This window comes from Pelobates fuscus, chromosome 3 (genome assembly GCF_036172605.1).
Source record: "Pelobates fuscus isolate aPelFus1 chromosome 3, aPelFus1.pri, whole genome shotgun sequence".
NCBI classification, from domain to species: Eukaryota; Metazoa; Chordata; class Amphibia; order Anura; family Pelobatidae; genus Pelobates; species Pelobates fuscus.
Window position 1 is genome coordinate 331,156,483 of NC_086319.1, and position 144,179 is coordinate 331,300,661.

The 144,179-nt window shown below is 38.1% G+C and overlaps 1 protein-coding gene across 6 annotated transcripts; it reads right to left on the reverse strand.

Annotated features, from left to right (window-relative positions):
* Positions 1 to 13,762: 13,762 nt before the first annotated feature.
* Positions 13,763 to 74,774, reverse strand: SEMA6D (semaphorin 6D). Of its 6 annotated transcripts, none has more exons than XM_063449034.1 (19): positions 74,652 to 74,774; positions 34,939 to 35,091; positions 33,053 to 33,164; positions 32,297 to 32,357; positions 31,093 to 31,155; positions 30,880 to 30,981; positions 29,557 to 29,647; positions 27,011 to 27,130; positions 26,178 to 26,266; positions 24,797 to 25,014; positions 24,551 to 24,682; positions 24,265 to 24,420; positions 23,955 to 24,128; positions 22,433 to 22,573; positions 22,267 to 22,344; positions 21,631 to 21,689; positions 21,247 to 21,303; positions 20,416 to 20,583; positions 13,763 to 16,714 (listed from the first exon to the last, which is right to left on the reverse strand). In XM_063449034.1, exons 2-19 carry the CDS (start codon positions 35,045 to 35,047, stop codon positions 15,384 to 15,386), a joined length of 3,261 nt encoding a protein of 1,086 aa, XP_063305104.1. In that variant the 5' UTR covers positions 35,048 to 35,091; positions 74,652 to 74,774; the 3' UTR covers positions 13,763 to 15,383. The 6 variants fall into 6 exon arrangements, with proteins under 6 accessions (XP_063305104.1, XP_063305103.1, XP_063305102.1 ...); XM_063449033.1 differs by lacking the exon at positions 74,652 to 74,774 and adding an exon at positions 74,429 to 74,627; XM_063449032.1 differs by lacking the exon at positions 74,652 to 74,774 and adding an exon at positions 73,706 to 74,034.
* Positions 74,775 to 144,179: the final 69,405 nt, after the last annotated feature.

A 144,179-nucleotide genomic window follows, 5' to 3' on the forward strand; every position in this document is an offset into this window, starting at 1 on the left:
TCGTGCATAGTGCCGGGTGAGTGCTCAGTGAGAGAGGGATCCAGTGTGGAAACCCGACGCGCGTTTCGGAGTGCTAGACTCCTTCGTCAGGGATGAAAATTGCCGCCCGATCCCCCCCCGGTATTTAAATGTAGGCTGGCCAATCAGAAGGTTCCATCATTGGTGACGTATCGCTATTGCGGTCACGTGGGATGGCTGTGGGCGGGGTGAACCGCGTCGAAATGATTGGTTGCTCGATTAACTCCCTCTATGCCATGACTCCCAATGTGTCCAGGTATGGACTCCGGAGAGTAATTATAGGGCACTGACATATACCTAATAAGCCTAGAAGCACATCTCAAAAAATCTAAGAGAGCTGATTTAATTAATTTATATAACAAACTGGAGAAATTATCAAATGAAAATAAGATTAAACCCTCAAGAATTAACTCTCTGGAGATTGCGAAGACTCAAAGTCAAGTTAATCAAATTATCATAGAGAAAAATCTGGAAAATCTGGGTAAACTGAAGCTAAAAGTATATAGTACAGGCAATAGAGCAAATAAATTGCTATCTAAGAAATTAAGAGAAAAAAGAGCATCCAATAGAATAATAAAAATAAAGAAGAATGAGACGGTGTATAATTCACCAAAAGACATCGGAAATTGCTTTAACTCTTACTATAGTGAACTGTATTCCCTATCCACAAAAAATACGGATATAGAAAAATACTTTGAGGATATAAGAGTGCCGGAATTATCAGATAGTCAAAAAAAAACCTATCTTAATTCCTTGAAAACGGCCCAAGGTGGAGGAGGTTATTAAAAAGTTGGACAAAACTCCTGGTCCAGACGGCTTCTCTAATTTATTTTATAAAACCTTTGGAGATATGCTCATACAACAACTAGTAAATCTATTCAACAATATTGTAGAAAGAGGCTACTTTCCAAAGGAAATGTTAAGAGCTAATATACTCCCAATCTTGAAGCAGGATAAAAACCCAGAGGTGGTCGAAAACTATAGGCCGATCTCCCTTATAAATACAGATGTAAAGATATTCTCAGCAATATTAGCCAATAGAATGAAAAGGTGCTTAGTTAATATAATAGATCACGACCAAATAGGGTTCGTCCCGGATAGAATTTCCTCAGACAATACCAGGTGCATAGTGGACATCATAGATTTAGCTAACAGATCAAGAATTCCTCTGTCAATAGTTACTGTAGATGCAGAAAAAGCTTTTGACAGGGTAGATTGGGAATTTATGAGCAAATCCTTGCTGAAATTTGGTTTTAAGGGGTGGATTCACCGGGCAATAATGTCATTATACTCTGGCCCTTCGGCGAGGACAGTGGGTCCTAATATTTGTGCCGTCTGGTTTGACCTTCACAACGGAACGAGACAGGGCTGCCCACTATCACCAATTTTGTACATTATAACTATGGAGATATTGGCGATTAAGATCAGATCAAATCACTTAATTAGAGGTATAAGCACTAAACAAAGAGAACTGAAGCTAAAACTCTATGCAGACGACTTGATTTTGACTCTTACCAATTCTGACATATCTATCAACGCCTTTATGGAGACGGTAAAAGGCTATAGTGAAATTTCCAACTATAAACTTAATGAAAGTAAAACCACCATCTTGGATATTAACTTGGATAATAGAAGTAAAAACTATATAAAGGATAACTATAACTTCAATTGGGCGAAAACAAGTACCCCATATCTGGGTATCCTGTCAACAAGGGAAGCTTCGGAATTAATGCAGACCAACTTATGTCAAAAGCACTGAATAAATGGAAAAAAAAGTCTAAATTTCGTGGTGGGGGAGAATGAACCTCATTAATTTGTATCTCCTGTCTAAATGGGCATACTTATTTAGAATGCTTCCTTTAATAACACCTAGGCCATGGTTAGATATGATTCAAAATTCACTCAATAAATTTATATGGAAGAACAGAAGACCTAGAATTAATAAAACACTGCTGTCTCAAAAGATCAAAGAGGGAGGCCTGGGCTTTCCAAATATTATGGACATCTATTTAGCGCACGAGTTTTTCCATATATATAGAACCCAATTAGATAGTGTAAAGGATGAAGGCTGGTATATCTTAGAAAGCGAGATTTGCCAAGTAAAAAAATCTCAGTTCTATATTATGGCATAGACCAACAGAAATAAAAAAATCGGAACCTTAGACAATCCAATATATGTATTTGCTCAATATTAGACATATGGAAAGCAATAAGGAAAAAAGGTAATATTGAGACCAAAATCCCACAAAATCTTAAAGTGGAATTACTACCATATTATATCCAGGATTTAAATATCAGTAGCTGGATCCAAAAAGGCATAACGCAAATAGATCAAATGCTTGTCAACGGTAAAATAAAATCTTTCCAACAACTGATAACAGAATATCAGTTGGCAAATAGGGAATTTTTCACATATTTGAGAATAAAAAACTACTTAAAACAAAATATTATGAGTAATCCCTCAAGAGGGATAAAACTGATATGCTCACTCTTAAATAGTAAAAATGTGGGGAAGGCATCTTCCATTGCAAAGCATGCAATACTGCAAATGGAGGCTCCTCTTAGGATCAAAGCATGTCAAAAATGGGAGAACAAACTAAATATTACAATAGATAGCGAAAAATGGTGTGCAGTACTGCCAAAAGCCTGTAAAATCATCCATTGTTTGAATTTATTAGAAACATTATTCAAAGTTATCAACAGATGGTATCTTGTGCCAACAAGAGTAGTTTAAATGTATAGCTTAAGTTCATCAGTATGTTGGAGATGTAAAAAAAAACATAGGCTCCTTTTTGCATATCTGGTGGGAGTGCGAGATAGTCGTCAATATATGGCAGGAAGCATTCGCAAAGCTTGAAAATCTAATAAGTAAACCTATCCCTAAATCTCCTGAGAATGCCTTATTACACTTAAATATTGAAGCATTACAGCAGAAAGAACTGGTTATATACATCCACTTTATGATTGCGGTTAAGATTACTATAGCACGAAATTGGAAGAATCCACTACCTTTTTCTTTTGACAAGCTGATGTTACAAGTAATCTTACAGTTGAGAATGGAATCTCGATTAGAAAAGGCCAATGCTTATTGGTTAGACAAACTAAACTGAGAGGGAAAGTGGACCCTGAGTGAATACCCCACAGGAAACGGTTGGGTAGTAACCGTTATCTTTGCGGTAGGTTTCAAACTGCTCATAGAACAATGTGGAAAATACAGAGAGCTCCCCCAGATATTCCCATCGGTATGGATATGTTGAAAATGTCTGTCGATCCCATGATGTTCGTTGAGAGTAGAGAAGCTAGTGCAAACACTCTGGGATGTCATTATATGTATGTAATGTTTATATGGTCGTTTATGTAATATTTGTCTTGTCTTTGCTATATGATAAAACAATAAATAAAAAATACAAAATACAAAAAAAAAAAGATTAGGGGGTGGGAGTAGAACTGCTACAATGAGGGGAAAAAAGTATTTGATCCCCTGCCGATTGTGAATATTTGCCCACTGACAAAGAAATGATCAGTCTATAATTTTAATGGTAGGTGTGACAGTAAGAGACAGAATAACAAAAACAAAAATCCAGAAAAACGCATGTCAAAAGTTATAAGTTGGTTTGCAAGTAAGTCAGTGAGTGAAATAAGTATTTGATCCCCTATCAATCGGCAAGATTTCTGGCTCCCAGGTGTCTTATTCAGGTAACAAGCTGAGATTAGGAGCACTCTTTTAAAGGGAGTGCTCCTAAATTCAGCTCGTTACCTGTATAAAAGATACCTGTCCAGAGGAGAAAGCAATCAATCATGACACAGAACTAGTGTAGTCGGGGAGAGTGTGTCAGGTTACGTTAATGAAGTGGGGGTTAACCCCTAGTATTTAATAGAAATATTGGAACGGAGAGAAAAGAAGGATCGGAAGCAGATAAATGTTTATACCTATAACTCCTGATCTTCCCAAGGCTGGAAAGCAACCCAAAGATAAGCAATTAATAAAACATAACCTTTAATGAATATAAAATAAAATTGATTAGAGTATACACCTCGTAATTAATCATAGAATTCTAGCATACACAAGGCTAATAAATCCATCAAATAATGTGAGAACAAAAGGAAAATAGAAACCAAATAATAAATTAAATAAAAAACGACCAAGCAAGCCGAAGCAGAAATTAAGAGTGTACTGCTTCGGTAGACAAAGTGAAGTAAAAGAAAGAGAAACACTAACAACTAGTGGAAACAAATGTAACAGATGTAGTAACAAATAAATAAGTATCTATCAGGGTGGGACTCCTAAGAAATAGAGCACATCAAGGGGAGAAAGATAAGCCGTAATGTGGGGAAGGGATAACCTATAGCTCCAAGTAGTTCCCTAACGTGCCTTCGTGGGCACCCCTTAAAAAATTCTAAACCCTACCCGCTCCCCAGCTAAGCACTAGAAGCGCCTGTAATTATGAAGTAAGTAAATATAAGAGTACTCTTACCACATACACATAGTTGTCTAATAATAAAATAAAAATATTAAATTAAATTAAATAAAGTGAAGGTGTAGTAAAACCATAAAGTGGTGGCTTATTTATAAAGTCATAACATGCTGCAGCATCAACCCTAATCTAGCCGCCAACCACTACACTAAACTGTCCCGACGCGCGTTTCGCCAAATAATGGCTCTTCCAGGGGAGACGAGTCACGGATGTCGGAGGTTTAAATCTCCCGCCACAAAAGCCGGTTGGTAGATGAATCTACCAGATTGGGGTTGGAATGAAAGTACCGTATATACTCGAGTATAAGCCGAGTTTTTCAGCACATTTTTTGTGCTGAAAAACCCCAACTCGGCTTATACTCGAGTCAATTGTCTGTATTATGGCAATTTGCATTGCCATAATACAGACTGGGGGCTGTGGGGGCTGCAGAGAGATGTTACTTACCTTTCCTGCAGCTCCTGCCAGCTCTCTCCTCCTCCGCCGGTCCGTTCAGCTCTTCTGTCAGCTCACAGTGTAAATCTCGCGAGAGCTGCGGCTCTCGCGAGATTTACACTGGGAGCTGACCGAGGTGCTGAACGGACCGGCGGAGGAGGAGAGAGCTGGCAGGAGCTGCAGGAAAGGTAAGTAACATCTCTCTGCAGCCCCCACAGCCCCCTCCTACACAGTGCCCATCCACTGGACCACCAGGGAAGGAGAGCCCCCCTCCCTGGCCAGCTAGCAAGCAGGGAGGGGGGACGAAAAAATGTATATATATTAATAATAAAAATAATAAAATAAAAATAATAATAAAATAAAAAATAATAATAATAAAAAAATTTAATGAAACAAAAAAAATATTAAAATAATAATGAAAAAATAAAAATGCCCACCCCCCACCAAGGCTCTGCATCACACTCTGCATTACACACACACATACACACACTGCATTCATACACACACACAGCATTCATACACACACACAGCATTCTCATACACACAGCATTCTCATACACACACACTGCATTCATACACACACACTGCACTCATACACACACACTGCATTCATACACACACACTGCATTCATACACACACACTGCACTCATACACACACTGCATTCATACACACACAGCATTCTCATACACACACACAGCATTCATACACACACTGCACTCATACACTGCATTCTCATACACACACACTGCACTCATACACACACACTGCACTCATACACACAGCATTCTCATACACACACACTGCATTCATATACACACTGCATTCTCATACACACACACTGCATTCTCATACACACACACACACTGAATTCTCATACACACACACTGCATTCATTATATACACACACTGTAAATAAATATTCAATTAATATAATTTTTTAAGGATCTAATTTTATTTAGAAATTTACCAGCAGCTGCTGAATTTCCCACCCTAGTCTTATACTTGAGTCAATAAGTTTTCCCAGTTTTTTGGGGTAAAATTAGGGGCCTCGGCTTATATTCGGGTCGGCTTATACTCGAGTATATACGGTAACTCTTAACCCTTGGTGAGATCAAGAATTGTGCATTGGTGGTAATATAAATATCTAGCAAATCAATTTAGAACTTTTTTGACATGCGTTTTTCTGGATTATTTTTTTTGGTATTCTGTCTCTCACTGTTAAAATACACCTATTATTAAAATTATAGACTGGTCATTTCTTTGTCAGTGGGCAAAAGTTCAAAATAAGCAGGGGATAAAATTATTTTTTTTCCCTCAGTGTATTAGAGGTTGGCATTAGTTTTGGGATTACAAGTCAGGATGCACTATGGGAAGAAGGCATTCCGACGGAGGCAGTGTTATGCTCTAGGCAATGTTCTGCTGGGAAAGCACTGATTTGCATGTTATTTTGACACATATCACCTACCTAAAGATTGTTGCTGGCCACATACATCCCTTAATGGCAATGGTATTCTCCGATAGCAGTGGCCTCTTTCAGCAGGATAATGCACCCGGCCACGCAAATAAAATGTTCAGGAATGGTTTGAGAAACATGACAAAGAGTTCAAGATGCTGACTTGGCCTCCAAATTCCCCAGATCTCACATTGATCATCTGTGGGATGTGCTGGAACAACAAATTTGATCCATGGAGGCCCCACCTCACAACTTGCAGTGCTTAAAATAATCTGCAGCTAACGTCTTGGTGACGGTTACCACAGGACACGTTCAGAGGTCTTGTGGAGTCCAAGCCTGACGTAATGTTGTGGCTTGTCAGTTTATATAATAGAATTGTGCTTTGCTATAGATTTTTGCTGAAACTTGCTTTTTTATAACTTGGTCGGGATAAGCTAGCACTCTTATTTAAATTGTTATTGTTAAGAAAAAAGGCACGGTATAATATTCATTGGAGATGCAAAACTAAGTAATAACTATAGGATCAAGAGCAATTCAGTATAGAGACTGCAGTTCAGGAATAACAAAAAATAAAACCAATGCAGCATTATATAGGTTTTATTGTCAAACAGACTACCATTATGTTTATACTGGAGAACTTTTCATTTATAAAATTAATTGCAAATGCAATTGGAATAGGATGGAAGTCTCCAGTCTCACATTCAAAATAATCTGCACAGTCATTTTAGAATATAGATTATCTCTTTAAAGGATCACTATAGTGTCAGGAAAACAAACCCGTTTTCCTGACACTATAGTGCCCCGAGGGTGCCCCCACCATCAGGGTCCCCCTCCCGTGGCGCTGAAGGGGTTAAAACCCCTTCAGCAGTTTACCTTATTCCAGCGCCGGTGACATCTCCTCCCCCGCCGACGTCAGCTCCCAAGTGGAGCGGAATGCGCATGCGTGGCAAGTGCTGCGCGCGCATTCGAGCTGTCAATAGAAAAGCATTTCTCAATGCTTTCCTATGGACGCTCTGCACGATGGATGCAAAGTTTGATGCTTAACCCCTAATGTAAACATAGCTGTTTCTCTGAAACTGCTATGTTTACATGTGAAGGGTGAAAACCTGAGGGACATTGCACCCAGACCACTTCATTGAGCTGAAGTGGTCTGGGTGACTATAGTGTCCCTTTAATGTGACTTAGCACAAAATGTCAAGGTTATGACCTAAACATTGTTCTTCCTCAAATCTACATTTAGGTCAAAAAGTCGACATTTTGCATTGCACTATAAAAATAATACACTTATCGTAAGGAGATGGTGATCTACTTTCTAGGTTTGCCAATTGCTTATGACAATACAGGTTGGAATTGGATGCATATGTCTAACTTCTTTGATTTATTTAGTTTGTTTGCTGGCGCAGACCCCGCCCCCAATCTGCCTCCTTGCTGACATCATCAGAATGTATTATTTCAGCCAATCCAATGCTTTCCCATAGGGACGGGGCAAGCACCAAACACCGGCTTGACCAATCAGCACCTCCTCCTAGAGATGCATTGAATCCACGCATCTCTATGATAAAAATTCAGTGTCTCCATGCAGAGCGTGGAGATGTTGAATGGCAGAGCTGCACACTGTACAGCACTGCCCCAGGAAGCACCTCCAGTGGCACTGAAGGGAATGATTATACTCACCAGAACAACTACATTAAGCTGTAGTTGTTCTGGTGAGTATAGTGTCCTTTTAAATGTTAAACTTGCTATTTCAATTCTGTTCAGTTAAAATGTAATATTTAAAACTTTTATTAAAGAAGCTATTGCATTTTTATATTTTGTTATGATTTGTATTTAAACCACTATAGTGTTGGGAATACATTTTAGTGTTAGACAGCCAATAGAGGTGTGTTAACCCTGCAATGACAACATTTGCTTTTCTACAAAACGGCAATGTTTTAGATTGCAGTGTTAAAACGGCAGGAGCAATACACAAAAACCAATTATTTGAGGAGAAGTGGTGTGCATGTTTTTAGTATTCCTTAATGCTATATGGTTTTGTCAATACTAACCAGATGTATACAAATCAGCCTATATGCGCAGTTTTAAACGGACAATAGACACCATTTTCAATGTTTAGCTTTTCATATAACACAGCACCTACTCTCCGACTAATGTTTTCACTTTCTCTCTCACTTCCCTCATCATTAAAATCTCTCTATCATTTTACCTACCTGTTCCTGCTAACACCATCTTCATTGCTCCCTCCCTGCTCCCCTCATCTCTGTATTCATCACATGCACTTTACTCATATTTATCCAGCCTTTCTCCACACACCCCTCCTAAATACCTTAAATACAAGCTCTCATCCCCAACATTTAAATCTTACTCGCACCTTCTCTTCCTTTCCATCCTACTACTCCTAGCAGCAGGTGATGTCTCTCCAAACCCTGGTTCCTCCACTACTCAGCCACCTGGTTCAAACACCAGAAACCACAACAACCTAATACCCATTCCATGTAATTCTCACTATAATTCCTCTTTTAAAGCTGCCCTCTGGAATGCACGCTCTGTGTGCAGCACCTTTAAATCTACTTCCATCCATGACCTATTTATCTTACACTCCCTAAACCTACTTGCACTAACAGAAACATGGCTCTCTCCCTCGGATACTGCTACCCCTGCCTCACTGTCCTTTGGTGGTCTTCACTTTACCCACAATCCAAGACAAGCGGAGATTAAAGGTGGCGGTGTAGGTTTTCTTCTCTCACCCCACTGCTCCTTTAAAACCCTGCCCACCCCCCCTTCCCTCTCTTTCCCATCATTCGAAATTCATTCAATTCGCCTTTTCAAACCCTTCTCTGCTAACATTGCCGTCATATATCGTCCCCCTGGTTCCCCTCTCCTCTTCCTTGACCACTTTGCTGCCTGGCTACCCTACTTCCTCTCTTCCAACATTCCATCCCTAATTCTTGGAGACTTCAATATTCCCATTAACCCACCTTTAACCCCAGCAGCCTCTAAACTACTTTCAATTACTTCCTCCCTTGGACTATTGCAGTGGGCTAATTCTCCCACTCATGTAGCTGGCAATACCCTCAACCTTATTTTCTCCTATTCATGTACATTATCTAATATCTGCAATACTCCATTTCCTCTCTCTGATCACCACCTCTTATCGTTTGCTCTCAATTACCCCCTCACCCAACAACCTCAGCCTAACCCCCCTCAGCTCAGGAGGAACCTTAACTCTATTGACCTCCAGCAGCTGTCGGCTGACATTGATTCACAACTGCTATCCATCCCTTCCCTCTCCTGTCCCTCACTGGCCACCTCAACATATAACACTACCCTCACATCTGCCTTGAACACTGCAGCCCCACTCCAAACATGCACCTCGAGGAGAACACAACCCCAACCTTGGCATAATAAATCAACACGCTATCTGCAGAGTTGCTCCCGCTGTGCTGAACGCTCCTGGAGGAAGTCCCGCACCCAGGCAGACTATCTTCATTATAGATTCATGTTGCTTTCATACAGCGCAGCCCTTGCCCTCGCCAAACAGTCCTACTTTTCCTCTCTCATTAGTTCATGCACTCGCAATCCCAGAAGTCTCTTTGACACTTAATTCCCTTCTCCGCCCTGCTGTGGCCAACCCCCAAACTAACCTTACAGCTGATAGCTTTGCATATTACTTTACTGACAAGATTGAACAGCTAAGGAAACAATTCTCCCCTCCTTGCCGTTCTTTTTCTCAACCCCACATAAATCATGCTTTCCCTACCCTTCAGACTTTCTCCCCAGCTACTGAACAAGAGGTGGCTGCACTTCTCCGTTCCTCTCGCCCCACCACTTGCCCACTTGATCCTGTCCCATCTCACCTCATCAGATCTCTCTCCCCTTGTCTTGTGCCTATCCTAACACACATCTTTAACTGCTCTCTCTCTTCTGGCACTGTTCCTGCTGACCTTAAACATGTCACTGTAATACCTATCCTGAAAAAAAACATCTCTGGACCCATCCTCCCCCTCTAACTATCGTCCCATATCCCTGCTCCCTTACTCAAAGCTTTTGGAAAGACTTGTCTTTACCCGTGTGTCTCACTTCCTTAATTCCAACTCTCTCCTTGACCCTCTTCAGTCTGGCTTCCGCCCTCTCCACTCTACTGAGACCGCTCTTATCAAAGTGACTAATGACCTAATCTCCGCTAAATCCAAAGGTCACTACTCCATATTAATTCTCCTTGACCTCTCTGCTGCCTTTGACACAGTTGATCATGCTCTCCTCCTTCAAACTCTTCAATCACTCGGTCTCTGTCCTCTCTTGGTTTTCCTCCTATCTCTCCCAACGCTCATTTAGTGTCTCCTTTTCCAAGGATACCTCCTCCCCTCGCCCTGTCTCGGGTGGAGTTCCCCAAGGCTCTGTCCTTGGTCCCCTTCTATTTTCTCTTTATACTGCCTCTCTTGGAAAACTTATTGCCTCTTTTGGATTCAACTACCACCTGTACGCTGATGACACTCAGATATACCTCTCCTCACCGTACCTCTCCCCAGACGTCCTGCAACGTGTCACTGCTTGCCTCTCTTCCATCTCTGACTGGATGTCGTCACGCTTTCTCAAACTTAACCTCTCTAAAACTGAACTCCTTGTCTTTCCTCCTCCTAATACTGATCCTCCTCTCTCACTCTCCCTTCAAGTCAGTGATATCCACATAAGTCCATCCCTACAAGCGCGCTGTCTTGGCGTCATACTTGACTCTGGTCTCACCTTTGAGTCTCACATCCAGTTTGTTGCCAAGTCCTGTAGGTTCCAACTCAAAAACATAGCCTGCATCCGCCCCTTTCTTACGCAAGATGCTACCAAGGAGCTTGTCCATGCTCTAGTAATTTCCCGCATGGATTACTGTAACCCTCTCCTGATTGGTCTCCCCAAAAGCCGTACTGCCCCGCTACAGTCTGTAATGAATGCTGCAGCTAGACTGATTTTCCTATCCAGTCGGTCCTCTCACACCTCGCCCCTCTGCCAGTCCTTACATTGGCTCCCTGTATCCTATCGGAGTCAATTCAAAGTGCTAACCCATACATTTAAAGCACTGAACAATTCCAGCCCCTCTTATATCTCTTCACTGATCCAGAGGTATGCCCCTCCTCGTACCCTCCGCTCTGCCCGCGACCACCTCCTGACCGCTGCTCGCACCCGTACGGCCAACTCGCGCTTGCAGGACCTCTCACGGGCGGCTCCTCTCCTTTGGAATAACTTGCCTACTGCCATCAGACTCTCCCCTAGTCTTCAATCATTTAAGAAGGGCCTTAAAACCCATCTCTTCAGGAAAGCGTATGGCCTCCCAGAGTAATCTCTCCCTTACATACCTGTCTCTTGCTCTCTCCTATGGGATAGTGCTTTGCTCTCTCCTCCAGCTCTGCTTCACTCCTACTTGATATTTCCTATCCTAATGTTTCTAATACCCCACCTCCTATAGACTGTAAGCTCATTTGAGCAGGGTCCTCTTCAACCTATTGTTCCTGTAAGTTTTCTTGTAATTGTCTTATTTATTGTTACATCCCCCCTCTCAAAATATTGTAAAGCGCCACGGAATCTGTTGGCGCTATATAAATGGCAATAATAATAATAATAATATTTCCCCTCATTGCACCAACACATTTATCTTGTTCTTCAAAGTTTTGTCAACTCTAGGAGAAAATCCCATCTCATTGACATCGGCAAAGACTATCAAAGCTTGGATAGTTAGTTTTTCACATAATGTCCTAATTGACTTCAGTAGAGATGGCCCTTGCGTAAATTATGGGAAATGTAATTTTATTTCCATTAAATGCTGTGAGAGTGGCTTTTTGACAGGCGATGACAAGATAATGAAATAATAATAAATGAATTACATTGTAAACAACTACATCAATAAGGAATATCTATTTCTATTTCCGAATTTAAAAAATTGAGTTATCAAAAAAAATGGGACATACTGATGTTACTCAAGAAGAAAAAAAAATAATCTTAATACCATCTCAAATGTTTTATGGCAGGTCATAAAATGTAAGAAACTCACTTATCTAGATTTCTACCCGTAATCACATTTTCTATTTTTAGAAGCACACGAAACAAAATGAATAATGATGCTTCTCATTGCTCTGTGACCAGAGGATCTTATTAACTGAAAGAAAAAAAATGAACAAAAATCACCCACCTAGGTATGTAATGGAAACACAAAAATAAAGCACCGCACTTACAGCAGCAGTAGCTTAGTATCCAACAGCTTAAAATACATAGTAAAAACAACGAAAACGTTACCTGCGCTCTGGCCTAAATCCCCATGTGCATTTAAACAAAATGGAGGCTCTTTAGTTTTATTTGGAATAAAACTAAAGAGCCTCCATTTTGTTTAAATTCACATGGGGATTTAGGCCAGAGCGCAGGTAACGTTTTCTTTGTTTTTAACTATGTAATGGAAAACCAATGTTTGCCTTGTTCAAAGTGGATGCTTTACAAACATTTCATTACTTGAGAGATGGAATACAAGGAATAGTCGGCACGCAGTATATATTTTTTATAGTATTTACAAATATAAAGATGGGCAAGTATGGAATAGGTCTAAAATATTCACAGTATTTCTGGGATTTATTGCAAAATTGATACAGTATTTTATGTTCCTACACCAGATAAATTAAGATATGCAAGTGTGTACATATTATTTATATCTAACCACCGACAGTTAATATTTTGATGCAAAGAAATATACAACTTATTTTTTCACTTGATTTTTATTTTAACCTTTACATGCGGTGTTAAAAACCCAAAAGTACAGAATTATTTACACATTCACAATACAGCTTTACAAGATATCTACACGGTAAAGTACTCTACTGAACAAAATAGAGCAACTTAATCCCATGGTTACATCTCTATGTTGGAACAATATAAAAAAGATACAATCTGCTTTTACCTTCACACAAATGGATAAAGCACTTTTTTTTATTATTAAATGTATTTCTTAGCCTAGATTGAATGTTAGAAACATCAACATAAATACTGATAGAACTCACATTACGATCTACAAGGCAGTACAATGTTATCCATGTTAACGGAATTCGTGGTTTGGCTTGTACAAGCTCTAGTGCTCATACCTCTATCTTAAACATGAAGTCATATCTGCATTTACACTTTCAAATGGATGACAACGTTGATAGAAATTGCATAACTCTTATTAACTCCATTAAAATATTGCCCCCATAGCTAAGATTAACGTTCTCAACTTTGGCCATTAAAAAAAAATAAAAACTTAAAAAAATAAAATTAAATGTATATCTTCTTTTTAAAAGACTTTATACAAAAACAAGTAAACTAATTTGGTTTCCATTTTTCTAAAACCCATTTTAATTTGAGAGTTTTTTTTTCCCTCTCTATTTTGTTGTACTAAGGCAATTTCAACCGCTGCTCTAAATTATACTCAATAAACAATATGCTTATGTGATTTTTTTTTTTTCAACTAAAATAGCCATCTGTGTTGAACACAAGTCACAAGTAGGTACTTGAAACTGTCTAACATTACATTGTTTTAGCAGGTGGTGAATTAGCCTAGAAATCTTTGTTTTATTTTAAAAAGATTTTGATTCCTCGTTGTTCTAGAGCGGAATGCCGCCCTAGATAAATAATGGCTTACTGTAATCTAAATAGCAAACATTGTCTTTCTTTATATTCAGGGATAGAAGGGGCTTGTTATAAATGTTCCTTTCTGATACTCGGATAATATGGCATGTTATACTGAAGATACTTGACAGACTATAGTAAATTTATTCATGAATAAGGCACAAGATGCACAGATTCAGGTACCCTCACACATATTTACATGTTTTTGTCATTACCTGCATGACCTTGGCGGACACTCACACATGAAACAAACATTTTCATTGCACTACTGTAGAGCTAACTACCCTATAGTTGGGCCAGCCTGACCTTTATAGAAGGGAGTAGGGGGAACAAACATTTCTAAGTACCACAGTGGTATCCACCATGTTGAAGGGCTCTTCTAGTGAACAGGACACAAACTTTCAATAATTTTAGAAAGTACTATGTTACATTTTCAGTGCATTAGCAAATGGGGGCTGCATCTGCCAATAGGCAATTGTATCGGTATTGAATTACCAATGGCGATCTAGAATGAGCCACGTTCCAATTCTAGAAAGATACAGCCTTCAACGAAGATTCCGAGTAGTGTTTCCAGTGAAATATACAATATTGGTTAAATAGCAGCATAACAATTCTAAGAATCTTTAACATTCTTGTACGAGGTACCTTGCTCAGCCAAGTTAAATCATCTGGAAGGCAGGAAAGAGGCACATCTCTGTTTCTCATAGCTATATCCCCAGCAGAGGCTTATTGGAAGGTCACTTTCTTCCATGCTCAATATAAACCATTCCACAGCTTAGAAATTGCAATGAGAATCATTACGTGCATGTTCATGTGTAGGGGACATATATTCTTCACACAAACAAAATACATATAGGTTGAATTTATTGGTGATATATGCACAGTTGCCATATTTGACTCATGGTTATGTTTAGGCTTGAGAAAGTAGGAGGAAAAACCAACCTGAAAATGATTGATTGGGATCATTTTCTGACATTTGTGCAAGAGGCAAGGTGAATGCATACATATTAGACGTTCACATTTAATGGGATGGCTACACACAGCGGCAGTTTAAAATTAAGCCCATTTTTCAAGTATATCTTAATTTGTAGTACTGTTTCAGGTTTCTGTAACTGTGAAGTAGCCAACACAGTGCTACACTTCCACTTAGCTCCAAACAAAAGAAATAAAATGACCAGCACTTTCCTTTGTTTTGTTCGTTGCAAAAATATCTTGCAACTCCTAGGTCTGGCAAGACAATGATGTTGCCAAACTAAAGGCAGCATTTTTGGCCACTTAGTTTGGGACTGATTAGGCAAAACTTGTCTCTGCCTGGAGAGTTCCTTAGCAACACCATGTGCTACAACCATGTATGGTTCAAGAAAAAATGTCTTAGTAGCTATATTTGTTTAGCTGTCTAACAGATGTATTCTGTGGAGCAAATGAAGGTTTTGGTGGCACATCTGGTTTTATTGACGGTGTCCTCTTAATTCCTGTACGAGGAAGGGTTCCATGTCCTGTATAACTGCTTTGCCTTGATAAGGAAGTCTGTTGATGAACAATGACAGGTGTTGCTTGCATATAGTCCATTCTTGGACTAGGACTGGGAGGCATATAACCTCCTCGGTTAATACTAGGTTGCCTAGAAATCAAAACACCATTTGGTGAGTTCATATTTTTAGGTAGAGCTGATATAGAATGTCTCTGAGAAGAGTTTTTGTGATAACCTCTTTGTGTCTCCAAAGACGGTGTCATTTGCCCATTTGGGGTTGAAGGTACGTCCACTCGTTTTGTGGGACTATTTCTTGGAAGCGTAGAAGAGGGAGAATATAAGGAAGCTTCCCTATTTGGAACTTTAGGTGGAATTTCAGACATGTTTCCCATAGTATCAAGCATTAAAGTTTGATGTGCTGCCTGGTGACTATTCTGATGAGCCACCTGAATATCTGCCATAATAGCTTTAGAACTTCCAGAAGAGTCGTTAAGATGTTTCAAAAAATCATTCAGTGTATTCCTGGAGTCCACTGAACGTCTGTGGTCTCTCTTACCTGATGGTTTTACCAAAGAATGTTCAATATTATGGAGTTTTTTGTCTGATTTGTGTGCATTTGAATTTGAAAATGATGTATTATAATCATGGGTAGCATTTGGAAGAACAACCGCACTTGGAATTTGTCCATGTGCTAAAGGTGAGTGAGGAGGAGGGCTGGAAGGAAAAAATTGAGGACTTTTAAGAGGCGTTTCTTTTCGTGAAATGTTTAAATTATTGTGTGTCTTTTCCCATTGGTTTTTGATTGGCTGCAAGCTTTTTTGTTGAAGCACTGGTGTTGATTCTGGAGTTGGAAGTGCAGCTAGTTCAGGTGGCTGCCCTTGACTGTCCATCATTATAGACTTTGTTTCACCATTTGGCGGCAATTCTTTTCTGCTAGTCAATATATTTGTGTAGTGTTTAGGCGAATCAATGCTTTGCTGATATTCTTTAACAGGGCTGTCGAATAATCCATTCAGTTTAGCAAAACTTCCACTTGAGTCAGTACAGGATTGTGCAGACTCTGCATCTTTATGGATCTTTCTTGATTTCCGTACGAACATCTCCCGGTAGCAGTAGACAACTATTCCTGCAATAAAAGCTCCGAGGACAAATGCGGCCAAGACACAGGTGATCAAAACATTCATATGGACCATTTGGTTCCATTCTCCAGACTGCACTTCCCATCTTACACCTGTAAAAACACATGACAATATTTTAGGGCAAATATGCACACATTATTACTCTTTAGCACATTGTTGACACATTCATCTTTGTTCTTTTGTATAGAATATGTTGCAGTCAATTCTCTGTCTGCTTTCTAGCATGCTGTTAATCAACACAAAGAAATATCTTGGAAAGGGTAAAGAATGAAATTGAAAGAATGTAACAGATACAACATATATGGCATGAACTGTTGGATTTTTTTTTTAATGGAATATAGTGGTTGACTGAGTAGTGCTTGAAAAATTATGTACAATAATTATTTTGGCTTCTAACACAAATGTTGAGTATAGAGAAGACCTTAATTATTTTAGCACAGTATTTCTACTAAAATGTGTGATTACATCACCTTTCTTTACACTTGTGCGGTAACTAATTTTAGTGTAACAAATAAGACCATCCTATTTAGAAATCATTTTTGAGATAACATTGGAGTTTTAATTGTGATATTTGTTTAATAACAATGCTTGCTGACAGACTGCATTTGCCTATTAGGCGTGTACAATTCTAGGCTAAATAGTGTTACATATAGTCTAGTTACAATGTATATGCTTATTTGCAACGTAGTCCAACATCTATTTACAGTACATGCAAGGGGATGCACACCAAAAGTACTACATTTAAAAAAGGACAAACACATAAACATAAGTACTCATAGTACCCACATTTGTTATACTAACCTACATGATGCTTAGAGTATAATATACCAGCATGTAGCCTTCCATAAAGGGGTATAAAACCCATTTTATTTCGTTAATTGATGCACATCACAACTTGCTTTTAATAAAAATGCCACCAGCTCTAACCTTTAAGTTCTGTCTTGTCATGTCAAGTGTGTTAACAGACACAGGCTCTTTGTGCTGTGTTTAAAAGGTGAGATTATCACTAAACCAAAATGGTACCCTATCATGGACTGTTAGATAAACCTTGATGATGAGATCACAGTGAGTGAGGCACCATGGACTACATAGCAGTTTAGTTTAGAAATACTATAAGTAACTAGGAGTCTAATTTGAGTACATTTTCAAATTTTAATTGTCTGTCTCTTTAAAACCCCTTAAGGGCCAAACTTCTGGAATAAAAGGGAATCATGACATGTCACACATGTCATGTGTCCTTAAGGGGTTAAAGAAAAAGGCTGAACAGTAGTGTACACAGTTTGATAGCTGTAAATGTACACCTCTAACACCTACCAGTACAATACAGTAAATCGTGATAGTTTATCTTTTAGCAGTTTCAAAACGGTGCTGTTTTGGGAACAGTGTGCAGGTCACAAGAGGATGTTTATGGTGCTGTGCATATCATATCAACACAGCATATGCACCCAAAGACTTACACGTAAGTAAGTGTATATATAATAGATATTTATATATTGTATAAAAATAAAAAATAAAAAAAAAACATGTACAAAGCATCACCAACAGCAGAATTACACTGACAATATTGTCAGACTAGGAGAACACGAATATTTGTGTACAAGGCTCCCTGTATTTTATCACATACTGAAGTTATAGGAATTTAAGAGATAGAGTGCCAATATATATATATTTTTAGGATAGTTATGCTCATACTTATAAAAGCTTGAACCTGCCACCAGTAGTTAATTAAAATGTCCTATGAAGTAAACATATTAGCTACAACACATTAAAAGGTACAAGAAATGTAAATACATCACAAAACACACATTCTAGATTTGACCTAGAAGGAGAATTCTGGATTAGTGTTCACCTAAATCCCGCATTAGAAGAGTTAGCAGCCACAGACACAAGAAGAGTTAAAATCTTTTATGCATAGGGAAAAAGCAGAGTTAAATCAAGAATTTGTTTGCACTTAATATTCAAACCTCCAGATTGAAAACATTTCTAAAGTAAAAATTAGTAGTTGTTAAAATGATATAGGTTTCTAGTTTCAGTTAATGGCAAGGCCTTTGAACATTTAGAGAGAGAAACTTTGAGACATCAGTTTTATTGGCAGTGTGCAAGGGAAACACACAAAAACCCCAAAACCAAACAAAAAAATCAAAACAAAAACCATATAGCACAGTACAAAAATGCAAGCAAAAAGAGAAGATGAAACTGGTCAATAAAGTATAACAGGATAACATAGGAGGGGAGTAGTTAAAATGATAGAAAATAAAGACAAAATATTGAGATGCAAACAAACCATGCAAACATAATATTCCCCAATAACAACATTATGTATGTGTAAAAAACACTAATTCTTAAAAAAAAACAAAAAAAACATGAATTATTAAATTAATCAATTAATTAATTGGATGGGCAGCCTAGCTCATAGTTGTCCTAGGTTTGGGAGAACCATCCCAAATTCCTGGTTAGTTCTCGCTGTGCAGGATATGAGACACCAGATAAATGTCCCCAACCAGTGCGCCTGCCTTAGGAAGCAATCTTCTCATTATCTGCCCTGAGTGGGGACGGCCAAAGGGCCTGTCTGCAGACACACATGGAAAGTTGGAATGCGCCTGCATTGAGGGGAGGGGAGGGGGGGACATAACCACAGCGGATCACCATTTCTAACCTGCCTACCAGTCCTTGCTGATTCCATACCACTAATTATTGTACCAGGAGTTGCCTTCTTTGATTAATTTTATACAACTCTCTGCATATCACCTTTGACCTATCAGCTGCTTCGGTTCATATAATGCTTAAACAGTCATTAGTGTAAAGTATTTAAAGTGCTATGTGTGCTTCATATTAGGAGGTATTTTACCTATTGTAATTTAATCTCACAGTTGCAGAGCATTTACTTTATTTAAAAGCTTCCTAGGTAGGCTTGAAAAAACAAGCCAATTCTATATACAAGTAGTAACTTGTAAAATAAATCCACTTTAACAGTTTGTAATCTCCCTATAATCGAGTACTGTATAAAATCTATAATTAATTTATTTAGGCTATGGCAAACTGATGACCCTTCCAATATGGGACACAATAATTGGAAATGTAGCTGTAACTGCTGTATCATATAGAATAAATAAATAAATAAAAAAAATGGAAAAAAATATTTAAAACAGCCAATAAAAAAAAGAAAAAAAAAAGCAATGGAGACCCAACAGAAATGCATGCATTTAACATAAAATGGAAATACAATAAATAAATACACTGCCTTATCTGAGTGGAAACCTGATAGAATGCAATTTCATTTTTATATGACTGCTCCATTAAAAGCTAATAGAGGCCTCTTCCATTTAAAGACATTTTTAACTCCTCGAGAAACAATGGTGGTCTACACAGTCACAACAAATTAATGGTTGAGATCCTATTCCACAATACTACTCATATAATGACAGCAATGCTTTATATCTGTTGTACAGCAACGTAGAGTTTGCTGTCACTTTATAAAAAATAATAATAATAATTATAATAGAACTGTTAGTGTTTAGTTGGTAGGAAATTCCATGCTGGCATTAAGTCTTGGGAGACCAAATTGTGATGAAAACAAAAGGAGTAATTGGTCCTTGAGGAGTTCAGTAACTGATTGTAGTTAGTCTTAAAGCGCTTTCCTTTGACCAAGTGACTTCAACAGAGCTGTGAAATAATGCTGTAAATTTTTAAGGCCAGGCTATTGGCTAATAAGGAGTCATATATTGCATCATGTGGGTTGAAATGAGCTTCAGGTATCCACTCAGTTAAATTTTCTCTCTTTTTAAGGCCTTACCCTTTGGGACACCTGTTAATGGATCAACATAATCAGAGATGTTTGGGTCATCTTGAAAAACATATTTCCTTGAGCCAGTCATTCTAGGTTTCCAAGAACCAATCACTTTAGGCAAAATGACTGGGCTACTTGCCACTGTGGTAACAAGGGTGGAGGGTACTTCCATGTCTGTGGTAGCAAACACATATTTATTAAGTTGAATTTGATATATATATTATATTAAAAAAAAAAAAAATTAAAATAAAATTGCACTTTAAAACAAACCACTAAACATGAACCGTCATTAGTATTTGTGTGCGCTTGATTATGTTTAAAACCCTTAATCTCTATGATTTAATGGCTGTTAAACTTAAAATTTAACTTTAAGACCAAACACACACAGACACGTTTAAAGCTCAGCAATAAATGGGTAAAAGTAAATAAAGATGTAGTATGATTTTTTTTTTTTTTTTTTAAAAGAGGAATTGTCATCTATCACTAATAGATGAGAAACAGGTATTGACAAATGCATGGACAGGGGGAGAATGAAGTCTGTCTGGCTTTCGTGCTGCGGAAATGTCATAAGAAAAAGTTTATAGAAAAGATTTTACTTATCAACCAATGATGGGATAATTGGGTAACATGCAGCCAGACATAGGTGAGTTAAAAAAAAAAACCAAACAAAAAAAACAGAACACGAGACGGCTTGCTATCCTTATTACTTTTGGGTGCATGGAGTCAAAGCACAAAAATGAGGGATTGCCGACTGCGAAAAAGAAGGGGGCATAAGAGCAGAAAATGCTGAACTAAAACAAAAGGCAATTATTTTTAAATAAAATTAATAAAACTAACCAGATGTTGGATCGCCAAATATTTTGTAATCTGGTGTAGTTGTAGGAGGCAAATTTTCTAAAATTAAAGGAACAGATAATCAGTAAAAAGTAACCGAAAGAAAGCAAAATAAAAGTTATAAAATCTGAGCTGAAAGCAAAAATAGATTTTTTTTTTGTTCTTATGATAATTACTTTTTTTTTCATAAGACTTTAAGCATTTTTACACAGCCAAATAATAAGTAAAAATAAACTAAAAACAAAACAAAAAAAAGCTTATTAAATATAATGCAGCTTAGCCTGTGAAAAAATAGGTTATAATAGAAGCAGTATGCGCATTATGAGTACATTGTGTTTTCTATTCTCTAAAGCACAAAATTAAATTGCTTTTAGTGAAGACCCTTACCATGACAGTCTCCAAGCTGTATTGTATTACCATACTCCACATCTTGTTCATATCCAAAGCTGAATAATGCAAAAGGAGAAAAAAAAATTAAATTTTATGATAAAATATTAGCAGAGCCAGCGAATTCAGCTCTGCACCTCCAAGTGGAAATGGAAAAAAACAAAAAACATCAGAGCAGTAAGTACCAACTGGATGAAAAAAAATATATATATAGTGTAAACATAGAAAGCCAATTTACGCTTGTTTGTACAAGAGGATTGTTCTCTGATAATTAATAGGATTCTCTCGAGAAGCAATAGTTTATCTCCCGGCTGGATTCAAAGCATATTACCGTTCCCACTAGAATTTATGTTTTCTGTCTCATAAGCATCACGTTAAAAATAGAGCACAAAACACACACACACACTGCAAAATTCTACTGCAAAATTAGAAATGTTGAGAACATTCAAAAATCCATAGCTATATAGCCATGTAAATATAAAGAAAGCCTAATCCATCAGTATGTTTGAGAACAGAGGTTTGAGTACTATTTTTATTATCTTGGTATAGTAAGAGGTGGTTCCCAGCTAGATGGAAACCTTGGCACTAGAGGGATGGGACATTTTAGCAGTAATAATAATATATGTGACCACTTACAACATTCCAGGTTTTACTCTGCCACACGTTTCATGGTTTAGCCACGCACAGTAAGGGTCTCTTGAAGCAATGCATGACCTTTGAGAGGAGAAAAGAATTAAGAATTTAGCATCATCGGAAGTCCAGAAATCATCATAACCATTTTTATTGCATCCGTAACACATACTTTTTGCATGATCCATAACGTTCACAGCGGCTAAGAGGAAGCCTCACAATACATCCAGAAAATGCCACAAATAAAGCATGGTGTTCTCGGTCCATCTGGAGGGATAAGACCCTTCTGTCGTCCTCACCGTCCCCAAAACATCTACACCAGAAACAAGTAAATATAAAATATACTATGTGATATAAAGCAAAAAACTTGCAGACATTAAGTTTGGATGCATATTCTTCTAATGTGTAGAAGAAGTTAAATAAAACCGTAAAGTGACAAAGTTAAATGAAACCTTAAAATCACAAATCTGTGATGAAAACAGATAAAGTATCAGCAAACATAACTATGTCCTACAACATTCTCCGTCTCTATATGCAGAGAATGTTGTAGGAACATTATTGTTCTGTCCTTTTAAATTTATAGTTGCTCAGTGGCATGTTTGCCATTTCATTGATCAGGGATCCTTTCGACACTCATTTGCCTCTAGATGAAGTAATGTGCATGTGATTGAAGTAGTACACTTAGTTACACGCTACCTGGTGATTGATCATGCTAAATTAAAATTTCCAGAGGCTAAGGAATTACCAGCTAATTAGTGGTATGAACCACATAGTGTTTTTATAGTACAGTTTATGTTGCATTTATTACTGAATGACGGAAAGATTTGCTGTGTTCTATTCAAAAGGAAATGCAGTGAAGCTCAACTGTGGAGAGATTCTAATTTATCACAACCTCATAAAATAAGGTCAAAATAGAAGTGGGGAATCACTTTTATACCAAACTGCCCATTTAAATATAAATATGCATCTTGCAGGATACCACGGATTTTAATCTCATCATCCCTAGTACAATATGATGTAAGGTTTCACCAATCGAAAAGTATTTTATAGTACATTGCTTTGTAAATATTTTTTGCATGATCTCAACTCAATCACAAAGAATGTGTAGAGCACTTTTAGATTCCTGTACCATCCTCTGTGTTTTTTTTTTAGATCCCAGTATAAAAAATTATTTGGTCTATATCTGTCAACTTTTACGTATTAGTAAAATAGACTTTAGCATCTGTCTTTGTGCATAGACGGGTTAGAATTGACCTTTGTGTGGACTCCACCAGATTTATGAATGGTCAGTGTTAAAGTTCACCACGTGTGTCTATTTTGGCAATGTGTGGGTATGAAGTGGAGGCACCTAAATATATACGAGAAGAAATAAATCACTACATCACTATAATTAGGGGAAACCACTCCACAATGAGAATGCCACACGGTGTACTAATTTAATTAAGCCTGAACGGTCCTGTGTATAATTTTAACAATAATGATATGTTTGAGGCACAATGCCTTAGAAAGAGAATACTTTCATAAGTAATGGTTTTGGCTACATTTTAAAGAGTTAAATGCATAAAAATATTTGTTCCTACTAAATTTTAATGAGGTAAATGCAAGAACTGTCCTTTCTTTTAATAATTTGCCATTAGAGAAACCTGCACACAAAAATAAATAAAAAGTATGCTTTGTTGAACTAGAAAACTTACTTTGCGCGATTGTAGGCATCAATTTCTTCCAATAAAACACTTTCATTTAGAGAAAAAGGGGTAGTCTTGGCCAAAATTTTCAGTACAACGCCAGCTTCAGAACCCACAAACATGACTGTGTAGTTCAGATATGGTCCTGCTAAATGGTCCACTGCCACCGCAGTCAGTCTGTACCTTAAATAGGTTGCAAACAGGAAAATATTCAAAATTCAGGATTAAGGATAAGGATTTACATTGCAGCTTCAGGATTGGCTTATCTAGAACTCAGAATCTAAAAACTAATTACAGGTCTAGGTCATTTTTATCATACCTGACGCGGGTCTTTGTAAACCAAGGTTCTTCAATGATGGAAGCAATGGCAGAATCCATCAGGGGATGGGACTTGATGAAGGACAGTGTTTCATCTGGAAATTCAGTAGAAGACCTATAACCTTCACCAAAGCCATGCCGTGCACAGCAGCCCGGTCTAAAACAACAAATTGGAAGAACTTAACTGCCCAGTATAATGCTCCATTACATTTTCAAAACAGCACACACCCATTAGGAGACATGTGGGTTGCATTATTATCTGAAGAGTCAATCTTTCTTTATTCTACCTTGGCTTCGGTACTTTGTCTTCAGGTACAGCTGTCCAAACAGAGTCTGGAGTCTTTTGTTCTTTAAATCTTCCTCTGAATACCTTCTCAATGTCATCCATAGTGAAAGCGCACACCGCTGAACCCGGGATGCTGAAGAAAATAGCAAAATAATTCTTTCTAGGATTGCGGTCTACAATGGCAATTATTTTACTGAAAACAAGAAAGTGAAGCACTTTATTTGATGTCAGGTTGCTCATCTCTTACCTATTAAGCTGTGTTGTAAATACACCAACCACCGTAGGAATTCCATTGATTTCTATTATGTCTGTGATAGACTGTAGAACATCAAAGTAAAAGAATGAATCCCCTGGGACGGAACAATTGAGCCTTGCCTTTACGAACGAAGTCCAATGTTTCTCAAGCACTCTCTGGGAACCTCCCAAATCATTTTTGCAAATGCGTGCGACACGAGAATGTACTGCCTTAAAGAAGAAAAAAAAAAGAAAGAAAATGAACAAAATATTGAGCTGTTGCCAAAAGTAGATTACCCGAAATCAGCAACACTGAATAGATCTCATTATTTCTTTTACACTTGGTTAATAAAAGATCGCGCAAAGTTTGTTTTAAGTGGCAGACAGATACAGTTTATGTGCATTAGTGACAGAAGCCTGAAAGTATGCATACACTATTTAACTGTAGCCGAATATCCATTTTACTGCACCGCTAAGCAAACCTATAACGTATGCATGGCTTCCCCACCTCTGCAAAGTCTTTAATTAACCATGCATGTGTAAAATAAAAAATAAATAAAAAAAAAGGTTAATAATTTACGCTAGGATGTCTATAATGTAGTCCAACGATCATAAACTGCATTTGTGTCATTTAAATATTTAACATTTGGGAGGCCCAATGGAACCCTCGGTTGAAGTATAAACATATTTATGCATTTAATTCTTGCCAAGAAACAACAGATTTCCTAATGAGGTTTGTGTAGAATTTTACCAGCCATTTTCAGGCCGTGTATCCTTGTGTTTAAACATTAAAACCGCATCAAGTACCTACTCATATATGGCAAAATAATAGCAAGGCTCACAGATAGCTCACTTTAAAAATAAAGATATAAAGTGGATGAAGGGCAAATGCAGAGGTTCTAAAGAATTTAATTTAATAATAAAATGTTGAAAATTATAATATATAATGATTTAATACAGAGACTACAGTTCTCGTTAATGACCCTTTTGTGCTGTGCACATAAATATTTTTCTAAAACACAAATTGAATATTTTGTACTTTATAAAATCAGGTTAAGACCCGCTGAAATTGGGGTACTTTGGTAAAGTGGGGCGCATACTATGACAATTCTACTTTTTTATGAAATATCTTTCAATAGGGCATATGTAATTTTTAAGCAAATGATGTTTAGAATGCTCAGATATTGATGATCCTGGGAGGTCCTGATGGTCCCCAGACCACTTTTGTAGCAGTGCAGTGTGAGAAAACTGAATTTCAGGACAAACTAAAAATGAACAGTCAGGAGACATGTTTAGGCTGCTTTATACATTTCTGGTCTTCCTGCACTACAATCCCGCTTTGCCAGCTCTGTGTCAATCACCTGAATTTGTAATAACTCCAATTTTGCACTTACCTTGCCTAAGTTATTGTGCTCTACAGCAATCTCACGGAAAAAGAAGTAGATGTAACTCCCATATTCTATAGCATGGAGAAAATGTGGTTCTGGATAGGAAATGAGACGAAAGAATGTATCAGCTTTCGTTTCTAAAATGCACAGAATTTATCACATGAATTTGTGTTGAGTTGACAAATGGAAGTGCAAAAATGATTGGCGAATTTACTAAAGTGCCACTGATTTGTCCAAAACCAACTCGCCACAAATCACTGTTAACTACAAAACCCAGCCTGTTGTTTTTGGTTTAAATAGGACTATTGCAACACTTTGCTTAAAAAACAAACAAAAAAAACCCAGAATGATGGGATTTGCAATCAAATAAAGTCAGAAGGCTGCACATCCTTTGCAAATCCAACAGCATTCTTTAACGAACAACAAGTCCTTGTGGTATTGGGAGTTGTGTTCCAGAAAGGGATATGAGGCTCCAGCTGGTCCAACCTTTTCTAAGTGGAATTTGAGCTTAAGTGTTTTTGCAGCTGAAATGCTGACTAATGGTGTGTAAAGAGGCCTCAAAGGACTTGCATTACATTTAAATTTTAGTTTTATTGAGGAATCAATCAAGCCATTCTGTAAAAAGGAAAAAAAAAATATGCATTTCAAGCAAAGCTCTTGATGTATCAGCATGCAAGAAGTAGCTTCGTCATACAACGGTGTCATACCAAAAGGATCTGGAACGCTTAATATGCATCATATTTCCGAGAAATGCTATTAAATTGTGTTACGCTTCGCTCTCCTATCAAGTAAGTGTCTGATCTCTGTGTCATTATTAATAAAAACTCGCTTGCAAGTACCTTTTAGCCATTTGGAGTCATACTTAATTGTCCTCAGAGCGAAGCCATCCCCCATACTTCTATAGATCACAGCATCACTGGCTTGGAAATCCGCCATGGTAGCAGAGTATAATTTCCCATCTAGAAAAAGACAGCAGAGCTCTTAATGATCCAGCAAGCAATTGTGGTGTGCATAGATTTAACCCTTTTAGCGCTAAGTGCACAATGCAGTTGTTACTTGAGTACATATATGGTTTCAAGCTCATCATTATATTAAGTAAGGTTAGAAAATCACAAAGAATACCACATCTGTTATAACCTGTGCGTCTGGGAATCATGTCAATTCTAACCTTCATATAGAGGAAAGCAATTTAATAATAGCCTACACACCCCAGAAACCTCACAGATCATAACCTATGCATCCAGGAAATAACATTGATCAAAATATATCCATCCATGAAGTCACAGACTACAGGTCATAACCTGCACATCCAGGAAATCGGACTGATCATAACCTATGCATCCAGTAAATAATACTGATTAAAATGTATCCATCCAGCAAGTCACACGGATCATAACTTGCACATGCCGGAGATCACACTGACCGTAACATGCACCACCTAAATGTAGACATCCCAGTCATAATGATTTCAGCAGGACAGTCCAGATTTTAAGGTTTGATCCCAGCTTCCGGGGTTTGTTCCTTGGTGTAATGCTTTTGAGGACAACAGGGAACTGTCCCCAAAAAAGGTAGCGTAAGCACATCATTAGTCTCACTCATGCTACACTAAGGGCACTAGGACCCTTTAGAGAGCATTGTACCAGCATTCTCTGCATGGTCTGCTTTAAGAGGGCTACTCTAGATGATTGACAGCAGTGTTAATTATGACTGTAAGTTTCAATTTAGTTTTAGTCATAGACTTTTGCCTAAAAAGCCATTTTAGTTTTAGTCGACTAAATCTCAACAAAAATTTGACTAAAATTGTTATTTGACAACATTTACACTGATTGACAGGCATCATGGAGTGCACTTATGCCAGGGTGACTTGTAAGTTTTTCAGGAAAAGCCGCTCATAGTTTTTTTTTTTCCATCTGTTATTTGACACTGATCTTCACCCAATGCAGCTGAGAAACACACACTTATTGCCTTTTCATCTGCAATATTACATTAATCATAAACTGTGTCTGTGCAAAATTACACTCACCACAAACTACAAATCTAGGAATCATTATGATCGTAACCTACAGATCCGGATAAAACACTCTGCACTGTGATCATGACCTAGAAACTTTAAATCACGTTGATCATAACCACAGATCCAGTAAATCACGCTGATCTTAACCAAGCATGTTAATCTTAACGTGCACATCTAGGAATCATGCTGATGGTGACCAATGCCTTCTGCAATCCTTAGAAAAACCATACTGATTGTAACCTACATATAACACAACACAATCTGCAATCACAGTCACGGATCCCAGTCTACCCATCTGAAAACTGAATTGATCACAGTCACGGATCCCAGTCTACCCATCTGAAAACTGAATTGATCACAGTCTAAGCTAAATTAAATCCGCTGAAAACAGAATTCTTTATTAGAAAGGTTAAACATAGAAACATCAACAAAACATTTCATTGTGAAAAGGAAAAACTTACTACCCTTTAAAAGTGAGAAGATAACGGTTTAGGAGCATCTTTATAGTAATATAAGGCATAATACACATTATCTAGTATACAAGACAAGCCTAACACAGATATCTTAAAAAAATAAAAAAAATAAAAAAAAAATAAAAGCACAAAAATAAAATGAATAAATGCACTCGGTATAAAACCATTTGTCACCAGGAAATCTCTGCATTTATCGGATAAGATTTAGATTCATATATACAGATCCAAATATTGTACTGGAAAACATGTTAAACTTTTTTAGGGAACTTTATTATTTGTGCAAGTTGCAATATAGCCTATGGTTTATTGTGAAGTTTTTGTGATTTAGGGTATGATAAGCAACTCAATTTATGAACCATAGAAATATTTCCTGTAAAGCGCTGTCAATCATAATTCAGCTAGGAGGCGCACACAGAAAATAAGAATAGTATAATACACAGTTGGCAGATGCTGCAAGTTCACTTTTAATTGTTCTCTTGCCCTAGACAAGCAATCCAATGAGTATTCCAAAAATGTTCATTTTTAATGCAGGAAACTGCTGTCTGCTACATGAGGTCAGTAGGAATTACATGTAGCCTACTAACTTCGAACACAACTGATATTTTCAGAACTTATTCAGGAGACTTGCAATAATAAATAACCAATTCCAAAAACTAAAAAGGTCAAGTCGTCAAATTCATAGATAGCAAAATACACTACAAAAGTCGTCTACTTAGTGACTGCGATACTGTACTGTTATTTTTTTTTTCCACGACAGTAATAGTCTGACAGGCTTGCTCTAACATAGTGTAGTATAAAAATAATAAACAAATACATGTCTGTTCTCTTTTACGTTCTTCTGCCAATTCTAACCAATTAGTCATGTACATTAAAACAGAACTAAAGTAAATGTACCTACCAGCAAAGAGGGCAACATTTGTTTGTCTGGCATCAAACGGGCATCTTGCCAAGCCACTAATTTCTTCCCCATCGTATTCTAAAGTGCTGAGCTTTAGAGAGCAAAGAAAAAGGGTTTGATATCAGATCCAATTCATATCATTAGAATGGCATGCTATACTTTTTTACACTGCATGTCATATTATACACTATATAATAACAATAACAATGGTTTTGGCAGACAAGGCCATGGGATGCTGCTGTTAAGTGTGCATGTGCCACTGAGCTGACTGTTAAAAATGTAATTTAGAGTCAATAAAAAGTATGGGAATTCATGTTTTTCTCAAATATGACAAAGCTTGTTAGGGAATGGGGTTCTCTGATTAAAACAAAGATAAACAAAAAGCATCACTTTATATCATTGTACCAGAGGAACTAAATACAAAAAAAAGGATTAAACAATCAGTCTCAGCAGAATAACAACTCTGCATTGTAACCTTTACAATGACACAGTGAGTTCCCAGTAACCAATCACCCAACCGAGAGTGGCTTATATTTACAGTGATTTGCAATATAGTTGCTGTAGCAAATCTAGCCTGGCTCCAGCTATCAGATATTAAAGGAGGAATGTTTGCATCCTCCATTGCATCCAAAATGTGTCCAACTACAATGGACAAGTCTCTCCTACCCTGCAAAGAGCGTGAGAGAAGGGCAGTCATTGGCTCGCCAAATCGCTGTGCACAATTTGTTTCACTAAACTGCAAACTAGGCTGATAACAGCCATGGTACAACAAGTATCAGCTCACTGAGCAGTTCCGCATATATTGTGTGAGTAGTGGAGCTGTGGGTGATGGATACACTATATATCCTAAAACTCTGGGTGCGCAGAAGTTTATGGAATAAGAAAAATCCAAATATCAGAATAAGTGGCTCTAGATTAGAGGATTTTCTAAGTGACCAGAGAGAGGTCTGGCAGCTGCAGATTTGGACTTTAAAGTGCAACAGCCTTGGAATATTTAACAGATAATTAATATTGTTCATTTTATCACGGATGGTCCTGCCTGTTATGTCCCTTTAACCCTTGAAAGTGGCTATTAAACCACGCTCTACTCCTGGACATTTAAAATGTTGAAATGTGCTAAATACATAATTATTACAATTAAATAATAGGAACGTTTTTGTACCATTTTCTTTGAAATGATAGAATTTCTAATTTTCAAGGATAACAAATTTTGCATTTTGTAAAATTAAATCTACATTTAATAAATGCTATACACACTGCATGAATAACCTGTAGGAGAAAAGGGTCACAAATGTAGATAATAAGCTCAATTTTTATGCTTACCCTATAGTATCTGCACATAGGGTTAAATGCGTTTGTGCCACAGACAAAGACCATTTCATCGTTCCTTGGAACAAAAACCTTGATGTAGTTATGGCATTCATCCTAAAGAGAAGAGAAAAAAAAAAACACAAGACATTGGAAATTTGATGCTAGTCTCTATCAAGTCCATCTTTTGAAGTCAGCTTGCAAGAGGCTTGTCCTGTAGATCCTCACCTTGTGTTTCCCTTTCATCGCACAATTCTTTCTGTCTGCTTGTCCTGATCTCCATGTCAACCTCTGACAGAATGAAAAAATATATATATATTTATTTTTTGTCACGTGACTCCACTCTCCCCCTCTTTCTATCTTTAAAGACTAAAGACATCAAGCGTTGAAGAATCAAATGTTACTTTTTTATGTATAAAACTTTTTTCATATAAATGAGAATGTAGAATTCTTACAAGCAGACTAACTTTAGAGTGGTTAGAGGGGCAGTCTAAGTATAATAATCACTACAAGAGACTTAAAGGGTCACTTTAGTAACCAGAACAATTACAGCTTATTGAATTTGTTCTGGTGAGTAGAATCATTACCTTCAGGCTTTTTGCTGTAAACACTGTATTTTTAGAGAAAATGCAGTGTTTACATTACAGCCTAGTGATAACTTCACTGGCCACTCCTCAGATAGCTGTTAGAGATCCTTCCTGGGTCATGGCTGCCTAAAATGCATCCAAACATACAGTATCTCCTCCCTCTGCATGCAGACCCTAAACTTTCCTCATAGAGATTAATTTAATCAATTCATCTCTCTGAGGAGATGCTGATTTGCCAGAGCTGTGTTTGAATCATGCTGGCTCTGCCCCTGATCTGTCTGTTTGTCAGTCCTAGCCAATCTTATGGGGAAGCATTGTGATTGGATCAGGCTACCACTGTTGATGATGTCAGCAGACAACTTGTTTTTCTGAGGCAAACAGCATGCAGATTTACAGCTTCAGGCTTGAATACAGTAAGATTTTCCTATATTTATGGAGGCATGAGGGGCCCTGGGGGGCTAGATGGTGGTGTTAACACTATAGGGTCAGGAATACAGGTTTGTGTTCCTGACCGTATAGTGATCCTTTAAGTCTAAAAAGCAGCGGTCATCATAAACGGGATCTCAAGCTTTTGCAGAACAACAGCACCCATGATGCTCCTGAGGAATCCATTTGTCCAAGAGCTTGAGAAAGAATGTTGAACTATATCACGGCAAATATACAATCCATCTCAAGACTAATTTTTAAGTCTATAATTCTATTCATTTTAAAAGGGTAAAGACACTGTATAGTGGGGTCGTTCCAGACTTTTACTACAGCCCAATAAATGACAAAGCTATGCATACAACAAACTTAGGAATTACTGACCAATAAATAAAAAATATTAAACAAGTGCTTTGACTTACCCTACTTGGCGTTATTTCTGTCTTCGGGACCTCATTTAAATTTACGGCATAAACTTGATCTCTATTTGAGATAAACAAAGAAGCTATTTCAGGATATGGAGAAAAATGCTGGATTTAAATGTATTCATGCGTAGCGTGACAAATCTATTTGCAAGGCCCTTGTCAGACAAGGCACAAGTTTTGCAGTCGTGAATTTCTTTTGTCTGTATAAAGAAGGTTACTACGACTTACATTTTCCCTGATTTATTGTAAGAGTATCACTTTCCCAGGTTTCGATATATATATATATATATATATATATATATATATATATATTTTATTATTATTATTTTTTTTGGTCACAGAGCAATCTAACCTTTTTTTCTTGTGCTTTAAAGACTGTGCATGTCTTTGGTTTGTGACTGCATCTGTTTGCATTGAGATTCTTTAATCATATTTCTTAGACTGTAAGGTCTTTTTCAAGGCGACAGTAATCATCATGCATTACTGTAGAGATATTGTGGATGAGCTATGTTACTTAATCTTGAGATTTGCAAGAAAACAGATACATAAGCGGCCTACTACTTTGCATTCGAACACAGACAAAAACAAAACAAACAAACCGAAAACGGAAAAAAAAAAATACAAGCAGCACAGTTTTCATTTCCTACATAGAAGCCTTTCTACAAGTTGTTGTTTTAATGCATTGTTCATCTTACCAGAAAGAGAACATGAAAATGAGTTCAATTCAAATAAACAGATTAAAGAAAAAATTACCTTCCAGCAACATAAAGTATGTCTCGAATTTTTAGCATCAGTTGAAAGTCCAGGCTGTGCTGAGATTCATTGCCTGAAGGGCGTCCTCTAAATACTGGATATTGCCTGGAATCTGCAAGTTAAAATAGGATATGCCATCACTCTGGATTACAGAGCTAAAGAATCAATATACAGCATTGATTAGCTGTATATACCAGGTGTAGAAGGGTTTAGGCTAAATCCCTATTGCAATGCCTTGAATATAAATGAATACAATATGGCCAATGTCAGCAAATGACTTGCTAACCCTTTCAAGTTATGTGTGGTCTTTAAGAAGACCACTTTCTTATCGCTGTAAAGCACGCTTGCATGTAACACTAAAAGTAGATAGTATAAACAGTGGGAGTGTAATAGAATATTTGTGCCAATAACAATTACATATTAAAAAGTAGTGATTGGCAGCCGGCATGCTGAACTAGGGACAGTGATCAAAAGCTCTCCAGCTGTTTTTGAACAATGACTCCTATCTTGGTTTGTCAGTGTTCCGGTGGCTAGGATTCATGGGTGATGCCATTCTAAAACAGCTGGGGAACTAACAGCTGGTAAATCATATATTAAGGAAATTGAAATCAAAATAAGTACAACTAAAAATGATTGTAGTTCTGGCACGTCCCAAGTGACAGTGGATGATCAACATCTTATTGTGCACGTAAAATCAGTTTACTGGAGATACATGTAATTTAATCTCATTACATCTCTACATAGATAAAGTCAAAACAAATATCTGTAGTAAAATATTTCCTGTGATTGCATTTATTTAAGCAAAACAACATATTTTGGAGCTAGGAACTAGGGACAGATGCTACTATTTTGCAGTTGATGTGATTTCAACTCTCACCCATAACTAAGAAGTTGTAGCAAATTGCTGAAGCATATATTTTTCCAGAAGGGCTAATGTATAAAGGGCAGCCGAGGGGCAAAGCTTAACCCCTTAAGGACCAAACTTCTGGAATAAAAGGGAATCATGACATGTCACACATGTCATGTGTCCTTAAGGGGTTAAAGGAACACTATAGTCACCTAAACAACTTTAGCTTGATGCAGTAGTTTTAGCGTATAGATCATGCCTCTCAGGTTTCACTGCTCAAGTCACTGCCATTTAGGAGTTAAATCACTTTGTTTCTGTTTATGCAGCCCTTGCCACACCTCCCCTGGCTCTGATTGACACAGTCTGCATGAAGGAAAAAAAAAAAACCTGGTTTCACTTTCAATCAGATGTAATTTACCTTAACCAACTGTATTTATTTCTCTGTAAATTGAACTTTAATCACATACAGGAGGCTCTTGTAGGGTCTAGCAGGCTATTAACATGGCAGGGGATAAGAACATCTGAATTTAACAGAACTTGCAATAAAGGAAGGATAAACATTAGATGGCTTTTTACAGGAATTGTTTATGGAAGGCTGTGGAAGTCACATGCAGGAAGGTGTGACTAGGGTTCAAAAACAAAGTGATTTAACGCCTAAATGGCAGAGAATTGAGCAGCGAGAGTGCAGGGACAGGATTTGTACACCAAAACGGTTTCATTAAGCTAAAGTTGTTTTGGTGACAATAGTTTCCCTTTAAAAGTGGAGCAGTTAACGTGGCCATTATTTTGGTTTCCATAGTGATTGTTCCACATTTAAAATGTCACCTCTTTAAATAGAACCCCATTTGCATTTGTTGTAGTGTATTGATCCTGCTTTATGCAGGAATAAATAGTTTTAATTAAAATGTGTAAATGCGGTAAAAGGAATCCTATGAATTTTAACCATTAAAGATACTTTAGCATAGCACGGCACTTTAAGAATAGAATTTGCCATCATGTTTTACATGTGTCTTGAAAATACCATAGTTGGGTAACTTACAATGATAGTCTACGATATTGATAGGTTCGTCGTCTTCTGGAAAACTGATGGCAGATGTCAACGTTATTGTTACCAGCATGGTGTAGACATGAAATATGCAGGGCCCCATGATGCATGAAATGGATCACACTTCCTTTGGAGAACTGTTTTTACCTACAAAAGAATACAGACATTATTTGCAATTTACCAAGTAACTTATTGCTCAGAAGCTTATGGAAATGGATTGCTCATCAGAATAAAACATATACAGAGAAATGTGCTGCTGCAGTCATTATGCAATGATTTTTAAAAACTTTTTAATTTCTGTTAAATGTTCTCTTCTCAAAGAAGTACAAAAACTATTTCTGTATTTCGGAGATCAATTCCAACATCCAGATAGGTAAGGAATCTAATTAATTGTGCTCAGATGAGCATGGCTTGACTTGTACTTCAATAACTGCTAAGAAGTCATCGACTGGTAGCTGGTAAATATTTTGTTTCTGTTTTAAAAAAAACAAAAAAACACTCTGGTGAGTTTTTCAATTTGTAACAATTCTGTTGCATAATTCTATAAGTAGAGCAAGCTCCATGGATACCAATGGAATGTTTTTTGCTGGTTGCCAAACCTTTAGAAGTTTGAGAACTCTCATTAAATTATATGGAAAGGTTTAAAAGTGGAGAAATCATCAACAACCAGCAACTACTCCATGTTTTAGAACTTTGCCCCAGAAATGCTCTCTCTAAATTATCCTTTTCGATTCAGAATTGCTCTTTTATACCAAAACCCCAGTGTTGAAACTGGTTCTTCCTCTCGGCATAGATTTGCAAATAGCCAAACAATACGACGATGATCTAATGAAGATGATGTCATTTAGCATTGTAAAACTGAACACTGCCAACGTTGGGTGATTCTGATCTACAGACGTTCTGGCACTTTTTCCTTTCAATAAGAAATGTATGAAACAGGATGGTACTTAAAACATTAACCTGTGTATGGCATAGATTTTTGTCCATTTTTTTTTTTTAAAGTGGGTCTAGAAAATTACATTTTTATATTGTTAGTAAACCAGGAATTGTCAGGAACTGAATAGAAGTTGCTGTGTTGTTGTGAAACATTACAGCGTACTGGAAACATTCTCAAATTTATTTATTGACGGTTCTATTTTGGATAAAAAGATACAATTTCGGGGGAATTTATGCTGTGACAAACTAGTATAATAATATGGAACTAGTATACTTGTAAAAATGAAAATGTCTTGCCATAACTGTTGCAGCTTATTCCTTACAAAAATAAAAACCACGCTGTATATTTTTAAATATTATTATTGCATCAGTGAGGCAGAGCCTGAATTCCACACGTACATTGACACCAATTCCCACCTCCTTGCTGTCAAGCTATAGGCCACAGCTTCTGATTTCGCATTAGTTTCATTCAGCACCTTTAATTGTTGTATCTACCTGCATATTTATTTATATAGTGATAACAGGTGCTTTTAACACTTTAGAGTTGACATAACAACGACACAGAAAGTGCAAGCAATATAAGAGGAGGTACAAGGAATATATCTACAAAAAAAAGGGTTCATAGCTCATTTAGAGATTACAATCTAAATAACCAATGTGTGAATAAGCCTCCATAAATTGGCAGACAGAGATAAAAAGACAAACACATGACTTGGTTATTGGTTGAACACTTTATTTTTAAAAATGCCTGGACTATTATTTATTATTATTATTGCGATTTATATAGCGCCAACAGATTCCGTAGGACTAAAATTTGATCAACCGGAGGGGCAAACAGCTCACTATTTTACATGGAAAAGTGGAAAAATGGCATTGAAGGTGGATCTTTAATGATCTTGTGCCAGTCTTTACAGCTTAAAGGGACACTATAGACACCCACAACACTTTATCTCATTAATGTGGTGTGGGTGCACTGCCTCTGCCCCCTTAACCCTGCAATGCAAAACACTGCAGTTTTAGAGAAACTGCAATGTTTATATTGATTGCAGAGTTAAGACTGCCTCTAGTGCCAGTCTACCAGATTGCCATTTCCTGCTGTTTCACAGAGTTTAAATGATGTTCAATGTCAAAACGATGTTGGAAGTCCTCACGCTTTGCACAAGGATGTCCAGAGTCTTCAAAATCCCCATAGGAAAGCACTGATTCAATGCTTTCCAATGGGGAAGGCCTAATGCATGCCTCCAACGTCTTCACCAAGGGACTTCGTTGCTGGAATAAGGTGAGTGTTTAAAGGGTTTTTAACTCTTTAATTGTCAGGAGGGACATTATAGTGCTAGGAATACAGCTTTGTATTCCTAATACTAAATTGCTCCTTTAATATAAACGTGACTCTATGAAGAGGTTTATAGAGACAGTTCTGTAAAATGAAAGAAACTAAACAGAACTTTGAGCCTGTCAAATACTTTAATGCCAATAAAAGTTGTTTGCTTTTATGGGTCAGCGGGCATGCGGATTTACAACATGTGATAGAATATTGCAAAATGTGAGCGCTGCATGAGAACTGTGGCTATCAGATAGCACCTAGTCTTACCCAGAATCCTATTTCTGCAAAACCCATTGGCACAACGGAGAATCTGTTTAACTGATGGACACTGAAACATATTTTTGCACCATGCAGACAAAATACACCATTGCAGAGAAAGCAAGTAAAAAAGTAATGCTAAAAAGTTAAAACGAACAGAAACACTATTTTTGTAAAAGGATTACATATTTGCTGTAAAGTACGTAAGTGCTTAAAGAAACTCAACACAGGATTTTCAGGAATCCATTATACACCAGTCCAGGCTCGACATTCCAAATGATAGTCTAATAGCATTGACCAGGAGCTCAGGAGTAATTCATGGTCTTAAATTAAAAGGTATCCTGTCTAATTAGGTGATTGACCAGGATATCCAGTAATGTAAAGGCAATTTAACAGATACAAAGAAGTTTGTAATGAAGCAAGTTTACAGGATTAACAGACAGTCCCTCAACGTCTGTCAGACAGAATTCCTCAGACATTGGAGCAGCGTCCAAGGGTCATCTATTTACAGCTACAGGAATTTATATTCCAAGCAAACAGCTTTATCCAAATTGCACAATCCCCTCAATTACACACATGCACAGAGGACATACATAAACTGTATTGCTATGTATCCTGCAGTCTTACCAAGGGCGCCATTCTAACTAGCCAATATTTGAAATGGGCTGGTGATCCATTGCATACTAATTCGTGCCTGTCCTTTTTAATCCTTCCTGCTGTCCAACAGCTCAAGACTTGTGGCAAATTTGTCAATTCCTGCCCTTAATAGCTATAAAAGGAATGTTATACTAGATCTCACAAACTGTTCTCCTTAAAAGTATTAATAGGCATAGATAATATTGTACTTTTTAATGTGTACGGTAGAGCCAAGTGACACAGTATTGTTGCAAATGCCCAGCTTGTATTTATAAACTTATAAATATGCAAAACTGCTAAATAAATGTTGTTTTCTCTATAATGAAATGCAAGATCACCACTTTGAAGGGGGCTGAGAAAATCTGAATTAATGAGAAAAATGAGGCATCTTTAGCGATCGTATCAGTTAATTGATGTGTATTAAAACCTCCTTAGGTAATATTGAGAATACACTTTAAGTATTGTTTAACTCTGAACTCTTTCGCCATTGTCTTATTTCTTAGTAGAAATACAGAAAATAAAAAATGATATAGAATAATAATAATAATACGTGCAAATGTGTGTGAATGACAGTGCTTTGGATGGGTTGGTGAACATGCATCTGCTGGCTGGCATAAACAGTGTTGGAAGAGATATGACAGTCTTTGGGGGTATATTGGAGATAAGAATTACAAACATAATTATACAGAGAAGTTACTTCCATGACTGCCAAATACTTCAGTAAAATTAAGAAAATAACTGAGCAAGTCTGTCTAATCCCCCTAAATAATTAAAGTGGCTGTGACATCAGAAATGTCTATTCAGCATCATATAGCATTTTAAAAACTGTCTATACAGTGCGCTGATCATTTTTAAATCTGCTTAGCAGTCTTTCCAAAAATCAATCAAAAGATTTCCAGCAGAAAATAATCAGGAGTTCAAAGAGCAATTTCATGCTTTCTTTACAAAAGAAAGTTGGGAGCTCCTCTGACAAATCACAGAATTTTGTTGGCTGTATACATCAAATGTTTTTTTTTTTTTTGAACGGTAATGGTCACTAAGGTTTTGAAAATTGTGATACAAATCAAGACTGGTCACGTCCACACTGAAACACTAATAGACTTTAAAGTGAATTCCATCTAAACTTTACTATAGTTTATTACATGAAAATAACATCAATGCTTTGGCTTTGTTGTTTCAAACTAATTTATGGAAAGACATTTGAGGTTCCTGCATCTCTTTAAATGTGTATTTGTAATAGACAGGAAATATATCATTTGGAGTCCATTGCTGTTGTTCACAATTTGTATACGTTTTCTTATCAGCTATGCTAAACACGCTTTTTTTTTTAGCTGTACTAGAGTTTTTAGTGTTTTATTTGGTTATTAAATTTGTGTGTGTGTAATGACTGGGTGTACAGCCATAAAGTGAGGCAGACATGACTACTTTAGCCTTAAATTAAAAATGAACTTTGAATTCATGACAATTCTCAGATTAGTAAACAACCCCAGTACAGTTTATATTAAGGGAAAATAAAACATGGATGAAAAAAAAAAAAACTGCATCTCTGACTTCATAACTTACTATATAGTTCCACCACTGCCTAGCCCGACTCTGATAGGATTGACATCTATGGTTAGGACTCTTTTTGTAGAAGTTTGAGAAGTTAGTAATATGTCTCCCAATTACCTTTCAACATCCCACCGGAGACAAGTAGCTCGGGAAAGGTTTCTCAAGGGAAAGCTTCCCTCGATTGGTGAGATAGGAAGGTGAACATCATAACAATTATGAAAAGCAACAATATTCCAATAGTAAAAACTTTTTTTCCCCATTTAAAAGAATTCAATTTTAAGACATGAATTACAATTAAAATAGATTGTTCCAACACATTCTCACTAATGAGACTCTTGGGGTCAGCAAGGAATTTATATCAACTAGTGGCCCACTGGTCGAGTAAGAGAAATATCAACTAGTGGCCCACTGGTCGAGTAAGAGAAAGATCAACTAGTGGCCCACTGGTCGAGTAAGAGAAAGATCAACTAGTGGCCCACTGGTCGAGTAAGAGAAATATCAACTAGTGGCCCACTGGTCGAGTAAGAGAAAGCTCAACTAGTGGCCCACTGGTCGAGTAAGAGAAATATCAACTAGTGGCCCACTGGTCGAGTAAGAGAAAGATCAACTAGTGGCCCACTGGTCGAGTAAGAGAAAGATCAACTAGTGGCCCACTGGTCGAGTAAGAGAAATATCAACTAGTGGCCCACTGGTCGAGTAAGAGAAAGCTCAACTAGTGGCCCACTGGTCGAGTAAGAGAAATATCAACTAGTGGCCCACTGGTCGAGTAAGAGAAAGATCAACTAGTGGCCCACTGGTCGAGTAAGAGAAATGGTATATTCTGCAATGTTTAAGATCAATGTAAATCAGAAATACATATTAACAGGTATTGAATAAATTGAATAGACTATGGTTTTGCAAAAATTGTCAAATACTCACTTGCTGCACTATATGTATGTTAGGCAATATTTTGCATGAATAACTTAGACCACACAATAAGCACAGTTTATTTATATTTCAATGGGCTTGGCTGTGGTGTTTATTTAAAGCTTAAAAAGGGGCATACCACCATAACTTGATAAAGGTAACATATTTAAATAAACTTTTCACTTTACTTCCAAAACTTTTAACTTTCACCATCACTTAATTGCCAGTTAGTCATAGCTAACATGCCTTTTATATAAAACCATGTAACACATATCCTTCCTCAGAACTTGAACCTGAGGATGACTTTGCCCCCATGCTTTCCAACAAGTAGGGGAGGGAGGGCGAGGGTCAATCTGTGCTTCTCCTGTCTTAAAGGACAGCTGACAGGGATTGCACTCGCACTGTCACTTTTATACTTACCTGGCTTCCCGCTCTTTTGCTCGCGGCCATCAACCAATCCCCATCCAGCTCTGGTCCCCAGCAACAGCTGTGTCACCAAATCTGCCCAGCTACTTGTCCCACTCTGCCCAACAACCTAACCAGGGGTGAACTTTCACTAAACATTCCCTAACTGTACCAACAGGTCAGCTTAACCCTTTATTGCCACTAATATATATATATATATATATATCACAGTGCTTAATGCCTGTGGCATGTTTATTTACCACATTCCGAACTTGTTTTTTTAATTCTGTTTTTATTTACCATTTGTTTGATTGGACAGATGATTAAAATTACCAATTGTATCCTCCTGTGGAACATGAATAGGAGGATACAATAGGGAATACATAACTGTAATACAATATTGTTTACTTTAATTTTAAAATACATTGGTATACAAATCAGCATCAGTATTAAATTGGTTGTATTGTTCTAGTGTCTACTCATGTTTCCATGGTAATTACTCCACTCTCAGTATTTTAGAGCACGTTTAGGAGAGAACACTTTGATATATCTCCCCTACATTTCTGACTAAAAGACTTGTGTATAACCTCTTCAGAGCTAACACTATTCAATTAAATCTAGCCATAGTTTTTTTTTGCAAAGAGGAAGCAAATGTTTTACATAGTTAGCAGGCAAGTATCACAATACAATTAAAACAGTAAAGCACTATTTGCAATGACAAAAACTATATTATTCTATGTGATATTACAATTAGAAGCACAAACCATTTTTCTTCAATTATGCTCTCCCTTAAAACCTACAAAAGGCTCCCTATCCATATTACTAAGTATCTTTGAAACACATATTTGCTTATGTGGAATCAACAACCGTTCTGTAGCCTTAAGGGGATTGCATAACCTACAAATGGAAAAAAAAAACCTCAAAAAAAACTAGGATGCTATTCACAGGAGCGAATTCCTGTAAAAAGTCTTACTTTCAAGCAAAATCTGACCTGAATATTCAAATCAACCAGCCTGGTTGAGAAATGAAAACAAGATTTGAACTTGTAGGTTTTTTGTTTTTTTGACACAATTATGTCTCCTGAATGTTACATTTAATTTAGTACTGCACAGGTGATTCTTCTTTGAAACATGCACCGAATTTGGGATAAGTGTGGCTACTTACTCATCTTGACCACTTTGTTTATACTTGAGAATGCAGCTGATAATGACTTAAAATTAGTTAGCGTTGATCTGAATGCACATGGTGTTGTTGGTCAACTACAGTTGTAATTTATTCTAGAATTAGCGATTTTACAAGTTTTTATGCATAATAAGATTTGCTTATATGAGTAATATTACAATTTCCAAGTGATTTTCTAAGATGTAACTAAAAAAACAAAAAAAATAAATAAGAAATAACATGTGACACCAAGAAACAGGCCCCGCATTTGGACAGTCCTGGGAGCTCTTGATCTACAGGATATGGACATTTTATATTTTGACATTTGTTATAACGTAGAATCCAAAAAGAGAAATGGCAAGCATACATCAATAGGTGAAAAAGCATTTAAAATGTTTAAGGTCCCCAAGGCAAGTGAACAACGTTTCAACCCAACAGTAGGTCTTTCTCAAGTTCAAAGATTATGTATTACAAAGTAAGTCAGGAAAATTAAGAGTGACAGACACCATGTAGTGGTACATCAGGAATTTACAAATCCCTATAATCATGATTACTTAAATATATTAGAAATAAAAAGATTGTTTCCATTCCAACATGTTAGATTAAAAATGACTAAGGTGATGAAGGGCAGTTTCTAAGCTTTAAATTGATTATAAATACAGCCACATTTTATGACATGAATGGCTGTGGTAATTACAGCCCTCTTTATAGACTTTTAGAGGACTGAATTGGTTAATAAGCCAAATGCAGTCTGGTAGGTGCCATTGCATTTTTTAAGTTTCCAGAAAAGGAAGATATTAAAAGATGTCTATAGATCAGACATATGTAATTAGAGTAAGTTGTTATTGCCTCTCGATAGGAGGAGCAAAAATGCCAGTAAAGCAGTCAATCACGAGGCTAAATAAGTAAATACATCAATCAGAGAGATAACTAGAACTTCATGTGTGTTAAATTAAATGTACACGGTACAAAAACAAGCAAAGCAATAGCAAATTACCTTAAAGTAATACTCTGGTCATAACAATTGCATCTAAATTCATTTGTTATGGTGCCAGGAGGCACCAAGATGCTCTCTTACATTAGGGGATTAAACCGTTAAATGGTATATATTTTTTGTTTTTTTTATAAATTGGCTCACAGCAGCAGCCGACTGCTCTAGCCAATCAGTGGCACCCTTGCCCGTCGGCACTCCATGCTTCCTGTAACTCAGATTCAGAAGCCTAATGCCACGTGAGGGACCTGAAGATAGGTACTGGAGGCAACCTTTTAGGGTTTTGCAAATCGAGAACAGTTTAATCCCTTAAGGTGAGAGAGTTGTTATGGTGCCTAAACTGGCCCTTTAATAAAATAATGCTTAAAATTGTTATTTAAAAAAAAAATAAAATAAAAAATAAAAAAAAAACTTAAATCAAGATCACGATTGCCTTGCACAGTGCAAAAGTACAAATGTCAAGGAGTACCACAAAACAGGCTCACAACAGAATTCATATCTTTCCAAGTTTACAATTTGCTAAAAAAAATATGGTAGAGACATGGTGAAGATCTGGAGCAGTACGGCGGCCATTTCAATGATCTCACTTGCATTTTTGACTATGTGACTGCAGATGGCAATTAGGTGATTTGCCACCAAGGGCTAGATATGCTTTTAAAATATACATTTCTAGTCCTATTATAGTGAAAATAGACTCATCTCATTTTCTTGAACACAAAATCAAATAATTATCTTACTTAAGTTCTACAAGAGGATGTCATTTGATATTCACAGATATATGCCAACACACATCTACAAAACAGACTGTACAGTTTAATGCAAAAAAATATGGTACACTCACTATTATATCTGACTTAGTACCTTAGTATTATATGTGTATATATGTATGTATGTTTATGTACACTAGTTTTCTTGATACGCATATATACACACATGTATATCTATCTATTCCTGTTTGTATGTTCCGGATATTCGCTGATTAAAGTTTTATTAAAAGTTTAACAAAAGTTCAATTTTATTTTTGTATCCGAAGCCGTACTAGAGTACTATCTATTTTTTTTTGTTTTCTAAATATAAATTCTAACTTGCTGCTCATAAATACAGACCTATTGCATGCAATATTGTCAGCTAAAAACAAACAAAAAAAAATAAACTGAGCTTAAAAATACAACGCTTTTTTTTTTTTATTATTATTGTAGTGGCAGCTGAAGCCTGGATACATACTTTTCTGTGATCAGTTTTGGAATTCTCACAGTGAAATTGTAACAAATGACTTGTTTTATTCTTCAAATGTACTACGAATAACGATAGAGGATTGCACGTATTGTGCATGTTTCAACCTCCCCTCCTGTTGAGGTTTGCCCTCCAATAAATACATATGGCTATGAAACTAGCAACACAGACACACTGTTTGAAGAAAGCACGTAACAGTGGGAAACGGAAACTCAGTGTGTTTCAACGCGGTTATAAGAAGGGATTTTGGTGAAACTGCACGTTTTCTCAAGCTTACTACCTGTTATTTTCACAGTTCTAAGAGCAGGTAGTGACATTATTTGAAATTCACGGATATCACCTTCGCAGCGGAAAGCAGACAAACGATGTTTTCAGACTTCTTGTCACTTGTCAATTTCAACCGTTAATTTATCAGTCATTTGCCGGTGGAGTTATCTACAATAGCAATTCTTGTTACATGAGTTGCTAGGTTAAATATTGTTTGCTGCAAACTTGTCTGTTCCATTTCTTGATTGAAATGTGGACTGAATATTATTAAATACAGCTTTAATACGGAGACAAATTACAATACAAAGCGTAGCAATCATTTTTTAAGTTAAATAATAATTAAAAGTGATTGCACAAATGTCAAAATACCTAATCAAACACAAAGACAAAACGAACAGGCTCAGTGTTATTTAACTTTTAAATGCTAGATTTACTTTTAAAGTATTCCATTGAATTTTGGCAATATCTATTAGACAAAGCCATATTAACTTTTAGAAGCCAGCGTTCTTACTTCCCTTCATCAATTCGCCATATTAAGCTCTAGATTCTAGTTAACAACTCCTAGTGCAATTTTCTTTTCACAGAATGCTTTCATACAGGGATACAGATTATTGATCCTTTCACTAACAAGTACAATATAAAGAACACACACATTCAATTGTCATGATAATATGGAAAGCTGTGTGTATATGTTCTAAGTAACACACGTGTGCACAGCAATCACATAATATATGGACAGAGCCACAAGTTAGTGAATAGACTATGGTTCGGTGCTGAAAAACAAACAAACAAGTAATTATATTTTTTTATATATATATATATATATATATATATATGTATTTGTTTTTTTACTGCATACAGGAGATTTGAATGCATAAGTTTGAAACATCAAATATAGACAATGCACAAGGCAGTGGGCCTGACTACAACTAGAAGACAAGTGTTGTGGTGGCAGAGAAGGTAAATGCAATTTAGATTTGATTTTACTTCTCAAGACAAAACCAATCATTTGCATCTGCTGGGTTGAACGTGGAGGGCTTTCCACTTTCAGCAGATTACTGTACTAAACCTAAAACATTCTCTTGTTGTTTGGCACACATGCACCAACGCTAATCACAACATATTACGTTGAACGTTTTTTTTAGCATACAGAAACACATGACTCAAAGATACATTTGGTAAAGGCAGAAAAGTAAACAAGATGGCTTCCCTCTGAACAAAATTAAGATAAGGCATGGGAGATATAATCACCTACTGTCAACGCATTTGCTTCATTTAGACATATTGTGATAACCGGATTTTGAGTTATAATACAAGTCTGACAATCTTAAAGGTATACCAGAAGCAACATAACTACTACTGTGCTGTAGTGATGATGGTGCCAGGAGTCTTCTGACAATATTCCATGGTAACCTATCAAAATGTTGATGGTTTGACCGTACCTGGCTCTCTAGGGTGCCTTCAGATGTTTCTGGTCTAAAGTGATACACAGTACACTACCAACTTTGTACATAATTCATCGGCTGAGAGATGTCAGCTGACATCACAAGTATCCCTATTTAGGAAAGATTCCTCTGATTTTTCCTTTCTATCCCAACATACTCTTTTCTAGGAGCTCTGTATTATAGTAGTTGTCAGTGTATAATAGAGCTCCCCAGCAATAATACGCACAGTAATGTGTCTTTAAACTACAAGAGCTGCTTTCAAAAAAAAAAATCAGTCTGTGTAAATAGGATGCATTGTTCTGGTTTGAAATTACATTTAAGTGCCATGAACTGCCATTAGAAAGTCACCTTAAATTTATCAGAACAGCCCCTTCCCTGGCAAAACCCCCACTAAACACCCATAAAAAGTGTCCTTCCTTTGTCCATTTCAAATGTTCCTTGGTATGAGTCAATAACTAATGTCCAAAGTTGTCATGTTAATGTATTAACTTAAGCTTTAGCATATCACTTCCTATCAGAAGGACTGCGGGTGGCCAGGAGTTCCAGGTAAGTGTCATACTGTTGGAAAATGGTTTGGTGGCTGGTCTTTGGACAGGTTTAGTTTTGGGACACTGATATACGTAGATCAAAAGAACAAGTTTGCCCTTGTAAAAAGTTCTCATTTTTAAGTACGCCAATTATCTTTCCTGGACAAAAATCAAAAATGTGCTAAAAACAAATCCATGTCTCAATTCTATGTATTCAAAAATAATTTCTGAGATCTGGATTACAGAATTATTGGCAATCACTCCTGTAACACCTATCAGTACCTATGTATTTAAAAAATATATAGATTTTCACAGTGTTCATAATTGAAATATATTATTAATATCATGGTTTGTTTAGTTACATATATACTATTATTTGCAATACTCGAACAACGATGTTTGCAAACAGAAATATACGGAGTACAAATGTAACAGCCAACAATGCAAAACTTTATTTTTAATCTTTGCCCAGAAAGTTTCTAAGTTGATAAAGTGAGTATTCAAAGCAGAACGATTTCACATTGTTCTGAATTATGCTGGAAGTGCCCAGAGGAGAAAAGCAGGACTTTATTAGAAAATGTATTATTAATACAGTTAGAATAACTTAACTTTATTTGAAATTAAAGCTTTGAAGTGAGTTTAAAGTGTAATCACACTTTATATATAAGTTAGGCACGATAAATAAGTGAAAGTATTTAGAGGTTTTTTGTTTATATATATAAATAAATCGGCAGTTAAATGGATTTATAATTATGTACAACTATGCACCCAAGAAATAAGGTTGATTAGAACACAATTATTTGTACCACATTTGCTTTGCTTTGATACATGTCTTTTGAAGCCAGTTTAGTGAATGGGGAGTCACCGATTGGCTGACAGTATGAGCTGACCACTCTCACTCATTCAGCAGCGCCCCTGCTCAGTGGTACAAGTACTAAGTAAGTGAAAATTGTGAAGCCAGATGCCGTCAGGGGTTGGGAGGGGAGAGATGAGAGAGAGCTGGAGAAAAGTTAGAGGTTAACCCCTTGAGGTAAGAGTGCCTGCAAGGGCCTCCTGGCCCCATAACAACATAATTTAGATAAAGTTATTTTGGCATCTGGAGTGTCCCTTTAACCATGGTTTTCAAACCACTCATTCTGTGGTTTTTACAATATGCCTTTTTTTATGAAAGTAACACATAATTTTGAATTCAAATTGTACAAAAGCAAATGTTATACAGAATCAATCTAGACACACTGTTTTACAGAAAAAAAGAAAGAAAAAAAAATCAGGAATGTGATTTAGGGCACCATTTGAAGTTAGGAGCCAAGAAATCTGCTCAGATCCTTTTTACGCCTCTATCTGTAGGACCCAAAAGAAATAGATAGCAAAGCCACATGTTTACCAGTATAACTAAATAGCCCATAAAACATTTTATCATGAAATACTCAACAGCTGCAGATCTTATTACCGCCACTACACAGACTCTACAACAACATCATAGAAAAACACTGTGGATATAGTTGAAATGATAAAGTAATCATCTTGGTAATCTGTGTCATACATTTTCCCCATTCTATACCAATGTGTTTGGAATTAGTGGACTACCTACCTATATCGCCACACACCTGTATATGAGGTCTGTTGGGTTTCTACTGTATAACTGCTACTTTATCAACTATTGTCTTCTCTTTCTCCATCCTCTCCACCTGGCTATTGGTTACACTTCTGTTTGTTTCATCAGGACATAATAATGGTAATATGAACATGTTTCATTCACAAATGCCCTCTAATAAATTCCACTTTCCTAACACTGAACACTTTTTTTGTATTTTTTTAAAGTGTACTAATCCATAAAAAAAATGACGCACGCTGAATGGCAAAAAAAATATACAAAGTGTAGACGTTGAGGAAATTTTCCTGTTGATATGTATACCTTTCAGCCAGGAGAATGAAATGCGAAGATCACCTGAGTAGGTGTCAGTCAGATCTTTGGGTAATTTAAATACTCGTGAAGTCTCAGTTTAGTTAACTTCCCATAAACTGTACTTATATGATATAGAAAACACACAGGTTTTAAAAGGGCCTTTTATCTGTGATGCTCAATTAAAATAAGGTATCTCAAACAGAAGGTAAACATTTTAAGAAAAAAAAAAAAAAAAGGCATCTCACAACTCGAACTACTCTTTCTTCTACTAAGAGGCAGAAGATGACCAGTGATGATGAACGTTTTAATTCCTCTTCTTTGGACAGTCAAATGAGACTGAAATCCAATGTAAATGGCTTCAGTTATCAATTCCAATACTTTTACTGTTTAGTTAGACCACTTCAAGAAAAATGTTTACCCTGTGCAAACCACACACTACTTTACTAATAATAGATGCAAGAATCTAACATCCCCAATCAATCACAAAGGGCACAATGAAAATCTATGTAAGCCACAAAAAAGGACACTGAATATAAATCACACATCTACAAAGACATGACTGTTATAGAAACCATCTATTTTAAATATATGAAAACAGTAGGTAGAGAGCATTAAATTTGCAATAATAGTTTCTGGCAGGGTTTACTAGAACCTTAAAGGGCAACTGTCACTTCTCTAGAATGTATACCACTGAATAAAACACCTAGAAATGCTCTGCTTTCTTTAACATGTAAATTAAAGATTTAGCAAATTACATTATAATCCAGTTCAGACCAAGCATAGCCAGGGCAAACACTGCAAGTGAAAATAAAAAATAGAAACGTTGTTTCATTTCTCTTCTTCTCTTCTTCTCGGTTTGCTTTATCTATGCTGATTGGCAGGTGCAAATGACATAACTTAGAATGAGTGACAGGGAGCCAAGATGGAAGCGACCAGTTGAATTTAAAGGGGTGTATATTTCTACATTTAATTTTATTTTTTTCACTTCACAAATACAGGTTTACTAAATATAGGGAAGTGTAAGAAAAATACAACAAATCTTGGGAAGTGACAATTTCTTTTTAATCTGTGCAAAATTCTCATGACGCTAGCATTGCACAGTAAAGTAATATATTTGTTAAAACATTCTTTTGATTGTGAAACAGATTTTTTTTTTTTGCCTCCACTTGAGTAATCTGTGTGCATTTGTCAAGTACTAAATCAACAATATGGGCAAAACTCCACTGGAATGTCATTGAGACCTAGGTATGCAAGAAATTAACCTCTTAGATTCTGCATTTCTGGAATAACTTGAATTACAACTTGTTTTACATTTATGCTTTTATATAAATCAAAACACACATTTCTACTTTGGAAGCTGTTCCTGCTAAATCAGTTTCTAAAAATACAGGATTTCATTAAAATATTTATTTGACTCCAACAAATGCCATAGATAGATAGATAGACTGATTAAAACCCCAAATATAATTTAGTGTGACAGACAGAAACAAATGGATACAGAAGGCTTTGCGAGGCCAAGCTTGCAAGCTAAAAGCCAACAGGGCAGGTAAAACATAGGGTATAGGTAACAGAGTGTTAAATATAAATTTTGACAAGATATTATCTAGTAATTATAGTTCTACATTGTTTGTTGAATGAGTGAAAGGATTACATTTTTGCTAGGGATGCACCAAAATTTGGGCTGTTGAAATTTTCGGCCGAAAATGGGCCTATCCCACTTCGTCCGAAAACGGGTCAATGTGGGGGTAAAAAGGTCATTTTCGGTATCGGTTTTTGGCCAATGGCATCCTGAATTTTTGGTTTCAGCGCAGAATTGCAATTTCGGTGCATCCCTAATTTTTGCTTCACTTGAGAAAAACAATGGTTGAATTTTTGTCCAAGTTAGGACCAGACATCACTAGTGGTATATCTCTAAAAACCTTTTACATGTTTTATGCAATTTGTTTGACTCTTTTTCCTTAAATTCTTTCTCTTCCAAATTTGAACACCCAACAAACCATCATATAGAGCAATTTTTTTTTGATTTTTAAATACGTACGCACCATACAACAAATCTGCTAAGAAAATACACATTATATGCGTACAATTGTAGACCACAGAGAGAGAGAATATATATATATATAGAAAATAGAGGAGCACTTAAGAGTTTTAGAAAAAAAATAATACTTAACTTTTATTGTCTGTCAACGTTTCAGATTCACTAAACCGAACGTCCTGGTGAAAGATTTTTAGTGAGTATGAAATGCTGACAGACAATAAAAAAATAAAAGTGTTCTAAAATCCTTTTTCTACTTGTATATTCCTGCTGGATTCTGCAGATTATCCTACTTTTTGTATATATGTATATATAGGGAAAATGCAAAATAGTTTTACAGACACACCATCATACACACATATTCAGTGGCTTCGTAACCTGCACACTTCAATAAGCTGCATAACCAAAACCTAATCAGCTTTGCCTAGAATAAATAGAACATTTAATAAAACTGTTTTACTACAGAGATCAACAGAGAGAGAGTGTGAAGCGTCAAACCAGGTAAACTTTCTCAAAAGCATCGTCTATTTATGGATTACAAAATAGGTCTATTTTTTAAGTTTAAATTAATTTTTTATTTTATTTTACTCTGGCTTCCTGATCCAACAAACACATGTGTATGTTTTGTTCAGATTATGTGGGAGTAAAATAAAAATTTAAAAGCTTTGTTCTACCTAAATGTGCACTTAGTTACCTAGTGCATCTCTCTGCCTTCCTCGCCAGAACATCATCTTCTAATCATGAAAGCACACTGTTTTTTTTTGTTTTTCTTTTCAACTTATTTGTCAGCAACAGATACTTCATATTCAACACTGGAGGAAAGTAGAGAAATTCAGGGCATGATACTAATTGATTCTGAAAGAACAAATAACAGTTCTGTCACGTTAAAAACACTACTTGACTTGTATCAAAGAGTCTACATTAACACCTCTTGATCTGTGTCAAAGTAAAAGGAAAAAATGTTTAATATTAAAATGATGAAGCTACTACCGCAAATCTCGGCTTTGATCTTAATTGGCTGCTGGTATCGCTAGTTACATCTCACATGTTTGCCAGCTTTGAATATTAGAGAAAACCCATCCTTTCCCCTTGAACAAGACACAAGCCAGCAGAACCCTTCAAAATGAAAAGTTGATGCTTTTTAATGATGCAACAGCTCCATTTAATTCACTCTGTCAACTAAATGCTTCTTTAATTAATAAAATGACTTTGTATAGAAACAAATCCAAGAGAGCTGCATTTTTATTTTCAAAATTTAGCTTTGAATAATATACGGTATAAACGTTTGATTATTAAATGTGCTCAGTCTACATAAATCTGATATTGGATAGAACAGGCTTTAAAATTCTAAATATATATATATATATATATATATATATATATATATATATATATATATATATATATATATATATATACACACACACACACACACACACCTCACTTACTGACCGGGTTCCATTCCTACAGCCTGGTCGTAGAACAAATTGGTCGTTAAGTGAGGAGTTAAGGGATTCCCTGTTCTGGTGCGTTAGTCTATGTTCGCGAACGCACCAGAGCAGGGAACCCCTCTAATCTATGATCAAGGATATTTCCCTTAACATAGATTAGAGGGGTTCCCTGCTCTGGTGCTTTTGTCTATGTTCGGGGAAGGTTCCCCAAACATAGCCATGCGCACCAGAGCAGGGAATCCCCACGACGGCTCAAACTTAAGCCTGGTCGTAAATGTGCGAGCCGTCATAAAACAGGTAGGTCGCTAAATGAGGACCACCTGTATATACTTTTTCTTCTCTAAGTCAGTGCTGAAACATATGAAGAAATTATGCAGGCAAAATGAGTAGCTGTTCTACAGAGTTTATAATTATAATTTTGTGCCTGGAGCTAAAGATCACAAGGAATGGGTGGGTGGTAATGGAAGAATGTTACAGAACTAGAAAAGTAATGAGATGAAGCACTTTTGTGTCAAACTAGCCCACCTGTGATAGCCGCATTACCAAGGTTATTGTTACCTAGTGTGCACTTCTGGTCTGCACCTTCGCTTGGCGCAGACCTTGTATATGCTTGCTGTGGGTTCCAGCTCTCAGATAGTTACCACTACAACTCTACGATACTATTGGTGATAGTGCTGGAGCTTGTGGGAGGGATGTGCATGGTCTGCACACGACAAAATATGCAGACCAGAAGATCTCTGGGCTCTCATGCAGATCTTCCCGTTTACTTTATAATGTTACTATATATTCAAAAGAATACAGACAAGCCTAACGGTATATTGTCTAGAGTGAGCACCAAGTCTTCAGTTGATAAATTTGAAAGAACAAACCCGTAGTGAAGATGTCACTATCCAAAATTCTATCTACAAGGCAATTATCATGACGCAAACCCAACTAAATGTTGTGTTCCAACTAGGATGATCGGTCACAACTAGTGCTGATGAAGTAGGCAGGAGATAATTAGGGGGAATACAATTTGAGAAAGGGATCTTTATCAGGAGTGGGGGGGAGGAAGAGAGACAGCAAGAGCTGAGTATCAACCAAGATGATGAATGCTGAATAGAATGAGGATGAGGTTTACTAATAAAGAGAAAATAGGGTGCAAAGGATGATGCAGAACAGAACTAATATGGATAAATAGAATAGAGAGAGATGAAAGAGTAAAGACGAAGAACACAATGATAGAGTGTGGGGACCAAGATCAACTGAAATCGAAAGGATGGGATGATATTAAAAAAAAAAAATTATTGTCTGAAATGAGGGTAAGTAATGAGGATTGGATTTAAAAAAAAAAAAATGTGTATAGGGCACTTTAAAAAAAAAAAAAAAAAAAAAAACATCAGATTTTAACCAAATAATAGGTTCTAAGGCTCACATGTGTTAACCATCAGTGTACCAGGAAATTTGTTGATGGATTGTGAATCACGAAAAGCTCCAGTTTTGCAGACTGTGATACCTTCTTCCCAACTATGTATAGAGAAAAAAAAAAAAAAATCTAAACTATAAACCCTCTACACTAAAATATTGTATTACTGCGAACACAATTGATGGGTTACAAAGTATTCATTGGTCATAGATTTTTTTTTTTTTTTTGTGTTTAGACAACTCTGAAAGTAAGTGGGTGAATCTGTGGGCATTAGTTTTGGATGTTCTAACTTGTGTTTAGTGGATAGAAAAAATAAAATATCTAGAACAAGCCAAATTGTTAATTATTGAGCTACTAAAGATTAATAAATATACACAGGTGTGTCAAGGGGCAATCTTGTTTTCCTGCCATAAATGAAACAAACAATAAAAGCAGTGATCTCCCTGTATGCCTGATCAGCCGTGCAAACAAATTGTCTATGGGAGAACAAAAAAGCCAGTCCAAACAGCTTCTGAATGAGAATCAGCACGTAGCACGCACAGCTGCCAGCATTGCACCATTCCTGAGTCAATTCATATTTAAAATTCATCAATCTGGACTTACAAAAAAAAACTACAACTTTTTAATGTATTTCAAAGACCCAGTTATATATATATATATATATATATATATATATATATATATATATATATATATATATACATATATACACACACACACACACACACACGCACACACACACACACATATATACACCACCTCTGAATTCTACAGGCTACCCATTACTTTTCAAATGGCGATCCCTGAGTGGTACGGGGAGGGTGAGTATGGAACAGAGCAATCTGCCCAGGAATAATCCTTCTTGTTCTAGTTCATCGAGCGAGTCCCCCCATGGAGGCTTCCGGCACCGGATGGCTCCCCTGGTTGGAGTAAAGCGCGTGATTGTTCCTCCGTCCGATTCTGTTCATCCTCAAGGAGCAGCCCCCAAACCTTTGCAGGTGGAGGGCTTGGTCGGTGAGTCTACCACTGCACATTCACATAGCTTACTGTCTTCTTTACAACACCTTATTGACTCAGTAGAGACGGAGCTGAGGGTGACAGGGAGGCGGTGCCGGTCGACGCTGTGCGTGAACAGGCGGAGTTGGCGGGCGGCATTCTTGACGTAGTGCGGCAGAATGCTTATGTCTCGTATGCACACCCCCTGGGTGTGCATCTTAAGCAGGACATTATGCACCGAATATGGAGGGTGAGTTCGTGGAGGTTTTTGCCCTGTTGCCTCTGGAGGAATATATTGACCTCAAGGAGGAGGACAAAAAGGATGTGAATAAGAAGAAGAAAAGGTATCACAAGATATGCAAGTCCTTTGGGAACTGGCTGCGGGCATTTTTTATCCACGCTAGTGTTATTGGCAAAAGGTCCCAGGGGATTTGCTCTTCTTTGGTTTGTTACCTGGATTGGATCTGGGAGGCGTGTAGGACATACGGGGGCATGGTATGGTGGAAATACGACAAGCCATTCCGCCAGCGACATGCGGCTATTCCTGGCATCCGGTGGGACCAAATGGACCTGCCGTTGTGGATGAAGCTCATGATGGCTCAAAAAGCGTCGCCCATTCAGCAGACAGCTGGCACAGGAGGCCAGTCACCTGCGACGGCTTCCCACAGGAAGGTTTTCTGCTGGCTCTTCCAACGATTATGGTTGGGAGGTCTCCAATCATTGCGCTCAGGTGTTACTCATGGCTAATTTATGTTTGGGATATAAAATAGTTTTTCCCCTTATTTGGTATGCTCCCTTGATAAAAGGCACATACGCCAAAACGTTGGGAACTATCTTGATTTTATTGTACCCTCCTCTCACTCATTCTGACATTTCTATTTTCTTTTGGTATGTTTATTTAGGATTGTTTTATACAGGTATCCATTCTGTTTTGTATCTCAATTGATACTATTCATTCTGTAGATCTTTGATTGATTATATTTATCTCCTGTTTTGAATACAGGTTTCATATTGATTATATATGTATGGTCTTATCTGTACTGAGATTTGCTATTGGATATTGTGTAATACCTGTGATTTTTTTGTACCTGTATAATAAAATGCATTTTATTTTAGTTGGTTACATAGTTACATAGCTAAAAAGAGACTTGCGTCCATCAAGTTCAGCCTTCCTCAGTCAGATTAATCCTTAGATCAAGAAGATATTACTCTACATTGAGAAATTATATCCTTGAATATTCTGTTTTTGCAAGTATGCATCTAGTAGCTGTTTGAACATCTGTATGGACTCTGATAAAACCACTTCTTCAGGCAGAGAATTCCACATCCTTATTGTTCTTACAGTAAAAAAAAAAAAAAAACGTTTCTTTGCCTTAGACAAAATCTTCTTTCTTCCAGTCTAAACGCATGACCTCGTGTCCCATGTAAAGTCCGGTTTGTGAATAGATTTCCACACAATGGTTTGTATTGGCCCTGAATATATTTGTATCATGTTATCATATCCCCTCTCAGGCGACGTTTTTCTAAACTAAGTAGGTTTAAATTTGTTAACCTTTCTTCATAGCTGATATGTTCCATTCCTTTTATTCATTTTGTAGCCCGCCTCTGCACTTTTTCTAGTGCTAGAATATCCTTCTTTAGAACAGGTGCCCAAAATTGCACAGCATATTCAATATGTGGTCTTACCTGTGATTTATACAAGAGGCAAAATTATATTCTCATCCCGAGAATGAATGCCCTTTTTCATGCATGTCAATACCCTACTGGCCTTAGCCACTGCTGATTGACATTGAACATTGTTGCATAGTTTGTTGTCTATAACAATTCCCAAGTCCTTTTCATGTGTTGTTATCCCGAATTCGCTTCCATTAAGGGTTTACGTTTCCTAACCAACCTATTCTTAAGCAAAGTTCTAAATCTGGAGCAAGAACATTCCATTGGTTTCCACGGGGACCTCTCCACTTTGAGAACTTTTCCCCGGAATTATTCTTTATGCATAACTGCCATTGTTCCATCATTTTAACTACTGGATACTCAGCCTGATTGTTGCTCAATGGTTTAACCGCATTATGAATTCTTTTGCTAATTAATTATGAAAAATGTAGCAAGCTCACTAATGCATGCATGGTTAGTCTGTTTTCTAATGCATGAGAGTCCTGAGCAGATATCCCCAGCTATTGACCTGTTAGGTCCTTAAAGGTTTAAATACCTTGCAAGAATAAAAAAACAAACCATCTTAGAAAAAGAAAATCACATGACTCTCACCACTAAATCAATGAGCAACTTTTGAACAGTCCATGAACTTTTTCTTGTCTACAGTTAAAATAATAATTAACACATTTGTTCCTCCCACTGCAAACACAGTAAAACGAAAGACTTTATTTAATCCTTTACATGCCTAGTCATTCTTCTAAAAAGAAAACAAAAATCATCACATGGGTATATTTAAAATGGCAAGTGTACCTAGGGCATTTTTGTAATGACATTCATAAGTATAGTACCATCACAGTGCACTTTGCCAAAGCCCTTTCTTAATGGGACCGTTGGGGTATAGATTGACCTATACCTATAATGTTACTTGCATGTAGTTAAATGTAACCTAGTTATTGCATGCATATCTCAAAACCTCGATACGGTATGTTCTTCTTAACTCCAATATCCACATTGAAGGTTGCGTGGCTAGGGGTGCACCTGCCCTTAAAATACTGTAGATGTCAGCTTTAGTCCATGTAATCTTTGGGGTTCATGATTGGGTTAGGTAAGCCAAGGGTTAGGGGGTAACCCGCTGTGATCTAATGACGTAGGGTTTGCCTTTCTCCTATACTCCATAAAGTGTACATCATTAGGAATGGTGATGTAACGAAGGCAGCAATGAATAATGAAAGCAGCACTGCATTGTGGGAATGATTATTACTTAAAACTTGTCCTTTCCATGGACAAATCTAAATACAAACAGGATAATTTACTAGTACAAATAATACAAATAATACAAACAGAGATCTCAAAGCAAATTTCACATTTTAGGCTTCAGTTTCACTTTTATGAGCCCAGGATCTGAAATTCTGATTGACGTTGACCTACATTTGCCGAATTGCTGAAAGTTTACTTTTCTCATTTAAAGACTTCTTAGATTTGACATAATTGTTGCAATACACAAAATATTTACTTTAGCTGAGCCTCAAAAATGGTAGATAAGACCCGCTGTTGCAGTTTACATTAAATATGGTCTTTTGGTTTTTAAATACATTTTTAGAACTTTTGAAAAACATTTTAATTTTAGTTTACTAAAGCCTTCTGGCAGCGTAAAGACTCCCGCAAGGGCACTTAGAACTATGGTTTGAATGTTCATAACTTCCGAAGACATTCATAAATTCATCACCAGTTATTGTTTTCTATTGCTAGGAAGTGTTTATTCATAAAAATGTACTGCGTTTTATTAACAAATACTACAGTCTTTACATGTGCTGAATTATACGTACAACCAGGGCGACGGAGGATAGGGGCTGTGGGGGGGTGGTGCAAAATGTTATTCTGCACTGGCAACTGTAACTCTGGCTGAAAGGGATGCAAAATGCATTATGTTATAGCAGAGACGGACAAACTAAGTTTCACAGGAGTTAAGCCAAACCAAATTGTTTTCAGACCTTAAAAGTATGAAAAGAGATCTGTAATAATATACATGTGAAACTGTAAATAGACGGTATTGTGGCATGATAAAGATACAAATATAAGCATTTTCATACTATTTATTGATTTGAATTTGTGCTTTGTTTGGATTTAATTTCACTTTTCATTCCAAAATTTTAGATCGCTTTCCTAATTGTTTTTTTTTTTTTTTTTTTAATTGAAGTCAGAAGCAAATATAAACTCATGATAACAATAGCATACTAGAAACAGCAAAGGTAATATGTTAACTAAAAATGTTGCACTTTTTAATTTAAAGGAACACTATAGGCACTTAAATTACTAAATAAAGCAGTTTTAGTGTATAGATCATTCCCCTGCAATTTCACTGCTCAATTCACTGTCATTTAGGAGTTAAATCACTTTGTTTCTGTTTATGCAGCCCTAGCCACACCTCCCTTGGCTATGATTGACAGAGCCTGCATGAGAAAAAAAACAAAACTGGTTTCACTTTCAAACAGATGTAATTTACCTTAAATAATTGTATCTCAATCGCTAAATTGAAGTTTAATCACATACAGGAGGCTCTTGCAGGGTCTAGCAAGCTATTAACATAGCAGGGGATTAGAAAATCTTAATTAAACAGAACTTGCAATAAAGAAAGCCTAAATAGGGCTCTCTTTACAGGAAGTGTTTATGGAAGGCTGTGCAAGTCACATGCAGGGAGGTGTGACTAGGGTTCATAAACAAAGGGATTTAACTCCTAAATGGCAGAGGATTGAGCAGTGAGACTGCAGGGGCACGTTCTATACACCAAAACTGCTTCATTAAGCTAAAGTTGTTCAGGTGACTAAAGTGTCCCTTTAATAAGAATTTAAAGGACCTCTATAGGCACCCAGACCACTTCAGCTCAATGAAGTGGTCTGGGTGCCAGGTCCCCCTAGTTTTAACCCTGCAGCTGAAAGCATAGCAGTTTCAGAGAAACTGCTATGTTTACATTGAGGGTTAATCCAGCCTCTAGTGGCTGTCTCCCTGACAGCCACTAGAGGCGCTTCCACAATTCTCAATAAGAAAAATCGCATTGAACTCATGCTGGACGTCCATAAGAAAGCATTGATTAATGCTTTCCGATGGGCGGTTTAAATGGGTGCATAGCTCTGGCTGCCCATGTGCATTCGGAGCGGACGTCGGCAGGGGGAGGAGAGGTCATCAGCCCCAAGGGAGCCCTGTGCTGGATTAAGGTAAGTGGCTGAAGGGGTTTTAACCCCTTCAGCCCAGCGGGAGCGGGGAGACCTAATAACCCTGTAGTGCCAGGAAAACAAGTTTGTTTTCTTGGCACTATAACGTTCCTTTAACCCCTTAAGGACCAAACTTCTGGAATAAAAGGGAATCATGACATGTCACACATGTCATGTGTCCTTAAGGGGTTAAGGAAATTAAGTTCTAGATGAAAAACTTCTGATGCTCTTCTGTTGTTCTATGGTTAAATACAGCATTAAGGGGTTTACCTAAATTTCAAAACAAATGCCAAAATAGCTTCTCTGCAGAGTTAGATATTTTTTCCAAATCAACTATCTAGCCTAAATTTTGCCATTTTAAATTTAATTTACTTAAATTCTGATATTAGCGAATAACTGTAAAATAGAGATCACTTTTTAGACCACAGCACATGAACTGAAAAACCTGTTTAGTATGATATAGTATAGGAGTGTGAATGGTGGTTAAAGGGACACTATAGGGTTTAAACATGTTAAAAGTTACCATTTAGGTTGCTTGCCCACCCCTAGCCCCCTTAGCAAGGGTTAAAACTTATTTTCAGCATTGTGCAGTTGCGCTGCGCGGGTCCACTGTTGCAGGACCTGCACCCGATCCACCTTTTTGGCCGACATCTTCAGACTTGATGTAAAAGCATTGGATTGGCTCACATCGTCAAGGAGGCAGGGCGGGGGCCAAATTCTGGCCTGGCCAATCAGTATCTCCTCGTAGAGATGCAATGAATCAATGCATTTCTATGAGGAAAGTTCAGCGTCTCCATGCAGAGGGTAAAGATACTGAATGTCAGTGCTGAGCACTGTGCAAGCACTGCCCCAGGAAGCACCTCTAGTGGCCATCTGAGGAGTGGCCACTGGAGGTATCCCTAGGCTTTAATGTAAAGCCTACCTTTTCTCTGAATTGACTACATTAAGCTGTAGTTCTGGTGACTATAGTGCTATAGTGTCCTTTTAAAAAGGTATGGGAAACGGAATGAAAAGGATGCTTGGGAAGGCTCCCTGTATACTCTCAGAATAGATACAGTACTTTCTGACACTTTATTTAGGGGCTTTATTCTTTAAACATTGGGTTGGGCAAAGATGAAAGCTGAAATGACAAATGTACGCCAAAATAGCCAAGTTGTAGAATATCCACTTTCAAAACAATGTTCCGGCTCAGTTATTTCAGCCTAATTGGTTGTCAAATCACCAAAACTCCCTGTTTCAAGTATAAACATCTTGGGAATTGACAGAGTAAAACATCATAAAAAAAAGATACACTTCGTTATATCAAAAGCAACAACTAATGTTTGAGAGAGAAATAAGCTAGGACAGCAGATCAAATCAAACAATGGACAAATTGTTCATGATGACCGAGAAAAAAAAACCAAAAACAAAAAAATAATTTGGTTTCTTGATTCCAGGAATATAACAATAAATGCTGCCATGGCATCGGTTGGAATCCAACACTTAATAATAATAATTATTCAAAGATTGCTCTAAGTAAGACAAATAATATAGTATTGTATTTATACAGAAATAGGATTATGCATTTAATCACAGATTTACTGAAAGAGAAGTTGCAGTAGGAAGTTGACTGTCCTAATTTTCTAATTTTAAAAAACCATTGGGGGAAGTATGAATGAACAGTTTTTCTTTGTGGTCTTTATTTCACTGCGTTTTGTCACTTTGCATGACTAACTGGATCAATTGTTATTTTTGAAACTCAAAAAACCACCACCACTGTTTCTTACGTCTACTGCTACTGTAACAGTATTGAATAGATTTCCTTTTTTAAAACAAGTTTCAACTGCTGTGATTTTATTTCCCCCTCATCCATTATTTATTTTATGAATGTATTCCTTTATGAATACCTAATCTTATCTGATAGATAAACCAAAAGAGACTATATCTTACTGCATTGTGTTAAACAATAGACGATCTGGGTCTAATCTCACATGATGACCAATTAACTAAGGAAGTCATCTACAAGACAAGGACTCCACAGGTACCACCACCAGGAAAAGATAAACTATTCAACTATCACTTGGGTTAAGGACATACTGTAACAATAAGAAACAAAGCACACTTATCTTCAATGTGGAATTACATAGCTGTATACCAAATCGTACTTAATGCTAAACTAACCGTTTCTACACTAGCGTCACTTCTACATGAGAATTCCCTTTAATGACCTACATCTGAATATTTAGAGAGATGGGTTTGCATATATAAATATTGTGATAGAAGGTAAAGCATGGTAGAAAGAGGATCCAGGCACTCCAAGTATCCAAAGCTTAAATGTATGTATTGGGACAAGTGAGATACAGCAACGTTTCGACCCCTGATAGGGTCTTTGTCAGGCTTGTCTTTGTCGAAACGTTGCAGTGTCTCACTTGTCCCAATAAATACATTTGAAGATACTTTGAGTGCCTGGAACCTCTTTCGTCCACTGATATCTACTCCCTGGGGTTGGTGCTGGCCCTTGGTCCAGTTTAGCACCCGGATCTTCACGTGATTGGAGTGCGTTTTTTTTTTTTTTTTTGTTTGTTTTTTGCAAAAGGCAGTGGACAGTAGCAATGGGGAGATTATATATTCCTCCCAAAGCACTGTAAAATAGAAGTCCCAGGGAAGAATTGATACTTTATCCACAGCCATAATTTAACCCCTTCACTCCTAATAATAAGGATAGGTGCCTATCAAAGTGAGTTTTGAATCTACATCCCAACCCTTACACACAAATATTATCATCAATGTAAATTAAAACAGATATTAACGTTGCATTTTGCCCTTTAACAGCATTATGCTTTAACTCATTTTAGTTAAAACAGATTAACACGCATATTGTCACATTGTCATCAAATAATGTGCTATACGCATACTGTCAAGAAAAACACATTTACACATTGCTATCCAAAAATAAAAACTACAGTTTCTGTTCCCCCCCCATGGTACAATAACATGGTACGGTCATGTTTGTTTAAAGGACCACTATAGTGCCAGGAAAACATACTTGTTTTCCTGGCACTATAGGGTCTCTAGGTCCCACGCACCCTTAGAGTCCCCCTCCCGCCGGGCTCCAGAGTGAGCAAGGGGTTAAACACTCACCTTTTTTCCAGCGCCAGGCTCCCTCGGCGGTGGGGACTCTCCGCCTCCTTTCCCCGTCACCGGCTGAATGCGCGGCAAGAGCCGCGCGCGCAGTCAGTCCATAGGAAAGCATTCTCAATGCTTTCCTATGAACGCTGGCGCCTTCTCACTGTGAAAATCACAGTGAGAAGTGCGGAAGCGCCTCTAGCGGCTGTCAATGAGACAGCCACTAGAGGCTGGATTAACCCATAGGTAAACATAGCAGTTTCACAGCAGAATTGGTTAATCCTAGATTGACCTGGCACCCAGACCACTTCATTAAGCTGAAGTGGTCTGGGTGCCTATAGTGGTCCTTTAAGGGCTGTTTACTATGATGTCATCCCTAACTAGAGAGTAATACTGAGATCAGATTTTAATATCTTGAAACATCACAATTAGTCGTACTTGCCTGGTACCCATAATCCAAACTTGTGATTTAGACCAGTGCGATTACCATACATCAGTAGGAGCTGATATATGTGCATTTTTATACAAAGCAAACCCTATATTTCAATGTGTTTATAGGAATGCAGCAAAACTTTGGCTGATTTGATGGGTTTGATCTATTTTAGCATCTTGTTTCTTTAGCAACGAATGGGTTAATTGGCACTGCAGTCCACAAATTGCAAAATCAAATGCATACTTTGTTCCAGTCATGCTAAATTTCCATATAATAGCTGAATGTCCCTTCAAACCACCACAGGACAGTTTGGTTTGTATAGCTCTCAGTTTTAGGAGTTATTTTGAGTTTTCAGAATTAGCAGTATCGTTTGAAATAAACCAGAAATGGCAAGACCCGAAATTAATTGCAGTTATACATATGTTAAACAGAAAATCAGAATGTGTCAAATCAAACATGGTTGAAAATTTGCAGTGGTAATTTAATGTTGTTGGTTACTTTGCTTTGTATTTAGACAATTTGGGGAAAGAAGATAATTTGACTTGTTAGGACTGTTTTCTAAACAGCAACAGTATTTATTGACATGGTTATACTCATATCTAAAGACTTGTGATTGTGGCAAATACTGTGCAGGGCCTGTGGTAAAGTCAGAAGCCTTGAATACTTTTGCTAGCTTGGTTTCTAGCCAAATGCCATATAGATTAATAATTCAACATGGCTTCCAAAATTATTAAAAATAGTCTTATTTAGCATTCATCAGATGTGATGAAAAATTGTTAGAAATTCAAAATATTTGAAATGAAAAAATCTTCAGTTTAGCTTTACTTTTGGGTTGTGTATTTTGGCCCAAAATGTGAAATTCACTTTGAATTTGTTTTGAGGGGCAATTCAGATTTTAGCGAATAAATCTGTATGTGTTTGGTCATGAGTCACATATATGGCTTGCACATCTTGGGAGAATGTAGCACTGGGTTGAAATCAGCTTGTTACTCATGGGGGTATCTCAAATAAACTGATTTGATTAGTCATTTGATTTCCCTCCTATGCCATATGAGTTCTACTGTGCAACAGCATTAAGACGCAAACTGTGTGCAGGGAAATGTGGCGGACAATGTAACCCTATTTCTAGACCATTATCTTTATCCATCAGTGTTCTTATCACATGTTGTAATGTGTCTTCATGCTAGGTCATTCCGTGAAATGGATTTCTGTATCTGCAAACTAAATACAAAACAAACTATTTTTTCAGTGATATTATCTTGTGGGAGACAAAGCAACACTTACCTAAAATACCTAGATATATCTTTACACTGAAACCCATTATCTTTGAACCACTGAGCACAGGAATGTTGTGCAATCAGTGAAAACAGACCTGTCATGCCAAAGCTTTCTATTTAAAGAATATAGAGGGGAAAGCACATCTCAGTTATACCAGATTTTTGTTAATAAGTCTGGAAGGATAAATATATCTGTCACTCTAGAAATTTTTATTTTTGCAATACTTGATAGTTTTGTGACACTCCTTTTTCCCCTCATTATCCCAATATCTTCCAATAGCCTATTCTGTAAGCCGCCCATCTATCCTTATAGATTCTAAGTTCCTACTGGAATATGGCCCATAACTCCTCCTATATTTGTTTGTCAAATTTGGTGTGGCCTCATATCTATTGTACCTTTGTCTTTTTACTTGTGCCAGCTGTACACATGTACAGAGCTGTGAAATGTGTTGGTGCTTTATAAATAAAATTAATAAAAATGCCATTGGTTTAGCCATCCACTGTCCTATAATCTACCTGTAAGTTTTGTCCATCTGTCTGCCCATGTATACAAACATACATTGTTGTATTCCTGTTGTGGGTACAGCTGAGCTCTCCCCAGGTGTTTTTTCTTAATTCATCTCCCATCCCTTATTTCTCAAACTGCATGTTCAATCTCTCTGCTCTTCCCTGTTTATCTCCACACCTCTCCTGTCTTACACGGTCTGCTTGCCTGGTGGTTCTGTGTCTAAACCGCTCATATTTCACATGTATACATAAAAAATGTGTATGGCAATTCTATGCTCCTCTCATCTCTATTTATAAGGAGGTTGTCTGCTCCCACCCCTCTTGTACTTTTGTTCAGTTTATATCTGGATGTTCTCTCACCTCAAGGGCAAACGGCATTACTTAGAAGCTACAATCGATAAAACATTCAACATTTCTCCTTGGTACTGACTTTTGAAAAAAAAACGCTTTCATGCCACCCCAAACAATAGATGCTGGTTTTGGGGCTTCCCAGCAACAGCAAATATAAAAAGCTTAAAAAGAAGAAGCGCTTTAACTCAAATGCTGCTTCTCCTAAATGAGAGAGAAACCGTTTGTAAAGAAAAAGACACTTAAGGGGTTCTAAATCGGATTTATTAACGTTGAAATCCAACCTTAAAATCACAAATGCCAACATATTTTTTTAAAAATCAATTGACATAATATATCTACTTCTGCTACTTGTCAACTATACTTTCACCACTTTAATACACAAATCCAATGCCACGTTACGATTTTTTTTAAATCTATTGCATTAACTTTTAAATTGCTATAATGCAATGACATCCAGTAAAGTCCTCTCTGTTTTAACGCTGTTCCCAGGTGTTTGAGAACAGGCTGCCATGCCTAGTTGGTGTATGCTACTAATGAGGAGTTATGCAATCGTAGTGGATGTTGTTTTCCCATTCTTTTTTGGTAAAAAAAAGCAAATGGCAGTGTAAGCATAGTCGAGTCCCAATAGGGAAGGTTATAAAATATATACATTGTTTATTTTTTTCCTTCCTCTTCAATTCACAGTTGCATAGTGCAAACATTTCACATCCTCCATAAAAAGAAATTGAATTTGTAGCAATTAGCATAAACAAACATGATTAACATTCTTATAGGTATTTATATATACACATGCCCACCAAACTGTACATAGTTTGGGTGTGTGGACATTTGTTGGGGGGTGGAGAGATACTGAACGAGATTAGTTTATTATAATAATTTAACACACAGCTCAGGTTTTCACCTGTGAATAAATAGGGCACATCTTATTTCTAAGCCAGTGTTACACAGTAGTTATAACCTCAGGAAGTTGTTCAGGAACTCATTTGGCAAATGGAACTCATTGTAATAACCAACAACATTAAGAAGAGACATTTCACTTAATTGTTTAATGTCATATGTACAGCGCTACGGAATTTGCCAAAGCTTCATTAATTATAAAATAATAATATGTATTTGTTATGGCTAATTCTCAAGCTCAGTTATTTTGACCAAAAAAGTACTTCTATATGGACTTTATTACCTATATAATTAGATACGGCATTTTTAGGATTCTAACACCCATTAGAGGACATCTGTTATCAAGAAAACCAAAACAGGTAGGTGACTGAGTAAGATATTTGTAAGTGTATACATAATTCGTATCTCGTGCTGATGAAATCACCACCAAATCCCTAGACTAGAAGCCACATTTGGCACATGCTTCCTCCAGAATGGCTGGAAAAAGCTATGAGGAGCTGCAGCCATTGATGTAGGAGTCAAAGAAAATCAGGGGGGAGTGGGGAAGAGTCTATAAGTAGAATGGGATAAATAAATAATATAGGTTTTGCTTTTCATAAAGAGGACTCACTAAAGTGAAAATTACAAGGAATTTCAAGCTTAAGGGCCAAAACGAATAAAATGAAAACAAATTGAATTTTTACTATTCTGACCTACATTTTGAAATTCATTATGAATCTGCAACAATTCTCACTTTAGTGAATAACTCTGAGAGTTCAAACCTCACTTGTAGAAGGGCGACTAACTGCTCAGCTGTATCAGTGGCCAACTTAGTAGTTGTGGTACTACACCTATTATAATTATGGCATTTTGTTTCAATTTCTATAAAATTTGCATGCTATATAAAACAGATCTCCATCATGTCTGCAAAGAAAGAGTCCTTTAAATAGACAAAATACAAAAGGAATGCCAAGGCAATTTAAGGATTTTAGGGAGGGCATATGTTTATCCGTGCATGTTTGCAAAACAATGTCTCCGTCTTTTTCCTCAGGACAGTCTACCTCCCTTATATGTTAAATAAGGGATTTAGAGGAGAACAATGCATAACCCTACCATGATTTATAGATGATAGATTAAAAGAAATACTTCATAAATCTGTGCATCTTTAATGCATAGTAAAGATGAGGCGATACAGTATTAAAATGTTCTAAATGTTAAATACGATTAACTTTATGGTTAAATACATAGTTTATAGTTATATTTTATAAGTTTCCACTAGTTCATCAAAACAAAAAAAACATAGAACAGTAAATTCCTCCCTCAGAATCGGTTTCCAAAAGGGACCGAAGTGTTGGAACTCCACAATGGTTACTATAGTATCAGGAATGCAAAGCAGCACTGGGAAACCATTTACTGAATTTACTGGAAGAACGCTTCAAAATCCTTTCCACCGGCCAGTTTTGTAACTCAGAGGTATTACATTGCAAACCCTTGCACATACATTGCATCCCATATACTCACGTATAGTGCTTTTCCCATTCAAACAAATGAGTGAGCACGGATTCCCAAATTATTTTAGATATTCTTACTTATTGATGGCTGGATATAAGGATTTTATTGTAAATCCCTCAGAAAATATTTAAAAGGGGCACTATAGTCATTCAGACCACTTCAGCTCATTAAAGTGGTCTGGGTGCAGTATCCCAGTCCCACTTAGTCCTGGAATGTGAATCATTGCAGTTCTTGAGAAACTGCAATAATTACATAACAGGACTAAGACAGCCACTAGAAGCACATCCTGGTGGCTAACTGACTTTTAGGTCGCCTAACAGACTCTGGACATCCTCACAAACTGCACGAGGACATCAAGCGTCAGTAAAATCCCCATAGGAAAACATTGAAGCAAAGCTTTCCTATGGCAATGGCCGAATGTCCTCGCCGGGCATGCACATAAGTCACTGCGGTGGATTACGTCGGCGGAGGTGAGTGCCAACTTAGCGCCGAAAGACACTGGGTGCTGGAATTGGGTAAGTGACTAAAGGTTTTTTGTTTTTTTAACATTTTATGAGCTGAGAGGGTGCAAGGTGTGTGTGAGCAGGGAGGGGTGGGGGGTAAGGACTCTATAGTGTTAGGAATAGGGATGTGTATTGCTAACACTAATTGAATCCCCTTTAAAATTGCAAGACAATTATGTTTTTTTCTATTATTTACAGAGATTTTTTTTTTTTGCAGATTTCATTGTATTATCTGAAAATCAAATAAAAAAAGATGCTAGCCAGCCTATAGTGCTTAATTAAGGTTGTCAATGGGAGGTCCCAGAGCTTACCAACTTATTATCATTAATCCCACTGGACCTGGCACCAGCTAAGCTGCGTGGCAAATCTTTTACTTGTGTGAGGCAGTACCAGGAGCGCAATATGAAGATAGAAAGGAGGTTTAAAAAAAATGCAAAAGTAATGCTCTAACTTTTAGAATAACAAACATGTCAAAAAAAAATCTGTATTGAAATGTTGAGATTCCTTTGCAGCAAACACAGCTGACACTAAAAGGGTTAAAATCAATGGATGAATGAATTAACTCTATAAATGACAGCAAGGGGAATAAACCCCAACAACCTAGAGTGACACAATGAATTTGCAATGATGTTATAAGGTTCAGTCATAAGAGCATTTTGAAATGTCCCAAAATTAATTTGGGAGCAGGATAAAACGCTTGTCACAAGTCACATTACTCTGGGAGTGGTCTAGACAGTAGGACAATAGGTTTGCAATGAATGAAGCTTGTTTTAATCCCAGGCTCAGTTTGGTGTGACATTGGGAAAGTCACTTCCCCTGCCTGAGGCACCATCTGCAGAGTGTTTAGAGAGATGGGGGAGGGAAGGACACAAATAGTGCAAAAAAAAAAAAAGGGGGGGGGGGTCAACTGTAAAATTAGTACCTCATTCTTGTGTGAAATGAAGTCTAGCAATGCAGATTTGTAGTCAATATTGAAAGGGGATATGTAAAAACTGGTTAATTAAGTACACTGTTCAGCCATACCTAGCACAACAGAAATGTTCAAAGGAATCTAGGAAATGTGTGATTTGTTCAATAATGAAAGTTCAAGGGTGAGTTCTAAGGAGGCTTTTTCCATGTAACCAAAACCACAAGAATTATATAGGGTGACTATAAAAGATACCATCTGTTAGCATTTAACAAACCATTTATATATATATCCCATTGTCCATTGATTTTCTCTATAACTAATATGGGTATTTTTATTATATCAATTCAATATGCTATGGCTAATCACTAACAACAATTATTCATACAAAGTAAAAAAAATCATAGTGAATTCAAAGTGAAGTTCAAATTTAAGGCCAAAGTAGCCTTAGTGGATGCATAGCTGACTTAGAGAATTTTTTCAGTTTGGCTATTTTGGCCTAAAATTCACTTTGAATTCTCACTTTTAGTTAGCCCTGTAAAGTTTGAATTGTCAGGAATTCTAAGTGAATATCCAGTTTTAGGCCCAAAATTCAAATTTTACATGGTTATTTACAAAGACATGTTTCAATTGAGGTGCTGTGGCATAAAATGTGATACTCCCTTTTAAATCACTTCCAGTGCTAGTCACAAAACTCCAAATCTCGAAATAAATACAATTAAATTTGTGTTAAAATAGTTGATCTGGAAACTTTTCCAACTCAGATAAAGTCACAGCTTGGCTATCTGAGGCACAGTTTTGTGTTTCTGATTTATTTGCTAATATTCCGAGTTCAGTAAATAATCTTATCAAATATTTCTGAATGGGTTTAATTCACTAAACATGGAATTGAAGCAAACCGAAAACCTGATTGCAAAATATTGGCTAAAATGGCTAAGCTGTTACTGTAACTGAACGGCAGAATGTTTCCAAATCAGCGATTATAAATTGTGCAATTTAATTTCCAATTCAAAATTCTGTGGTTAGTGAATGAGCCCCAATGTCTTTTGTACAGCAAGTTGAGGGTGATGAGACTTACAGTCCTAGAACAGGAGGATAGTATAAACGAGCAGACCCTTAATGTAGTGATTTAATCCTATGGAATTTGTTTAACGTTGCTTAATAAAGATAGTTCATTGTCTCTCTTGGAAGAGCAATTTAAAATAAATGCATGCAAATAATTTCAATCTGAATGGTTCGTTTGGAATACTAATTGCCATGGGGTGGGACAGACACGCTCGACGGACAAAAGGTCCATTTTCTATTAATTACGTTGGTAAAACGTATGAATACCCCATAATTGACATTTCATTTATCTTGGCATTATCTCGGAGACCTGAACATTTCCATATGTGGGTCTCTCTTCTTGCAAATGTGTATTTCTGTTAAGAGGGCTCGTTCTAGGGTTGGGTTTCGTGTGCTTATGATGATGCTACGGAAAACTGTAAAACAAAAGAAAAATGTCCCTGATCATGATGTTAACTTTTGTGGCTGTGGCCTAACAATGTTGGCAGTGGTGCCAAAGAAAAAAAAAATGCCAAAGCCAGCTGTGCTGTTCACAGTCGGATAATTTCTCTATAGCGCCGAATGGTTATGGAGCCAGTAGCCTGTTGTGGCCAAGGACAGAATGATGGATGGTCTACACACTGTGCCCAAGTTTAAAAAGAAAGGCAGAAGTTCACTGCACGGATGTTAAAATGCTAATATGGATTACTTAACAAAAGGCCAACGAGACAGGAAAGATGGGAAAATGGGGGCGCCTCATGTTATGAGATTTGATGGCTTTTCCTACTCAAACATTAGCCTGTTGGAAGCAGTACAGTTTATTAGCTTTCCTGTTTGAATAAACTAAATCAGCTTATTATTGACTGCCCTGCACTGGCAGACTGTGACACTGGATATATAGCATGACACACCACCTGCTGATTATGAAATTGGTACCAGGAGGCTCACATTTAAGATGTTCTGTGAACATTGCTCTATGACAAGAAAAAAAAAAAAGAAAAAGAAAAAAAAAATGAAACACGTTTTCTTCTGAATGTGAAATAGGCAGCAATTCTCTGCGGAAGTAAGAACTTAATTTAATGGCTTATAAAAGGATTTTTAACTGTAACCATAATGGCTTATCTAATGTAGGAAAACAGATCATCTTCCCTTACGAACGTGAGAAAGATAGCATTGTTCTGACAATTTTAATTTCACGCAATTTGTAAGTACTAGAACTGAACCTAATGTTATCTTCTGTAGTTTGAAGGTAGTACAGTTTTCATGCCTATGATAGCCTTGTGGATTGCGAAGGGTTAAACCATCGCTATCCTTTGACCTCAGGGAAGGTATTCTGAGTTTACTACTTTAGGGGAGGAACAGGTATGTTCAACAAGAATTGACTTGATCTCTTTCTCTCGGTTTGTTTTGTTCAGTCTCTTTTTAAGATTTGTGCCAGGTGTTAAATTATTTCTTTTCTTCGGGGGAAATATAAAGCACACATAGTCATCTTTTGTTTTCCGACCTCTACGCAGTGCCCACATTGAATTCTAAGCACTTTTCTCGATTGACAAATCATTGTTTATGCAGTTTAATGCATTAATTGAACATGTCATAACCTCACGAGTCCAATATTATATAGCGATAATTAAAATTCATAAAAGGGCATTCAGTTTGAATAGGTCATTTTAGTAGGATTGCATTAATGTAATGTGTAATTAGTTGTATTTGTACACTGAACGCCAGAACATATATATATATATCCCTTGCAAAATTAGTATTTTGGAAGGGGGGGGGAGAGTTAATCTGACATTATCTCCAAGGCTCTTTGGCACTGAAAGGTTTACAATTCAGAAAACGGACATGCAATGAGATTCAAGATTGTTTTCAAACGGTAGAAAGTAAGATTTTGGTTTCTGATCCCGAAAATACAGTCATATGTCAAAGGGGGTAGTTGTGTGTTTATATGCTACAGAGAGACACTACATGAGTAGTAAAAAAAAAAAAAAAAAAAGCCCAGAACTAGAATTAATTTTAAGTCATGTAGGATGGCGCAAAAGTATTACAAGTTTCACACCTCCTTCAAAAAGTTCCGCATTTATTTCTGCCAATATAATTAGATCCTTGAACTATACAATTAGGTATGAATGACATGGCACATTCATCTTTTCAAAACGCTTCCTTTCTGAGTAAGGAAGATGATTATAGGTGGATTTCCGTGATGGAACATTGCATCCAAATTTTCATTAGGTATACAGTTACATTTTGGCACATCAGTAATTTGCTCTGGCTCAAATAAAGCCCAATAAACGTCCAATCTCTATAAGCCAATAACTGCTTTGCTGGGTATGTCACATAGATCAAAAGTCTGAAGAATAGCAATTATAATAATATGATAAAATAAAGCAAATGAAGGCACAAAGTATATCCTAAATGTGAATACATTAAATAGAAAACAAACCTGGTTTAATAAAATTATCACCGAAGTGCTTTTTCTATCCCATAAGAAATAATGTATTCCATACGCATGACTCCAAGTGAGAGCTGCATTTTAATGCAATCTCATTCATATGTGCTTTGTGTACTTCTAACCCTACTGATGATAGCTTGAGAGGTATGCATTATTTATGGATACTAAACTTTGGAAGGGTTAATACACAATGAGAGTGGAGCCACAGCATTGTAGCTTGCATGAGCAATTTGAATGCTTTTAAGTCCATTTAGATCAGCAAAGGAGGTCAAGCAAGTGGCAGCTAAGAGGTTAAGCAGGCAGAATGTAAGTGACTATCTGCCCGTATGCAATAATTCTGGCTGGTCTATTCTACACAGTGTCACTGACATAAAACAATCCTGGGAGCTGTGAGGTGTGGTTTCAGTAGGTGGTGCACTGCACTAAACACAGATTTCCAATTCAGTATCTCTATTGCAAAACCTTATTCCACACACAGGCAGAGTGACCTTTCTGTTACATTCTGGGATCAGATATTTAAACCTTGCTTATCAATGCCCTAATCCACCATATTCGTGTCATAATGTGCACTGATAGGAACACACACACAGACAAAACAACAAGAAAAGTTCATTCTATTAATACATGAACAAAACAAAGCGTTCGACAAATAAAAGTGCCTGGAAGCCATGGGCTTTAATTCCAGCACCGCACAGAGAAAGCACAGCTCTGACTATCCTATTTGTTTCCATGCATAATTTATGGCAGAATGAAATCTAGCTCCCTCTATAACCCGGAGCATTGCTCTTACTGCGAGTGGAAGGGAAGCACCCACTGTTTTGCCAGCATTACCCCCTCAGTAAATCATTTCCATGTAGGCAGGGGGGTGGAGAATACAAAGTTGCCATACATTAAACCAGCCAATATATTTCAATACAGCAGCTACAATGGCAGAAGAAAAAACATACACATTACTAAATATATGTAGGACTTTCTCACCCTTCTGGGTGGTATTTAAAATATATATATATATATATATATATTGCATACACACAATAAAAGCCTACATGCACAGGGTTTGGATAACCAGAACCATTTCAGATTGTATAAAAACCGTCCAATGCTTGCCACCGCTGTGGTGCTGAAAGCCTTAACCCTAGTAATGGGCAATTATTAAATATACAGCGTTAACCCATTCGTGGCATGCTTGGCCATACCCGTCATGACAGAGAGGAATGCTACCCCCCTGTCCCTGAAGGGGTTAATAGAACGCCAGGGTTCCATCGGCAGAAGCTGCAGGGAACAGGTTGCACCGTGTCCCAGTGTACGGCGAGATCGGATCCCCAGTCTCTCACTTAACACGATGAGCGGCAGGCACACTCCGGGGTGGCGGACTGCAACTCCCATCACACCACGAAAAGCGGCGCGTTTGGCCGAGCGTGATGGGGTTTGCAATCCAAAAAATGACAGAAGTTGCCATTTGATTTAGATATTAGAAAAAAATAACAATCAACATAACTCACCTATGGTAACTAGTCGGGGCGATACAAGGGGGGTAAAGGGTTGTTGGGGTGGTAATGCCAACCTCTCGGGGTGCTACTTTTCCATCCCCCAAAACATGTTGCAAATCCTGGTATCCATCAGCTAACTTTGCCAGCAGTGTATATGGGTCCTTTCTAGATCTAGTCCACCAAAGCAATGTTTATTTCATCCAGCTGCGAGCAGACAGCACAGGGGAGGGGGGAAATCCAAATCGGTTTAAAGGGTCTGTTCATCCCACCGTCCTAGAGACCCCAGCAGTGTCTTGAGGCCCAGCTGCAAGCTTTCTGATCTTCAAAGCTCTCTAGGTTGATCAAATGGCACTGAGACAGCGGACTGCCTTAACCCCCTCCCCTCCCTCCTACACCACCTCCCCCCAAACACACTCCCACCCCCCCAGCACAGCTCAGTAAACACAGAGCACAGCCCCAACTACAACTTCACCCCAGACCACCTCACACAGGGAGAAAGCTTCACACAGAGACAATTAAATCCCCTAGACACTAATACACGGCTGAACTTTACCTACCCCTCTCCCTCCGCAGACACACAGTACGATCAGTGCCCGGTCTTTGCCCCTCTCAGAGTGGACACCTTGCATTCAGACCCCCTCCCACCCAGCCCCTCATGCTGTGCCATGCCTGCACCTTGAATAGAGAGAGAGACACACTGACTGCCAACTAGCTTGTATTTAATCAGCCGCTTACCTCATCAGGGAAATAGCTGGATATATTAGTATTAGTATTATTGGTATTATAATTTTGCTCTCTGCTGCTGTTGCTCCTGCTTCTTTGCTCATATAATCCCAAACTGGTAAAAAGCCTCCCATCAGTAGGGCAAGCCAGGAGAAAAACAAACTGAGGCAAGGCAAGTGCTGTAATTCGATCCATCTCCACTCAATCCATCAAGAGATCACAGTAGGCTGCTTACCAATAAACCAGCTCCAAACCAGGGTTCCACCCCTAACTGACTCCTGCACCACAGATGGCTGCAGATTTGGGCTGTTCTCAGAGAGGTCTTTCTGTCTGGTTATGTCTATGTATGTGTGTGTGTGTGTGTGTGTTGCTAATGTTGGAGAAGCTCTTAGTTTATTCTGACCCTTCAGTGGCCTCTTTAACCCCCCCTCTCCCCTCCACCCCTTCCCCCAATCCAGGACTCCTGCTACACCACTGCCACAACTGAATATGAAGACTGCAGTTCTGACTTGTCTCATTAGAACCACATCTTACTACAGACATCCTGAAGAGAAATATTTTTTTTTCCTGTCCAGCATTTTGCATGCACAATCTCAGCAAAGTTCATAGGTTCCTTTGGCAGAGAATACTTTGTTCTTAGCTGTAGGAAAAAAAACAAAAACAAAAAAAAACAATACAATCACAGATATGCCGCAGTTTAATATTTTTTTTATTTTTTTATTATTATTTAAGCCTTTTATTTATTTTTTAGAAATGTTATACACAGATTTGCATTGCTTTGTTTTGATTGAAAAGTCATCACAGTAAAATGTGATCTGCAGACTGATTTCTCCATGTTTAACATTTTACTTTAAAAAAAAAAATAACATGTTGCTCAAATGACTGTCAATTCTAGTCAAGTGAGTTTACATTAATATTCAGCTAAATATTATCACAGCTGTACAAAAATAAGCTACTGATGTACACCATGTCATTCATTATTTTTTTAATTTTTTTTTCCAGATCACTATTCTGTTGTGTGTGTCTACATGGGAATGTCAGTAAAGATAAACAGAACAAACTATACAGTGAAAATGTTATACATATACAATACAAACAAAAAAATTATTAACCCCTTCAGGACACATGATGGAAATATTCCGCCATGATTCCCTTTTATTCCAGAAGTTGTGTCCTTAAAGGGTTAAACCTATTATTAGTTTTTACAGACATGGTTTAATTACCAATACATATATGTTAATCCCTCCTCCCACACACACTTAGATAACTGGTACACTGCTTATTATTTGGTCCACGTCACTAGGTTTTCTAATATAACCCCAATGGGCAGCACTAATCCTTATGTTGTCAAGGTATCAACCTTAGTGTTACAGAGATCATTTTCTGTACAAAGTTGCCATTAACTACAGTTATTTCTGTATTTGAAATTAAAGGAACACAATAGATATGATAGTAGAATATATATTTTTAATACAGTATACAGATCATAGAGTGTAAGCTCATTTGAGCAGGGATTTCTGTAGACATATTTTTGTCTGTTGATTACTTACTGTGAATTACACATTGTATAACTGTCAAGTCCTGTGAAAACTGTTGACACTATATGAATAATAATAAAAAATACATTTAAAATATAAAAATAAATGTAATTAATAAGAAATGTAAAAAAATAACCTTGCCTTTCAAGTTCCTGCTGAGGGAGGCTGCAACTTCAGGCAGACTTCCCCACTGACCAGGTTAGGGGTAGGGTTAGGGTTATGGTTAGGGGTAGGGACAGGGTTAGGGGTTAGGGGTAGTGTTGGGGGTAGGGTTAGGGAATTGCCGAAGTCTCAAATTCAGAAGTCCCAAACCAAATTGCAGAAGTCCCGAATTTCAGAAGTGCCGAACCGAACCTAATTTTTTGCCCATGCACATCCCTAATTTAAGGGGTGTTCCAGTTGTGTCCCAAAGCAGGGCTTATTATTCTTCTCTCTTATCAGCTTAGATTTTTACCTGCACTTTTTTCTGGTAAAATGGCCTCCCCTGCTGTATCAGACACACAGGAGGACAATGACACAGTGCTCAAAGTGACCTATAGTCCTTAAAGTGGCGCTGTCACCTTCTTTGGTCCATGCATATTTTGTAAAGACACCCTATGATGTAATCGCCACCTGGTGTGCGGTGTCCTAAGGGAGGGTACAGGGAAGGTAGGTTTTTCTCATCTGTCCTTCACAGCCGCTGCTATTGCTATCCTGGCGATTTTCTTCTTCTGCCAGAAACCCATGTTAGTGCTGTTTTATCGCAAGTATGAGACTACAGATTTGCAGCTGCCACCATTAATTCAGACCTCCCCTGAAACTCATGTGTTGAGAGAGAGACTAGGGAGTCCATATAATCGTGTCTTCCCAGCTCTTCTTCCAGCATATGGCTAATTGGGGAGAGGGGCTGAATCAGAATCAAGAACACCATCCACAAATAGAAGTTGCTACCCAGCATTGTGATTCCCACCAGTTTCACACAGACCAGGACATGTATGTCCCAGTTGCCCTGTGAGTTAAGGAGCCCCAGCTAACCCTAACCTTATTATTCATTGTTATATAACCATGCCATATAATGCCGAAACATGCATTAGGCAGAAAAGAATGCCATTATTGGTTTTCTGAAAACATGTATAATCTACTTGACCTTCTGTCTTGTGTCTTCATATGATATCTCGAGAATCACTTAATAGCATTATTTTACCATAATACACACTTCAATTTTGTTGACACATATTTCGCCATTATATACCATATTTCTTTTGTAGGATGCTTACTTGTGATGCTAAACTAACTAGGTCTTTCTAACCACATAATAGCTCATATTATGGGTTTGTGTGAGATATTTGCATTCCTTATTGCACCACACCATTTTTATCATCTTTCACCTCCCGGCCTGCAAACTTGCATTATGCTACACCTTAATCTCCATGTCATTCATCTACTGATAATATTTTGAAGCTAAGATGAATGATAGCTAATGACTTTTTTTTTTGTGTTCTTGACCTGCTTGTTCCTATGCCTCTCAGCATAGTTAATGAATAATATATGCTCTGTTTGCCTGTAATACTTTAAAATCCAGAATGGAAAAAGATGACTTGTAAAATCTGGATCCATAGCACTAAAAAGTGTTTTACCTCCTGAAAACTGCTCTCTTATGCCATTAAAAAGAATGATGATTTGTATATGGCTCGGAGCTCTCTTGTTTTGGGACTTTATTGCGTACAGTAATGTTTGTCAGAATCAGATGGTCACATAACATCTTAGCTGTTATATGACTATCCATCTGTGCCTAAATTGCAATTTAAATAAGCCTTTTGAAAGTAAATATCCCTGACAGTTTAGGGATTTTTGTACCTCTTTAGGACCACTGTTAGATAAATCGCTTGTTATTATGACAGTCCTTTTTTGTTGTTGGTCAAGAAGGAGTTAAAGGGACTTTCCAGTGCCAGGAAAACAAACCATTTTCCTGCCACTGCAGGTCCCCTCTCCCTCCCTCCCGCCCCCCATCCCAAGTTGCTCAAGGGGTTAAAACCCCTTCAGTGACTTACCTGTATCCAGCGCCGGTTCAGGGAACGCGCACACTCCTTCCCCGCCGACATCACCTGGCGGGGGAGACCTATGGAGCATGCACGGCCGCCGGTGGGGGAGACCTAATGTGCATGCGCAGCAATGCCGCGCACGCGCATTAGACCTCCCCATAGGAAAGCATTGAAAAATGCTTTCAATGCTTTCCTATGGGGATTTCAGCGACGCTATAAACACGGAAGTGCCCTCTAGTGGCTGTCTGGTAGACAGCCACTAGAGGAGGAGTTAGCCCTGCAAGGTAAATATTGCAGTTTATGAAAACTGCAATAATTACACTTGCAGGGTTAAGGGTAGTGGGAGTTGGCACCCAGACCACTCCAATGGGCAGAAGTGGTCTGGGTGTCTGGAGTGTCCCTTTAAGCATCTGTGGTTTTAGATAGATATACATAACATGAAGGATGATGCATTTGCGTTTAATGGATCACGTTAAAAGATGCAGCTTTTTTTCACGCAATTTATTTGGTAAGTTGTGAGAAAGGCATTGATTGAGATGTAATAAAGGGAAACATATGAGAGAGACCAATCGTTTAAAGCCCTTGCAACTATAAATGCATGAAAGGACAGGACAGAGACAGAAATTGTATCTGTAGAGATCTAATCCTAGGAGAATATAATAATTATATTCAGTCTGAGCAGAGAGAGGATTTATATCCTGTGCAAATTCCATCTCGAAAAATGATTTAGAAAATCTGCAAAGATATCAGAATGTTGCTGCTTCTTAAATGCTATTATTGTTCGTCTTAGTATTATTATTATTAACTAGAACAATTATAATGATAATCACAATAACAGCAATTCTAATGATTATTTAAGTCCAAAGAATAGGCAGATTTGCAAGGTAATTAAACTCCATACATTATTAGGAAGAGTTCCCTCCATTGCTTTTGTCACAAACTTTCTTTGTTTGTCTCTTCCTGACTATCCTCCCACTGCCTAGCTCTGAGCTTGTCAGATACCCAGTTCATCTTACTTCTCCCTTGTAACACAAAGACAAATATTCTTATTGTAAACAGCAACCCCCCACCAGCCCACTGCACAGGGGTGATTCCTAGACTGTGCTTCCCTTGTTCCTAAAATTCTAAATGTTCACATTTTTGGAATCCATCAAATACCACTCAACTTTACAATTTTTACAAATAAAGTTCAACACTGGTACTGTCTTGTGCACCCTTTTTCCAGTAATATCCTCATGATATAGACTTTGGTCTTAAAATAATGAAAGTCTTTGCCAAACTTACTTATAGCTCCCACTGACCATTCAACATCTGTTCACTTATAGTACAGAATATCACTTTCCTCTAGAAAGCAATGTAAGACCGATAACCTAATGGGCTGTACGAAATATGTAACAACATTTCTTAGCTGTATATGTCTCGGGTTAAAATGATCAGTTTTGTTAACCAGTATTCATATTATTTACTGATTCAATCCATATTACATTCACATATGTAATCTCCAATCAATTCAGCAGACATTCTATGTAAATAATCTACTGACAGAATTGTTTTGTTGTAACAAATAGGTTAAAATAATTATAATTATTTTTAGTATTGTTGGTTATAATAATAATTATTATTATATATTTATGTAACTGTGACACATTCCACATTGTTACCATTTATAAAAGGATAGATGGTATCATGAAAATACAATGGGCATAGGAATCCTACCTACAACCCTATTATCTAGATCAGGGGTAGGCAACCTTTGGCACTCCAGATGTTGTGGACTACATCTCCCACAATGCTCGTACAACCATAATGCTGGCAAAGCATCATGGGAGGTGGAGTCCAAACCATCGGGAGTGCAGAAAGTTGCCTACTCCTGACCAGGATAAAGGGCAGCCAGAAATAGATTAAGGATGCTATGGAACTTACACTCCCATAAGGCTTGTTAAACCTGAAAGCTGTATTTCTACAACAGCTGGGATCTACCAACTTTTGGAACCTTTGATCTAAAGATAAAAAACAACAACAATTTCTTAGCCCCTTAGACTGATTATAGGAGGATTTTGTAGTTTTTAAAACTGGGCTCGGTAGAGAGGGTAGGGGGCTAAAGAAACAACTTTTGAACACCGAAGATGTGGGTGTTAATAGAACATTTGGACATTAGGAGGAAAGAAGGGAGCTTGAGTTTACACTGAGGTTTATCCATTGTTGAATTTGGTTACAATAGCAGAAAAGAACAAAAACCTCCAATGGGTTATTCACTAAATGTAAATCTGTTGACAATTCAGCTATTGTTCCAGATTTGCATATTTAATTTGTTTACGTTCCATTCTGTTGAAAAATAAAGCTAAAATTCTTGCATTACATTTTAAAACTGAAGGGCACTAAAACCTACGTCAGCCCTGTCAATTGAAGGAATGCCGTGCAGATGGGGGTCCTCATTTGCTTTAAAAGTCAGTTACAATCTCACACAGAGAGCAATAAAGGCACACAATAAAGTATTTACGTTTTTGGGAGACCTGGGGTTTAAAGCTATTGATGTCCTTCTTTGAAGGGATATATTTATTCCAAAAGCCACTTAAAATTCACTCATCCCATATTACTGGGAAAGCAATAGAAAATAACTATAAAATTTAACAGGGTAGTACCGACCCTTTAACACCGGTAGAGTTATTCACAGAAGTGTGAATTTTGGGGAATCCAAGGTGAATTCAACACGAATTTCAAAATTTAGTCCAAAATTACTGAAATGAAAATTTTGCTAGCTTGGAGAAATTTGAAGAATCAGTTATTTTGTCCTAAAATCGGAATTTCCAGAATAAATAACCCAGTAAGAATTTCAGACAATTCGCTTCAGTGAATAAACCTCTAAATTAAGATTACTTAGGAGCAAATATAAGATAGGGGTCTGAGAGGAACCCAAAAGTGTTTGAGGTATGCTAGTGGTGATTTACCAATCTCTTGGGAGGAGAATAATAGTTGTCATCACACTGATTGATAAGGGAAGAGGCCAACTATTGCCTTTGTCCTCACTGTCAAATTAATTATCTGTAGGGTGGTCTCTGCCTAGTGCTGACAACTTTATGCACTGTGGTATATGTTGGCGATATATAAATGACAGCAATAAATAAATATATATACTATTATTCTAGAATTTTAAATACAGATTTTGCAGATTGCTATTATATTTGTCTTTGATTAGGCATACTATATTCTACCCCATTCTATAGGTGGGATTTGCATTTAATTCCAGTACTTATTTGTGGCTCAAGTTGATTTTACCATCAACAATTGTTGCCCAAGAAATTGAACAATTCCTTCTTACCATCCAACAGTGTATTGCCATGGGTACAGCTTACAAACAGATTATGCCTCTGACAATTTCATCTGCATCGAATACTTGGAAAACACAAACCAAGAAAGCATTTACTACTTACCTTTTACCAGAACCTCCTCTCACGCCAAATACACCTTTTACTGCTACAGTCATTCTTTGAAACTTTAAAATCTCAAAGAGCTCAGAACAGTACGTTTAATTTAACTAATTTAATATTAATTATCTATAGAGCCTTGGAATCATGCCTTTTGAAGAATGAACGTTTGGAATTAACTACATCTACCCAAAACACATGATTCAATCCAAACACTCATCAAAGTCACTGAAATTAGCCGTACAACATTATTTGGGCGATATAGATGGGACCAATCCCTTACAAAAAATAAATGTATCACATGTGAACTTGTTAACTATCCATAGAATGTTCACATCATCCTTATTCTTATGATGGAGATATTTGCAGGAATACAGTGTTTTCTTCTTGTGTGTTTGTGCTATGGGTAGACGATAGTAATTCACATCAGGAGGCCGGTTTCTCAACCCATAGACCTATTTTACCACCTTCTTACTATTTCTAGATATAGGAAATCAATTAAGTGGTACTTGTTAAAATAACATACAAGACTGAATTTTAAATGGATATTCTGCATTCTGCATTGTAATGTTCCTATGTGAGAATACATTGCCTAGGGGCACATTTATTGTACACCCAACCCTCCATATTACTTGCATTTACATTGATGTAAAGGTTTAAACAATGGGGATTGACAATATAACAAAGAATGTGTGTATCAACACCTCTCACTAAACATTTTTTGTCAGACAGTGTTGGATATCACACTGTTGCAATACATGTGTCTGAATTTTGTCTGATGCTTCAAACACTTATTTTGTTTTTAGATTTTTTTTAATTGGAAATTAAATAGTAAGACTCTGTCTATTCACTAAACTTTGAATTGAAGTAAAGAGATTGGCAACTGGTTTAAAGGTTGCTTTGCATATAGTGATTTACATATAGTGGCTGAACAGGATTTTTTTTTCTTATTTGGCCAAACTGCTTAAATGTTTGCAAATTAGTTTTTAATTCGTTGAAAATTTGGTTTTAGTCAGTATGTCATATTGGGTTTATCCACTAAAGTTGCAATCCTTTTGAAATTAACTTGTAAAACACTAAATTTGGTAGACATTCTCAGTCAGCCAAAAACGTATGTTGCTCATCTGGCTTGAGCTTGGCTAAGACTTGAAAAAAATTGCCAATAATTGTCACCATCAGTACTGAGCACTTATTGATTCACATAAGTGTTATGCTAATATTTTTTCAAACATGAGATGTATAGTTAGCATATACACATATCATAGGAAAACAGACGGAGGAAAAGTAGCGCCGCTAAAAACAGAAAAACTAAATAATCACTCCATACCTGGTGGACATGCCTGCTGGTAAAGCCATTCTGGTCGAGGGTGGGAGAGCTAGTCACTAAAAGTACAGGGACGCGGGTACCTCTGTCTGTAGAAACGTACCTCCTGCACATCATGCCACATAACCTTTCAAAGCCTATTTGCAAACTGACGTTTCTCATAATAGTAGTGGCGGCAACACTGGTTGCTAGAAACTGGAGATCGGTACTGATCCCATCCGCAGGGGAGCTGACAGACCTGGTTTCCATGAATGTAGACTATGAGAGATTCTCAGCAGTACACGGGCGTACGGGGCACACAAATATAGAGATGCATAACATATGGCAAACATATAGAGACAGCATCCCAGCGCCACTGATCTGAAACAAACCACAAACGCACGCGCTAAACTATACCAAGAGCAAGCATAGGGACAGGCAGTAGCTAGGAGGGCTGAGCTAAGTGAGCAAGTAATGGAGAACCAAAATGGCTTGCGGACACACTGAGGGGCCTGGAGGAACGCTCACTAACAGATAAGATTGGGACGTATAGGCAGAGAGTAAGACAATATAGGCATACAGTGCAACACAGCACGGACCATACGTTGTAAATATGTTTCTTTATGTGTAAATATGTTCACTCTTCTGTATAAACATTGCACCACAATTGCCAATCACGGGCGCACATATCGAAAGTAATGTAATGAGAGTGGCAAGATGTGACAGAATTACTAATATGCAATGTTACCCTCCCTCTTTCTTTTATTCTGTACCCCCACAAAATGTTTGTAGCTCTGAAAAAAATACAATAAAAATTGTCAATTATAAAAAAAAAAAAAACTAAATAAAAACCTGGTATCAAATAAAACAAATTAAAATAGCAAAATAAGTACACAATATGTAAAAGTCCAAGATAAAGAAACAGCAATAGTGCTTACAGTATAAAAAAACAGAGGTGTAATAATAAAATAACAAGTGGTTACTCACATTTGATTGAGCAGGCTGACTGCTCAATGAATACGACTTGAGTGGTATAATCCCCACCTAGGATTCTTTGGAGTAATATCCTCACTGGAAAATTAAAAGAATCTGGTACCAGGTAAAAAGGATGGTAATAATAACAATAACAAAATAAAAAATAATATGGTAAAAAAGTAAAATGGCTAACTCGCAGATAGAAAGTGTCCAAAATACCTTTATTTAAAATACTGTTATATTAAAATACCACAAAACGTTTTGCCCTTGGGCTTTTCCAAGTGGAGATAAATTTTGTGAATGGATTGCTTTGCAGACAAATGTAAACATTTTAGTTATGTAAATTTATATTTTTCTTATTAGTCCAGGTGTTATAAAAATATTTGTAAAATTAAAAACTTTAGACATTACACAGTGTCCTTTATCTTGCAATACATTTCACACAGTGTTTGAAATGCTACTGTAAAGGCAAAAAAAAGCATTTTTTCTCAGGTGCAGAAGTTGTGACAAAATGGATAAATACATTTGGTCAGCTAACTTGCTTTTAGGTATTTATAAAGATCCTAAATGCATTACTATCAGTACAGCTTACCAAAAATGTCAGCAGAATGTAAAAAGAATGTCTGGATTAGAGCATAGTGAAAACACAGTAAATACAGTTACATCATAGTTTTTCAATATAAATGTATTTATAAAGTGATCTTCATCAGTCAGTGGAATACCAATGTAATGCTAACAGTAAAATGGTAGAGTCCACTCACTCCTTCCCCTCCCTTACTGTAGTAATGATGTGACCCATTGAAAGTTCCTTTACTGTTTATAAGCAGGGGTGAGCTGACAATTTAATTAAACTTGAGGCACTAAATTAGTGACCGGTGAATTATGGCAGAGAAGTTTGTTCCTCTACTGGCTGGTAATCATATAAATAAGGGGAAGTGAGTTTTTATGGGTTAAATTTAATTCTGACTGGTCAGATTGTAGCTGATTGCTCTAACCAAACCAGGTGGTCTTTTAAAGCTGGGGATATCAGGTTGCTTGCTCTTGATGTACCTATCTGAAGAACTGTGGGGACACATAAAACAAATGTCCATACTGAAAAACAATAAATAAAACCTAGCAGTATTCATCAGTCCTCTAAAGGTTCTGAGCAGGGCTGGATTAACATATGGGCTAATGGAACTGCAGCTCCAGGCCCAGGCCCATGGAATAGGCCCATTGATTTTTTCCAAAAATAAAAATAAAAATGTAAAAACATTTTAAACTTTTTTTTTTTTAACACTACTCTTAGGGTTGCCATCTGGGTGGTATTTATTTAAGGCTTCCTGGCCGTGCTGACATTGCAATATTACCGGCAATATAAATGCCAGTATTTTTCTCAGTATAAACATAATTTTCTCTGCAATACCAGCACCGGGCAGTAGGGGTCACTGTGTGTGTGGTGAGAGGCAGGGATAGGAAGTTACAGCATATACCTGCATCTCTCTACTCACTGATCCGCGGGGCAGCATCTACACAGCACAGAGAGTCCAGACAGCAGCTCCCAGTCTGCAGAGACAGCCTACAGCTCAGGGAAGTGATTGATGGGGTAAAGGCTTCAGGGAGACATGGGGACACTGAGACACTATGGGACACTGTGAGACATGGGGACACAAGGAGACCTCTGGGGACACTGAGGCACTTGGGGACACTTGGAGACACAGAGACACAGACACACATAGGGACACTGAGACATGGGGGCACAGACACACATTGGAAAACTTGGGAACACTGAGATATGGGGACACTGAGACCTGCGAACACTGAGACACTAGGGGACGCTGGGAGACATGGGGATACAGACACTTGGGGAAACAGACACACATGGGGACACCGAGACACTTGGGAAAACTAAGAGAAATGGGGACACTGAGACACTAGGGACACAATGTACCTAAGTGTCTCAGTGTCCCCATGTCTCCCTGCCAGTGTCCCTGGTGTCTCAGTGCCCCTATGTCTCCCAGTGTCTCAGTGTCCCTAGTGTCTCAGAGTTCCCAGTTCTCCCAGTGTCCCTAGTGTCTGTGTGCCCATGTCTCCCAGTGTCCCTAGTGTCTCAGTGTCCGCATGTCTCCCAGTGTCTCCATGTCTCCCAGTGTCCATAGTGTCTCAGTGTCTCCAAGTCAGGGCCGGACTGGGAATGAAAAGTAGCCCTGGAAAAAAATTCCATACCAGCCCCGTAATGCATCGCGCCAGCATAGTGCGCAGATATGGAAGCGGTAAAAAAACTGAAAACTATCACTCAAACATGAAAGAAATCGTTTGTGCGTGGAGGGGTGCTGTGTGCGTGAAGGGGTGCTGTGTGCGTAAAGGGGTGCTGTGTGCGTGATGGGGTTCTGTGTGCGTGAAGGGGTGCTGTGTGCGTGAAGGGGTGCTGTGTGCGTGGAGGGGTTCTGTGTGCGTGGAGGGGTGCTGTTTATGCGTGGAGGGGTTCTGTGTGCGTGAAGGAGTTCTGTGTGCGTGAAGGGGTTCTGTGTATGTGGAGGGGTGCTGTTTATGTGTGGAGGGGTTCTGTGTGTGTGGAGGGGTTCTGTGTGCGTGGAGGGATTCTGTGTGCGTGGAGGGGTTCTGTGTCCGTGTAGGGGTTCTGTGTGCATGAAGGCATTCTGTGTGCATGAAGGGGTTCTGTGTGCGTAAAGGGGTTCTGTGTGTGTGAAGGGGTTCTGTGTGCGTGGAGGGGTTCTGTGTGCGTGGAGGGGTTCTGTGTGCGTGAAGGGGTTCTGTGTATGGGGGGTTCTGTGTATGTGGAGGGATTCTGTGTGTGTGGGGGGTTCTATGTGCGTGGAGGGGATCTGTGTGCGTGGAGGGGTGCTGTTTATGTGTGGTGGGGTTCTGTGTGCATGAAGGAGTTCTGTGTGCGTGAAGGGGTTCTGTGTATGTGGAGGGGTGCTGTTTATGTGTGGAGGGGTTCTGTGTGCGTGAAGGGGTTCTGTGTGTGTGAAGGGGTTCTGTGTGTGTGAAGGTGTGAAGGGGTTCTGTGTGTGTGAAGGGGTTCTGTGTGTGTGAAGGTGTGAAGGGGTTCTGTGTGTGTGAAGGTGTGAAGGGGTTCTGTGTGTGTGAAGGGGTTCTGTGTGTGTGAAGGTGTTAAGGGGTTCTGTGTGTGTGAAGGTGTGAAGGGGTTTTGTGTGTGTGGGGGGTTCTGTGTGTGTGAAGGTGTGAAGGGGTTCTGTGTGTGGGGGGGGTTCTGTGTGTGTGAAGGTGTGAAGGGGTTCTGTGTGTGTGAAGGTTTGAAGGGGTTCTGTGTGTGGGGGGGGGGGTTCTGTGTGTGTGAAGGTGTGAAGGGGTTCTGTGTGTGTGGGGGGGGGTTCTGTGTGTGTGTGGGGTTCTGTGTGTGGGGGGGTTCTGTGAGTGTGAAGGTGTGAAGGGGTTCTGTGTGTGTCGGGGGGGTTCTGTGTGAGTGTGGGGGGTTCTGTGTGTGGGGGGTTCTGTGTGTGGGGGGTTCTGTGTGTGTGTGGGGTTCTGTGTGTTTGGGGGGTTCTGTGTGTGTGAAGGTGTGAAGGGGTTCTGTGGGGGGGGAGGTTCTGTGTGTGTGGGGGGGGGGGGGTTCTGTGTGTGTGGGGGAGGTTCTGTGTGTGGGGGGGGGTTCTGTGTGTGTGGGGGTTCTGTGTGTGTGAGAACCCCCACACACACAGAACCCCCCCACACTGTGTGTGTGTGGGGGTTCTGTGTGTGTGAAGGTGTGAAGGGGTTCTATGTGTGTGGAGGGGTGCTGTTGGTGGGGGGAGGAGTTTAGTGTGTGTATGGGGGGTTATAGCATTGATATATTTATATAAAAAAACTAAAAACTTTTTTTAATCCCCTCCCCCTTTACCTTTGGTCAGGGCCCAGGGGAGAGGGGGAACTTTTCAATCCCTGGTGGTCCAGTGGTGGCACGTGCTGTTCAGCCTGCAGCTCCTCTGGCAACGCTCCAACCTGCCTGCTCGCGGGAGGAGCGTTCTCGCTTGCAGGTTCCTGTCAGACCGGGTAGGGGAACAGAAGCTCCCCTACCCGGTCTGCCTGCTCGACCACACTACATTCTGTGACCGGCAGGAGGGGAGCGCATCCCCTCCTGCCGGTCACCCTGTAATTGCGGCCCAGGCTGGTGCACACTAGGCGGCCGTGCACCGTCCACCTAGTGTGCCGACCCACTGGGAAATTTCTCGGTGTCCCGGTGGGCCAGTCCGGCCCTGCTCCAAGTATCTGTGTCCCCATGTCTCCCAGTGTCCCCATGTGACTAGTGGACACTGAGAGACATGGGGCACTGAGGCACTGTGATATAGTCTCAGTGTCCCCAAGTCTCCCAGTGTCCCAATGTCTCACAGTGTTCCCTAGTAACATGGGGACACTGGGAGACATGAGGACACGGACACTAGAAGACACTGGGAGACAAAGACACTGGGAGCAATCCATCTATACAGCAGAATCAAACTGTTAGTAGTTTTTAGGTGATTTCACAGAATTTTCTCTTACTCCTTGTAATTTACATAATGTGATGTCACGCATACATAATTCGTTATGCAAATTACTAAGGACTTAGTAAGGTGGCAATCCTAACTATTCTTCACATACTCTTGCTTAAGAATGGAAACTTAAGAGGGATATATGGAAACAAAACTTTTGTGGACTGGCTGACAATAAAATTAGTTTAGGTAATGCTGACTTTGGTCTCTCTAACATTGTGGCATGTTCCCTTTCTTCTACACTCACCTTTTCTCTGTCTCAGACTGTATACCAGGAGCTTCTGCCTGCTAGAAAGAAGGTAAGGAGACAAGTGGACATGTGAGTGCTAGGGGACAGTCCTTAGAAAGCATGGAGCAAGCGCATCATTAGATGCATTTATGCCAAGCTCAGGGTGCTGTCTGCATAGTATGCCCTTAGTTGGCCAGCTTGCATGATTGGCAGGCAGCCTGACATGCATTCATGCCAGGCTAGCCTTCCAATTCTTTGGGCAGACATGTCTCCTTTTTGGGCATGTTTATCCCTTTCGTGAGTTCTGATTACATGATGCACGTCAGTGGCCCACCCTTTTACACCGCCCATTGACTTCCTGCTTTACTGAACACTGCTGTTAGTGGGTATGGATTTTCTTGAAAGATGAAAGCATGTATTAGACAGAGATTAGTATATTTTAAAAGAATCTGCGTTTTCTTATAGCTGCATCCTATGAGTTTCCCTCTGGCAACATCTCCACCAGATACATGTGCTTGAGAGGTATTACAGGTGTTTTTGGTCGATAAGATTCTGTACTTAGGCCCCTCATAATTGTCAGCACCAGGCCCACTGGGCTCTTAATTTGGCCCTGGTTCTGAATCTGGGTAATGGACACAGGCATGACCCTGCCAAAGGCAGATCTGTGCTTGAAACAGGAATATTGTCCCTGACTTTCAAAAAAGAAGGAAAAAGATGGTCTTCTTTATAGTCAGATGTTTAGATATTTATTTATCGGCCATTAATGAAGACATCCATTAAAATAGTAAACATTTAACCCCATGTGAACTATTTTATCCCTCAACCAGTTAATTGTACTGACCAGCTGGAAATAGCTGTATAAGTTTCATTCAAAATTCAGTTTCCAATTCAGACATTAGCAACTTCTCAATATACATATTTAATCTCCATTTCTCACCTATGTTTGTCAATTGAACAACTCTACTTTAAATTTTTATCTAACCATACCAGGAAATAACATTACTTCTACATCAGTGTCACTCAACTCAAGTCCCTACTGTGTTATAATGGATAATGATGGAACAAATAATTATATATCATCAAAATATATAGGATAACACTATTTATAATGCTACGAAATATAACACATCAATTCTGGTTCTGTAGCCAGTCATGCTGTCCAGTAACTCCAGAATATTACCACTTCCTACAGCTTTGCAAAAATAATGATTACAACACCGTGAATGAAAAACATTTAATATAAATACTTTATGTATACTACGCAGAGGAAAGCATTTGTATACACTAGTTAGACTTGCTGTATGCATTATAGATGAAAGCCTAGCAGCATTGTGTATACTGAATGTAAATATCACCACGATTATGGGAAATATCTCCCAAACATTACCCAACACTGATTTTCATATTAGTGTTTCAATCCCGACAGTCCAAACCAGTTCTAGATTCTAAACCGCAAAGCACGGTGAAATGAATGTACATAATACCATAAAACATCTGAATGTTATACTGAAATGTGTAAATAGTATATGACTCAAAAAAAAGAGAAAGAAAAACAACATATATACAAACTGCAGATAGTTTAGCACAATGATGAAATACTTCTAAATATAGTCATCGTATTATACGCAAATTATAGTTTTTGTAAATCCTCTATATCCTGTTTGCAACAGTACACACACATTGTCAACATTGTGCCTCGAGTCCAGAATTAGATTTTTATATTTAAACACATATGCAAACCAACCATTACGTAAATAAGCTTTAAACAAAACAAAACAAAAAATGAAACTTCCTTTACTTTTTGTTTTGTTGTTGCTGTTTCCATATGGTGAGTTGCTGGAATAAATTAGCTGAACGTTGATCTTTCTCAAGCACATATAAAATAATTGCGATTCCACTTGAAGATGGAGTTTCCATGATCCCTATATTATTAATTTAAGTGTGTAACCTATATTTCCAATCAACCTTAAGGATGCAACAGATTCAGAGCATCTGTATTCTGTTTTTGGTATATAAGTAAATAATTCAATCATTTCTGCATTGCTATTTTGGCAATCCTTTGATTTTCTTTTAAATAAAATAAGGCTTGGAACCGATTGCATTATTCCAGATTAATTCAAGTGTAGACAGTAAACATTCCCATGCAATACAGCCAGAGCTCTTTAAATTAGATATTGTGCAGGATGAAGAAAGTGTAATTTAATTTGCCGTTACAATATGTTTCACATCAGTACAAGGGGCTATCTGAGTTATTATGAGCAGACTGTAACATAGCCATAGGCAGATATATAGTGCCGGAATTGCCTTCATTGCGTCTTCAAATGCAGCCCAAAACAAATGTGCACAGAATGCCTGAAATCGTATATTTCCCCTTCAGATGTTTTTGACTTTGGAACCTATTATCTGTAAACAGGATAGGAAAAGGACAGGAGTGTTTAAAGACAGTTACGCGAAACAGATCTAAAAATAATACGTTGTGAGTTGCAACTTGGAAGAGCTAAATATAGCGATGAGAGAATGGATTGACTCTTGCTTTGCTTCGTCCTGCAGAGACTGGACAGGTTATTTCTATATAAGAGAGTTTAAATATCTCTTATAAGTCTCTTGGTATAGATAGATATGAGTGCATGAAAGTCAAATGCAATTGTATTATTAAAATACTGACTGTGAATAAACGTTTGTATACTGCTTTGGCAGAGGCCAATTTAATTCTCCAGTCATGTGGCAAGCATTCATTGTTCATAGAGCACCTGCCTTACTCCATAATTTGCATGGGCAAAGGGCTGCTTCTGTCTCATCAAGAACAGGATGAGGCAAGAGCCAAAGATTGGTTGAGTGAGCATCACGGAAAATAGAGTCCAGCTGGAGACTCAACGGATTTAGAACAGTAGCAAAACATATACCTACACAACTGTTGTTAAAGTGAAACATGATTATAGTGCAATAAAGCCTTGCTGAGGATCATGGCAGTTGTAGTTGAAAAGCTTGGCAACTGACTGTTGGCTACCCTCGGAAGAAACTGCCATTACCTGTTTTATTCACCAGCCTACCCCAATATAATTTCCTTCGATTTGTTTTTAAACTTCAGAGAAGCTAAGGAAGAGTGTGAGGACAATTCGTTACTTTTACAAACATAGGGTAACAATTTTTTTAAATGTATAATTTGCTGTCTCCTTAAATAAATATATATGTTTTCCTTTATAAATTGCTGCCTCCCTACATGTGTGGTCAAATAGGGAGGCAGCAAGTTCTAAATGGAAAAAACACTTGTTCTCCTCACTTCATGTAGTGGCTTTGCTAAGTAGATGCTATACTTTTCTCGGACATTGAGACTGACTTTCACTTGAAGCACTACCTCATGAAACCATCACTTCATGATAACATCAAATTTAGCCAATGATTCTCGTTGGGAAGCATTTAATACAGGCCTTTTCCATGAGAAGAAGAGCACATTTTGAACATGCACCATCAGAGGCATAACAAGGTCATGAGGCAGCCATGAACAAGCCTTTTAATTGAACCAATACCCTTCCCCATGAAAACTTTAGGTTTCCAGGGCACCCAAAGCCCACCCTCTTCTGACAGACACCCACAATGACTCACAAACACTGGCCCAATCACACAATCTCAATAATACTGACTTTTACACAGGCCGATACAGACCCACACACAGACTCACCGACACTCACCCATGCACACACACTGATAAACAGACACTGACTAATGCATGCATACACACACATATAAAGACACTGACCCATGAAAACACATACACTGACACACATATTAAGAATGTATGCACTCTATCATTTAATCACCTACACATAAATTAAGGCATATTTTCAACACAATTGAATGTCCTATGCTACTTATAAGTAACTTATCACGGCAAACCTGGAGGGTCCATTGCACAGTCGCCAATTTTTTGTGTTGCATGTTATGTTTTTTTGTTTTTTAATATGTTTGTGTTAGTGGATAGAATTCTTTGAAATAAAATTATATAATCTACTTATAATTATTTAATCATAACATATGTTTTTTATATTAGTTATAATTCTGTGTTAATAATGATAACCTATTTTTTCTTGGCAGTAGCACACAATCGAAATACACACTCTTAATCATCAATAAAATACAACACACAATAAGATTCTCTCTTATACCGATATGACCACTTGCAGAAATTGCTCGTTTGCACAGAAAAGATAGGGTTTTATGTGGTCCTAATTATGATCACTCACGCAGTGAGATAGAGATTAGGTTCTTCTCTGTCACCTACCCCCAAACAAGGTGACAACATCAATACATTAGGGAAAAGGATTGAACGTTAATTTGCATTATAATGTAACAGAAAAAATGCAAACAAAGTGAATACTGACATAATAATGATGATATACACATGCAACTAGACACAAATATATACATTAAGTAGGCTTGGTTTAGCTGCAGCTTCTATAAGAATGCATTATATGACATGCCAGATATGGTTTGTTTTTAAGTTTTAGCAAATGTTATTTTAGAGGTATTTTTCATGAGAAAATGTCGATGAGCAATTATGCTGTTTACATTTATTCATGGGTAAAGGTGGAAAAAAATAAGTAACATATAATTAATTGTATTGACAAATACAATGCTAGCTAATCAATATTTTATTGATGATAACATTGACTGATAGATGACAGAGACAGACAGACAGACTCTAATTCCGAATTCACTCTTTCAAAATTGATTTCACACGCAGATTAATTTTGAGTGATATGATTAAACATGACAGAGTGAAAATAAAAAATTGCAACATAATATATAATAATATATACTTGATCCATTCGGCTGGTAGAGGCTATCCGTAAAAACTAAAAAAACAAAAAAAAAAAAAAAAAAAAACAGGTCCCATAATCACATCTGTAAAACAACCAAGATATAGGTTTCTGCAGGGGCGTACCTAGAGCATTTGGCACCCGGGGCGGGTCCTATTTTTGGCACCCCCCTGCCCCCCCCCCAAATTTAAATATAAAAACAACCAATTTTTTTTTATGTATTTAGCACTAAGCAGTGTTTGTGTGTTTGAATGTATGCATGTTTTTGTATGGAGTATATGTGAGTGAATGTAGCGGTGTGTTTGTATGTAGTGTTGGCGTTTGAATGCAAGCATGCATTTGTGTGTTGTGTGGTATTTGAATGCAGTGGTATGGTTATATATAATGGTGGGGTGTGTATGTAGTGTTGACGTTGAAATTCATGAGTGTATTTGTGTGTAGTGTTGGCGAGATTGTTAGATGTCTGCACATATACACATACACGGACATACACAGATACACATTGACACACATGCAGACATCGTGGCGACTCTAGGAACAATATATATGGGGGGGGCACATAAGATACCACAGTCAAAACAGGAGGGGGAGGGGGAGCAGTAAAACTTCTCACTAGGGGATGGGGTAATATGCTGCCATTGGCTGTCTGATGCCAGCATGCTGTGTTCTGCATGCTGGCATCTGACTACACATTTGCATATTATTCACATTAGCCACCCAGATTTCTTGTTGTGGGCTGGCTGACACCTCTTAATTGCAATCTTTGTTTAGCAGATAACTCTTCTATTTGCTATCCTTTGTGGGATTGCCATATTTAAGGACACCAAATAAGGTGCTATCTGCTAAACAGCACCCTCATTTGGTATCTTTAAATATGGAAATCTCACATACGGGCACCAATTCAGGGAATGATCTACTAAACAGATAAAGGATAAAAAAATGCCCTTTTCTTATTTTCAGTTGTTTAGCAGATAAATCCCTTATTTGTTATCCTTATGTGGGATTGCAATATTTAAGGACAGGAAATAAGGGAGCTATCTACTAAACACATACGCAGAGATACACACAATCACACATAATCACAGATTTACACAAACACAATCACTGACCCACAATCACATACACACACACACAAATATTACATACATACACACATTTAATCATTAAGAGGTCCACCCTGCCTCCCTACCTTGCTCTAGAAGGGCTGGAGTGGATCCTCAGTCCCTGGTGGTCAGTGGTTGCTGCTGGGATCTCTGTGCTCTTTCTGCACAGGTCCATCGCACGCCCTGTAATGATGCCGAGGCCGCGATGACATCATATCCTGGCTGCCGGCTCACTGCAGGGTGAAGACCGTCAGACACAGTCACTCACACACAGTTACAGGCACAGTCAAACACGCAGGCAATCACACAGGCAGACAGTCACACATACACACACAGATTCACAGACAGTCACACCCACAATCACAGGCAGACAGTCACACATACACACAACACAGTCACAGACAGTCACTCACACACACAGACAGTCACTCACACACACACGCACGCACACACACACACAATCACAGGCAGACAGTCACACAGACAATCACAGGCAGACAGTCACACACAGTCACACAGACAATCACAGTCAGACAGTCACACACACAGTAGCACACACACACACACAGTCACAGACAGTCACACACACAATCAGAGGCAGACAGTTACACATACACACAACATAATCACAGACAGTCACACACACACAATCAAAGACGGTCACAATTAGGGATCGACCGATATTGATTTTTTAGAGCCGATACCGATACCGATAAGCTGTGAACTTTCATGCCGATAGCCGATAACTTGCCGATATTCTGTACATTTACCATTTTGAAAAAATAAACTCTTTCTAACGGTAAATGCACAAAATATACATGCCACATGTAGTGGATGAAGTGTATTTAGACAGGGGAGCTGTGTGTGTAGTGGATGCAGTGTGTATTTGTGTATATATAGTGTATGCAGAGTGTATAGTGAATGCAGTGAGTGTTTGTGTAGTGTGTGTGTGTATATATATATATATATATATATATATATAGTGAATGCAGAGTGTGTATAGTGAATGCAGAGTGTGTATAGTGAATGCAGAGTGTGTGTTTGTGTAGTGTGTATGTATGTATGTAATGCAGTTTGTGTGTGTGTAGTTTGTGTATGTAATGCAGTGTGTGTGTTTGTGTAGTGTGTATGTATGTAATGCAGTTTGTGTGTGTTTGTGTAGTGTGTATGTATGCAATGCAGTTTGTGTGTGCTTGTGTAGTGTGTATGTATGTAATGCAGTGTGTGTGTTTGTGTAGTGTGTATGTATGTAATGCAGTGTGTGTGTGTTTGTGTAGTGTGTATGTATGTTATGCAGTGTGTGTGTGTTTGTGTAGTGTGTATGTATGTAATGCAGTGTGTGTGTGTGTGTGTAGTGTGTATGTATGTAATGCAGTGTGTGTGTGTGTTTGTGTAGTGTGTATGTATGTCATGCAGTGAGTGTGTGTGTGTGTGTGTGTTTGTGTAGTGATGTAATTTGTGTAAAATGGAGGGGGGGATTTTTTATGTTTATTATCATTTTTTTATATTTAAATTGTATTGTTTTTGTTTCTTTTAGTCCCCCCCCCCCCCCACCTGCTTCTTACCAGGGAGGGGGGGATATAGTATTCCCTGGTGGTCCGGTGGCTTGTTAAGTACTGTGGGGCGGCTGGCAGCAAGCGCTAACTTACCCTCCCAGCAGCTCCTCCAGCTCCCCAGTGTAAATCTTGCGTCCCTTAGTGCCGCGCGGAGCGTTGCCATGGTAACCCGTGGCAACGCTCTGCAGCCGCGGGTCTCGCGAGATTTAGACATGGAGCTGCAGGGAGGGTAAGTCAGCGCTTGCTGCCGGCCCCCCCAGGATCGCCGGGCTTGTAATGAGCCTGGCGGTCCTAGGAGGTATTATCGGCAATATCGGTAGCTATATTGGCCGATACCGATATTTCCGAAAATAACGAATATCGGCCGATTATATCGGTAAAACCGATAATCGGTCGATCTCTAGTCACAATCACAGTTACACACTCACACACAGTAAAAGACAGTCACAATCACAGTTACACACAGCACACACAGTCAAAGACAGTCACAATCACAGTTACACACAGCACACACAGTCAAAGACAGTCACAATCACAGTTAGACACAGCACACACAGTCAAAGACAGTCACAATCACAGTTACACACAGCACACACAGTCAAAGACAGTCACAATCACAGTTACACACTCACACACAGTCAAAGACAGTCACAATCACAATTACACACTCACACACAGTCAAAGACAGTCACAATCACAGTTACACACAGCACACACAGTCAAAGACAGTCACAATCACAGTTACACACTCACACACAGTCAGACAGTCACAATCACAGTTACACACAGCACACACTCTCTCACTTACAGTAAGCTTGGGCTGGAGTAGGAGTGGATCCAGTCCCTCCTGTGCTGTAGTTGGGGAAGCAGGGACTCCTTCCTGCTTTCCCTCTCTCTGTGTGCAGCAGTATGAGGCTGCATTTAGCTCCGCCCCCGCATCCGGCTTGGCTCCGCCCCCACGGCCGTTTTAGCTCCGCCCCCAAATCTCCGTGCAGGTTTCCTGCTTCCAGCCCCTGCGTGTGAGCTGTGTCGGCTGCCCGGCGCCCTGCTGCTACGGCACCCGGTGCAGCCACACAGCTCACAGAATAGCAAGCCTGGCCAGCCCTGGTGGCACCCCCCTGCCTGATGGCACCCGGGGCGGACCGCCCCCCCGCCCCCCCCTTAGTACGCCACTGGGTTTCTGCTTTAAGTCTTGATCATTGCTCCTTCATGGTATGTGCGGTCTGAGTGAACTGTAATGCACAGGATATGATGTCATACACCAAAATGGCATTGTTAAGCTAAAGTTGTTTTGGTGCTTGTAAAGTCCCATTCACCAGAATGTATAAAGCACATACCTTTGTCCTTTTGCCCTAAATCACTTTGGAATAAATATTCTTCCTAACAGAAGAGCATGAAAACATGAATATGCCTCAGCAAGCAAACTTGTACTAAAATGTATGTATTGTGTTATTGTTAATGAAAAATTATTTTAATGTCTACCCCAAAAAACTCCATTGTCCATTGTTTTTTTTTTTTTTACAAACAATGCGCTATTATAAAGTGCTTGGTTTAGGAATTGCAAGTATGTTTGCATTGCGTGGCTCTCAAAATACCGAGAATATAACAGCAAACAGAAATATGTGAGAGATATTTTGTAGTAATCATTGCATAACTTTGTCATCTTATGGAACACAAGAGATATTAAAGAGACAATCTAGCACTTTAGCTTGCTGAAGTGCTTTATGTGCGAAGAATGTGTCCTCTTTTTTCATTTTTCAAAAAAAAAATATTACTTTAATAGAAATTGGCTCTTTTATAAAGCAACTTTGTTACACCCTCCTGGATTTCAATCAGACAACAGGTACTGTTACTTCCTGAATTGGTTAGATCAGTGGACCTAATTCTAGAGGCAGCAATTGCCCAGAGCACCTGCCTTACGGAGACTTCTCATTAAGCAGCTTTGGGAAGTCTCTGATTGGATAGACACAAAAAGTCTTGGTGGGGTTAGAAGGGCAGGGCTTGTAAAGGCAGCAGACAAGACATTTGAAGCTTTTGTAAACAGTTTTTAGATATATCCCCAAGGAAAAAGCATAATTAAATACATGTGTGTTTTCATTGGGGGGGTATCTCTACTAAACAGGGATTTTTTTTAAAAAAATTTTTGGGTGGGGGGGGGGTGAGATATGGGCAGTTGAGTTTCACTTTCATGTCTGGAACCTTGTATAGATTTTAGACATGGATAAAGACATGCCACGGTAATATTCTGTACTAAAAATAACATTGAAATCTGTGTTGTCCTGGATCAATGTATCCCCCTGAGGGCAACCATGTAAGACGAGGCTGATTAATTTGAATTGAAGCCACTGAGTCTGTCTGATTTTGTAGTTACTCCATAACCTTACATAGAATAATCAACTACCAGATGATTAGGTACTTTGCATTCTCTGATTACAAATGGTGTTATTCTGCGCTTCAAAATAAGATGCATTTTACTCCATTTACCAAGTTCACTTCGTTCAAACAATTCCAATTTGATGTTAAAAAATGTCATGAAATTCAAGTGAATTATTGTTTTCAGCTCAATGACAAGGAAATATAAAAAGAAATAAACATGTTGCACAAGGTGTGACTGTTGTTAGTATCACATTTATTTTTGTTACATTGATTGATTTAGGATGCCATGGACACATTAATATTAATAGGAGTTAATCATATTGCCTATCAAACCGTGTTCATTTACTGTGTATAACATGAATAGCAATTGGACCTTTTTGCTTGCGGTGTGTTTCTTATATCACAAGTGACAGATTATATTCAAACCATATTTTGTGTGGTGTAGTCAAAATCTTTTCAGATTTTTACCTTTGGCCCTTTTCCCAATATTTCACAATAAATAGTAGTACTCTGAAAAACGACTTTAAAAAAGTCACACAGAAACTTGATGATTGAGAATTAATTTTTGGAATACAAATCCCATACATACCATTTGCACATATTTGTTTGTCATTAACAAAAAAGTGTATATATGAAATATTGATATGTGCTGCTGTACATGACAATATTGGGCAAAATCCAGTTTATTTCCCTTATCTTGACGATTTACATTTTTTCATGTCTTGAAAATACTCAATAAAACATGAAAATTGGAAAAAAAAATGACTAAAAAAATAAAAGCCAAATTCACTGACTTTCAAAACTGTTTTACTCAACTATAGTCACAACTTGCTGTTTTAGCCTAAATTTTGTAGTTGGGTTTTAAAATCAATGTAATTTGGTGTTCGGTGAATAAACCCATACGTATCAAAGAACTGCACTAATCTTAAAGGCTCAAATAAGAAGCAATGTAAATATATATTTTTTTTATTATTGAATCAACTGTATTTTTTACAACCTGCTACAATTTAACTTTTCAAACATTTAAAAGCAAATACTCTTTTATTTCCTCTGTAGAGTATAGTTATTAATTAAAACATGGGAAATTTAAGGGCTTATAGCAGGCTTCCCCAAACTCTGGCCTTCCAGAGGTTGCTGAACTACAACTCCCATGAGTCTCAGCCTATCTATTTCATTCATAGAATCATGGGAGTTGAAGTTCAGCAACATCTGGAGGGCTGGAGTTTGGGGAAGCCTAGCTTATAGCCTTGCTCCTAAAAGAAAAAAGGAGTCAAACAGAAATTCTTCTATGAACTTGCCATTCCAAAGTTTATTAGATAAAGTGAAATTAAACCAGGACATGTCACCTCACCTCTTGATCGAATTCCTGCAGAAAAGCCTAAAATATATCTATAATAGTCTTTCATTTCTATTTATTTTTTAAATTGTATTAGTGGTTTGATTTCAAGAAATGTATATATATATATTGTATGAGAAAGAAGCTTGTCAGCAAATGTTTTAGGCACATAGAAATAAAAAGTCATGATGTGTAAAAATCTGTGAAAAACACTACGTCTCAGAACATCATTTTCTGTTAAACATTATTTATTCATCCAGAGCCGGAATTTAGGGGAAATCTCTTCACTTAAGTTTTGGGGAAATACCTAGCATATCTGCTAATACAGACCCTTAGGAGTACATCTCATTTATTTTTTTATTTAACTGAGGATCTACTAGAATCAACCAGTCTTTGTCTCTCTCCAAGCTACACTGTCCCACCTTATAAAAGATAAATATGAATACATTGCCCGTCTCGCTTTGTAATGTTGCTGAATAGCTGCAAATAGATATATTCAGGAAAAACAAGAAAGCATGGAAAATGTTATTCCACCAGTCAAAAAAAAAAAAGAATAAACATTCAGATCTCACCATTATTCTTTGTAAAGCACCATGTGTGAAAGTAATATATAATAAATATAAAATATAAAAAATAAATTATGACCTGTTTGCTTAAAGATGTGTTTAGACTTAAGCAAAGTAAGTAGGATCATAAATTAATAAATAAATAACACAGTATATTTTACTTTTAAATATCGACAGCGCTCATATACCAGGAGGCTTGTAGCTATTTCTACTGCCACTTAACTGATAGAATTGTTTGTAAATGTATAAATGTAGGTCTGACTTGTAGCCCTCCGAGTTATAGAAAGATCAATATATTGTTCCTGTCTTGTGCAACCATTGAGTTAAGACGCTGTTGGAAAAAAAATGACACATTACTAATGTGAACTGCTAGATAAATGTTCTTGTTTAATAATATATATCATACAAAACTGTTGTCTGCAATGTATTGAATACACAATACCAGGATATTTAATTTGTATTTCTCACACTGCTGTTTCTACCGACTCGCTTCAAATTATCATAATATTTGCTTTTGTCTCCCCTGTTTCTGTGTGACCTGCCGAGATAAAGTAAATAAAAGTAATGTCAGTTCTCTACCTTTTAACTTCACACCTTCGAAGATGCTTTGTGAATTTTGTATGGAAAACGCTCCCTCGAGCTGTCTCTCAACACGTGCTGCTATCAGTGGAGCTTCACAAGGTTTTTCACTTTGTATGTGTAGGTGAGTGTATATATATATATGTATATATATATATATACACACACATTATATACAGTCACAATGCTGGCAAAAAAGGCATATATATACATATATTTAATGAAATGTGTGTGCTCCCTGTGCAGGCCTTCCTGCCCATAGTGGGATTTGTAAAAAATTTTAATTTGTTGCAATAGGTAGTGTTCCATATGTGTATCTGGTCTGGATACCTCTAGTAGCCACTCGATGGTGCATGGTCCAGTTGGCTCACAAATATCAACCCGATTACAGACCCCATCTTGGCTCTTCAACACGAACATTGCAATGCGAAAGGATGACATTAAAGGGATACTATAGTCACCAGAACAACTACAGCTTATTGAATTTGTTCTGGTGAGTAGAATCATTACCTTCAGGCTTTTTGCCGTAAACACTGTCTTTTCAGAGAAAATGCAGTGTTTACATTACAGCCTAGTGATAACTTCACTGGCCACTCCTCAGATTGCTGTTAGAGATCCTTCCTGGGTCATGGCTGCCTAAAATGCATCCAAACATTCACTAACTCCTCCCTCTGCAATCAGACACTGAACTTTCCTCATAGAGATTCAATGATTCAATTCATCTCTATGAGGAGATGCTGATTGGCCAGGGCTGTGTTTGAATCATGTTGGCTCTGCCCCTGATCTGCCTCTTTGTCAGTCTCAGCCAATCTAATGGGGAAGCACTGTGATTGGATCAGGCCACCACTTCTAATGATGTCAGCAGGCTGCTTGTTTTTCTGAGTCTACCAGCATGCAGAGTTACAGCTTCAGACTTGAATATAGTAAGATTCTTACTATATTTATGGAGGCATGAGTGGCCCAGGGGGGCTAGGTGGTGGTTTTAACACTATAGGGTAAGGAATGCATGTTTGTGTTCCTGACCCTATAGCGATCCTTTAAGGTTTAAAAAAGTTTAAAATGTTTTACGCCCATATACTTGATTTATCTTTTTAATATTATATTATTTTTGAATTCTGTCCCCATTACGGCTATTTTATGAGACTGTTACTACAAATCTCAGAAGTAACTGTGGGTCGCGATACGTCACTTCCGGTTGACATCCGCGACCCAAATGAAAGTAGGACGTCATCATGAACTCTTTGCCGAACACACATTGTGGACAACATATCCCATCACCTACTAATAGTCGCGGCGCGTCACTTCCTGTCGACGCCCGCGACCGAAACGGAAACAGGAAGAATAGCACCAAACCGGATAGCAATCTAATCACCAAAACTGCATATAAAAGTTTGACGGATTCCCAAGCTCATTTACACTTTTGATAAAGCCCAAATCCGGGCGAAACGCGTTAAGTGAAGGACTGGAAGTTTTTATTTCATTTTACGTTGTTTTTTAGCAATAAAGTTTAGTTTTTTTTATTCAATCCTCTTCTGGTTTCCATATCTTTGCAGGTGCTGTTGGATTCCTGTTATACCCATATATCCTTTGGTGGGGATTATACCACCACAAGCTGCTAATACCAGAGCAAGTCATTGCTCTGGATACTGTAAGTAGGATATTTTCATTTTATTACGCCAATTGTGGCTTTTTTTATTGTACCATGGGATCTTGTATTTTGTCTTTCCTCCTATATATGGTTGCTGAGTCTGGATATCCCACACTACCAACAGTCACACATCCCAAGACTTGGATTATGCCGCCCAGGCGTGATACAGCAGAGCTCGTAGCAGCTCTGTAAAGTGTGAGTTTGCCTTTTATCTGGAATTTTTATATATATTTGTATTTATTAACTAGAGCATACTGCACTATTATTGCACAGTTTTTTGTTTCCTTTGAGGATTTTTACAATTGAACAAGATTTATATGTATGTATATCATATTTGTTTTGCACTTTTAAGCACTTTTTGGCGCGGTCTACCACCTTTCTTATTCTACATATTACACTGCAAGCAGGTATTGGGAAATCCTGCTGGTTTACTGCTGCCCTACTACTTTTTTTGGTTATATAGAGAGCGCCTAATCTATGCTTTATCACGCCCATATACTTGTTAAGGTTAAACATAAACATAAAACTAAGCTAAAATTGTGTAAATATTTTGCACAACTTGTTTTAGGTGTCCACCAATAGCAATCTAAACACATTGCATCTAAAACTGCTGTTTTGTCCTAGATATGTAATCCTTGTTTCAACTAGCTATGGTTATTTAAAAAAAAACAAAAAACAACAACAACAAACGAACAGTCAGTGGTTACGGGGTTAAAGTACACAGCATGCAGGATATTTACTAAGGTGCCCCTGTACTAAGGAATGCACACAAGCAATTCACCTATCTTTAGCTCAGTAATACACCTCACTCAGTGGCCTTACCATCTTTTCATTGCAGTGTATCTTCTGCTCTGATTCATATCATTCTTCATTGTTCAAACAGACAATGCAGGGATTTTTTTTCAAGACTCTAAACCTGTTCTCTGTCACTCCTGTCTCATTTCCTTAATGTTGCTGCTAATTGCTTCTCTAGATTTAGAAGTGCTAGTATTTACCAGCCACTGTGTATTTGTAGGTTTTATTGTTTTCTAATTGCAATGCCTGAACATTAATTATCATTTTGTATCCTCAAATTTCCTTTTCCGTTCTTAAATATTGTTATATTTTATTTAAAGACATGGCACATGTGTATAATATGTTTATATGACACATTTATATTAAGACTGGTTAATGATGCAATGCATTTTTTTTTCTAGAAGTAGAAAGGACCACAGAATCTATGCTTATACCCATAATAAATTATAATTAATCAATTATATGTATAGTATTGGAGAAAAAAATATTTAATTTCCAAATAGCATCCAAGAGTAATCTCCGAGGACTGAAACCTTTGTTTACTCATATAATACTGTAATCACAAGGTGATATCTGCCAAGCTAAATCATTTATTTTTAATTAATTTATTTTTTATTTAGTATTGTTATTGGATTAAACCTATGGCATGAGTGTCATTTTCTTATTTATTGCTCACAGCTGACCTAAATACCCAATTTAAATATGATAATTTGTATGATTGTATCTCATGCAAGTAGCTTTGTCTTTATGAAATAATCATGTTAATCGAGTTTGAATTTTATGGAAATACTGGTGCAATAAAAAGACCACGAGACAAAGCAAGGAGTACTTTTACTTATAGGCAAAGTTCAGGTTGACAAAAGTTGACAAAAAGAGGAGCTTCTACTATCAAGCTTTGTTAGTTCCCTCAGTCGTGGGAAAGAAGCATCTTCTTGAGTGCGTTGGTCTACAGAACATCCCTCGATCTTGCGGGGTTGTCCAAGATTACAGTGGCGAAGCTACAGCTTTGCCCCGTGGCTGTTGCAGACAAAGAGGGGATGTCATCTTCACGGGTGTTCCATGTCTTTTATTGTGTGAATGTGTATGTAGATGGATGTGTCTCTAGATGTGTGCTGTAATGTGAATGTGTGTGTGTCCATTCATATGTGTTAACGTGTGTATGTTTGTATGGATGTCTACCGGTGTGCGTCTGTGGATGTGTGCTAAAATCATGTGATATAAAATATACATAACTCTGAAGTGTGTATTAAGGAAAATAATTAATGATTAATGCGATCTCAGTTTCCCGGTTTATTGTGATGTTTCCAGAATTGCCTTGATGGCGTTATTTTCTACTAGTACTCCCCCTTATTACTCTCCCTATACACACACACACACATCATTAATAAATCATGACAGTGTCATTTTGTTACTAGCCTGGTGTCTGTAGACATATTTCCATTGGGTAGAGTGATGCACAAGCTTAACGTCATATGGGAGCAGATACAACATTAAGGCACAGTAATTAACAATCCCAAAGGCATCGTATTAACACACTCTTAACCAGAGCATCTACAAAGCCATACAAATGCTCCAGCTAATTACAGGATTGCTTAGAGGATTAATAAATGAACAGAGAACTCAGGAAAAGACAGGTACATGGAAATCACACTGCATGGAAGAATTACTATAACACATGTATATAATTATACTTATCTGTGCCATTGTACAGAACTATAGTGACAGTTCAATGCATAAGCATACACATAGAGTGACAACTGGATATCTATATAATGTAACAGTGTTAGTCAGACAGTATGACAATCCCATTGGATTTATTACACTAATATTTCACCCTGAGCAATCCGATTTACCCAATGAAATGTTATTCGAATGTGTGTTACAGCGTTGTTTGAGATTCCATAATATTTAATTTTAAGTTTTAAAGTAGGCATAATAATAACCTCTTGTCTCTGTTATATTCTGTATGTAAATTACTTGTTGTTAGATATCCTCATTTTGTAATTGCAATGCACTGCGGAATATGTTGGCGCTGTATAAATGCTGCTAACAATAAATAATAATAATACTCCAGTACATCATATACATTGTCTTCTTTAACTCTGATGTCCAAACCAAGACAGCAGATGGGCAAATGCCCACTGGGCAGCAATGGCCATGAGCGGTGTCCCGGAGGGAGAGCTTCATGGTCGTTAGGAAGATCAAAGCTCTATTTCACCTGCCACCCACTGCACCCCACTTCGGCCCCCAGACCAACAAGGAGTGGATTCCACTCTCCCAGGCCCAAGGTAAAGAAAAGAGTGAAAGAAATACACTTTAGGCTTTTATTTTTTAATAAAAACAATTTAAAGGGTTTTGCACCCTCATAATTTCAGACCTATCCTCCCCTCACACACTATAGCACCTGCCCCCTTCGAACACATTGTAGGCCCTCATCCCATAACTCATTATAACCCAATCCCCCCAACCAAAAAGAGAGACCGTATCACCCACACACTACATTCCTTTTCAACCCAGCACAATATAGCCCCACCCACCCCCCCCCCTCCCAAAACCACACACTGCATTCACTTTTTCACCACATACATACAATACAGCCCCCCATATTTTATTTTATTTATTTAGAAGAGTTTAAATCTATGTCTCCATGATACCATGGAGTCCTCTTATGCAACTGGACACAATTATCTCATCCATAAGATGCTGTCAAAAGTAGAATAAATGTTAGATTTAGAGACTACACTGAGCTCAACAAAAAATGAAGTCTGGATGGATCTCAAACACAGTAAGAGCAAAAATCTGTTAAAAAGTGCTACTGTATTTTTTATTTTACATGTAGTTTTGGTGTGACTGAAGCCTCATTTAAGATTTTGAGATGTTTGTCAGCAAATTTCTAAGAAACACCAATACTATAACATATATATATTGGGTATAGACTGCCTTATCCATGGCAACTAGTACCTCTCTTTATCTGTCTTTATTAAATGAGTACATTTGTGAGCTCTTATACATTCTGATCTTTGGAAATATTTTAAAAATAATGATGTCTGTGTGTAGGGCATCCACATTTTTAAAATAACATAAAAAATATAATTTTTTAATGGTATTCTTGATTATTTAATCCTTTAAGTGAAATCTATTTTTTCCCTTGTATTCGAAAGAATGGTCGAATGATTGGTGTGTATGTTATTACCCCTTTGACGTGATAGCTTTAGAAAACCAACTCAGAAAGATAGCCATTAACTGAATGCTTACGTATTACATATATGTAAGAATACACAAGCATGCTTGTTAAATGGTATTAATAGATCGCTTAGGCGAACAAATCAACATTGTGGAAGGAAATTGTTGACTGAAGAAAATCTATATTTTGCTATGATTTTCATGGATAATAATGGCTATAGCCTCAGCTAATGGTACCGCTTGTTGGTAGAAATAAACTCATCAACATGATGAAGGTAAAAGAGTTGATTGGTAGTCATAAAAGAAATTATTCAGTATGTTAACCCCTTTGTAATGAGTATAAATCGACTCCTTTGGACATTTTTGGCATTTGCTATGCAAATCTTCTAAATACATTGTATATCAATTTTATAAAGATTTTAATGTATTTTTTATAATGTGTTACAATATAGGATATTTATTATTCTATACATTATTTTTAATAATGTTCTTTTGACTGCCTATCGATCTATCTATCTATCTACATATCTGTCTAAATGAAATATACATTTAAAAAAAGTAATAAAATATAAACATATATATGTATATGTTATAACTATTATAACTTCAACTTGTACACAACGGGTGCATCTAAAGAAATAAAATACTTAATTTTATGCTCAGCTACATTCCCAAATTACAGCAACACATCACATGCATAGGTTTATCATATTTTCGGGGAGGTTGGAATTCCAGCATTAGGTTATGAATTTTACAGTTTCCAAGCTTTACTGGTACTGTTTCTTATTTATGGTGGTTTATCGTAAAGGCATATAGAGCACAAGCATCCTGACAGCAAATAACAGTCAACTGGCCTATGTTACCGCGGTGGCCCTGAATTTGCGGTACCTCTCTCTTTGCCTTTATTTAAGGTGCCTACCTCCTGTAGCCTTTTCTAGTATTGGTGGTAAATGTTTACAAGTGGTATCTACGTTTCACATTTCTAGGACCTCCTCCCCTTATGTTCTCAATAGCACATTTGCATGACTGGTGCATCGTCGGATTTTTGGCTGCGGGAAGAAACAACCCCCTATACATCAAGACGCAGGCACCGGATGTATGAGTAGAATCATTTATTTATTTTTTTTAATATTTTTTATTAAAGGTTTTATATTTTAGATCAATATATGCAGTACTTTTATATTGAATACATACAAGTCAAATTGTATATGGAGATACATACATCAAATGTACAAAAAGAGGGTGGAATCATTTTACAGCTTTTAAAAGAGCCCTTAGTACATAACCTTTTTGGGTCATTGTCACGCACCCCTTTAAACAATCTGTATAAAACCATCCCCCCTACCACCATACAACACTGCCCATGACCTACATATATAATACTGACAACCAAATAACATCATAAACATAACCCCATAAAGTGCAATTAACCTGTCTCCTCCATAGCAGGGTTATACCAAGATACCCCTACCACCACCAGGTTCTGACCCACAGGCCAGCTCGAAACCTACCACACTAACCCACTAACCTTAAAACCATACGAACCGATTAGGTAACCCCTTAAATTACCTATAATAATAATCATCACGATAATACAATCCCTAGCAACCCCTTTCCCCCTTAATCTAACTCTCTAGTGCCCACCGCTGTGACCAAACGGGGAAATACATGAATCACCACCTAAATGAAAGATAGGGTGGGTGGGACAAGATTAGGTCAGCAGAATAAGATTAGAAGGAGGTATCTTTTAAAATGGCTGCCTTATTTATACACAGCCAGCACCCTAACTGTCCATAGCTAACCCCCTACCACTTCCTATAATGCCCACCTCCTCACCCAGTCAAGACCCACTTCACTAAGCTGTGCTTGCTGCTTTGGCCTCATGTCAGAATTCCTACTTCATTCTAACGTGCATATGCTACAGCTCCATATACTATGGCACATTCATGCACTCATTGAATATGATGAATATAACTCCAACCTGTTTATATATCCACACTCTATATAGGTGATATGTTTGCTAATTTGCCAGATGAACTTGTTGATTTTGAACTTGTTTGCTGAACTTTGTTGATTTGTCTTGAACAAGTAAGCTATTCCAATGTTGGTAATTGTGCATTCCAGATCTTTCTACATCCAAATATTCCCAAATATATATCCCCCAAATATAGCATTCCTATATTTTGCTCAAAAACTTACGTGTAAAATGATGTGTCGTGTGAAATGGGTATTTTTTTTTTAGCTATTTTGGTCTGTTGATGACCGAGCCATAATACATCAAGTAAGTTAAAATGTACCCTAAGGTCAATATGTGCTTTCAAAGCAACCAATAAACAAAGGTCATTTTTGCTAATAAAAAAGGAGCTATACATGTCTTAAATATCACTAGCAGACAGCCACCCTAACCAGATTTGCAAACAAAAAGCCAACATCCTTTTCGGAAGTCATTGCGGGTTCCAACTTTTTGTTAAAAATATGATGGCAAACGACTGGAAAAGAAATGCTATAAGTTCCTCCAGTATGATGTAAATGTTTTATATCAATAGCCTCAAAGTACAGAATAATGTTAAATGAATCATTTCAACATCTGTCACATTCCGTTATATTAAATGAATGGCTCCCATTGTAATGGTAATTTAATATGAGTCCAAAAAAAATCTATTTGGAAAACTGTGACCGAGTTCTAATACCAAGTAGAATTCTTAAGAGTATTCTCATTCAGATGTCGAAGAAGCTAAGACATTAATTCTCCATGATTCAGCCGTCCTGACATGAACGTCAATTGTCTGACTAGCAAGATATGAAATATCTTTCTCATCTCTGATTCCTCTTGTTAGTTGTCAATTGTTTTAAAAATAGTTTAGATTCATGTCTGATTGTGACTACTTTTTATTTTCCTTAAATATGGCAAAGAGTGATTTTCGCAAAATAGCCAGTCTAAAAAGAGATGTATAATATAGAAATTATTATATTCAATTTCCAAGCTACTATGAGTAGGAAAAGTACGTTTGTAAGCTACATATATCTTTTCCAGATTAAACACATTCTGCAAATGAATGTTATGATGGCGAGCTAGATTGCTTTTTTCTCCATAACAAACAATGGGCCATTCTGTTTAATAGATAAGAATAAAATACACACAGTAATTACTATCTTCAATTATTTTATACCACGTGGCAAAACTCTGTGGGTGCAATTCCATTCTTTCTATATTTTCTGATTGCACAGCGTTCTAACAGCATTTGTAGCCAAAACAAATAATACATAATGAAATATTTTGTTGGCTGTAAAAAATAAATCACACTGCTGCAGTGATTTTTTAACATTACTTAGTTTTGACATGTACAGGGATCTGACAAGAGCGGTAATTAAAAATGTCAGAAATAAACTATGTGGCGGCTGGGCGTGGTTAAATCCACTGAAATCACTTTGACTGCAGATCAATGTTGACACATTCTAACCAAAAAAAAAAAAAAACCTCAATATTTTATCTCCACATCTGTTTATTTGTTTGATATGCTGACACACTAATTTCTTCTGGTCTGATTTTAATTCTATGGCAAAAAAAGAAAGAAAAAAGAAAGAAAGACATGCATTATATCCCCAAAAATCCTGAAAACAGTAACAAATCATAAGTGGGCAAAAAGTTTATAATTATGATGACACACAAATCTATCTGTCCTCTCCTGATCTCTCCCCGTCCCTCTTGACTAGTGTCTCTGACTGCCTCTCTGCTATTTCTAACTGGATGGCTGCCCAGTTCCTTAAACTCAACTTGACCAAAACTGAAATTCTGGTCTTTCTTCCCTCAAGTGTTGTTACTCCTGTGTCTGTCTCCCTTCAAGTCAATGGTGCTACCATCAGCTCCACCAAGCAGGCTCGCTGCCTAGATGTTCTCTTTGACTCCGACCTCTCCTTCACGCCTCATATTCAGTCTACCGCCAAATCCTGCCACTTCCATTTCTAAAACATTGCGCGCATCGACCCTACTTTGCGCCAGATGCGACTAAGGTGCTGGTCCAGTCCACTTTCCTTTCTTGCCTTGACTACTGTAATCCGCTTCTCAGTGGTCTTACGTGCTCCCAACTTGCGCTGTTACAGTCCATAATAAATGCGGCAACGAGGCTCATATTCCTGTCTGCCTGCACCTCCCATGCCTCACCCTTCTGTCAGTCCCTACATTGACTTTCTGTAAGATACATAATGCTGCTCCCACCCATCTATCCCCCCTAACACACAAGTATGTCCCCTGTAGGCCCTTATGCTCTGCTGAAGACTTACGTCTATCTTCTGTCTGTACTCCCACCTCTGATGCTCGCCTTCGAAACTTCTCGAGGGCTGCACCGTTACTGGAGAACTCACTTCCCTCCTCCATTGGATGCTCACCCAATCTCCAATCCTTCAAAAAATCATTAAAAACCCACTTCTTCATAAAAGCGTATCAATTAAACTGTTAATAGCTCCTGACTGATTCCTCTCTTGCAACAGTCATTAGTCTAATACTATTCTTACCTTGTGTGTCACTTTACCCCACTCCCTCTAGTATGTAAGCTGTCACGATCCCGGGGAACCCAACACGCTAACACACACACAGACACACACACAGAAAGTGTGCTGTACCGGTCCTTAGAGTGGCCGGGCTAAGCACACAAAGAATAGTCAGGAGACAAGCCGAGTAAGGGGAACCAGAAAACAGAATAACGAGAAACAAGCCGAGGTCAAAGGGTAGGAGAAAGTCACAAAGTCAGTATAACAAGCCAGAGGGTACGTAACCAGAAAGCACACGTTCACAATCGATACTATAAAGCAAAGACCACAACAGGGCACAGATAGACAGGAAAGGTAAGTATTTAAATCCTAGCCTGAATCCTGATTGGCTAACCACCAATCAGTATTAACAAACACACGTGGGGGATATCTATACCCCCCACTGTGTTTGTTGCACTGTAGCTTTAACGCCGGGTCACGTGAGTGACCCCGGCGCTTAGATAATAGTGCCGGCTCCCAGCGTGCAGCGTTAGACATGCTGCCGCTGGGAGGAGGAGAGGAGGACGCGAGCGGCGTGTCAGGAGGAGAGGACGCCGCTCGCTTAACGGTAAGGGGAGAGGGGACCGCGGGCGGCGACGGACCGAGGGTGAGTGCTGCGAGAGGATTGCAGCCTCCCCTCACCGCTGCCCGCGGAGCCCTGACATAACCCCCCCCTCGAAGACCGCCCAGGGGGCGGGAAGCCGAAGGCTTCAAAGGAAACCGCGCATGAAAGGAGCGGATCAAGGAGGGGGCGTCCAAGTCAGAGACAGAAACCCACGACCGCTCCTCCGGGCCATAACCCTTCCAATCAACCAGATACTGCAACCGACCTCGAGAGAAACGAGAATCAAGGAGAGCAGCCACCTCATATACGTCACTAGAGACCGCGCGGAGGGCATCGGAACGCCTGAGAGAGCCAGAGAACCGATTACAGAGCAAGGGCTTCAAAAGGGAGGTGTGAAAGGTGTTAGGTATGCGCATGGAAGGGGGCAAGGCCAGGGAGTAGGATACAGGATTCACCCTACGCAACACCTTATAGGGACCAAGGAACTTGGGCGCGAACTTCATCGAGGGAACCCTAAGGCGGAGATTCCTAGAGGACAACCAAACCCTATCACCCGGAGCATAAGAAGGAGCCGCACACCTACGACGATCAGCAAACCTCTTTTGAGTAGCAGCAGCACGACAAAGAGCAGCATGGACCTGATCCCACATCTTCCGTAAGGAGGCGAGGTGCTCGTCCAAAGCGGGCATTCCCTTGTCGGAGAATACACCGGGAAGGACAGCGGGTTGGAACCCATAAGCCACCATAAAAGGACTTGCGCCAGTAGAAGAATGAGACACAGTGTTCCTGGCAAACTCAGCCCAGGGAAGGAGACGGGACCAGTTGTCCTGGTGTGCATTCGTGAAACAGCGTAAATACAACTCCACAGACTGATTTGCTCGTTCGGCAGCTCCATTAGATTGCGGATGATAGGAGGAAGTAAACGATAAGGAGACCCCCATCTCAGCACAAAAGCCTCTCCAAAACCGAGAGACAAACTGAGGGCCCCTGTCAGATACGATATCTTGTGGTATACCATGCAAGCGGAACACTTCTTTGGCAAACACCTGAGCCAACTGAACCGCAGAAGGTAGCTTCTTAAGCGGAATGAAGTGCGCCATTTTGGAGAACCTATCCGTTACAGTCAAAATTACTGTCTGCCCATCAGATGAAGGAAGATCCACAATAAAGTCCATGGATAAGTGTGTCCACGGTTTCTTGGGTACAGATAGGGGCATAAGGAGTCCCAGGGGTTTAACATTAGGGGACTTACACTGTGTACAGACACGGCAAGCCTGCACGTAATCTACCACGTCTTTTTTGAGTGAGGGCCACCAAAACTGTTGGAGAAGACCCTTGTAAGTCTTGGTAACCCCTGGATGACCAGCCGTTTTGGCTGTGTGAAATAAAGTCAACAACTTCTTTCTGTCTTTTACTTTCACGTACAGCTTACCAGTAGGGGTCTCAGAGGGTGCTTGGGGTTGGTATGACTTGATACCATCAAGAAAAAGAGACGAGATAACCAAACGGGTAGTAGCTATTATATTAGTTGTGGGTACAATGGGCTCAGGAGTGGAGGTAATAGAATCTACAGGTTCGTACTGGCGGGAGATGGCATCAGCCTTGACATTTCGATAACCAGGCCTGTATGTGATTATGTACTGAAAACGTGAGAGAAATAAAGACCATCTAGCCTGACGAGAGGATAACCTCTTAGCATCTGCGATATAGGATAGATTTTTATGATCGGTTATAACCAAAATCTTGTGTCTAGCTCCCTCTAACAAGTACCTCCATTCTTTAAATGCCATCACTATAGCTAATAATTCCCTGTTCCCAACGTCGTAATTCTTTTCAGACTCTGACAAGCGTTTTGAAAAGTAACCACAGGGAAGGAGGGGTTCGTCATACGATTGTCTTTGTGACAACACTGCTCCTATACCTGATTCAGAGGCGTCTACTTCCAGTACAAAGGGAAGGGAAGGATCAGGATGGTGTAACACAGGGGCAGTGGCAAATGCCTTTTTTAGAGTCTCGAAGGCCACAATAGCATTAGGATTCCAAACCCTGGGGTGTAAACCCTTTTTTGTCAGTTTAGTGATAGGGGAAATAATGGATGAGAAGTTTTTAACAAACTTTCTATAATAATTGGCAAACCCTATAAATCGCTGTATTGCCTTAAGTCCTTGGGGAAGGGGCCAGGACAGTATAGCTTCCAATTTTGAAGGATCCATGCTGAATCCTTGTTCAGAAATAACATAACCCAGGAATTGTACAGAGGTTTGGTCGAATAAGCATTTCTCTAATTTACAATAAAGACCATTCTGCAACAACCTTTTAAGCACCATCCTAACATGAGTATGATGTGTCTTCAAATCTGGAGAATATACAAGTATGTCATCTAGGTAGACTACAGCACAGACATGCAGTAGATCTCTAAGGACATCGTTTATGAGGTCCTGAAAAACGGCAGGAGCATTACACAATCCAAAAGGCATGACCAGATACTCGTAATGCCCACTACGCGTATTGAACGCCGTTTTCCATTCATCATTCTCCTTAATACGAACAAGGTTATAAGCCCCCCTGAGGTCTAGTTTAGTAAAATATCTAGAACCTTTGACACGATCAAACAATTCGGTAATGAGGGGAATCGGATAGGCATTTTTAATCGTTATATTGTTTAGGGCTCTGTAGTCTATACACGGTCTCAAATCGCCCTCCTTTTTTGCCACAAAAAAGAAACCAGCACCAGCAGGAGAGGAGGACCTTCTAATAAAACCTTTACTTAAGGCCTCTCGTATGTACTCCTCCATGACCTGGTTTTCTTTCTCAGAAAGAGGGTAGACCTTACCCCTAGGAGGCATAGTACCCGGTAATAGGTTTATGGCACAGTCATACTCACGGTGTGGGGGTAGCTTATCTGCCTCCCTTTTTTCGAAAACCAAAGCAAGGTCTGCATACACAGAAGGGACAGAAACAGAAAGCGGTTTAGCCGTGGGCACGTTAAGTAAACAAATGGGACGTACTTGGGCCATACAGTCTCGTTGACAAGATTCCCCCCAGGAGAGTATGTCTAAACAACCCCAATCAAGTACTGGGTTGTGTTTCACTAACCAGGGAAAACCCAGAACTATGGAAGCAGTAGGGGAGTCAATTATTTGGAAGGTTAACCTTTCCTTGTGTAAAGCACCCACACACATCTCTATATCTTGGGTCTCATGGGTCACCAGAGGTCTCTCAAGGGGTCTACCATCTATGGCCTCAACGGCCAAGGGTGTGGCCTTTTGGATCAAAGTCAAGGCTGCGGTTCTGGCAAAGGTCTCATCCATAAGGTTGTCAGCCGCACCTGAATCGATCAAGGCTTTAGTTGTTATGGTGGTTTTATTGACCAAAAGAGAGACCGTAATAAATGGTCTGGAGATGGACACATGAGGGGACAAAGTCATAACACCCGAGGCCGACCCCTCTCTAGGCCTTAGGTGCTGGAGTTTCCCTGTAATTTAGGGCATGTAGTACAGTGGTGACCCCTCTTTCCACAATAGAGACATAACCCCTCCCTTCTACGATACGTTCTTTCAGCCTCAGTTAACCCCGTAGCACCCAATTGCATGGGTTCGGGGGATGGTTGCCTAGGAGCGGGTAACGCTAGTAATGCAGTACTGGGTAGAGCAGGTAACACCCGTGTATCCAGCCGTCTTTGACTACGTCTCTCTCTAATGCGGTTATCAATAAGGATTACATAGTCTATAATATCATCTAGAAGGACAGGCAGTTCCCTGGATGCTATTTCATCCAGTATGTAAGCGGCCAAACCCTCCTGAAAGGCTGTTACGAGGGCGTCGTTATTCCAAACCACTTCAGCTGCTAGAGTGCGGAATTCGATAGTATAATCCGCTACAGATCTGTTACCCTGTCGAACCCTAAGCAGAGCTTTGCCAGCAGAGGCAACCCTACCGGGTTGATCAAACGTGCGTTTGAATGCGGACAAAAAATCCGCAAAGGACATAGGAGACATATTTTCCCACATGGGGTTTGCCCATGCTAAAGCTCTCCCAGACAGGTGGTTTATCAAAAAGGCAATTTTGGATCTGTCGGTGGGATAGGAACGTGGATTCATCACCAGATGGATGTCAATTTGATTGAGGAAACCACGACACAATGCTGGGTCACCACTATAGCGCTGTGGCGGTGTCATATGGACTACATGGGCAGGAACGGGTACTGGAGTGGCAATGGGTTCGGACACAGCAGCAACCGCCTCCTGGACGGCAGGCTGCAGGTGTGCAGTACGAGCCAGTATGGTCTGCAAAGCTTGAGCAAACTGATCCATACGGTGGTCCAAGCCATCCATTCTAGCCTCCTGATTAACTAGGAGCTGTGGTATGTCAGCAGGTTCCATTATGGCCCTGTTGTAATGTCACGATCCCGGGGAACCCAACACGCTAACACACACACAGACACACACACAGAAAGTGTGCTGTACCGGTCCTTAGAGTGGCCGGGCTAAGCACACAAAGAATAGTCAGGAGACAAGCCGAGTAAGGGGAACCAGAAAACAGAATAACGAGAAACAAGCCGAGGTCAAAGGGTAGGAGAAAGTCACAAAGTCAGTATAACAAGCCAGAGGGTACGTAACCAGAAAGCACACGTTCACAATCGATACTATAAAGCAAAGACCACAACAGGGCACAGATAGACAGGAAAGGTAAGTATTTAAATCCTAGCCTGAATCCTGATTGGCTAACCACCAATCAGTATTAACAAACACACGTGGGGGATATCTATACCCCCCACTGTGTTTGTTGCACTGTAGCTTTAACGCCGGGTCACGTGAGTGACCCCGGCGCTTAGATAATAGTGCCGGCTCCCAGCGTGCAGCGTTAGACATGCTGCCGCTGGGAGGAGGAGAGGAGGACGCGAGCGGCGTGTCAGGAGGAGAGGACGCCGCTCGCTTAACGGTAAGGGGAGAGGGGACCGCGGGCGGCGACGGACCGAGGGTGAGTGCTGCGAGAGGATTGCAGCCTCCCCTCACCGCTGCCCGCGGAGCCCTGACATAAGCTCATTGAGCAGGGCCCTCAACCCCTCTGTTCCTGTGTGTCCAACTCGTCTGGTTACAACTACATGTCTGTTCGTCCACCCATTGTAAAGCGCTGCAGAGTTTGTTGGCGCTATACAAATAATAACATAATGATAATAATAATAATAACATAATAATTTAATTACATTCATAAGCCCTCAACTAAACTACCCATTAATGCTTCAAAAGGATATTTCACCAAGTGATGGAATATATTCAGCCTCTAATCAATGTTATCTGTGGTATTTTTTATTATTATTATTTATTTTTTGGAGAAAGACCCAAAGAGCTCATAAATGTAATATGAAGAAATATCTTTGTTCTTAACATGCTTAGCAACATGCTTCATCTTATTGTATTAATTACACTCTTTGTCATATTTTTTTTACATGTTTCATTTTTTGACTGCCTATTTTCCCTTTCCTGATGTTACTGTTATAGAGCAGATAATATTGAACACAATGTTTACATGTTTCTGTAGTGAATGGAAGCATTAAAGGTTGAGTGAAATGTGATGATTTTGCTGCGGATCGCAAACTTTATGTAGTGCTATTCCACACCTCTGTGTATTTGTACTGGGAATTTATTTGTGCCATTGCAAAAACACAGGCTAACTGCGGCTAATGGTCGTTAAAAATGAAATGGGGATTCCCATTTTTCACATTTGACACTTTAAGAATTTGTTGAGCATATTCTACAAAATTCTTCCCAACTGTTGAGGAATTACGTCAACCATTACAGCAAGAATGTGCATACATAATACAAATGCCCACATTTACCAGACAGTTGAATGTATTTCAAATTACATTCCTTTTCTTTAGCTCAAAGAGATAGATTAGGTGGTTAATTTTATTTGTAACAAGGTCATCTTCTAGGGCCAATTACAAGAAAACATGTCAAAAGCAGAAGACTTTGTTAAAACACAAAAACAGGCATCAATGAACCTGGCTCACCACTCCAAGCACACCATTGATTACCACGATGGACAGAATCACAGTAGATAATGCAGGATGGACAGTAGATGTCCAGGATGGACAGAATCGCAGTAGATAATGCAGGATGGACAGTAGATGTTCAGGATGGACAGAATTGCAGTAGATAATGCAGGATGGACAGTAGAGGTCCAGGATGGTCATAATCGCAGTAGATAATGCAGGATGGACAGTAGATGTTCAGGATGGACAGAATTGCAGTAGATAATGCAGGATGGACAGTAGAGGTCCAGGATGGACAGAATCGCAGTAGATAATGCAGGATGGACAGTAGATGTCCAGGATGGACAGAATCGCAGTAGCTAATGCAGGATGGACAGTAGATGTCCACGATGGACAGAATTGCAGTAGACAATGCAGGATGGACAGAATTGCAGTATATAATGCAGAAGTGCAGCTACGGATGCTATCTGTGCTGGAGTGAGCAACAGTTTATACTAGATCACTTTAAAATTGTTTGACTAAGAAACTGGCCAGCAAAGCCCATAGACTTATGGCATATTAACTACTACAACAATCGGCAGTGTTTATGGCGCTTAGATTGCCCCTTTAATAAGAAAATTATAATTTTACAAATTATCTTAAATAAGAAATCATTTTAAGATCCTGTATTTTTTTCCAATTTTAATAGCTATACTGACTTAATATTTCTCTAAAATTATAAGTTCTCACATATTGTGTACACATTGAATGACTAAAATAGTAAAAAATTGCACATTATCGCAGATGAATAAGGATTGGTAACATTTCCTGCTTAAAACCAAAACATGAGAAAATTGCCACCTTTTCTTCCTGTATGAGTTCAAGTGTATGCATCCTGCTTCACACAGGTAATTTCTTGTGTTTCTAAGTAAAAATTTTTTTGCATACTTTTAGAAAAGCACTTATGTTTTGCTGAAGTTTTCATGTAAATCGTGAACACTATATATGTGAGAGTGAGTGCTCTCTTTTATTACTATTGATGTGTATTAAGGCACATGTGTTGATCTGTAAATACAGTTTCATATTCTCAAGTGTTGCTAAAACACAGGGCAGACAAAGACCATATTGCATTTTCTCTGGTTTTATTAAAATTGAAACATAAAGCCACTGTAAGTTCCTACCAATTTTGTACAAGCTCTTTAATTTATAGGTTTAAGATTTGACTCAGTCCAGGTGTACTGTAAGTTATGCTCTCCGAGAATCCCCGAGAGCTCCCCCTTCCTAATACTCTAAGGAACACCTGACTTAAAGATAGTGGTTTATACACAAGTATGCAGAACATGATAGGATGTGGAAAGAACTAATGATTGCCCAATATGGAAAGACTTGCTCTCGGAGGCTCACTGATAAGCTTTGTCAATTTCTGGAGTCAAGCTACAATCCTTCTGTGTTTAATTACTGAGATTATTAAAGCTAATGACAGAAAATGTATTAATGTGTGTGATGTGCACTGGAGTATTTTCATCATAATGCAAGGTCAAGGATGAAATCAAATCTGAAATATAAAATAAGCAAAAAATGGGCAGAATAGATAATTAGTTCTTACTGTATAAATGGTGTAAATATGCTTATCTGCCAATAATCTTGTAAACAATAAGCTCTGGCACAAGTTAATGGGCCCACCAGTCGAATGATGGTTAACATGGGCACTAAAGATTTTTGTGCTTTAAAGTGACACTATAAGCACAATAATAATTTTAGTCTAATGAGGCAGTTTTGGTGTATAGATACTCTTGCAGTCTTACAGCTCAATTCTCTGCCATTTAGGAGTTATAACACTTTTGTTTCTGCTTACACAGTCCTAGTCACACCACACCTGGCTGTGACTGACACACAGCCTGCATGAAAAATGGTTACATTTTCAATCAGCTCTTATAACACAATGTGTTTACTTAAGAAGTTATTATCTCCAGTTTTGCTAATTGAACTTTAATCATACAGATGAGGTTGTTGCAGGCTCTAACAGACTAACAACAGAATAGTATATAAAAAATTCTGAATTAGCACACCGTGCAATACGGGAGGCAAAAACTTCTAGACTCTTTTTTATAAAGTACGTAGGGAGCTAGTGTGAGTCAACCAAGGAAGGTGTGACTAGAGCTGCATGTATCCATTGTACTCCGCTATGGAATTTGCTCTGGCGCTATGTAAATAATAACAATATATAAAGTGATGTAATGCCTACATTAGAGATAATTGAGCAGTGAGATTGCGTAAAGTAAAGTTGTTTTGGTGCTTAGAGCAGTCCCTTTAAATTTCCCAAGAGCTCAGTCAACCTTTTGGCTGAGCACCATGGGAAATGTAGTTGAAAATTATCCACAGTGCCAGGTTTAGCAATTTCTGTACTTGGCTGATACAAGGAAACTAATTTGAGATTTTAAACCAATGCTAAATGCGTTTGTATATGCATAGGAATAAAAACATTGATTATTTTTTAATTTCATCTCTGTATTCCTTTACACAGCTATTAGGTGTGTTATAACTTGATATTAAAATTTTAAGGGGTCAGTAAATCCATATTGCTAGAGGGAAACAACATTAGTTACACATTACTAGGATGAAACTAAATTAAGAAACAGCTCATTTCCTTTACACCATCAATATTTCACTCAGCCATGGCATGAACACAAAGTAAAGAATTAATCATTAATGTGCTGATGTACATCCATTATTTCTATTAAATTGCCTTAATAAAACAACACGTTTATATTTGTATGTGAAAGAAGTCTAGGAAATCAAGAATCAGGAGGGAACCCAGCTCTGCAATGCAGATGCCGAGAAATGACTTCATGTTCATACATGGATAAAATGTGACTAACACAAGAATGCCGAAGAACATGTCATTATAGTTGTGGCGATGGGGATAATTTATGATTTCTGGAATATCATTCTATTTACAGTATGTGTTCTATTATCTTTAGATCATCTTAATCATTCTTGATTAACATTAGAAGATAACATAATGCTATTTGTGGAGGAGCTTCAATACTCGACCAGAGCATCTCCGTTAAAGCCTCTCTCCTTTTCCCGCAGAGTGTTGAGGCGCCTCTGTTTCTGGGAGATAACTAGATCAACTACATGTAATCTAAATAACCTCCAGACAACAGGGCACCTTAACAGAATATCCCCAAAAACATACATTTAGACAATTTGTAAACCCCACATATAAGGTATCCCCAGATAGCTCACCTCAAGCATTATTATATATATAATAAATTACATATTACACCATGTCATGATTTAACAAAAATAAAGCCAACATTGGGAAGCCATGTCTTAAAAGCCAGGTACACCTTATAAATTAATAGCTTGTAGAACCATCTATAGCAGCAATAACTTGAAGTAATTATTTTATGTATGTCTTTACCAGTCTCTCACATCGTTGTGGAGGAATTGTGACCCACTCTTCAATATAACGTTGCTTCAGTTCATTGAGGTTTGCTGGTATTTGTTTATGCATAGCTCTCTTAAGGTACCGCCACAGCATTTCAATTGGGTTGAAGTCTGGACTTTGACTGGGTCATTGCAACCCCTTGATTATTTTCTTTTGCATCAATTTTGTTGTTGATTTGCTGGTGCGCTTGAGATCATTGTCCTCTTGCATGGCACCATATCGGCCATGCTTAAGCTGTTGGATAGTTTGAATCACATTTGACTCTAGAATACTTTGGTATACAGAAGAGTTAATGGTGAAATCAATGACCGCAATGTTCACAGGTCCTGTGGCTGCAAAACAAGCCCAAACCATCACACCTGCACCACTGTGGTTGAAAGTTGGTATGAGGTGTTTGTGCTAATATGCTGTGTTTGTGTTTTGTCAAACGTGGCGTTGTGCATTATGACCATACATCTCCAATTAGATCTCATCTGTCCAAAGGACATTGTTCCAGATGCCTTGTGGTTTGTTCAAATGCACCTTTTATTAGCGGCACCTGTCTGCTACTTGACCACTTAATTCCTATGGAAGCAGTAAGGGTGTACAAGTATGGTTTGTTTGAAAGGGTTTCCAGGAGACATCCTCTTGCCTCTAAAAAGAACATGGCAGCACGGCTTAGGCTTGCAAAGTTTCATCTGAACAAACCACAAGACTTCTGGAACAATAACTAGATCAAGTCCAGTCAACAGGGCTCCTTAACAGAATATCCCCCAAAACACACATTTATATATTACTAAAACTCACACATAAGGTATCTTCGGATAGCATGTCCCTGAGCATCCTAGCTGTTGAAATAGTGCCCTGATACCAGGCACAATGTAGAATTGCTGCCCTGTTAAAGGATTAATCCTGACTTCCAAGCCGATGAACAGTTACTCGGGGCCGGCCTGAGTTGGAAGGCTGCATCAGAGCATGTACTCTGCACAGATAGATGATCGGGTGGTCGAATTTACGGCTGCTTGGTCTGGTAGTGTCTGCTGGGAGAAGACAAGAGACACAGCAGGGAGATTATCAGTTTTTTTTTGGCTTATTTAGTACAGTGTCATAACAGACCAACACAGTGAAATAATAAATATGGGCCAAAAAGACACCAATGGGGCAAAATTACACTATGGGGAATAGCAATGTGCTGTTTCTAGTGCTGTTCCAGTTACAAATATGAGAGGATTATAGCAACAGTGGTGAAGTGTGTCCTATGAAGAAGCTGTGTTAGAGAAGAGCTGCAAAATATCAATATGTTACATATTCAAAAACTATTATTATTTTTTTAGCATACTATTTTCCTGTCTGTAACTTTTCTTATACTGCTAATTTTTTGAAATTTTTGAAACTTTCTGCCCATAAAAAAAAAATAGAACTGACAAAAGAATATATATATATATTATTTTCTAAAACAGACCTAAAAAAACAAAACAAAAACAAAACAAAGACAAACCAGCAAAGCAAACCGCTTCTAACGGTCCTTTATCCCTTCCAATCCCATATAGAGTCTCCCCCAACATATCTTTATGTAGAGCCTTTATGCGATTGTGGCTCTTTTTAATGGGTTTATGTTGTATGTCTTTTCTCCTTACAATTAATAAAATTTATCGTTTTTAATATTATATTAGCTTTATATTTTCAAGGAACCTTTTGTGCCCACTGGATTTTTATCCTATGGACATTTGTGTACTTTCTCTAATTGTCTAATTTAAGTGTTACCCCCTTTCAGGTTCACTTGTACACACCAACAGTGCCTTTTTGGGACACTATTTTTTCTAATGTTCCTTTTTTCCCTTATTCCTTAGTAATGAAAGGGTTACATTACTTCTTTTTTTTTTTTTTTTTTATAAAAGCATGCAGGCATTGTATCCAGCCAACATTGGACAGAGTAAGCCATGTTCCTTTTCATAACCTTTTGTTTGGCTCATGTGACTTCTAAAACATTCAGCTTATTCCCGGAGTGTTGCCAATCTTGCAATGAATAGACATATTTCAGTATTTTAGAGCTATGCTTTTATTTTGATTGGCAGTTCTGTCTGGCTCCTTATCACCCTTACCCTCATCTTTTATTTATTTCCTCCCGTCATATTGTAGTACAAATAGAAACCAATGACAACACAAGAAAGAGCTAAATATATAGAAATGAGGACTGGGCATCTTAAAGAAAGACGGAAGAGAACTCTCAGATGTGAGAGCTTCTCAAATAGGCCAGTCTTTTAAATGATCTATGACAGTACAGAAGACACTGACGATGAAGATAACAACTAAAAATTCAGGCAGCATAAAATGAGCAAAAGCTTAGAAAATAGACAAGTCACAAGAAATAACTCTTAAATGCTAAAAAAATATGCCAATGCAGCGAGCACAGCCTTTTAACGTAAACCACAAAACAGCACAAAATCCAATGGATTTTCAAGATGAAACTTAAACTGTTATCACCCCACAAAGGATAGGAATTATTGTATAATGTCTGAATGAACCACTAAAAAAATGTCTGATTAGCACAGCAGATGGCTGAGTGTTTGGTTAAACTTGTACAGTGATCAGTCTTTAAGAGAGAAAGATTTTAAAAAAAAAAACTTCATTGTAATTACTATACATGTTAGTCTCCTTGGAACCTGAGAGTTGAAAAGGTTATTTAACTGAATTTGTAACTCCAATTGTACTGTAAATAAATTGAAAAAGACAACAAAGACAAAGGACCTTGAATTTCAAGTTTATGTATCATACTACTGCAGGGAGCGAATTGAGGAAGAGTTGACATTGCGGGGTTTAGTTACCAGAAACAGAATTTTAGACTCTTAATCCAGTCACTATGAAAAAGTAGTGTTTATGTCTAAATTGAGTCGATAAACCGTTACTGGCACAGCCGTGGCAGTCTTTCCCTTTACTGCTCTGGAAGGAGATTTAAAATGGCAGCCCTTTTGTCCTTCCTCCATATAATAAGCATTTTTTAGAAACGTTATGAAAGGAACACACTGTGGTTTATTGTAGAGCAATGAGTGTTCGGGAGCAGTTTTCTTTTTACAAGGCTTGGACGAAATGGTGGGCAGGGACTCTTGACCCAGCCTCTCACCATCTACTCAGATAATGTGGACATTTTAATTTAGCCCAGCTCTCACAACATATAACTGCCATCAGAAGGCTTGGTAAAGAGTAGTTGCAAGCTGTCACTATTGACAATAACTTGTATTAGGTAGCGGCTGCTATTTATTGATTTATGTGTTTTGGGTAACTTCACATAAATTTGTTTACTTATAAGCCTTTTAGAGAGATTATAATAACATTGTACAATTATATATCAGGCCAGTACAAATAGCTGTATGGTAACATGTTTGTTAACAGGACTGTGCAAAGGACAAAAAGAACGAGTCAACCCACTGAGACTTGAATGATGAAAATGTTGAAAAACATATCTTTGAGTTAAAGGACCACTCTAGGCACCCAGACCACTTCAGCTTAATGAGGTGGTCTGGGTGCCAGGTCCTTCTAGGGTTAACCCATTTTTTCATAAACATAGCAGTTTCAGAGAAACTGCTATGTTTATGAATGGGTTAAGCCTTCCCCCTATTTCCTCTAGTGGCTGTCTCACTGACAGCCGCTAGAGGCGCTTGCGTGATTCTCACTGTGATTTTCACAGTGAGAGCACGCCAGCGTCCATAGGAAAGCATTATGAATGCTTTCCTATGTGACCGGCTGAATGCGCGCGCAGCTCTTGCCGCGCGTGCGCATTCAGCCGATGGGGAGGAGAAGAGGAGGATCGGAGGAGGAGAGCAGGAGGAGATCTCTCCGCCCAGCGCTGGAAAAAGGTAAGTTTTTACCCCTTTCCCCTTTCCAGAGCCGGGCGGGAGGGGGTCCCTGAGGGTGGGGGCACCCTCAGGGCACTCTAGTGCCAGGAAAACTAGTATGCTTTCCTGGCACTAGAGTGGTCCTTTAAATTGATTAGTTAGGTTGTTTTATTTTTGTTTGTTACTTAAACACCAATTGCTTATTTTACAATGCAATATTTTTTACAGCAGTAGACTTTATATGCAAGTTCTCCTAACCTTTACATATATAAATGCCACATAGAGATATATTTAATATTGAAGTCATTTACAACAAAGCTCCTTCTGTTTGTATATGGCTAATTTGTGCAATTACATGTTTCCTCCTTTTTAGCTAGGCTTTTCCATTAATATACTGTACGCACATATAATACGTAAGATGAAGATGGAACATGGTATAATTCATTCTATGGGGTATTATCATAGCTTACACTTAAAATTAGCCGTTTATGTTCATTAAATAGTTATGATAATAATAGTAATAGATAGTAATAGATATGACGTACCACAAGTTGATGAAGCCTTGATTACATGAGCTTACAATCTAAATCCTGAATACATACATGGGTAAATATATATAAAAAAAATGGACAGGAATATCTATGTATATATCTATGTATTTATTTATTATTTATAAAGCGTCAACAAATGCTGTATACACACACACATATTCATTTAGATACAAATCTTGCGTTAAGATATTTTTCCAAGATTAGTTTTATTCATTATTAATTCTATACCTTTTGCTTTGTCTAAAAAAAGATACAGCTTAAACGGTTTCAGTTTTTCTCTGTCTTACTCAGTATATTGCACTGTAATATTGCTAAATTTAAAATAGGTATATTAAAAATAGTGTTATATTTCTAGATCTGCATATGATTATGGCGTCAAACAGTGAATTCAAATAGTTTTAGAATATATATATATATATATATATATACATATATATATATATATATATATATATATATATATATATATATATATATGAAACATATCTAGTGCTTAACCCCTTAAGGGCCAAACTTCTGGAATAAAAGGGAATCATGACATGTCACACATGTCATGCGTCCTTAAGGGGTTAAAGGAACCCTGGCCTATTGTATCATATCATCACTATCAAGAATGACTTTCATAATATATCATATTATGTAAGCTAAAAAATGTTAAAAGTAGCTCAGAGATGCAACCCAAATATAAAAATCTGTGTTCAAAACTATAGAAATTAAAGGACCACTCTAGGCACCCAGACGACTTCAGCTTAATGAAGTGGTCTGGGTGCCAGGTACCTCTAGGATTAACCCTTTTTTTTATAAACATAGCAGTTTCAGAGAAACTGCTATGTTTATAATGAGGGTTAATCCAGCCTCCAAATCCTCTAGTGGCTGTCTCACTGACAGCCGCTAGAGGCGCTTGCGTGCTTCTCACTGTGAAAATCACAGTGAGAGCACGCAAGCGTCCATAGGAAAGCATTGTAAATGCTTTCCTATGCGACCGGCTGAATGCGAGCGCGGCTCCTGCCGCGCATGCGCATTCAGCCGATGACGTCGCGATCAAGATGGAGAGGAGGAGGAAAGCTCCCCGCCCGGCGCTGGAAAAAGAGGTAAGTTTAACCCCTTCCTCTCTCCAGAGCCCGGCGGGAGGGGGTCCCTGAGGGTGGGGGCACCCTCAGGGTACTCTAGTGCCAGGAAAATGAGTATGTTTTCCTGGCACTAGAGTGGTCCTTTAATATTTCATATTTAATATATCTGCCATTGCCTATCCTTGCTTTTCTCATAAAGGCACTCATTCACAGCCCTTAAGGTCAGACAGATGTGGATCAATTTATTATTTATGTGTTTAATAAAATTAACCATACACATGAATATAGACGAGAAGTTAAATATAATATGCCTATGGATGAAGTATATACAAAATGTCAAACCACTTATGGATGACTCAAACCACTTATGGATGACTCCTGATGACTCCTGAACCTTACTCTAGTTCTGAGGTGTTCTGAATAGTGCATATCTCGTTGTTGTCAGATATTTGCAGTGGCTTCGGTGGTGTTCAGGGTTTGAATTCATCCACTGTCTTAGTTCAGGAACAAATAGATCATTTTTCTTCCCCCTAATGGTCATGTTGCGCATTAAAAAAAGATTAATTCGAAAAGGAAATTCAATGCCGAGCTGCTATGAACCCAACAGAGTCACTGATGCATGGTCTTCAAACTCTGGCCCTCCCGATGTTGCTGAACTACAACTCCCTCTGGTTAGCTATTTCATTCAAAGAATCATGGGAGTTGTAGTTCAGCAACATCGGGAGGGCCAGAGTTTGAAGACCATGCATCAGTGACTTTGTTGGGTTCATAGCAGCTCGGCATTGAATTTCCTTGAGAATTTTATTGAGAATTTTATTGAGAATGCTAAGGCATAGAGACTTTTATTTAGTAAGCAGTCAAATGTGGTAAATTAAAAAAAGGAAAATAATTAGCAAAATAACTAACTTGGACAAATCCCCCAATTAAGGTAAATTGGTGAAAGCTGGCTATATTGATAATCTGCAAATCCTGCCTTTTATTTATTTAGTTCCAAAGTCATTATAGGAGATACATAAAGCTCAGTGAACTGAAAGATAGAAAGGCAAGAGAAGCTAATCTTTTATAAAGACTATGGAAACACAGAGCAACAGAAAGGAATTCCCTCTTATGCATTCAACAGATGGCACCCAGAAAAAAGCTTTATGGAAGGTACAGCAGAGTTTGTAAGAATGTTTAGCTTTGGTCATACCACTTAGCTCTTCGGGAACATCAATCATAGTCAATCAGTCTTTCAATCACCCTGATATCATCACTGGGTTAATCTTAGTGCTAAGCTTAGTGCCACTGCAGTGCTATACAACACACTTAAATCGATTCTATTACCAAGCACAGCTCCAAAGTTACAATGCATTTTATAGGAAAAGATGAATTCCTCTTCAGCAGTACGCACTATGCAGGTGGTATGATAAGCTTCACGTAATACTTAAAGTAAATCAAGATATTGGCAACTGTGTTACCTTGTTGTATATCACAACAGAAACCATTGCAAACATAAATAATTATATATAAAATAATATACTAATAAAAAAAAAAATATATATATTTTTTTTTTAAGTAAAAAAATGGCAAGAATGGGAGCAACATTTCCATGAAAATTCAAACCTTTGTTAACCTTTGTCCTGCCAAAGAATCCAAAAGTATCATAAGACCCCAGCACTGCTTATGACAATTTAATGCAAGACCACTGACGAAAGTGACACCATTGCTGCTCCTGTCAAAAATTAGCAGGCAGAATGCTTCATGTTTTCTTCTACATTGTTTTTAACGGGAATTAATTCATTTAAATAAAGAGAACTCTGACACTTAATAAGAAAAAACACATATCCCGCATACACTGACTCAACATTATGATACATTTTTATTGTGCCAACATTCATCCAATTTAATGTTAATTTACGGCACATTTTGTCCTGATGCATATTGATTAAAGTAAAAGGCAGTCACTGACATATGGGAGTGCTTTTAGGAATTAATGGTTTAAAACACAATCTTCACAAAGACCAAATACCTTTACTAGTAAAATAGTTTACACTTGATAAATCTAACAGGGATTGAGTGGATTTCTCAAATATAATTTAGTGTATACATCATATGCATGCCAAGTAGCTTCTACTAAACCTTCATTGCTGGATTTTAAAGGACCACTCTAGGCACCCAGACCACTTCAGCTTAATGAAGTGGTCTGGGTGCCAGGTCCAGCTAGGTTTAACCCTTTTTTATATAAACATAGCAGTTTCAGAGAAACTGCTATGTTTATAATAGGGTTAATCCAGCCTCCAAATCCTCTAGTGGCTGTCTCACTGACAGCCGCTAGAGGCGCTTGCGTGATTCTCACTGTGAAAATCACAGTGAGAGACAGCAAGCGCCCATAGGAAAGCATTGTAAATGCTTTCCTATGCGACCGGCTGAATACGCGTGCAGCTTTTGCCGCGCATGCGCATTCTGCCGAAAGGGAGGATCGCAGGCGGAGAGGAGGAGGAGAGCTCCCCGCCCGGCGCTGGAATAAAGGTAAATTTTAACCCTTTCCTCTCCCCAGAGCTGGGTGGGAGGGGGTCCCTGAGGGTGGGGGCACCCTCAGGGCACTATAGTGCCAGGAAAACGAGTATGTTTTCCTGGCACTTTAGTGGTCCTTTAATGTTACGTATTAATGACATGCATCCTATAAGGAAGGAACTAGCCAATGGCCAGGATGGGCAGATGCCCTTGAGATAATTTATGCCATACCACCTGACCATATGCACTTAATATCATATAAGTAATTGGTATACATGATGTCATAGATGTCTTGCATATGCAAATTCATAAATTATATGTAACACCTATAGCTGAAACTTATTGTATGACATCATTTATATCACACACGTGATCTAACAGCTGGATATCTTGAATGCAAGTGCCATCCACTGGTAGAACTATCAGGGTTGCAACAGTTGCTGTTGCAAACGGACCCTAGCGTTCCATCTGTCAAGGAGGAACCTAAGCTAGTTTGCTTTCCCCCACAAATTTGCATTCTGTTGGTGGTAGCTGGAAATATTGACAAGCCAGGCTGAGACAGGGATAGAAAGACAAATAAGATGGAGGGTACAAGAAGTGGTGACAAGCTTGAATTTTACCCAGGTCAATGCATATCCTTGCATCAGCCCTGGCTGGAGTAAACCTTTAAATAAACTAGGCCTCCATTTAATTGCTTCATATCATATAGTGTCAATTTAGTAATTTTAATTTATCCTAGTGATAGTGCCTTTCATCAGACAGAAACTTGGGAGATATACAGCATGTATGATGTTAATCCGATGATGGGAATGAAAGACACGTGCAACTAGAGCAGATAGGGTTTTAAGTAAGGATATTGGATGATTCATAGTACCCAGCTAATTATTTTATGATTGGACATTGTTTCTCATACTAATGCTTCCCTGAAGGAAAACAGACTAATTTGTAAGAGTACAATGCAGCAGGACTCACTGTATACCTGTCACTAACATTTTCTTCTGATAAAACTGGTAATTTAACAAATTGAAATAAATTGTCAACGTTCTATTTTTAGACATCTCTTGGTAACCCTTTGACTTGACTGATCCCTTTTTATGTAAATTACTCTTTTGAAAGTCCATTGAGGTCCCAGACGAGTATGTCTCCTTACACAGATAGACTTAGGCACATTTCTCCAAGTCATGTTTTTTTTGTGTTTGTCAACACACACTAAGGGTCAGGATGTGCCATTATGCTGAGCCATTTGTTGCGGAGTCTTTGTGTATGACCTCGGGATATGTACAAGCACCATCCTGCTGTACCTGTGTCAACCTTACTCTCTTTGTAAGCTCTCCCGAGGGATGTAAAGATTTTTAATCATGTAAAATTGAAGAAAAGATTTTTTGGAGAGCAATATCTTTTGTGACAGGTTTTCCATCAAGCTCTGATATCATCTTTCTTTTTCAACAGCAGAGCCCTGTGGTAGGTGGAATATTGCATTTTAATAAATTTATGGCAGATATGGAATCATATACAGAATAATATCTCAGGTTTCTTAGCGACATTGTGACTGCAAATGTATTTTCCTGAAAGGTTATCATTTCTGCCATGACTTAATCCTTTGTCTGCATGAATCTGATGTTTCCTTACCCCTCCAAAAAAAAAGTCAAATTCTTTAATGTGATGCAGTTAAATGCATGTTTTCCTATGTTTGTTTGCAATTGAAAAAAGGGTCCTGTCCTTATTAGGTCTAGGATATGTTTGCCTTTTTTTTAATGTCTACATATTGATTATAGCAGTCATTTCCAATTTTGTTCTGTCTCTGAACAGCATTAGGACTGACGACTGATTATTGCACCATCAATGTGCTTTTCCATTTATCTATATAGTATGATTGAGACTAATTGGGTCTAATTGGGTCTAATCGCTACTTAACCTTGCTATCACGAGATAGGGGAAAAGACCATACCCGACCACCCTCCTGGTGGTCTCCAGTAGACCTGTTCAGTGATCCATTAATTACCAGCCGAAGCCTTAAGGCTCAACGATGAAAAGATAACACCAGGATTCAGCTTGAATTTCCTGACGAATCCCGACCCCATTCATTATCTTGCTTTGTTATTATTTTTTTTAACAATTGACAAAAGAAATGCTCTTGTATAATTATTAGAAAATTCAGTTTTGTAAACTAGCAAAAGCATTGTTACGCTGAATAGCATGAATAATTGCTTGTACAATTGTGTTTAATCGACACCTGGCACTGACTAACAAATAAATAGTTTGCAATGAAGAATCAACTGTAACACAGAAAAAGGTGGTCTGGCTGAGCATCATGGGAAACGTAGTCCATCTTGTTCGAGTACTAAAAGTCCTGATTGTTAGATGAAATGCTCTTTGCACAGATTACCGGATATACTAAAATGAATACTATTATTTTTGTTAATAACAACACCTATACCACACAGGACATAGACAATGTGAGAAACTTTTAAAGTAGTGATGATGCATGTTGGGAAATACTTTAAAATTAGTATTTCCCTATATTAGATATAGATAGATAGATAGATAGGTAGAGAGAGAGAGAGAGAACATTTCTGGTCTCTTTATAATTGTCATTTGTATTTACCGTTACTATTTAACCCCTTCATGTTAAGATGTGTGAAATCTCTTATTATCGTGTTGGTCCTGAAACGTGTTTTTAAGGGGTTAATTTTGTTAAAGCTATCAGCACCAGAATACCCTTGATGTAAACAGCTCTGGATGATTTGTTGGAGTTATATAAATAATTTATCTATCTATACATTGTTATTATTATATATAAATCAGCAGCATATCCTACAGTGCAATACATTAGATGGACAAGCATACAAGTAATTGCAATCAACCAAGTTAGATACACAGGAACAAAATGGAATTCCATTAGAATGTACACGACAAGTGTTCATGTTCTTAATGGTATGAAATATAATTTTCCTTAGAACAGTAAACACTTACCTTATAGGCTTCATAGAGTAATGCAGAAAATCATAGTCATTTTATTAAATCTGAGTTAACAAGAGGCTTATATGATTCATAGTTTAAAAGGACACTGTAAGCACCATAACCACTACAGATTAGAAACAAAATGGAATGGGGAAAATAATTCCATTAGAATATACATGATTCTTAGAGGATATACTCGCCCATCTATTCATGTGATTAGTGGCATGACATGCCCATTTCATTGGAACAGGAAAACAATTATAAGTTGTATAGAGTAATTCAGTAAAGTCAGATGCTTTTATGACAGATGCTCTGTGTAAGCAGGAGGCTTATATGCTTCATAGTTTCTCTCTTGTCGCTCAACTCACACCTCGCCCCTCTGTCAATCCTTATGTTGGCTTCCGGTACACTGTAGGTGTCAATTCAAAATACTAACCCTTATCTATAAAGCTCTAAACAACTCTATCCTCTATTATATTTCTTCACTGATTCATAGCTACGCCCCTTCTCACTCATCCTGCTCTGCTGGTGGCCTTTCCTGTCCATTGTTTGCACCCTTACTGCTAATTCATGTTTGTAGGACTTCTGTAGGATTTCTACATGTAAGACTTCTCATGGGCGGTCCCAATCCTTTGGAACAGCCTGTTTTCCCCCATCACACTCTCTCCTAGTCTTCAATTGTTTAAGAAGTCCCTCAAAAGCCTTCTCTTCAGAAAAGCTTATGGCTTCATAAATCTTTCTCTTGTTCTCTCCTGAAGAGCCACACTCCATTCTCACCCCTAGTTCAGCTACTTTAGCACCTTATTGTTTGGTTGCGATCATCCTCGATGCCCTTCCTATTTTTTTTTATATCCCACCTCATCTAGACTGTTAGGGTCCTCATCAACCTATTGTTCCTATAACATTTTGTAATTCCCTCATTTATTTTCAAATTTCCACCTTTTGACATATTGTAGTGCTGCAGAAAATGTTGGCACTATATATATACATTATCTATATCTATATTAATAATAATAATAATAATAATAGTTTAAATGGACCCTATAAAAACCATAACCACTAAAGCATGGGAAAAAAATTAAATAGGGATGAGAACTTCATTAGAACATACACGATTCTTCGAGCATAGTCTTTCACATCTATTCATGTGATTAGTGGTATAAACCCTTGTTGGATGGATTTGCATTACTAATGGTGAATTATAATTTCCCCATTATCAGTGGAGCCGCAGAGGGGGCTGGTTATGGGTGATGTGAACAGCTCTGGTTTTTGTCAAACTCCTCCAAAATACTTTGACAGGAAACTGGGTTAAAGATGACCATAGGCTTTTAGCAGCATAATCACAACAATGAGTTGTAGTGGTTATGGTACTTTGAATAACCCTTTAACATTGATTTCATGTTATAAAAGACCATAAGCTTATTGTACTAAAACCCTAAATATCTGTCTTGAAAATGTTAAAGCTGCATTAGGTTAATGGAAATTATAATCCACTAGATTGATTGCATGTTATCTAGTACTGTTTAGCTTCTAAATAAGAAAAGACAGGTATTATGTGGGTGGCGGAATGCCCTCATATTACTGCAGCCATAAAGTAATAATTAAACAAGAATATACTCTGTGACAATGACAATGCCTAAACCAAGACTTACTATTGTATTTAAGACAATAGAAAGACCTTGTCATGTGCTATGCCTGTCTCCCAACGCTCTCTCCAAATCACACTTTATACTAATTATTAGTTTACACTTTGTCCTTGAGGTATTTAGAGACAAACAAGCACAAACAGTTCTCTATCAGCACAAAAAGAAGGCGTTATAAAAAATAAAGGATAATCAGTATGTAATTCCAGGTAAATATTGGGAAAGAACATCTAGGGAGAAGTCCTTTTGATGTGCACATTTTGAGAGAAAAAAAAAAATATATGTACCAAATGCAGTTTATACTTTTATGTGCTTCCCATTTGTTCTTGCTGTTAAAATTTGGCAGCGAGGCAGCACATTTGCTTTAAGGCTTTATGAGTTTCCAGAGTCAGCTGGATGACTGGATTACAAAAAATGGTTCTTAAAGAGGGGGAATGTAAGGTTTATATGGAAAACAAGTTAAATGACTCCAGAGAAGATACATCTGTGCTGTGCTGCTTTGACATGCTTCCCATGGAACCTGAAATTAATTTTATGGTTAATTTTGTAATTGGATGATGTATTTTAACCTGTTACACTAAAAAAACATTATTCCGACGACCAGAGGATCTATGCATTTTAATTTCGTTGTCTTATCCTGCCAAAAATTCCAAATTTCCTGTATACCATGAGTTAAAATGTGAATCCATTCAGTAAATAGTTCAGTACAATTTCTAAATTTCATGAACATTTTTAACTAATTATAATGCAAAATGTAAACAAAAGGACAAAACACTATTGAGTAAATTAGAGATGGGTAACCCTTTGCATAAAATGTATCAATTTGTTAAAATCTTTCAATAAGAGATTACTCTCTCCTAAATGGGAAGAGACAACATATGGACAAACAAAGGTTGAATGGAATAATGTAGTGTTAGGAGGACAAACCTGTATTCCTAACACTATAACATTCTCATCTTTATTTAGAATCTACATTTTAGTAAAAATTGCTTACCTTTTTTTCCAGTGCCAAGATCTAGGCAATGCTACCCCTTGTTCTGCCTCCCACAATGTCATGTTGATACATGTTGATACATCTAACAGTCCAATCCAATGATCCTTATAGAGGAAAACTGGGGGTAATAATGCAATGCTGCACCCCGATTGAAAGAGATTGGCTCAGTTCTCATAGCGAAAGCTCCTCTAATGGCTGTCAGAAAGACAGTCACTAGGAGTGCATATAACCCTGCAATGTAAGCATTCTCATATCTAATAAACACCAATGCTTTACATTGCCAGGTTAAAACTAAAGGACCGCTGAGCCCAGACCTCTTTATTGAGGGTTTGGGCACCTTTAGCGGTTCTTTAATAGACAGGAAAGGGACTTTTAACGCATATTGGCTTCTTTTATTCAAATATGCAATAGGTTACAGGTTGGTATTGAAATATGGTAAAGATTTGAGTTTGGGGTCAACAGATCACTCTTAAAACCTTCTGAAACGCTGTTCTCATTGCAGGATAGTTTTCAAATGCATTCAAAGTTCAAATTTTTGGGCATTATGCTTAAAGGGGTACTCCTTTTTAAAAATGTTTTCTGATGACAAGATGGTATTCAGATGCCATACAAACATTCCAATTGGGGGCAGCACACTTAAAGGGGTAGAACTTTGAAAACTCTCATCAGATGGTTAACATTCAGATGTGGGAGTTAGCTTAAATGGGGCCATCTGTTGCAGCTCTCTCTCCTAATTGCAGGATTGCATCCAGATGTGGTAAAAATTGAAACGTGACACACTAACCTTAAAGGGTTGCTCTTTTTGAAACTCCCCAAAATATAAAAGTAATCTCATTATAGTTTAAGAATTTTTTTTCTAGACAAAAATAATTGTGAAATGTGCACAGTAATTTTTTGTGTGCTACAATTCTACATCATCTGGTATATTCTGTTATCCAAAATTTTCAGTTATACATATAACCTGTATATAATCCATTCCAGTTTTGCTATAAATATTGGGCTGAAAAAAATAAAACAATCAAAGAAATCATGCTTAAAGATAGATGCACCAACATTATGTATAGGTCACCCCCAGTGTCTTGGCAAAATGGGCAGACTAAAAAAATCTAAGTACGACTGAAACTAACGTTCATTAATGCCGTATGTGTTGACATTACAAGAAAGTATTACACTGCAGCTAGTTTAGTCTCCCAGCTGTACACTATTGCAGTACTGTGGGCGTTGATTGATAGTACATTCAGCAGAACTGATCGACACCCTTTTAGTAGTGGATGCTGCAGATCAGATTTTCCTTCTAAAAAGCCAAAGCTATTTCTGTAGTCTAAGCAAAGCGTAGCACTTTGTTTTAAAGTAGCTTCTCCTCAGGTGGATCACTGTAGATGGAGAATAATGGATTGTATAGGTCAGCATTTTATTTTGCTTTGTAAGTGAACCTTTGTAATTAGCCAATATTAAAATAGATCGGAGTCTGAAGGAGCCGGCTTAGAATTCTAAGGAAACTATGAGTATTGCAAATCAAAGAAGTATCACTATTCATTTATGTATGTTTTTTTTTTCTTTTTTTGCAAAAATCAAATATTTGTAATGTCTGGCAAGTTCTATGTAAACAGTAATGTTCGTGTTATGGTTGTAATTCTAGAAAGGGTTCTTTGCTGAACTGAATGGACAAAATGAAAACAAAGACTTGAAATTTTTGCACGCACAAAGGCTGAAAGAGAGAATTTCTAAAATTCTTCGTGTTTTGTAATGTCATCCTTTGCCATCTCTCAATGTTTTGAATCGTCTTTCTATTGAGGAACAGTTTGAAGAGCTGGTTTCAGGCTTGTAGCAAGGAATTTAGCTAGCGTGATTGGCGCTGTCAGAGTGATTTTAGGTAATTGATCTGCAGACACTGTTCGTTCGTCTTGTCTGTGCAGGTAGACAGAAATGCTGTGTTGGAGTGACAGTGTCATCTCTCCTATGTTCGGCTTTGAAGCCTGAACTTTAAAAAGTACAGGATCATGCCTGTTACACAACCCCTGCTGGCAGGCATACAGTGCGCCTTATTTCACTTTTATACCCTTAAGGCCCTAGAAACTACAGGTTTCTTTGCCTGAGTGGGGGTTATGAAAAGTAATTTGATACACTGCCAAAATCACTACTGTCAAACAAGGAACCCTATGGACATCGAACGCGCAGCATATATATTCGCAATGTATATTATATACTATATCTGCTATTTATATATATATTGTGAATATGTACTGAATTTTTTGTGTATGCTGGCTGTAGACGAGCTTGGAGTCTGCAGGTGATTTCAGAGACCTGAAAGCTATTTGCATCTGAATACTCAATAATTAGTCACAAATGAGCTGGTTATTTAACAATTAGATACAATTTAATTCCAGCAGTAGCCCACTACTTCACTACTTTTAACTTAAGAAATTAACATCCTGCATATTAATCATTAAGAAATACATTTACATTGAAAGTAAGATTGTTCTTTCTTGCCTGTTTTATCACACTCTTTCACTTTCTCTTTGTTTTTTTTATCTTACACCTTGGAGTTTATTTACTTAAAGGGACACTATAGGCACCAAAATCACTACAGCTTAATGAAGTGGTTCTGGTGTCTATAGCATGTCCATGCAGACTTTTCAGTGCAAATGCTTCCTTTTCAGAGAACAAAACTGTGTTTACATTTTTGTCTAGTTACACCTCTAGTGGCAGTCACTCAGACGGCCACTAGAGGTGCTTCCTAGTTCAGTGCTGCACTGTGTGCAGGCACTGAACATTCTCCATAGAGTTGAATTAATTCAGTGCATCTCTATGAGGAGATGCTGATTGGTGCAATGCGTCATTATCCTGCAAATATCCCATTGTACAGCGCTACGGAATCTGATGGCGCTATATAAATAATAAAATAATAATAAAATAATATGTGCAATAGCCTCCCAATGCTTTCCTATGGGAAAGCTTTGGATTGGCTTATAACATCAAGATTGATTATCACTGCCATGGAGGCAGAGCCAGGGGTACCAACCATGACGAGACTGGCACAGCGTGGGAAAAGAGGTAAATAAATTCACCTTTCCCATACAATCTAAGGGGGGTGGGGGTGAATAGTTAGTTTAACACTATAGTGTCAGGAATACAAGTTTGCATTCCTGACACTGTAGTGTTAATTTATGTTGCATATGTTGCTGCATCATGCATATTAATGGACAACAATCAAGATAATCAGCCCAGGTACTGATTTAGGTGAATTTAGAAGAAAGCCACTTGAAATGGACAAATGCGTTTTGCAAGGTTCCTGGTCCCTGCCAAAAATCATTATTAAATCTATGATGAGCTGCTGATTAAAGGAACTATTTAAACCACCAAAGCACTTCAGCTGCTTTAGTGCTTTAGGGGTTCAGAGGATGTTCCCTTTGTGGTTTTTTGCTTTTCTTTTCTTTTTACAAAAGTGCCGATTTAAAAAGACACTTTTTAAGATTATTATTATTTTTGTATATGTATATATATATATATTATTTGCAGTGCAATAGAGAGTTACAAACAGGCCCGAACTGCCCCAAAGGCAATCCTCAGGCACAGCATAGTATTCTATATGGCATGCACAATTTTTTATATTATGAAATGTACAGATTATTCAATCAAGATTTTGTTTGCAAAAGTTATTTAACCCCTTAAGGACCAAACTTCTGGAATAAAAGGGAATCATGACATGTCACACATGTCATGTGTCCTTAAGGGGTTAAACACGGTCTATCGTGGCCCATGTAAGTAATATGAAACAACTAGTACGGAGATACCTGTCTCTGTGATAATCACTAACATGCTTAATTGTTACTTCAAGCTTATGAACAGGTATTTTATCTAAGCATTCAAAATTGTGTTAGCATAATGAATGTAGACCAGGTAATGAATTCAGGAGTTAAGCAGGGAGTATTACTTTAAATGAGAAGTTAGCTAGCAAGCAAACCAACAGTTGTTAAAGAGACACTTTTTAAAAATCTTATTGGTAACACTTTTCAGCTGCCTGCTTCTGTTCAAAGTGGAAGTGAGGCCTTCGTATAGAGAAGCTTTGGTTTTTATGACTTCTAGGCCTAGGGCAGGGGTAGGCAACCTTTTAGCAGCACTGTGCCGATATAGGATTGTGATGTCGCGTAGCGTGCCGGTCCTATTTTTTTTTAAATTGAGATCTGTATGCTGCCGTATTCTGCTTGTGTTATTTATACTGCAGTTGCTTTGTATCGTTGTATATTGCATGTGAGAGGCTGCATGTGGGGTTGTGTGCATGTATGTGGATTGTTAGCGGGTTACGTTTGTGCGGATTGTGTGTATGTTTGTGTGTGGGCTGTTCGTATTATTTGTATATTCTGTGTATTATTTGTATTATTCTGTGTATATCTAGCAATGTGGGTGGCTTCCCTGGGTTCCAGTGGGGGCCAGGCTGGCCAGGTACAGGTCAAGGACAGAAGCCGCAACAGCAGCAGCGGGCTGCTCTACTACAGTGTGGATTACCACTTCCTCTACGTGCTGCAATGCATAAATTGAGGATTGTCCTTCACCACCTTTTTGTATTAGCAGATATCTGAAGTATAACTGGGACTCCTGATAGGCCTGAGCCTGTTTGGCTCTAGCAGCCTTGAGTGCCGTGCAAAGACACCTTGAGTGCCGTGCAAAGACACCTTGAGTGCCGTGCATGGCACTAGTGCCGTAGGTTTCCTACCCCTGGCCTAGGGTTACAACAATATAACTGCCATGGGCACTCCCTGATAAATATATATCAGTGTCTGCCTATTATTTCAGTTGGCAGATTAAGAATTTATTTCTGTGCTGAACAGGTAATAATGCATGGATCACTTTTGTGCAAGATGGTTGGCTTTAGACACTAAACACTGGTTGCCACTAAACATTAATTATTCACTACCTGTATATATGAGTCCTTATTCTACTCTAACACATAACATTAATGCCTACACTAACCCTAACCTAAATACATGATACATAACAGTAAATCGTGTAGAAGGGGAAATTAATGGCAACTTAGGGTTCTGATGACATATATAATGATGGCATTATTTTCCCATAATACACATGTTCACCATTACGTATCTTCTCTCTCATTTCGTAGGGATTTCCTGACTCATAAAATAACATTCGCTAGCAAACATTCTCCAAATGTCCTGAAAATGTTGTTGTTTTGTTTAAACTTGAGTCCATTATTGATGATTCCATGAGCATTAATTCCCCATAATATTATAATTTTAGAAATATTTGCCCATTTCTATTGTTTATACATCAAATTATTTATCGGTAACTTGACAGGCGCATAGTCGCCATATGGGCAGGTGAAATTACCCCCAAAACTTACACCCCAAAACACACTGACACTAATGTATGGGTCAATATGTCCACAGCTTTATTAATGTTGATAACAATAAAATTAAAGTCATTGCCCAGCCCACATCCCGCCATATAACATACGTATCTTCTCTCTCATTTCGTAGGGAAAGCCAAATGATAATGATCATAAGTTGACAGCCCACTGTGACTTTTTAATCGAGAGTGTCCCCGAAACAAAAGGCAGTGACCCATAATTTACGTAAATATAAATAACATAAATAACAAACATAATAAACATAATAAAAGTGCCAAACTTTGTTAAATAACCACGGTAGGGGTATACCCGGATACCCCTACCTACCACCCAATAGGTTCTGAGCCACCACTGAGCTTGAAACCTACCAAAGTTCATAACGAACCGTTTAACCAAACTCTTAAACAGCAGCCTAACTGCCCTCTTCTATTTACACTAACCCAGAGCCTGTTTGTCCCCAAACATTTTTCTCTCTAGCCCCGCCGCTGTTACCAAATGGGAGCTAACACCCCTTACCCTTTGAAATGGGAGGGAGGGACAAATTAGGCCAGGTAAGCAAATTAAAAGTTTAACATTCTAAAATGGCTGTCTATTTATACTGGGCCCACCCCTTAACACTCCAACTCCCAATCCCAAGGGGCCTATGACCAATCCCCCTATGCCCGCCTCCTAGCTCTGTCATGCCCCATTCCACTAAGTTGCGCTTGTTCCATATGGTTACATGAAAATTGCTGCTACTGCCCAAACAACAAAAATGTTGCATTATCTTAACTTGGACAGAACTTGCATCTTACTTTTATAGAAACTCTACTTTATTGACCAATGAAATCAACAAGTGCTCATCTCATGAGTTTTTTCTGTAACGTGATATGATGTCATTGCTGCGCTCTGCTGATTACCCATTTCCAAAAGGAAACCACTAGTGCTCCATAAGAACAGGTTTAGAAGAACTTGCTTAGCAAATGAACCTTTTGACTATGCAAGTCTAATTCTTTATTTCTTTTTGTGTCTCTTTCTATTCTATTTTCCATTCTTTCTCTACGTCTCTAATTTTTTTCTCTTTTCATTCCGTCTCTGTCTTTCTATTATATATTGCTTACACATCTGAGCACAACACCTGCGATCTCAGCATTTTTGTCTCCTAAACTGCATGATGCAAGACACATCTAGAAAGTAAAGCAGCGGCCGAGCATTAATGCAGAGACCTGAAATCACATACTGTGATTGAAGATACATTATTTATCTCCGTAGGGTTTTGATGGCCTTACGTGTACCTTCACTCCACTTCACTTTGCTTTGTTTTGTTGTGTCCAAAGACCATCAATAACTTGGAAATAAATAATGCATATAGTCATAACACATTTAAAGATTCTATTTTTTTAAAAAATATTAAACCATGAGCATGGTAAGTTTTGTAAAATGTTTCACGGTATTTTGAGTCTATTGTGATGCGAAATCAAATATACTACATATACTTATAGAAAGCTAAAAGATTTAGCTAATGAAATTGAAATAGATAAATAAATAGATTGTGTTATCTTCATGGCAGATACCCACTAAAGGCAATTCACTTGCAAAGTTTGCTATGGGACTTACACATGCTGATCTGATTAGTCACAGGTCTGTGAACTGGTAGCTTGAAAAATATCCCAACTCGGTCTACAATGTAGTCTTAAAGGTACACCAATAGTCCAGGCTTAGTCAGTATCCTATTGAAACAGAACTGGAGACTCCTTGGCGGTTGGTGTGCCTTGAGTACTGGGTTAGGAACCACTGATCTAGCTGATGATATCAGGTCTTCCTTCTGAAGTCATAGATGAAACGACTGTATCATGCAAACAAAATAATATAAACTCAAAGCTAAATATAAAACAATAAATACATTCATTTAAAAAACCTCAAGCAATAGATTTAAGATTTTAGGCAGCCATGTTGCTGCTTCTTTATCCCCAACACCATTTAAGGCTTTAGACTGTGTACATTTGTGTAATTCATTTGGATACCATATACTATACTTAACCAGAGCGTATCAATCAGACCACTGCCCCCCATTCTCATTCCCCACTTGCAGTATTATGTGAGTAAATACACTGATACACTGTTAAAAATGTACCCCTTAAGCAGGTACTGTTGGTTCTCAGTACATTGATGAATATTGATTTTAGGCTGTGCAGACTATTACCAAGTAACATTTATGTTGGTGCAATGGGTTTATGCACAGATATTACCATTCCTATACCCAACATCATGCATGAATCATTTACTTCTGATGAAACTTTTAACATGCATAGTTTCTTCTACCTAAAATTAGCTTCATTTTACTATGAAATCGGTACCAAATCCATTAAATGTGGGTGCATTCTATATAACAATGTACTGTGGGCAGCTTTTGTTAACATGGGGTGTCTGCATTTTTTTTTTTATATAATTAGTATTTTATTGAATGAATTTTCAGTTTTCAAGTAGGGGAGGGGTACAGAAAGGAAGAGGGGGGGGGGAGGTATGGGGGAAATACATCCATAATATAATCCAGTATGACATACATATCAAGTGTGATTATGCATTTGTACAAACATACATAGTTGTGGTTTTAGGTTCATTAGAATTACCAGGATCACCAGAATCATAAGAGTCTTAGGAGTTCTCTCCAACATCTGAGCGTATCGTTCATAATGATCATAAGTTGACAGCCCACTGTGACTTTTTAATCGAGAGTGGAGTTACCATGTGCTGTGTTCAAGTGTCAATTGTAGGGGCGAATATGAGTGCTATACAATATCCTAATCTTTTGGTATAATTAATTACTATCCTTGGATCAATTCCCTAGGTACAAGTATATACATGTAAAATAGTTCGTAGTCGTACGTTGTGATTAATTGTTCTAAGTTTTCTAAGAGACAAGTGAACACTATGAACACTATATTTCCTCGTAATTTAGTGAGAAGGTAGTGTACTTTGTAAACTTTTGTGTAATTCTAGATTTTTCCATTTCTGCCAGTTCGACCGTGTTATATGGGTCTGTTTGGGTGTGGTGGCAGATAGTACCTCATATCTGAGAAATTGTCTAGTTTTGTGCCATATTAAAACAGGAAGTGGGCATCCCATTTTTTTTCCAGTGGCCTGCAATTACATTCCTTGTGGCTAATATTGTCATCAGCAGTATGTGAGCGTCCGCCCGGGACACATCGCCTGGGAGTAATAGGAAAAGGGCCAGCGTAGGAGTAATCGGTGGAAGGTTGATCCCCAGTTGTTCCCATATGTGTTGTGTTTCTACCCACAGTGGTTCTACATCTGGACAATCCCACCAGATATGGGTCATTGTTCCCCTATCTCTGTCACATCTCCAACAAGTAGGTGAGGATTGGGGGAACATCTTTTGAATTTTGTCAGGAGTGTAGTACCACCTGTAAATTAGCTTTCTATGGGCTTCAATGTGGGAGTAGCAGGTTGTGATGCCTTTCAGAGCCTGGAGTGATGTCAACCATTGTTTGTCTGTGGGACAGTGAGTGCATTCTTCCCTCCAGCTTGTTCGGTATTTGTATTCTGGTTGAGGAACATGGTTTAGTAGTATGGAATAGCAACTTGTGAGGGTTTTGTTCCTGACCGGTGTATAATGACATCGGTTGTATAGAAGTATGCGTTGGGTGTCGGAAGTGTCGTGTGCAGATACCCTGTCAGAGAGTAAACTCTTCAGCTGGATATATGGGAAGATAAAAGATGGGGGTAAATGATGTTGTGATCTTAGTTCCGGGAATGGTATTATAGATCCCTGTTTACATAGATCTGCAATTCGGGAGATCCCCCTTTCCCTCCATTTACCTAGGGATAGCCATGGAGACACCGAGTTCAGAGACGTGATAGGTGCCCAGAGGGAGAACTTAGTGTCGTTTCCGCTGGAGCGATGGAGGTAGTCCCATGCCTGGATAGTGTATTTGGTAAGTGGCAGTATTGGTTTGCGCTTGTCCCTGAGATGTTTGTCCACATGTGGTCGATCGCTGAGCCTTTGGGGTCATACCCATTCTCAATGTCGACCCATTGTAGCGTGTGTTTTGGGGCATGTAATTTCACAGCGTGTTCTAGTAGGGCTGCTCTGTGATAGGCTGCTACATTGGGGAATCCCAATCCCCCTTCTTTGCTGGGGGATTGTAGAAGGGTTAATGGTAACCTGGGTTTTTTGGAGTCCCATATGTAGGCTGTCAATATAGATTGTATTTGTTTATGTAACGTAGGTGAGATGGGTATTGGTAGCATTCGGAATATGTATAATATTTTGGGTAAGACCATCATTTTGATGGCGTTTATCAGGCCGAACCAGGATATCATAACATCTTTCCATTTGTGCAGAATCAATTTACAAGTTTGCAGTAAAGTGGAGAAGTTGCAGGTGCTAATGCCTCTAAGTGTGCCTGTGATTTTCACCCCTAAATAGGTGA

Bases quoted from the DNA above. Each gene is read 5' to 3' on its own strand.
- SEMA6D (XM_063449034.1), bottom strand. From the start codon at position 35,047: ATGGGGCCCTGCATATTTCATGTCTACACCATGCTGGTAACAATAACG. The intron at 27,131-29,556 runs GTAGGTACATTT...GTCTTTTTCTAG, and splicing joins AAATGTTGCCCTCTTTGCTG to ATGGGAAATTATACTCTGCT. The intron at 22,574-23,954 runs GTAAGTTTTCTA...TTTCTGGTGTAG, and splicing joins GATGCCTACAATCGCGCAAA to ATGTTTTGGGGACGGTGAGG.